General features: G+C 41.2%; 5 protein-coding genes across 6 annotated transcripts; 2 read left to right on the plus strand and 3 right to left on the minus strand.

Annotated features, from left to right (window-relative positions):
* Positions 1-11,669: 11,669 nt before the first annotated feature.
* bhlha9 (basic helix-loop-helix family, member a9) lies at positions 11,670-13,403 on the minus strand. The gene has a single exon (XM_026182520.2). The coding sequence runs from the start codon at positions 13,150-13,152 to the stop codon at positions 12,295-12,297; it is 858 nt and encodes a 285-aa protein (XP_026038305.1). The 5' UTR covers positions 13,153-13,403; the 3' UTR covers positions 11,670-12,294.
* Positions 13,404-37,341: 23,938 nt separating this feature from the next.
* sptbn4a (spectrin, beta, non-erythrocytic 4a) lies at positions 37,342-70,776 on the plus strand. Of its 2 annotated transcripts, XM_026182273.2 has the most exons (20): positions 37,342-38,446; positions 38,653-38,807; positions 55,018-55,281; positions 55,676-55,909; positions 56,139-56,228; positions 56,316-56,594; positions 56,675-56,805; positions 56,928-57,132; positions 58,040-58,285; positions 58,423-58,557; positions 58,688-58,929; positions 60,013-60,151; positions 60,248-60,332; positions 60,671-60,882; positions 61,225-62,570; positions 62,697-62,757; positions 62,855-63,123; positions 63,815-63,985; positions 64,197-64,239; positions 67,104-70,776. In XM_026182273.2, the coding sequence occupies exons 2-20, from the start codon at positions 38,685-38,687 to the stop codon at positions 67,401-67,403; spliced, it is 4,575 nt and encodes a 1,524-aa protein (XP_026038058.1). In that variant the 5' UTR covers positions 37,342-38,446; positions 38,653-38,684; the 3' UTR covers positions 67,404-70,776. The 2 variants fall into 2 exon arrangements, with proteins under 2 accessions (XP_026038058.1, XP_026038054.1); XM_026182269.2 differs by having other exon boundaries at positions 37,342-38,807.
* Positions 70,777-71,745: 969 nt separating this feature from the next.
* Positions 71,746-82,040, plus strand: micu2 (mitochondrial calcium uptake 2). The gene is made up of 12 exons (XM_026181070.2): positions 71,746-72,015; positions 72,397-72,526; positions 73,105-73,136; positions 73,215-73,290; positions 74,106-74,153; positions 74,288-74,370; positions 75,138-75,191; positions 75,656-75,753; positions 79,551-79,722; positions 79,807-79,915; positions 80,006-80,163; positions 81,677-82,040. Exons 1-12 carry the CDS (start codon positions 71,818-71,820, stop codon positions 81,776-81,778), a joined length of 1,260 nt encoding a protein of 419 aa, XP_026036855.1. The 5' UTR covers positions 71,746-71,817; the 3' UTR covers positions 81,779-82,040.
* Positions 82,041-83,673: 1,633 nt separating this feature from the next.
* LOC113030025 (interferon regulatory factor 2-binding protein 1-like) lies at positions 83,674-87,987 on the minus strand. The gene is made up of 2 exons (XM_026181068.2): positions 85,604-87,987; positions 83,674-84,564 (listed from the first exon to the last, which is right to left on the minus strand). The coding sequence occupies exon 1, from the start codon at positions 87,411-87,413 to the stop codon at positions 85,629-85,631; it is 1,785 nt and encodes a 594-aa protein (XP_026036853.1). The 5' UTR covers positions 87,414-87,987; the 3' UTR covers positions 83,674-84,564; positions 85,604-85,628.
* A 950-nt stretch (positions 87,988-88,937) lies between these two features.
* hnrnpl (heterogeneous nuclear ribonucleoprotein L) lies at positions 88,938-101,996 on the minus strand. The gene is made up of 14 exons (XM_080306977.1): positions 101,787-101,996; positions 101,221-101,339; positions 100,629-100,866; positions 98,858-98,945; positions 98,647-98,741; positions 98,484-98,556; positions 93,766-93,801; positions 93,428-93,496; positions 93,053-93,303; positions 92,171-92,292; positions 91,864-92,065; positions 90,018-90,075; positions 89,480-89,575; positions 88,938-89,358 (listed from the first exon to the last, which is right to left on the minus strand). Exons 1-14 carry the CDS (start codon positions 101,946-101,948, stop codon positions 89,300-89,302), a joined length of 1,668 nt encoding a protein of 555 aa, XP_080163103.1. The 5' UTR covers positions 101,949-101,996; the 3' UTR covers positions 88,938-89,299.
* Between the last annotated feature and the right edge of the window lie 2,500 nt (positions 101,997-104,496).

Raw genomic sequence — 104,496 nt, forward strand, 5'->3', positions numbered from 1 at the left:
AACGTTGCTTCAAAACATGTTATTTAACTCTGTTTATTTAACAAAGTTGCTAAAGTGTTAATCATTTAGAATGATGAACATACTGTGGCATCGTTCATTTTGTTGTATGAGATTGTCATTGGTCAAATAAACAAATCATCTCTTTGAATACAGACAAGAAGCACAAATACAGGAAGCAGAAGCCAACATTTAGAGACGTTGGTAAATAAACAATGTCAGAGCCACAGTCTTATTTGTGCTGATGTTGCAGCATGTGCGTTTTCAGATTCATGGATGTCTGTCAACCTGCCTGTTTGTTTGTTTGTTTTTGTAACTCCGTGAATGTGATGTTCCATTTCTGAAATGCGTTTTTTTGTCATTCGCATTTTTTCTGGTGCAGCACGTCGAGCTCTCAGGGCCGATGCAGTTTTGTGTTTGATTATTGAATTTTCCCACTGTAGCCGTTATCGCTGACAGGTATGAGTAACAGATTTCTTATATACTGCAAACAGTTCCGGTGTTTGCTGAGAGAGCTCGGCACAGAGATCTAAGGAGTTCCAGTCTGGACACAGAATGTTTTGAAAGATGCCCCAGATGTTTTTCATACAGTCTGAGTCCCTCCTTACATTTATGATGCAGTCTTAATTGGAACAGACTGTCCTCAGAGCCGAATGTAAAGACGAATCAATGGCCAAGATGAAGGGAGAAGGCAGAAAGAAGTAAAGAGTGAATGAAGAGATAGAAAGTTGTTTACATACTGTATAAAAATACATTGCCACCACTGAATAAAGAGAGAACACATTAACACAGCGTGCTCTTCTGTTTGTGTTTATGTGATATTTTAGATCAATAGTAGCAGGAATAGTAAATGTCATTAAATTTCCCATTCCCCGGTTATTTCCTGCTGTACATCAACAGAAGACTGGACGCTCTCCTCCATCTCAAAGCAGATAAGCAACTTGTAGTGTACCAGCAAATGAAGGGAGGCTGGATTTATTGAAAAGGCAAAGCTGCAAAATTAAAGTCAGAAACTACATTATAGATAGGCTTTATTTATTTATTTACTCCTTCAAATTCATAAACCAAAGGCCTCGTCTCTTTGACAGATACAGCCCCTCTGATTGCAGGGCTACACACTGCCACCCCCCACTCTCATCTTATTCCCGTGTCTCCATAGCCTCGATGTCTGCCAAGCAAGTTATGCACAGTGGATTAGGAGATGTGTCATCTCATCAGAGCGACACCTTTGTGCTCTCCTCGCTCAGCTGCTACAGTTGTGTTTGAGGCATTAGATGTCACCTGTGTTCTCTTTACACCTTTTCTTTTTAAACCAATGATAACAGACCTTTCATTTGTGTTTGATTACTGGAGTGTGCATATACTGTACAGTTAGCTCCACAGGTTTTTGGATAGACACATTTTTCTTTTTTTTCCGTATATCATCATGCTGGGTTTTAAATCAAACAGCCAGTATGTGATTAAAGTGCAGACTTGCAGCTTTATTTAAAGAGTTTGCTACATTTATTGCACAAACTGATGGCTAGTTTTGTGCATAGTGCCCTAAATTCCATGTTGCTGAATCTGAGCAGAGAGTACAACCCTGTACACCATTGTAATGTTGGTTTTCATAACCATGGGAATAATTCTGTTGTATTTTGATTGACTCCTGTAGTTTTCAAGGCCTTTTTGTGTTGTTGAGCTGGCCAGTGTATTCCTTCCTTTCATCTATAGCCACTTCTAAAGTTTGTGCTATCTGACAGGTTTGTTTTGTTTTTAGCATAATCATAGCATCAGCTTGCCTTATAGTGAGAGTTCCAAAGAAAAGCTACCAAATGCAAGCTGAACATTTGGACACAGCTCCAAATTTTTCGTCTGCTTAATTTCTCATGGAATAACATTTGTGAGACAACTGTCCAATTACTTCTGACCCTCAGGAAATCAACTTATATTTATATATATATATATTTTAAAACAAAACAGCTAATGCAACATTTCTGTTGAAATAACCCAGTTAATTAAAGCTAAGGAATTCCCAGCTTTACCTTCCTTGATTCTAATGGGGACTATTTTGTAAAAGATGAAAGTTATGTTGAATACAGCAAAACAACTATAGGTGTTTACATCGGCACTGTAACTTGCACTATTTTATCAACCGATTCACACTACAACCTGGGTTTGCTTCTTATCTGTATTTAATTTAATTTAATTTTAATACTGTATGTGTCGGTATGTGTTGGTCACCAACAACCTTCCTGATCGTCATGGACTGGATCATGAGAAGAACCACAGAGGGCAGCAACACCAATATCCAGTGGACCCTCACCAAACAGCAGGAGGACCTGGATTTTGCAGACGACATCAGCCTTCTGTCCCATAAGCAGCAACATGCACAGTCCAAGCTTACCCAGCTCGCTGAAGAGGTAGAAAAGACCGGCCTGAAGATCAATGTCAGAAAAACGGAGGTGATGCGATTGAACAACTGACAAGAACATCCACTGCAGCTACAGGGAGAAGACCTGGTGGAAACCAACCGCTTCGTCTACCTAGGAAGCATAGTCAACACCGATAGCGGCGCAGATGAAGACGTTAGGAGCCGGATCAACAAAGCAAAGCTTGCATTTAACACCATGCGGCCCATCTGGAACTCCAAAGCCTTATCTCAGCGTAGCAAGATCTGCATCTTCAACAGCAATGTGAAAGCAGTCCTCCTGTATGGGTCTGAGACGTGGCGGGTGACCAACACCACTACCAGCAAGATACAGATTTTCATCAACAAGTGTTTGCGACACATCCTCAACATCAGATGGCCTGAGAAGATCTCAAACACAGACCTGTGGAAGAGAACCAGCCAGAACCCGGTCGGTCAAGACATCAAGAAGAGAAAATGGGGCTGGATAGGCCACACACTTCAAAAACCACTCGACAACATCACAAGGCAAGCACTGGACTGGAACCCACAAGAGAAAAGGAAAGTGGGGAGACCCAAACAGATGTGGAGAAGATCTGTCGAGAGCAAAGTGAAGGCTGCTGGAATGGTGTGGACCCAGCTGAAGAGAACAGCGCAGAACAGAGTCCGTTGGCGTGGTGGTGTTGCTCCACCAGGAGTCTACAGGAAAATTGATGTATTGGTAACTATTGTCCTTGATGTAAATATGTAAAAATAAATCGTGGATGTTTCTGTTCTGTGTCCTGTGTTTTTCTTGCTTCTGTTACAACCAAATTTCCCCTTGTGGGACAATTAAAGGGTTATTCTATTCTATTCTATTCTATTCTAACTACTGAAACCATGAATACACCAGGAAAAGGTTTACTGAGGCCATAGAGGAAAGCAGGGGACAACCAGACTTCTTATTGTAATGGAATGTATTCCAATGGAATAGTCCTCTAAAAACTATTAGAAAGAATCCAGGTGTGTGACACCTGAAGTGCACCTCTTATATACAGTCTGAGTCTTTGCTTCAGTGCGTAAATATTCATTTGACAGAGTGACTTTAATCACTCAACATACAGTTTCTAGCCTCTGAAGTATTGCAGCTCATTAGCTTATAGTGTCAGTTCTGTGATGATTATTACAGTGAGAGAAATCCTCAAATTCAAGCTTTTCTTTCCCTTTGATTTGTATTTTTGCACCTGGGACACACTTTTTCCTCCAGGAATGCACAAATGGCCTCTTTTTTTTATTATTCCAACTCAAACCGTTTTTCTGTTGGTCATGTAATAGTATTCTGATATTCAGCATGAAATACACTGCTCAAAAAAATAAAATAAAAGGAGGAACAATTTGAAAAAAACACATCAGATCTCAATTTTTTTTAAAAAGTTGAATATCTATACTGAATTCCAGCAATGGAATTTTGCCAGAATTTCATTAGAGCACCACAAAATGATACAAATGGCATCCTGGGGGATCTTCTCCCATTACTGAGCAGCATTGAGCTCCTGAAGAGTCGGAGGTGCAACCTGCTGGCATCAGATGGACCAAAACATAATTTCCCAGATATGTTCTGTTCGATTTAGGTCATTTGTGGTGAGGGTGAGTCAGTGGTATCAGTTCTTTCATCCTCCAGGAAGTTCCCTAATGCTCCTGGCACATAAGGCCAGGCATTGTCATTCACCCAGAAGAACCCAGGACTCACTGAACCAGCGTTGGGTCTGACAAAGGTTCCAAGGACTTCATCCTGATACCTGCAAAAACTGACATGTAGGCTAGCTTGCTTAGCCTGTAGAGGTCCGTGGATATGCCTCCCCAGGCCATCACAGACCTAAGACCAAACCAGTCATGCTGAACAACAGGTTTGCGATTGTTTGGTCAGAGACATTCACACCAGGCAGAGCTCATCCTGTGGACCTGTGGAGCTCTCAGTAACTGTCAGTTTCCTAAAATCTCCTCCATGCTCTTAAGACTGTCCTGGCAATGACACGTATCAATGTGCCATCCTGGAGGAGTTGGACTCCCTGTGCAATCTCTGTAAGCTCCAGCTATCGCATCATGCTACGAGTAGTGACACTGACCCTCACCAAATGCAAAACCAGATCAATATCCCAGACTTGATGCTATTCTCTGATTGAAAAGTGTTATGAAGTATGCAGTAATTATATATTTTGGCACAACATGAAAACAGATACTTTAGAACAGACTTGTTTAATCTGGCAAAAACTAACAAACAGACTTCTTTGCTGACCTTAAACCTAACTAAAGGTGGACTTCAATGGAATACAATCAACATGTTCTGGTGTCACATTATACAGTCACTTACACTTTATGTATACTCATATTTACAGGCACCATTATAAGCAAACTACATGTCCAACTTGGCTCTTCAGAGTAATTATTTGCAAACCCACACAAATGCAAGCTGCACTGATGAAACCAGGCCTGCTCTCTCTTTTTGGGTTTACACTGCAGCTCTTTACAAAATTACCATTTATTTTTTCATGTTTGCATGACATGCGTGTGCTGGCTAAATGTGAAATGTTGTAAGGTCAGTTTGTCTGTGGTGATGTACGATAAATCTGCTGGAAGCTGGTGGGTACAGTTCGGTCTCAAAGCATTTGCAGCTGTAAGCAAGCTGTGGAGCAGGAGATGGAAGGAAGGAGGTAGTTGCATATACACGAACTCTGTAGGCCTCTGCAGTATACATGAGATTCAGCTTTGGGGAGAGCAGGGCACCTAAAAGCAAACTGTTTCCACACACAGTGGTTACATGGCATCAATAAGCTCACCTTTCTTAGCCAACAGGAGTAAAGACTGCTTAGATAAGAATCAGTGTGGCGTCAGCAGAGCCATGAATGCTTTAGAATACGGATGTGAAGGGAAACCATTCAAACACTCCTTTGCTCCTGTACTCTATTAGGTAGTGGCAGACAGAACCTGAACTGCAGAGTTTTCTGCCCACATATTGAGCTGTAACATTAAATATGCTGTTCATATCTCATAAGCTGTTGGATCATGAGACCTTTTTAAAAATAAACCTGAAGCTGTGTGCTTTCTTCCAGCAATAATAAATACATTCATAACAGATCATTGTCTATAAATGGTTTATTTCTTCGGACACTTTTCTTTATTTTGTTTAACTCAAAACATATTCAGTGCTGTTATTAATTTAACTTATTAAATACTCTAGCACTTGGTTTCTTTCCCTGCCACAGGATAAATCACAGCATCGTAGTCTTGCCTCCATCTAGTGTTCAGAAGTGAAACTGCTAACTCCTCCAAACCAGTGAGAAAACACTGCTTAACTTTTTATTTGGTTTTATAATAATAGTAAAGAAGTCTTTGTAATCCAACAGCTTTTTTCTTCTTTGGAACTTTATAAATAAATTATATGTTTCTTCTTTTAAAATGTGCTGTGACAGGACAACAAGTCATTGTGTCTGTAGTGCTGGTCCCAAACCTGGATAAATGGGGAGATTTGCATCAGAAAGGGCATGTACTCTTTGCCAAATCAAACATGTGGATCATTAATAATTTCCATAGTGGATGTGCTGGGCTCAGGGTAACAGTTAAGCACCTTGAGCAGAATCAGCCCATTTACCATAACTGCAATCAAGTGTTTGGAATAACAATGACTCATTAGTCAGTATATGTTATCATCAGTGGCCATTTTGTTTATTATTAGTAGTATAAAGCTTTGAATGGAGAAACCAGCCTCTCTCACTTGTCTGCTGTGACTCTCCTTCCTTTGGGCCAATTTTCTCCCGAACCTTTTGCCCTACAGACACCGTTATACACCAAACTGACCGGGACAACAGTGCCTACAAAACAAACAGATGTTTTTCACTGTACCTTCTATGGTTTTTCAGTTATTTTCAAAAATGTCACGACAAAAATCTCTCAAATCCCTCCCTATTTATGTGTAGTGGAGAGCTCGAGTGAGGTTAGAGTGAAACAGGCTGAAAACCTTGCAGAAAAAAATTCTCTTTAACCTGCTGCTGTGACCACAATTTTCACCCTACAGCCTTCATTTTACCCTCAAAATGTAGCTACGCTTGCCTACAGGTGTATACATTTTTAACTTGAAGCCATTTGCATCATGTTCTTCTATTCACTCCCTGTTTAATTTCTCAAGCTCCTGACCTCGGTTTAAACACCACACACACCAAAATCCACACATGTGAAGAGCAACTTGTCTGGATGCTCACAGTTTTTAAAGCACATCAATATCACATTCGGTTCTCATTTTATAAGGTATTTTGTGAGAGGAGTGCAATGCACTTGTCTCACTGGCATGACAGAGAAAGCGCTTCCCTCATTTGACTGTCATTTGTGGATTCGTTGGCCTGTGTCTGGCCATAGTCCCGCTCCCTCCCCCTAACGGTCTGTTCATGCTGTGAGATGTTTCAGAATGACCTTCATCAGCTTTAAGTCTATTTATATTAGGCCACTCAAAAACATCTATTTTGTTTTTGTTTCTTTGAGCTATTCAGAGGTGGACTTGTTGGTATGATTCGCTTCGTTGTCCTGCTGCATAGCGCAAGTGTGCTTGAGTTTCTCGGCTCAATGGGATATTAGGGATGTTAGACAGAAGAATTCATGGTTTCATCAATTATGTCCAAAGTTGCCCCAAACCATCAAAGTACAACCACCATGTTTGAGATTTGCTGTTCTTTTTCTGAAATGCTGATTTTTTTTTTCTTTTCTTTTCTTTTCTTTTGTAAAAGAAAGGCACCACAAAAAAACAGAGACTTGATTGTCTCAGTTTTCATTACAGGTCTGAGTTCACCTTAATAAACTGAGGAGAAAATAAATTGAGGTTACAGTCTTCCTCAGTTACTGGTTTATTGCTGTTGTGACTGTTTTTGCCTGGTTGTGCTGAAACACAATCTGGATTGAAGGATAAGAATGAAACAGATGAATCTTTTGTATTTCTCCTCAGCACAAGGGGTTAGCAGACTCTCCTCGTGCATTACTGAGCCCAACACCAGAGGTTCAACAAGCCAACTCATCAGAAAGCGCGACCCCCTCCACATCAGCACTTTCTTTTATAGCCCACCACAACACACAGCAAAGTGCAGACCCTCCAACTGCCCCTCAGATGCCCTTAGCTGAAGTGGTGGGCCCCAGATAATCTGAGTCTCGACTACTTTTGACCTTGCTCAGAACCTCAGATTAAAGAGGTCGTGACTTTTACAAGTTTTTTACCACACACAAAACTTCTGGTAAACATCCTACATGAGAAGTCTGCAGATAAGATCATGAGTGGACACAGCGAGAGGCCATAACAGCCCTGTGTAAGGTCAGACACCAAGTCATTCATGTTGAAAATAACCTCAGGGCGAGAAAGAAGGAGGAGGAGAAAATGGGGAGGAAAGCTCTACATAGTTGCTCTGACCATGTCCAATGTTTCCAAGCTAGTGTGACTGTATCAAGTTCCTGCCAGAGGAGGAGATGGCTCCAGAGTAGAGGACTATGACCAAGACATCTGTCTCCAGTGTTATCAGAGGGAACATTGTTTGTGCTTAAGACTGCTGTCTAGCAGTCTGGAGCACTAGTGTTGATGAGCATGGTGAGGCAGACTGAGTCTGAGGGAAGGCACAGGAGAGATGTGCAGCCTCTCTGACTCAGCAGACGCTCGGGGTCGACGGTATAACAATTAGATCACACAGAGGACACAAGCTATTCCTCTACACTGATGAGAAATGGAGTTTCCATCTCCGCCGAGTGTTAGTGGTGAGTATGTTTACTCTGGACTGGTGAGGTAAATGTTCTGATGTGTTGTTTGGATATGAGATTAGTTTCAACCCCTGAAGGCCTCAGAGTAGTTAAGCCCAAAGAGTTTCAGCCCTGATCAGCTGTTATCCATGAGCTGGTAATATACTGGTGTACTTCCAATTGCTTCCCATGATGCACTTCTTCTTCACTCACCTCTTTTCACTCTCTGCAATGACTCATTAGTTATTATTAATCTCTGCCTCTCTTCCACAGTGGCTTTTGTCCCGTGTCCCTCCCCTCATCCCCATCCAGTCACAGCAGATGGCCCCGCCCCTCCCTGAGCCTGGCTCTGCTGGAGGTTTCTTCCTGTTAAAAAGGAGTTTTTCATTCCCACTGTCACCAGGTGCTTGCTCACTGGGGATCATCTGATAGTTGGGCTTTTCTCTGTATTATTGTGGGTGTAGGGTCTTTACCTTACAATATTAGTTCCCTTGACATGATGGTTGCTGTGATTTGGCATTATTTGAATACAACGTAACTGAACTGTAACTGACTTTTGAGGGGGAAAAAACCTCACTGAAAATATTTTTCCAAACTTGGAAGACTGACGGAAATAATTTTTAAAACAATATATAGGGGCAAATTTCAAGTTTAAGTATTTGTTGGTTTAGAAAAAACTGTGGGAGGACTCTTGAATACCCAAAGAGAACCCACACAGACACGCGGAGAATATGCTAACTTCACACAGAGATGGTGCTAACCACCGTGCCAACATGTTGCCCAATACCTACACTGACTTTCCTAAATCTTGCCGGCGGCATACACATTCTCTTGTCCTCTGGCACCTTCACTTCCTTCACCTTGCACCGCAGATGTCATAGCGCTGCGTGTGTGTGTTGTGTTTGGGTGCGCGCACCTGTTTGTGCTCAGGGAGCAGAGGTGTACGCAGTATGTAGAGCATCAACATGTAGCTTCTCTCCGAAGGCTGACTCATCCCTATATATCACGCAAACACACCCTCAGGTCTTGGCATCATTTCTTCTGTGTTTGCTTGTTTTCCTTTCCATCAGTCTGGCAGCAGAAGGTATCACGGAGGTGGAGCGGTCTTAAAAAAAGATGCATCACTGACAGGCTCACATGGTGAAGAAGTGAGGTAAATGCACAGGTGAGTCACAGGTAAACATGAAATGCTAACTTGTTATGACGTTTTTTTAAAGTCTGTTGGATTCTGTTGTTTCCCACAAGATGTGTAGCACTAGTCCACAACCTGTGGTCGCTTATACTGTTTATTCTATGTTTATCTGTTTCATCCACAAACACTTCCTCAGAGTATTCAAACAAACAGAAAACTGACGCTAAACACACAAAACAGAATAGAAGTTGAAAATAAAAACCCACAGTAGGAATAGAAAAAAATCCACACAAATGGTAAATGGCCTGTATTTGTATACAGCTCATCCACACGCAGGTGGAGGCAGCTACAGTTGTAGCCACAGCTGTCCTGGGGCAGACTGACAGAAGCGAGGCTGCCATATCACGCCATCAGCCCATCACCAGTAGGCGGTAGGTGAAGTGTCCTGCCCAAGGACACAACGACCGAGACTGTCCGAGCCAGGGCTCGAACCGGCAACCTTACAAGGCGAACTTCCAACTCTTGAGCCACGATCGCCCAGACAAAAATCACACAAAGTGTTTTTGAGGAGACATTCATTTGAAGAACAGCAACAGAAGTGCCAGAAACCAAAACATGCAAAGAATTTCACAGCGACAAAGATGCAAATGTTGTGTGTTTTTATCGCATGCGTCATATAATACTGTAGATACATGTTTGGTATTAGTCGTTCATGGTTAGCTTGTCACTTCTGCAGCTGTTTCATCAAGTTGTCTCCCCAGAAACACTTGTGTTTTGTGAGATTTTTGCCCCTCAGCTGTAAAAGACTGATAGGATATTGTCGTCACCCTGCAGTGTGGACACCCAAGTTTGTGAATGCGATAAATCGATAACGAGGCAATGTAATTAGATATTCTTACCATAGATGCATCTACTAAAAATCTTGGACTAGTACAGGTGCTAATACCATTGATATAATATCAATGGTATTAGCACCTGCTATTAGAAGGCTGCTAGTATTTTATGGGGGATTTTTTGTGAGTTTTGTTGTGTTTTTTTTGTTGTGTGCTTTTGTTACCATTGTCTGTCGACAACACAAAAGCTACTAAACTAAAATTTTATGAACACAGACAAAAACAGAACCCATAACAAGATAAAGCATTGACCTTAGCAGAAGATGTGCTGTCCCAGGCTTTGGAAAGTTGTAAATCTATTTCGATTATCGCTCTTTTGAACAGCACTTTTTTTTGCCTGTGTGGATAAGGAGTTTCTCTGATTTTGATTCTGTAACGGATCAGTGACAAGCTGTGGTACAGCTCTTGGTAGTCTCTTGAGGACCCAAACCAGTAGGTACCCTTGCAATGAGTTAAGCGAAGATCCACATTTGTGCCAGAAAGGGAGGAGGAAGAGACATGCCGTCATCGAGTGCTATCAGCCACACTCGTCTCTCACTGGTGACTCAAGGTTTTCCAGTGATTCACGTCTGCACAGAAGCTGAACGACAGGCTCAAAGTGTAGTGACTCTCCCCCTTTTTCTCACCACCTATATCCTCCTCTTCCTATTATTTCACTCTCCATTCATCTCTTTGTCCACATTCCCTTTCCTTCCTGTCTGCTAATTGTTGCTGCACCACACCATTTATTTCTCCACCAAGCCCACAGTAGTTCTCCCCAGGCCACCAATTTTCAGCAGCGTCTCGAGGCTCCTGTTGGGAGACCTCCAGGACGTTCAAAAAAAACAACCCTGAACACACCCAGCTGTACCTCCAGGCCGGTGCAGCCCAAAAGGGGATTTCACCTTGCTGATGACGGGGCACACTCTTCCTTCCTGAACCCATATAAATCTGTCGGTGGGCTTCATCCTATGGTCTAACATTAAAGCTGTTTTCCATGACATGCTGCTCAGCAGGGGAGGGAAAGCTGTTATTGACTAATATAAGCCGGTCTAGGATGACTTGTGTTTACTATTCGCTGTTTCTGATTTCAAAGAAGATCAGCTGACCTCTCAGTGTTTGAACTGAAAGGTACAATATAAGAAGTGAATTCTTTTCAAGAGCCAATACATACAATTTTCAACCAGTATTGCCTGATTTTTATGTGCTTTTGTTGCTTCGCCATTCTTGCCTTCTACTCGTGTTTTTATTGTGCTGTAAGTAAATAACACAGTGAGTTCTCTCCTCCAAGAAGAATGGCAAGAATGGGCTTGTACGGACGTTTCTCATCTGAGTGAAGGACCTCTGTCATCTCACACTCTGAATGGCAGAGGCTACCAGCCTTAGGCTATAATCAAACACACTCCCACAGGCATGCATGCACACACTGATGCACACGCTTAATGCAAGCTTTGTGTTAGTGCAGTGTTGTAGTCCTGGGAATCATATGCATTTTCTGTTTTCTTATGAAAGGAGCCATAAAAAGAGTCATCTATCATTTTAAACATTTAATTTTCAAGCTTGGAAAAAGCAAAGGAAAAGCAGCATCTTTACAACACAAACAGACTGTACTTTTTAAAGTCAGAGAATAAATACATAAGCATGTTGAATGTTGAAACCAGATCTTAGTCACATTTTCTTTCAGAGCGCTTTGTACTACTTGAAAGCTAGCATGCTGTATGCATAGTTACATAGCACTGTTTTTTATGCTAGTCTGTCTGTTTTTATTTCCGACACACCCATTTTTATTACCTTACATTTACTAATGCAACTCCAATAATTCATCCTTTGCAGAAGGCCGAAAAAGGGGACAATTTAGCACAGCAAAAATATAATTATGTGAATTGTCATCTGTAGATTGCAAAACATTCTTTAGAATTAACATTTTCAAATTCAACATCAAAACAAAATACCTAACATATGTAACATTCTGCAGTCTAGATTGCCATTGCTCCTTTATCTGTGTTCAGCTTGCAGGACTGTAGTTTGCTCTACAATCACAGCCTTCCTGTAAGTTTCAATAACAGCAACAGTAAGAGCACAAGGTTACTCCCTCAAACCCTTAAAAAGTCCATCAGGGTTCTTCAGTTTTCAGGACTTCACAGTACTCGTGAAGCTTGTTACAGTATATCAGAGCACAGGGGGAAGCTGCTCTCCGGCTCCTGCAGGTAGCTCACCTGCCATGGAAGTCCCAGAGTAGCAGATGGCTCTGCAAAGGTGTCCATGTATCCCTGAGTGCAGGAGGCCCACATCCCCGGCTGGTATCCCAACCCCTCATCCACCTGAGGGTATCTCAGAGGGCTGGGTGGAAGATCACAGGGGGTGCCACAGTGTCTGTGTGAGGCATAAAACTGTCCCTCGGTGGGATAACAAGGGTAGTGTGGTGATGGGGGACATGATGGCACTGTGTTGTCTACGTAGGCATGAGGTCTGTGCATGTGAGGCGCTGGCTGTGGCTGCATCTGTTGAGAGATGGATGCGTGCCAGGGGACGTAGCTCTGATGCTCCGGACAAGGAACTGTTAACCTGGTCTGCTCAAGCCGTGACGCCCCCATCGCTGCCGGTCCCACTGATGACCTGTTGCACTCACGGTGGGTGCAGGGCTTACTGGGTGGATGAGAGCTCAGGAAAACTGAGAGAGCAGAGATGCGGTTGATGGCTCGCTGCAGTGTGGCAATCTTGGACAGCCGTTTGCCACTGAGGTCATGGTTCAGGGCAACACGGAGGGCATTGAACGCCTGGTTGTAGTCCATAATGCGTTTTCGCTCGCGGACATTAGCGGCCATTCTTCGAGCTTTTGAGCGAACCGGTCGGTTGCGCTTCTTGGTTTGGCCTTCCTCTGCTTCGCTTGGGCTGCTGGTTGAACTCTCGTCTTGGAATGATGGCTTGGGACTTCCTTCATCTTCGCATTGGACCAGACCGCCAAGTTCAAGCTCTTCCTCAGAGAACTCGGAGCTCGCAACGCTGCTGCAGCTCATTGTGTCAGTAGTGCGCACACCAGATGAGACAACGTAAAATCTTCCTTCTTGTAGTGCAATTTCAGTGAAAATCCTAGATGTGGTTTGCACGAGGAGCTGTGAGTGCAGGGTTCCAGCACTCCGTCGCACGCTCGCTGATGTGCCTCGGCTTCTTTTGTGGGGCTGTCGGTGTTTGCTGCTGTGCCGACAGCCCGTGTATTCTCCTGCTCTGAGTCCCCTGGTGCTGTGTGATAACTTGTGCCTCAACAAGACAGGTTTACCTGCTTTTTAAAGATCTTGAGGTCACATGGTATACTCACCTGTAAAGAATGATGCACTCTCTCTCCCTCTTCAGGTTTATGGGCACCCTCAAGGCAAATGGCACTGACACGTCCTCCTCCTTCTACTCTGACTCTCCCTCACAGGAGAGTTTCAACACTTCATTGTAAAATAAAAGCAAAATGCTGCACTTTGGAAATGCCAGTTTGCTTCATACCACAGTTATTATAGTTTTCCATTTTCTGATTGTTTTTTATTTCCTTTTGTTTTCAAGGCAGTTTAGTTTAAGTTTTACAGTTTGAAACGTTTTAACTTTGTCTTAGTTTCTACCAGTTTCAGTATTACTTACACTTTTATGGAGCATATGTCAGATTTAGGAAAATTAGTCCAATAAAACTTTGTGAGAACAGTTGACTCACAGTCTTGTAGACATGCAGCGTCTCAATAAGCACATCTATCGATGCCTCATCAGACAAACTGTCATAAAATTTTACCGAACTAACAAATAACGAACTTACTGACAATAAATGGTCGCAAAATCATTTCAGTTGGTTAAAAATGTTTTCAAGAGTCTAGTTTTTATTTTTACTTTATTTAATTAGTTCAATATCAACATCTTGGCTCATTTCATTCAGCTGTAATTCACTTTTCTTTAATCACAGGCCTTCGGTCACTCTGTCTTTCACCTTTACAAACAACAGCATGCTCAGTCTGATTGTTCCCCACAATGACTTCTTTCTCTGCCCTGTACAATATGTAATTTTACATTATTTACTAATGAAGGCATATTCATTATTCATTTAAATACATCTTCTATCAAATTAGTCCCACAGATCTTCATGACAAATTGCACATTTACCTGTTATATGCGCTTCCCCATGTGTCAAGCCTGGGAAGTAAGCAACCTTCTTATCTACCTTGGGTTAGATTCAAGCTTGCAATTAGCCGTCTCTGGAGTGGCGATTCTCCTTCTCTCTGTATCTCTCTGCTCAGGCTTAAGGGCCATGTAATTTAGAGTAGCTTCCCTGGAACTTGTCCTCATAAATCAGGCCTGGGCAGCACTGGAGGACAAGAGCAGAGCGAGCCTTAGACTTCAAAGACAGAGGGAAAAAAGGGGGCAAATATTTTACAATCAGAACCTGCAATTGGTGCCGGCTTAGGCTATCGATCTTTCAGTCTTTTGCAAGTGGAGATGGGGATCCATTTAAAGTCAGATGCAATGTTGTAATGCAGTTTAATATTAAATACGGAAATCTTACTGCAGTTTGCAAAATGATTATAATGTATGATTTATTGTTCGCGGTAATGGACAAAGACAGCGCTTTGTGTCTCGTTTCTCTTGTTTTTCTTTCCTGAGTATTTAAATAAAGAACATATATGCTTGTATGTTCAAAGGGGTGGATGTTCCCTCACTGCAAATTAATACAATACAGTTATTCACAGTTATGCTGTGATGAAACATTTCTATCATCAGTGGTGTTGTTCCATCCACCGGACATGAAGGCTCAGTGAATACTTGGCATTTCTCATTTTTACGCTGTCTGATTTTAAGCCAGTGTACTAGATACCAAATAAAAGAAAATCCTTTGAAAGAATAGTACTCCATTCCTCCAACATAGTAACAGAGACCTTGGCAATCAGTGCTGAGGAGTACTGCAGATTTCCTGTTTTCCTTTCACTTGTTTCTTTATGTCAGATTTTAGAGTGGATAGTAAGGTCATAGTTAAGCTTTGAGCCAAGTAAAGAATAGACTCTAGTAGCAAAACACTGAACTGAAGGTCACTGCGAAGCTCTGAGGTAGCAACCTTTAAAAACATTACACACACAGAAGAAGGACATCTAATTATAGTGCTGTAAAAAAGCATTTGCCCCTTCTTGATTTATTTTACTTCAGATTGCCAAATAAATTTTAATATTTGACAAAGATAACCCAAAAGGCAGTTTTAGAATGAAAATGTGATTTATTAAGGGAAAGAAAGTGACCCAAACACTTTGCTCCTAAACCCAGTACTTGGTTGTGATATCCTTGGCAGGAGGAATAGAGTCAAGCGTTTATGTGATCATTGGCAGTGACTTTTCATTAGTGAGTCTTTCAGTTTTGGCCCACTCTTCTTTGCAGAATTGTCTTAATTCAGATACACTGGAAGGTTTTTGAGCAGAAAAAACATATTTAAGGTCATGCCAGAGGATATCAATCAGATCCAGACTTTCCAGACTTGGAAATGACTTTGTCACATACAGTCAGGTAGGTTTTGATACATTTTTTCCCCACATAAATTTCCTTTACATCACAGGTGTCGAACTCCAGGCCTCGAGGGCCGGTGTCCTGCAGGTTTTAGATGTGTCCTTGATCCAACACAGCTGATTTAAATCGCTAAATTACCTCCTCAACATGTTTTGAAGTTCTCCAAAGGTCTAGTAATGACCTAATCATTTGTTTCAGGTGTGTTGACCCAGGGTGAGATCTAAAACCTGCAAGACACCAGCCCTCGAGGCCTGGAGTTTGACACCCCTGCTTTACATAGACAGGGAACTCCAACAATCAGACGACCCGCCTATGAGAAAGGACTTGGTGATGGTAAGAAGGAAAAACGTCCTTTTAACAGGAAGAAACCAGCGTAACCATGCTCGGGGAGGGGTGGTTGTCTGCCGTGGCCGGTTGAAGATGAAGTAAAAGAGAAGAGCGCAGAGGGAAATAGGACGAAAACATTTAGGGCAGAGAGCTAGATTTTAAAATTATTAGTGGTATAATAGTGACAGTGACACATAGTGAGAGGTGGGTGAAGAAGAAACACTGCCCCCAGCAGCTTACCCCTATTGCAGCATAGCTAAGGGATGGTGCAGGGTCACCTGATCCAGCACTAACTATGAGCTTTATCAAAAAGGAAGGTTTAAAATCTAATTCCAGACATGGAGAGAGTGTATGTCTCCCAAATCCAAACTGGGAGCCCGTTCCACAAGTAAGCCGGCAGTCTGAGAGCTAAGAGCTCCACTGGGACACTATGGTACTATGAGGTATTTAATATATGATGGAGCCTGATTATTCAAGACATTTTATGTGAGCAGAAGGATTCCAAATTCAATTCTGGATTTAACACAGAATCAGTGAACAGAAGCAAATGAGGGAGAAATGTGCTCTGTCTTTCTAGCCCAACCAGTACTCTCACTGGAGCAATATGGATCAACGGAGGGCTTTTTAAGGAGCCAACCTGATGAAAATGAATTACAATAGTCGAGCCTAGAAGTAATAAATGCATGAACTAATGTTTCAGCATTACTCTAAGGATGTTCCTAGTTTTAGAGCTTTTGCAGATATGCAAGACGGCAGTCCTGCATATTTGTTGAATGTGCACACTGAAGAAAATATCCTGGTCCTGATTCCTCACAGAGGCCACGGTAATATAATCTAAAATAACTATCTGATCAGACACCATGTTTTTAAAATTTTTAGGGCAAAACACAATAACCTCAGTTTTGTCTTTATTCAGAAGTAGCAACTTAGAGGTCATCTAATATAAAAATATTAATTAAAATATCATTTAAAACAGTATTTTCTATTCACCTGGGTTATGTTTGGTTCCTATGTTTTTTAACTGAATATAACTGAATACATAAACCTACATGAAAAAAGTTTTTTCATACCTTGATTACATTTTTTCTGCACTATTTGCTAAAAACAAGTGAAACACAGACATTTTTAAAAGTCTCAAAAAAACTGTTGAGTCTTTACACCAAACCCATTTTAAGTTAAGTATGTGGAAAATAAGAATGCATTTTCTTTGAGGACTTTAAAGCCAACTTACACAAATACATCCACTACCATCTGTTAAAGGGCTAAATCACTGGTTACTTTGGAATATACATACATGATTGCCAGTTAACAATATAATGTTAAATCTCACATATCACCACAAATCATTTTAATAACAGGGAAGAAGCATAAAGTATGTGCCACCTATCAATGTGAACGTGTGCAGTTTTCCTGTGCAGTACATTACTGTATTACAGACTGTGTTACTTTATAATGTGCCCACACTGTGACTGTGTCTGTGAAAGTTCTCAGTCATCCAGGTCATCGTAGTCTAAGGAGCTTGGAAAGAAACACGTCTGGACAGCAACTTAAAGAAGTTCAGGTGCTTTTCTTTGTATAGTTTGCATACATAGACGTTTTTATGTATAGTTTGCAATTCATATGTCCATGCTTCATTAAAAAAAATCCTTCTCACTTACATGTTTTAAAAGCATAGATCTTAAGATTTTTCACTCCTAAGATTTTTGCACAGCAAACTTGTAACTTTGCAAACTTTTTTCTGCCTTGGTTTGCAATTGACCATTCCTGTGAAGTTATAAAGCAACCACTTAAACCACTGTACTTACCACACCTTTCAAATAACCCTGCATACCTCCATAGCTTAAATGGTTTGAAAAGTGCAGCCCATTGCTGCTCAGCTCCATGAAGCGCACAGGCTTTATCGCAGGCATTGATTTATGGCTTCACAAACATGTCAGATTTACTGCTGTGGTGTAAAGAGCATGAAGACTACAGCCTCGGACTCTCCCCGTCCATTCATTTTTGACAGGTGACAAGACACCAGTAATTATCAGCCACCGAGAATAAATCACAAGATTTTATCACGCCGCTCGCCGTGCCCTTGACAGAATAACAATTTTCAAGCAGGAGGAACCAGTCCAACGCTGCTGAACCTAAGATTTGTAAATCTCTTGCTCAAACCCCCATAATGACTGGTTGTTAGCCGTTTGTTATTAGAGGTCTGTGTGCCAAACATTATAGATGTATATTTCCTAAGGGATAGTTAGGGGTAATAAGTGAGTAAAGTCCAGGCTCGCTAACCTTGGTTTTGCAGTGGTATGTTAATGTATGTTTTTGGTGTCTGCCACAGAATTTTCTCACCTCAATAAAAAGCCTCCTCTCAGATAATAACTTTGTGGTTATCTCGGCCCCTCTGCTATTTCTCACACCACAACTTCTTTCTTTTCTTCATTTGTCTAAAAATCAGTGTGATCAGTGCCAATACTGCCAATCTGTGGTCATTCGTGGCAGTAATTTCATTTGCCACACACTAATCCCCTTTATTGCAAAAACGCTGCAATCCTTTGGAAATATTAGCAATTGGAAACATTAATTTTAAGTAACTGTACCAGAAATACAAGCCTATCAACTTATCCTTTGCAGTAACATCTTATTACACTTTAAACACAAAATAACCAAGTAACATAAGTCATAATCCAAGCATATTGTGGGTTTTATTGGTTTTAACAATACATTTTAGATGGGAGGAACATAGCAAAGTAACACGCACGTGAAGGATAAGAAGTCAGGTTTTCCAGAAGAACAGCACATTGTAGCAAAGAGACCAATATTATTCACTTCGCTTCTCAATAGTTTTAACGTTGTGCAGCTGCACAACATGAAAACCAGCAGCTCACTTTTTTGATTTCTCTGTATATATTTTATATGTAAAATCTTCATTTCAAAGCAACTTGCAACTGGAGCTAAAAAGAAAGTGAGAAATTGTTTTTTTTTAAACTACATTAATTGGTTAACTAATTTTAATATGTAAATATTTATGTGCCGATCAGTATATCTTTGTCATTTTTGCCCCTTGCAAAAGGAGATGATGAGCCTGCTTAGAGTCACAAAGTGAGACCTGACGTCTGTAGTCCGAGCTTCAGCCTGACCTGTGGTATAATCTGTCGGCACACGCTGAAGAAACATACCTGCGTGAAACACACATCCTTTGCTGATGTGATGTGATATTTTTCAAATATGTTAAAAACAGTAAACCAAATGACACAACAATTGTGAATCACTCTGTCTGAAATTACTGGCAGTTACGTGTAATGGGGTGCGGTAATCCCTTTCAGCATACACGTCTGCTATAAAATCTTAGTCGTCGGGTTGAAACGGGTTCGGGTTCTGCGTATTTCAGCACGCACAGCTCACCATTGAAAGTGTTATTCACTGGATATCTGTCACAGTGTTGGCTATTAATCATAGAGGCATGTTGAAGTTTACTCTGCAACATTAGAGACGTTTCCAGTGGTTTATCTCTCTCTCAAAACTTGAAAGTGTTTTGATTTATGAGGCGGAAAAATAACACTCGTAAAGTAGAAGGTTGCTTATCGAGAAGAGTGCGTAGTAACCGGGGTTAATAAATATGTTGTCATCACTTTTCAGTGCAGTTATTCATAACAGCTGAAAAATGAGTGAAAGATCTGAGCAGTTACTTACTTAGTTATCATCGTCCAGATATATACGTGATCAAGTGTTTGGCCTGCCTCTGAGATACGAGCAGCAGCCGATTGAGTTGTTTTTGTTAGAGTCGGGTCAGAAAGGCAGGCTGGTTGCCATGCCAGCACGTGTAATGTTTGGGCCACTAAAAAACATGCACTCTCTAATTTAGCCATAAGCAGAACATTTCTATAACCTTCCCTCAGTGATTTATGTCATGTAACAAAACCTTGCAGATCTGTCAGTACTGATGTCATGACATGTCTAACAGTTTCCTTCGCACAGGAATGTAGGAACACTTCCTCCCCTTTTCCTTGAATCATGATATGAATCACCGGCCTCGGTGTAAAACACTGATTAAAAAACACAATGCAATGAAATCATTGGATTTTTTGTTCTGCTAACTTATTTTCATTTGAAAGTCTGCTGCATGTTGAGTTGCTGCTTCTTTGAAACGCACTCTTAAGTGTTTTTGAGCCGAGGAGACTAATTTGCTGTTTTTGCTTGCTTTAAGATTTCAGCTGCTCAACAGTACGATACGTTCTTTGTCACATATTTCATATGTGCAAACTGTTGTCATGTCTGGACCAAGAATCTTTCACTCTTCTGCCATGATGGTGAAATATCTGCAGTGTTTTGTTTGGCAGGCATTGTCTTGCTGAAAGCCTTACTTCAAAGCCTGCATACGTTGCTCAGCAATAATGGGACCTTGGCGGATGTAGAAGTTATTCGTGTAGTACACACAAGTGTGCATTTCCATCATGAATGAATGACTGAACTGTGTGCTAATGCTTACTCTCCTCTTTAGCCTATTAAACACATCGTCTATGATTTCCAGAGTCATTTTCAAATTTGGATATGTCAAAACAAGTGATACTAACCACTTCACCACAGTCCATTATAGTTTTCAGCAGTGTTCCCGAGCTCATGCAGTGATTTCTACTATTGAATTTTGTCTGTTATTAGTGCAGGCCCCTGGTCTACAGGTCTGGAAATCACAGCAAATCCATCCATTTCTTTATAATGTTTTCAAAGAAATAAAGATTTGACCTGATTGATTTTACCCTTCAGTTTGCTCAGTTTATGTTTTATGCAGCATGCCAACTGCATTTGAAATGGAGCTGTAATACAAATTACATAAATTGCTACAAAAAATGTTACTTTCCAGGGCAGAAGACACTAAACTCTACACTTAACCGTGATTCATGTTCCCTAGTATTAGTAGTTTTTTTTGCACACAACAAAGATTCCAGGTTTTTAAAAAAAAGAAAAGAAAGAAAAAGCAGCGGTGTATGTTCATAGAGCATTCCTTCTAACAAGAAGTCAGTCATTATGCTGGGTTATCATTATAGGGTCCACTTGGAGTGTTGGAACATGTGGTCAAAGTTAAGAGTCTGAAGGATAGTTCCCACACAACCCACAGCAGTTAAAGTGGGGCTCTCTGACCACAGAGCATTGCTATAGCTAGCGAGTTGAACTTTACAAGACTTGGATAAGAGTTCGCAGAGAGCATAGTTGAATTCACCAGACTGATAGTATGAATCATAATCAACCCAGTGATGAGGGGGCGCAAGCCAGTGTACTTCTACTGCCTGTCCCAAGCCCAGATGAAATGGGAGGGTTGCATCAGATGGGTGAAAAAACTAAAAGCTAAATCAAACATGTGAATCACAAACGATAAGTTTTCCATCCTGGATTGGGTTAACAATGACTGTCTCTAATGCTGTTGACTATACAGGGTGCCGGAAGAAAACCCGTAGAAGACTGTTGCTTAGAGTTCAGGTAAGAGTTGAGACAGATTGCGGATGGTAAGGAAGAGTTACCAGATGAGATAGAATTGTGGTGGTGACAGAAACAGCCAAAGTGTTTGGTGTATCCTTTGGACAGGGAAAAGAAGACAGAAAAGAAGAGACTTGATGGTGGCATTGGAAGTACAAAAGTATGAAAGTATGCGAAGGAAGAAGTCAACAAAGAACTGAAGAGTTAGGGAAATGAAGAAAGTAGGCAGGAGTGTTAGGATGCAAGGTGTATACCAAAGAGATGAGAGGGCAGAAGAAAAGGTTTATAATGAGTTGTACCAGAATCAGAAAGACTTTTTTTATCACCAAGGGGCAATTAAGATACAACAGAGCAGCATGACGTTGAAGATAAGGACAGTGCATAAACAGGCAATAAGAGTGAGATAATAAACACACAGAATATACAGTATATATACAGTTTTAAAATTACACAGTTTTGCAGTGTTGGAAGATGACATTTTTAAATTTATTCCACTACAGATTACAGAATATATGGCTCAAAATGTAATTTGTAACGTATTCTGAATACGTTGGATTACTTGATATATTGTCATGCTTTTTATAACTATGTAATGTACTATTGCTGTGTGATTTATTACTATTACCAAGCTAATATTGTTAGCTGGTGTTAGCTGAGGTGCTGTTAGACTTGATGGATAGCATTAACAACCTGCTAGCTGCAAACAGTCATGTGTAGTTCTGAAAGCAGTACCAACTAGATTTTAAAATCTTAATATAAATGAGTAACAGTAGGGTGGACATTAGGTAAGGCTGCACTTTTCGCAGTGATCATCGTATAGAAAACTATTTCTCTGTTAGTAATATGTTTTCTTTCTGTCTACTTTAAGGAACTGCACATGATTATTTGCAGCTAGCAGGTGTAATGCAACCTTCAGTAATTTTAATAAATCACACAGCAATAGCAATAGTCTTTTGACGCTGAGTAGCTTGGTCGCACGGTCAGATTTGTCCCATCCCTTTCTTCTTTAAATGTGAAGTGGTGAAGAAATGTGTGCATTGAAAGGATGTGCAGCAGGTTAAAGTGATTAAAGACAGAAATGGAAACAAGGAAATGTAATAACGAGCGAAGTAAATGGAATGAGAAGATGTGAGAGTACTCACATGTGAGAGTTAAGAAGAGAGGTGACAATCAGTGAGCATTACAGATGTGATGTTTGCTTTGATTATAGAGGTCAGACAGAGGTGCACCGTGTCTTTGTGACTCTAGAGAGAGTATATGGGTACCAAGAGAGGAACTGTGGTGCTGCGTGAGGAAGTCAGGAGTGGCAGAGCAGTATGTGAGGGTGGTGCAGGACATATATGAGGACAGTGAGGCAGCGGTGAGGTAGGAGTGACAGATGGATTCAAAGTGGGGGTTAGATTACATCAGGGATCTTCTTGGTGATGGTGATGGACAGGTTGACAGATGAGGTCAAGTAGGAGTTTGTCAGGAGTTTCCGCGGGCTATGATGTTTGCAGATGACACTGTGGTCTACAGTGAGAGTAGAGAGTCTGGAGGTATGCTCTGAAGAGATAAGGAATAAAAGCTGGTCGAAACAAGACATGATACACTTGAGGTATACAAGAGAGAAGAAGAAGAGAGGGTAGGTAGGTTGGAGTGGGTGGAGAGAAGTGTCCAGGTGATTTGTGAAAGAGGGTCAACAGCAAGACTGAAAGTTCAGCTTTACAAGATGATAGTGACACCTGCTGTGATGTACGGTTAGGAAACCAGTGGCACTGACAAAAAGACAGGAGGCCAAGCTGGGATTGGCAGAGATGAAGATGATTAGATTGTCACTGGGAGTGAGCAGGATGGACAGGATTAGAAAGGAGTACATCAGAGGGACAGCTCAGGTGGAGCAAAGTTAGAGATGGTTCGGACATGTACAGCGGAGGGACGGTGGATGTAGTGAGCAAAAGATGCTGAATATGGCGTAGCTGGGCAGGAGGAAAAGAGAAAGATGTCAGAGGAGGTTCATGGATGTAGTTTAAGAAGGCACGCAGTAGGGTTGGTGTGACAGAAGAGGATGCTAGAGATAGAGCGGCAGATGATCTGTTATGGCAAAGTGAAAATAATTTACATACAAATCTAAAAACAAATGCACAACAGCTGTCTTGTTGGCAGAGATTGTGCTTGTTTAAGAGCAAAGGAAAGTTAGCTAGACCTCGGAGTTTTGTCATTATGTGGTCACTGCTAATTGCTGCCTTGCAGCCCTGCCCTTCACTTCAGCCCAGCAGAGGTCATAACCTTGTCTCACCTCTGGCTGTTAATCACTCAGTGGAAAAAGCTGCTACATGCACTACAAGTCTCTCTTTTTTTTTAATCTTGAAACCTAATTTGTACCAGTAGTTCAAAAGTGTTTTTAATGTAAGCAAATGAAACATTTTGAAGCTTATAAAAATAATAAGATGCTCATTTGAACATTCAAATAGGACTTGCTGTAATTGTCACAAAAATCCACAGTGATGCTAAAATGAAGAAGTGAGAAGAAGTGAGAATTGTTTTCTAAAGGGTCACCACGAAGCGATCATTAGTGAAAATGAAGAATAAATACACTTTGACCATATTGTTAGAAAGAATGGGAAATTCTGTGTCACACACATATTTTCTTTGTTTGCAAAACATAAAGTCTCTCCAGTTGTTTCATGAGTTAAATATTAAGTACCATGAATGTGTATATTAGATGTGGAGAGCACTTGTACTTGTCTACATACACCACATCCTTACAGGAACAAGAGGTTTGAATGGGGAGGAGTATGAACTTATCTTTACATTGATACATTTTTCTGTTTTCTGGTATAAAGTAAATGTCAAAACACAGAACCTTGACTTGTAACAGACTACAGACCAGACAATGTCCCATACATGTTTGATAAATTTACTTTAATATATAAATATCTACATGCGGTCAGGAGCCAAGATCCTTGTCATTGCAGACGCTCCTCTCTTTTATGTTGTTTTGAACACTTCATTTACCCATTAACTTTTAAACAAAGTTTGCCCTCTAGTGGCAAAAAGACTGCACTGAGCATGAAGTCTTAGAATTATAGTTTCGTATCAACAACTGTTTAACAAACTAAAATCACTGCTTTGACCTACTTTACTTTACTTGGACTTACTCACTAAAAACAGCAACATGTACTAATCTAAATTCTGAAAAGAGAAATTCTCCCACATGTACTTTAAATAAAATAGTTGCTAATTTTATGTCAACTAATCCTGTAATCATCTTGTTTCTTTATGTGGTTTGTGTGCAAAGCTAAATTAACTTAAGCTTTTTAGGTAAATCTAGTGAAGTCAAAATGACAATATTTTACTCTAAGATCGAGCAGAGTACAGAAGCAGAAAGTGGCATGAAAAGAAAGACACAAGTAGTCAAACACATAAGGAAAGTACTTGAATAAACATACTCAGTTACATTCTACCACTTGGGTTTTAAACTGCCTTAAAATTTCTTCCCATTTTTAGATTAAACTCTATCACCTCTGTTTCTATATAGATATACAAACACATTACCTTCCTTAAATGTAAATCAGTGTACAAAGTCTGTATCTCCTTTCTTGAAAAGTTGTGTTGCTGCATTTTCTTTCTCCTACACATGAATTAAATGAAGAAAAAACATGTTCACTTAATGTTATTTTTTCTTTCTGTCCAGCAGCCGTTAAGATAAGTTAAGTTAAAGGTAAGAATCTTTATAACGCAAGTAACAACATATTTGTACCTGTAATGTAATTAGACAAATTAGTATAGTAACATATTGCAAATGTTTTTCAAACTCTATAACTGAAAACTGTAATCTTACAGTAAGATGCTAGCGGGCAGAGCATACATGGAACGCCATAACCAAGTGGCATAGTATGCAGGAACACCCTTGATGACTATGGCCTAAGGTAAAAATGGGACACACCCCCTAGGATAAGAATGACCAACCTAAGATTCATTGTAACTTCCAGATACAAACGGACAAACTGGCAAAGGTTAAGCTGAGGAAGAAGGCCCCAGTGATGGGGAGCGATGTCAAGTGACAGCAAAATCAGGAAGAAGGAAGACAAGAAGCTTTACAAATACCAAGGGCTAAGAGAGTAGTTAGAGAAGATGTGGAGAGTGAAGGAAGTCCCTGAGGTAATCGAAGCACTCTGGGTCTCCCAAACTGGGCAGGTGGTTCCAACAGATCCCAGCAACGACACCCAAGATCTCTGTCCAGAAGAGTGCCGTCCTAGAAACAGCAAAGATACTGGGCCTCTTGGGCCTCTTGCTTAAAAGACAAACAAAAGACTATTTATTTATATTTTTATATTAGATATTTTCAGGTTCAGACATACAAACACAGTCACATTAACAGCTGTATTTTGATATATTTCAATATATGTCCCAGTTCAGTTTCACTCGATTTCAATAAATGAGACACAAATCCCCTTTGGAGTTGCGTCAGGAAGGACATCCGATGTAAATCTCTGCCAAATCAAACATGTAGAGCTACACTGTGGTCAGCAGCTGAAAGTAGTTTATTACTGATGAGGGGAAAGTGGCTCAGATCTGAAGGATGAGTGAAGAGTCAAGTGAGTTTTATGGTGTAGCAGAGGCAGTGCATTCACTGGCCCATCAGCCTGCAAAAAGCTCTTCTGTCAGCTGGATGCACAAAGTATGCTGTACAGCTGGTCTGCGGGCCACTCTTACCTTTGCTGTTGTTGGTGAGAGCCAACCATAGAGAAGAGCAAAAATGATCACATACAGAGAGCTGAAGTGAAACATTAAAAACAATGAAAAGTGTCTGCTGCAGCAAATGGAACATCTGTGCTTTTCATGTTGAACTTTTTTGTTTTGCAGTATTCCCATTCCCAGTGATTGTGAACATGTCACCATTCATCAGATACGTTCCACAGATGCATAGTCGGGTTGTTGGAAAACTGCAAGGGAGCCCTCTCCCCCTCTGTCCAACCGGAATTGTTTACACAGGTGGGACACGTTTGCAGGACCATAAAGCCAGCTTCACGGGACAAAGTAACAGGTTAAGCGCTGAGCTTTGAGCCATCATAGTTACACACTCTCACAAATAAAATAATGTGTTTTTTCAGGTAAAATTTAGCATTAAATCTTAGTTAGAAAATGTGCAGTAGTCATTTAATTGGCTCCCACTTCAATTCAAAATTGCCTTTAAAATCCTTTTATTAGATCATACAGCTCTCAGTGATTTGGTCTCCCAGTACATCTCTGACTTGCTCAGTGTCTAAGACCCAGTCAGACCTCTCAGGTCATCAAGTGCAGATCTTTTAATTGTCCCAAGAATTAGATGAAATGAGAGTCCAGGTCTTTGGAACAAGCCGCCTGCTGACCTGAGGTCAGCTAAAACTGTGTCTACACTCAAAAATAAATGTAACTTTTTATCTCACAGGCCTACACCCAGTAGCTGAGTGTTGTGTGTGTCTGTATAAACCTGTATTTTACTTCTTAGTAAAGTTTTATTTTGCAGTTTTCATGGTAAATTTACATTGTTTTTTTTGTTTTTTTAATATATTCTGTGTTAAGTAACCATATGTAATAAGGTCAGGTACCAGAATACCTGCATTGTCAACGCCTGTCATGCACAAACTGACAATGAGCATCTTCATTAAGTCCCAACCCAATAGCAGCTTATTAATGCCAAAATAGGGGTTTCCTCTGGTGCAGCATGTTGGCCCATGGACAGTTATTTTTGCAGCTGACCTCATTAAATATGTATTTGTAGGAGTTTCCTTTTCAGACCCTTAAACAATACAAGATGCATGGAGACAACTGAGATATATTTTAAAGTGAGCTAAGTGAGCTTGCAGTGTTTAACTTTATTAGTCAAATTATAGAAATCAGTCCACAATGAACACAAGACCAATCATACAGCTCACACATTACTTTCATGTAGTGTGTTATTCTTCTTCACTCGGAGGTATACAACACTGCTGCACAACACTGGAGCAAGTCTAAATGAATCAGTTAACAGGACTCAAAAATCAGAATTGATATCTCAATCTAATAACTAGGACTGCATAGTATACAGAAAGGAAAAATAGTTAATGTGTAACTTACATGCCTGGGCGGGTCAGGAAATGACGGTATACGTTGTTTTCATGTTCTTCTCTACACAGCGTACAGGCCAGCTGTTACACCGATTTCAGGTTTAGACAACAGAATGGTTTATAATAAAGCAGCTGCTCCTCTGGTCCAAAATGTGGATGAATCCTGTCTGCACTTAAACCGTCAGATAAAGCTATAACATTACCATTAATCTAACTGATTAATTAATTAAAAAGCAGCAGAATTGTAAAACAATCGCCTCAGAATAAGTGAGGGAGAGACGACATCAAAGTTGGGGGCGGGGTGTCGTGAAAGAATGAGAGAAGACACACCCTGTGTGAAAGTAAACTGATGAAGATGGTCAGACAGGTGAGTACTAAACATTTTTTTAAGCTGTAATTTTATAATTTATGTAAAGTTTCAAAAAAATTCACAAAAACTTTTTTTTAATTTTATTTAAAGTAAGCCTGCACACTTGCATGTGACTCAGCTCCAACTTGGCACCATTAAAAAAATAATATTAATATAAAATTGTTTTTGTCGCATTATCTGATGAATATTATGGTCTGCTATGTGATACAGACCTTGAATCAGTTTTTGTGAGTAAAGTTTTAGCGTTTTAGTAGTCCGTTACTTAGCACTAATTAGCTGTACGTTAGGAATGCAGCTTTCTAACTAAGCTAGCTGATAAACTAGCATGTTTTCTTCCATAAAAAGTAACTTACCAAAAACAAATAAATAATTAAAAAACAAAAGCATGATGTTTGCCAAAACACTACATGTGGAAGCTTCAAGGCTTTTCTATAATGCTGGTTTAATTGTCATGGTGCAGAGTGTGTGTTGAAGTGAGGACCCAAATGCAGATACACTGAAAGATGGAGTTTGAAGCAAAAGTCCAGCCATTTATTCGCTGATAAAGTCCAAAATAAAAGGTAACTAAAATACACAGAGGGCTAATTAGGGGTGTGGAAAGGCCAGGTAACAAGAAACTGGTGAAAGTAATCAGTGATAACAAGACCAGGAAGGTAAAATAATCACAAAACACACAATGACTACAGAAATAAAGTTTGGAACTCTATAACTACTTGTCGCATGAAGGAAGTTAAATATATTCAGTTAAAGAGCTCTCTCTGCCTTGTAAACTTTTTTTGTTTTGTTGTATGTTGTTTTTTGTTTTTTGGTTCTTGATACCTGATCAAAATTTTTGACTGTTAGGGTTCCTTTTGTGGACCTCAAATAGTGTTGTGCTTTTTGAAGTGGTGAGACTTTTTGTCTCTCATACAACCTCAACTACTAACCAGAATCGTTTTTTTATTCTCAGTTAGTCATTGAGGTCTGCAGATGACAGTTTCGAATGTCCAGACTCTTTTCACTAAGGATGAATTCTTATGTTTACTTATGTGCTTTGTTGTTCTTGTGTTTACTTTTTGGATCACACATCAGTACATCCAGACCTGATATATTAATATATAATATTAATCCCCTCCACGAATCACTACCTTATGTGGTGTCCCTGGGATCCCAGGGGCTATGTTGTCCAGGGTCTTTTGCCCCCCAGTAGGGTCTCCCATGGCAAATTGGTCCTGGGTGAGGGACCAGACAAAGAGCGATTCAGACGACCCTATGAGTGAAAGACCAAGGGAACAGTTCACTTTGCCTGGGATAGGGTTACCGGGGCCCCGCACTGGCGCCAGGCTGGGGCAGGGTGCCCAAGCATCTGGTGGTCCATGGGGCCCGGCAGGGCACAGCCCGAAAGAGGGATATGGGCCCACCACCTGGAGGAGGTGCCGTAGGGGTTGGGTGCAATGTGTGCCAGGCGGCAGCCAGGAGCGGAGGCCCTGGCGGAATGATCCCCCGGCTACCAAGACTAGCAATTCTGACATGAAACATCACCTCTCTGATATAGTCAGGCTCACCTCAAACATGGCCTGGGCTCTGGAACCATTCTCCTGGAGAGGGGCTGGTCTCAGTCTGGAGTTCCCCTTGGTGAGAGGATCCCCTCGGCTTGCTGCCTGTACGTTGGACGTTTCTCCTGGTGAACGAGAGGGTTTGTTCCCTGCGCCTTCGGGTCGGGGAACGGGTCCTGACTGTCGTCTGCGCTTAGTGGTGGCTCAGAGTACCCAGCCTTTTTGGAGTCCCTGGGTGGGGTGCTTGAGGGTGCTCCACCTGGGGACTCTATTGTCCTACTCTGAGACTTCAATGCTCTTGTGGGCAACGACAGTGAGACCTGGAGTGGCGTGATTGGGAGGAACGGCCTGCCTGATCTGAACCTGAGCTGTGTTTTGTTGTTGGACTTCTGTGCAAACCACAGTTTGTCCATAACGAACACCATGTTAGAACATAAGAGTGTCCATAAGTGCATGTGGCACCAGGACACCCTAGGCCGCAAGTCGATGATAGATTTTGTAATAGTTTCACCAGACCTGCAGCCATATGTTCTGGAGACTCGTGTAAAGAGAAGGGCTGAGCTGTCAACTGACCACCACCTGGTGGTGAGTTGGATCAGGTGGTGGAGGAGGATACTGGACAGACCTGGCGCACCTAAACGTATAGTGAGGGTGCTCTGGGAACGCGTGGCAGAGGCCCCAGTCCGCAAGATCTTCAACAGCATTCAGAGGGAGAGTGGGGACATTGAGTCCGAATGGACCATGTTCTACACCTCCATTGCCGAAGCCACTGCACTGAGCTGCGGCCACAAGGTGGTTGGTGCCTGTCGTGGTGGTAACCCACAAACCAAATGGTGCCCACCAGGCTGAAGAAGGAGGCCGATCAAGCTTAGTTAGCCTGTAGGAGTTCGGAGGCTGCTGATAGCTACCGTTAGGCCAGGATGTTGTAGGGCTGTCTTGGTTGACATGCCTCTGTAGTGTTGCGTGGAGATCAGGGGCGGTACCTCTGGATTGGCAAACCGGGATGGTAGTTCCTATCTTTAAGAAAGTGGAGCAGAGGGTGTGTTCCAACTATAGGGGGATCACACTCCTCATCCTCCCTGGGAAAGTCTATGCCTGACGAGTTCCTGCCCCAAGTGGAGGAGTTCAAGTACCTCAGGGTCTTGTTCACGAGTGACGGGAGAAGGGAGATCGACAGAAGAATTGGTGCTGCTGCTGCTGCAGTGCCTGTCGTGGTAAAGAGAGAGCTGAGTATAAAAGTGAATCTCTCGATTTATCGGTCGATCTACGTCCCTACCCTCACATGGGGTCATGAGTCCGGAAGGTGGTTGCTGCCTGTCGTGGTGGTTACCCGCAAACCAAATGGTGGACACCAGAGGTGAAGGGAGCCACCAGGCTGAAGAAGGAGGCCTATCAGGCTTAGTTAGCCTGTAGGAGTTCGGAGGCCGCTGATAGGTACTGTCAGGCCAAGAGGGGCTCAGAGCAGAGCTGCTGTTCCTCCACATCAAAAGGAACCAGTTGAGGTGATTCAGGCATCTCATAAGGATGCCCCCTGGGTGCCTTCCGGGTGAGATGTTCCGGATACCTCCCACTGAGAGACGGCCCCAGGGCAGACCCAGGACACGCTGCTAAGGCTACTGCCCTCGCGACCTGGCCCCAGATAAGTGCAAGTATAAGTGCATGGATGGATAATATTTTTGTTTTTAATTTTGTTGCATTTTTAACTGCTGCAGCAAATGAATTTCCTAAATCTAGAAAAAATACAGTATATCTTATCTTATACAGAGATTACCATGGTTGACACTTTTCTCGTGCCAAAGTATAATGAAGATTGGTAGAACCGTTGGTTGCCCGAGGGACATAATCTTGAAGCCTTTTCCAAAAATCACTGGTAGGAAGCTAGTTTGATACTCCCTATAGAAGAAGTGATCATGTCCAGCTGCAGGTTTCGTCACTATCCGACCAAAATTACCTGAATCAGCAGCAAAAGAAGATCCAAACTACACTTCACGATTGAAAAACATCATCATTAATTCCCTCTTACTTTTGTTGTTTTGTTTCCACCATGATAAAATCACACTTCCGGCACAGCTCTCTCTCCCTCAGTGTACTTCAAGACCAGTTGACCATCTCAAATCTCTGTTTTCTGCATTATTCACTTGCTTATTACGCACCAGTCTACCGTTGTGTACAGTGCTGTCGGCCGTTATTTTTGTTTGTTTGTTTTGTCAAAAATGACCTCCGACAAGAAAGATGTCTATGAAGGTTCTCAGTCATCCAAGTCATTGTAGTCTAGAGCTTGGAAAGAAAAGCATCTGGACTTGGTGAAGAGTCCCAGATTTAAACCCTATGGGGGTGTCCCCAAGAGGGTCATGGACCCCTATTGATCCTCTACCTAATCACACGAGTCAAGGTGTGAAAATGGGTGTGGGCCACAATCAGCCAAGGTTTCGGGTGAACCCATTGTGAAACCTAGCCCCACCCTATTATGTGATTTACTGAGGTCAAATGGCCAAGGATTATGAGTAGACGTTAAGTCGTCTGGGAAGGCTCTCAAAACTGGATTATAGATGATTTTGTTATTTCATTATATTCTAGCTTTGCTTTACAGGTTTTAGGATTATTCTTAGTTAAGGTTCTCTGGGTGGGGTTTGGTTAGAGTTTTAGTGTTTTGGTTTTCTGTCTGTTCCATAGTTGCTGTCTCCCCTGTCTGCTGTATTCCCACGTCAAGTCAGTGTCAGTGTCTGCCCTGGTCCCACGTCTCTGTTCCCTTTGTTATAGTGCCTGCCTGTGAGTCTGTGTTATGTTTCCTGTTTTACTTTGAAAGTCCATGTCTGATGTTAATGTGTCTGGTTTTGCTTCCCCTTGTCTCGTTAGGCCTGATTTGCCCCAGCTGTGTTTCCCTCCTGTTACCCATTCCCTGATTGCTCCCTCTATGTATTTAAGCCCTGTGTTTTTTTGTGTCTGTGTCGTGATCTACTCTCATTTATGCTGTGTTTTCGGTCTGTCTGGTCATGTAAGTTTATTTGGATTTTTGGATTTTTGTTACGTTTTGCCACTTTTTGCCACTTTTTGCCATCCAGCAATAAAAAGCTGAGTTTGAGTTACTTTCCGCCTCCGAGTGTCTGCACTTTGGGTCCTTCTACTTCCACTCCTACCTGCACACAGCCTTAACCTGACAGTGTTGGGGAGTAACGGAATACATGTACCAGCGTTACGTATTTAAAATACGAAATATGAGTAACTGTATTCCGTTACAGTTACCGTTTAAAAGGGTGGTATTCACAATACAGTTATTTTGTTGAAATAAATGGATTACACGGCAGTATTTTCCTGTTTCATATGTTAGGCTATGACATCTCTATTTTTGGTCATTCCACGCCGGTGGAAACCCAAACAAAACACGCATTAAGAGGCTCTAATGCCTGTGTCTCAATCTCGCGGCCCATGTCACCCCTACTTGCAGCCTGCATAATGACGTGAAGAAAAAAATTTTTTTAATTATTCACAAAAATGATTTAATATGAAGGCAATCAGCAGAGCGTTACAGGCATAGCCCTAAAGAATGTAGCCTCATGGGCAGTGTAGTCCGTGCTGCAGGGAGAATGGACTGCCATACCCGCTGTGTGTGTGTGAGCACGAGGAAGGGAGAAAAAGGAGAGTGGAAAGTAGTTGTCACCACCTCTAATTTTTCATGTGTGTGAGCGAACACACAAACTCCCTGAGCGGTCCCTTGGACCACTGTGAGCAACATTAGACGTGTGCACTGTGGTCACACCAGCATCGAATCCATCCAGGTTTCATGGTTTATTAAAATAATCAAATTACAGCATTTACATTTATGTTAGACTACTTTTAATTAACTGCTTTAGCCCAATTACAATGAAAATGTAAAAAAAATCTTGTTCATGACCTGTGTAGCATGTTAACACTATTGTAAGTAAAAATAACTTGAACTCCAATTTTGAAAACACAACTTTCTTTTTTTTTTTTTAATAAAGCTCTGACTTGTATTATGAGTATGAGTCTGTGGTCTGGGAGAGAGTATGTAACTCTCTGTCTGCAAAATACAGTATATGATGACCAATGTTGGGCAATTAATTATATAGTTACTTCTTCAAAAAAGTAACTGAGTTTTGCAAACAAAGTTTTGCAAGCAGCTGTTTACCTAAAAATGCAGCCAAGGCGTTTTTTTTAAATAAACATTTCAAACTATTTACAGAACAATCAGCTGTTCTGCATCACATTTGATACCACACAAATTATTTGTGCCACTCCAAAATAATTTCTGTCCACTATGAGATGAAGGAGAACAACAGCCTGATACCTGCAGGCCTGACAACAGGAGATGTATCACTGCTGTAACACCTGTAACATTCAGCAGTCGCCTCATTGTTCTGACACACACAACAAAACTATTGACTACACTACACACTAACTACACAAGATTTGCGCTAAACTTCGCAAATCTCTCAAAGTCAAAGTCAAAGTCAACTTTATTGTCAATTCTGCCACATGTACAGGACATACAGAGAATAGAAACTACGTTACTCTCAATCCCTAGATAATCTCAAAACACCGCCGTCACTCTTAAAACTTCCCCCTTTCCTAAACAACTTGCCATATCATTTTTTGATTGGTGGACATGGTACTTTTTTTCGACCAATAGGAAAGGGTGGGGTTTTTTGGTTTTGTTTTTGCTCACTAGTGATGGGATTTCCAGCTCTTTTTAGAGAACCGGCTCTTTCGGCTCCCAACCGGCTCTTCAGGTTGTTTTGTTGCTTTAATTAATTTATTATTAACAACAATCTAAAATTATGCACAAAAGGAATTACTAATGTAAAAAAAAAGTGGTTTTATTTATATATGTTTATATATAAATATATACAGTGGCCCTTAGAGGCAAAGCACGTACAAACTCCAAAACACATTTCTAGCGTTAACTGAACTTCCAAAACAGAGCTACCTCGATCACTTAAATTACACAATTGAAAGCATAAGTGTATTGTTTGTGTATTTATACACATCGTTGGTACTTCCTGGCTTGTGTAGCCACTAGGTAACAAAAGCTCAGCACTGCGCCCTAGCATCCTGGAGCACTTCTGTTGTGTTTTGTACGTGCTATGGAGTTTTTACGTGTTTTGTGCTTTGTTTCTTGCGGCCACCGTAAATATACTTTGTTTACATAAAACCTCTTTCTGGAACAAATGGTAAGCATTTTAAATTGTTATGCAATATAATAAATATATTATCAAGAGCAGTTTGTCAAAATTTGTCAAGGCTAATTGGCAGGTGGACTCAAGCACAGGACTCTCAGAGATCACAGTTCAGTGCGTTTATTTACAATAAGAAAATATATTTGCAATAATCAGAGTGGAAAAGGGGGAATGGTTGCAGGGGGTTCCAGGGAGGAAGGGAATCCACACATCCAGTATTTACAGATTACACTTTCTCAGTTCACCGTTAGGTAGGGATGGGAATTGATAAGATTTTCACGATTCCGATTCCATTTTTGATTCTGTTTAACAATTCGATTCTTTATCGATTCTCCTATCATATTCATATTTTTTAAAAAGGAGAACACACAGGTCGATTAGCTTAGAACTTTGTTTTATATCTTCTCTTTGAACAAGATAAGAATTTAGGAGTAACATGGCCTTACAAACCCAACAGTGAGATCTTAAGAGATCCACAACCTACGGCTCTTTGATAGGGTGTCACGGTGTAAAATATTAATAAAATAAATATTCTTCTGTAGCAATAACAAAGTATAACATAAATTATTCTGTAGCAATTACACAAAAGTGTCCAATTAAACACATTCACTTACCGAAAATCGGGGGCATCTACTGTGGAAAATGGATGCAAGCCTTTAACCACAAACTTAGTCACTGCTTGGTGACATTCGTCTATCCTGGCCTGAAAGGAGACGCTACCGGTAGACTGCAGCGAGAACTGCCAGCATCTGAGCCAGACTCTGTCTGTCTCTCTCATCATGGTCATCTAAATGCACAGTAATGGCAGGTTTTGCAATAAGGCAGATCGCGCTAACATAATATGCAATGTTAGTTGATTATTTACCTGCCGTATTAACGGGAGAGGACGTGCAAACGTTACCGCTGCTGCTGGGTTGAGATTCACGAGTCCGGAGCGGAATTAAAAACACGACATTCATTTAAGGTTATCTTGTTGTTTCCTCCCTTTAATGAAATATCTACTTTGCAAGTATTGCAAGTTGCACTGTTGTCATCCGTTCTCGTAAATTATAACCAAACTTTTGAGCGTTTGTGCCGCTTAGGCACCATGTTTCCTGCCAGGTAAATGACGCTATGCAACGTGGTGACGTCATTCGAGGCTACTGGAATCGATAGGGGAATTGTGTGCAAAAATGGCAAACAATTCAATTTAATTGAAAGAGTAGGGACCCGGTCCCTAATCATGAGGACCAGGTGGTTGGTTAGCGCAGATGTGTTCGGCCAGAGGCAAGAACCCATGATGAGTCCCGCTCTCGAACACAGAGACAAACAAACAAGCCAAGAAGGACTGAAGGACCATGACAAACTTAGGTTACTCATATTGGTTTGCTTGTGATCGTTTGCAATAACATTAGTTCTTACTTCTTGGCTAATGCTAACTGAATGCTCAGTCAATGTAACTGGTCAGTTGCACCAACAATGTTACAATGGTGTCGGAACACCAACACAGGGATATCAGATCGTGCTCCTTCCTTAAACTGTTTTTTTAAAGATACAAAACTGCCTATTGTTCCTGTTAGAGGATGGGATTTTTAAACAATTTTGTGATATTCAGAGTATTGTAATAACATACTGTATATTGTGATTTATCAGCTTTTTTAATGGCAAATTTATTTTGCAGCAAAATGAGATTGTCAAGCATATCAACACTGCTACTAAAACCTGCCATATATGTTGCCAGGAGTCAGTCTGCTATCAGTCTGATATCTGTCTGCAATTAAATGGGGTCAAGTTGGCAATTACATGCAATGTGTTTCAGATAATACAGCAATTAGCTGTGATAAATCACCAAATGTTGCTTAAATGTTGCTGTCTGCATAGACAGAAGTTCACATTTAATTATTACCAGCTAGCAGTCAGTTAGGTTAAGTTCTACGACTAGTGCTCATTGACAAAACCTCATTCAGACTGTTGATTGTTGCCAATCTGTCTGGATTTATAAATTAGACTGTAGTTATTTGCAAACCTTCAACAATTCGATTGCAGTCATATTGCCATGCAAAATACTGCGATACTATGCTGTATCAATTTTTTTCATGCAGACTTTTTCATAATCATTATGTCAGCGTTGTCTCTTTGATATTTGATATCAAAGACATGCGACCTAATCCAAAATGGGTTAGTTTTAAATTCTTGAATTCAAATTCACTACATCACCAGCTGTTAGTACACTTAGAACAATAGTCTAAATTATTCATGTTTTATAATGCTGCAAATCTTAACAACAGTAAGGTTTGTAAATGCAAGTTTCACAAGTAAAGTACTTTTTGTGTGGTCTGCTGAAATATGATGAAGTTGGCTTCATTGGTTCGTTGGTTCTTGTCCTCATGTACTGTGTTGTAGTATTCATTAGTTATGAAATATTCCCGGTCAGTTGGTTCAAGAAAATGAAGACAATCCATTGAACTAAACACAAAAACAAAATGCCAGCAGAACCACAGAACTTGGTAGATCGGGGCAGTGCTCCAGTTCAGCCTCCACTCATGAAACTTTAAATGCCACTGAATGCCATGGTGATTCGGTCGGACAAAAATGTTATCTTTAAATAACATTAAAAAGAAATCTAATGCTGCAGCAAAGATGAACTGTAATTGTGATAGCATGTAGCTATCTATAATTCAGAGCTGGGGCTGTGATATTAACTTAAGAGTGAACCCTTTGCATTTAAATGACATATTTGCAGGGGAAGTTTTGCATGTAGGTGCTCTTGCAGATAGTAAATGAACAGTGATGGGAATCAGTCAGCTGCACCGTGGACCATGTGTGCATGCGTCTTCCTTTCCTCTCATTCAGCTGTTTTAAAACGACACCTCCCCCCTCCTTCCCAAACCCTGCTCCCACTCCGAGTGCAGTCATTTCTAGTGCAGAGAAATGTCCCTGGTGACACAGAGGGATGACGCAGGCTCTCTCTTCTTTCTGTTTCACCTCTCCCCCCCACTAACATCATCTTTTTCCTCTTTTGACTCGCTCTCCCATGCTTTTTTTTTTTTGCTCTGGCGCTCCCTCTTTCTCCATTTCCTCTCACTGTCTCCCTTTCCTCCTCCCTCTCCTCCTCCCTCTCTCTCATTCTGGCTCTCTCTCTCTCTCTCTCTCTCTCTGCTCCGGCACTGCAGTGCTGATTGTGATTGCACAGACACTCACACACACACACACACTCATTCACGCACACACACACACAGAAGCGTAGCTGAGAGGCAAGGACTGCAGCAGCATGCACCAACCACGGCTGAGCTGTTCAGGGACTTGAGGAAGGAGAAGTGAGGAGAGAAAATAGTGGACTATCTCACACCAGCCTGCATGTGCGTCTTGCAGCGGTAGGAACGATGCATTTCAAGAGCGGACACCTTATGTTATCCGGCCTCCTCTGCACTGCCTCTGCATCCCATTCACCCTGCTCCTCCCACTCCAACTCTTCCTCCTCCTTGTGTCTACAGCATCATTAGACAGGACTACAGATTGACCGGGACTGGCGAGTGGTGGATGGTCAGGTTTTGCCCCGGCTGAAGGATTCTGCTATGCTACACACACATCACTGATGGTTGGATTGTAACTGACATTTGGAGCTAGACGATAACACACGACCTGCGAGGAATCTTGGATGTGCGTGTCATTCTTTACCAGTGTTGTAATTGGCGCATTTCTTCTTTTTAGCCGGTTGTTTTTGCCATCTCTGAGACTGGCTAGCAGGCACTGCAGCATCAGGACCGCAACACCATGAATTGGTAGGGCATGAGGACCCAGGGGCAACCCGAAGGAAGGGCTTGAGTGTTTCCATTGCTACCATTGCTGCTGAGGTGCTTATCTTGATTTTTTTTTCCCAGAAAAGTGTGCCTGGTGGGGGCTGGGGTGGGTGGTGACAGCACAGGTACCTAGGCCCCTGCAGAGCAGAGCGGGTGGCTCTTGCGTAGAGGAGGTAGGCAGGACGTCCTGTGGAAAAGGGGGGAAGAAGGGCTGGCTCGAGCATTGGGCTCCTGATAGTGGCTATTTTTGTCTCCTCTAGTTCAGTGATTGGGACAGCGGGTGGAAGAGAAGATGCTTATGGCCCGAGACACAGCGCGGGATGAAGCTCAAAAGCTACACAGGAAGTGGCTGAAGCACCAGGCCTTTATGGCAGAACTGGCCCGCAATAAAGAATGGCTGGCCAAGATAGAACAGGTGAGTGGAGGTGATCGAGGGCTGTTTGTGGAAAAGTGGGGGAGGGATGGGGAGGTCAAAGAGGCAGAGCACGTGAGCCAAAGAGAGCACGTGACAAAGAAACGGTGTTGATGGTGGGTGTGGTGGCAGTAAAATCGAATAGGTGAAAGTGGGTGACATGTCATCACTCAGCTTGGGGACATCCTGAATTACAGTGTCAAGGTTACATTGCTACAGTAGCTGTGCTGTTTTCAGATTCACAGGTGGTGTGATCCCTGTGGTTCTTTTGCCTCTTGATGCAGACATTTGACCAGCCTGCTCAGTTATGGAGGTTACAGTGATTCATACAGAGGACATTTAAACATGTGCAGCAGTTATGGACACACATGCAGAAAGTGCAGACACTGTAACTTGCTTGTATGTACTAATTTTATGTGACACAAGTGATATAGGGTCAGTTCACATCATTTTTTTTGTTCTGCTTTCCCATAATGCTTTGCTTTCCTGAAATCCTGACAGAGCAACATCCCATCCATACACAATGTTTTTCAGCTTAGATGTGCTCTAGGCCTGCATTGAAATCTGCTGGTTTAAATCACCGGTACATTATATGTGACATTTTAAATGTTAGTAGTAAATACGAAAAAAGTTTGAATAAATTGCAGTTTTGCACATATTTTGGATACAGTTTTTGTCTTGAGTACAGTATAACACTGTTTGATACTTAAATTATTTTATTGACTCTGACTCCATATGCACTGTGCATGTGTAGTGATGTCATTTAATGCATTCAGATTGATGACCATCCACAAACACTGTGAACTGGTTGAATCAGGCAGTAGTTTGTCCCTCAAGCATCATATGAACATTAGCAAAATGTCATCCAGAAACTACTGCAGTCTTCTAAGGGCTCCATTTTAAGTACTTTAATCACTATTTTTTCCATATTCTGAAAAAAAGGAAGGTTAATGAGCGGATTTCTCATTTCCTATCATACAAAAACCATCATTACTTTGTCTCTTATTGTGTAATGGGTGTTCTGGCAGCAATGTTTTTGACTATTTGATGTCCACAGCAGATGAGTTGCTTCTATCAGATTATGTGAATATATTCATCTGCAGTAGAAATAAATAAATAAGAGAAATTCAGACATTTACCTTTCAGTATGTTTAAGTCATTCATTTTTATTGAATGCATAAAGAAATTAATTGCTTTTAAATTATTAGAGCTTTTTTGTAGGATATATTGAATTATTAGATATTCATAGGGTGACAGTGTAACCAATTGTAAGCACAACCCTTGCAGACAAATCTTACAATGGTATAATGAGGAAATCCTCATTAGCCATCTTGGTTGTCCATGTGTGAAATGCATTTTAAGGTTCATTGTGCTATAGTCTAGACCCTCAGACTGAGACAGACACCTTAGCGTAGTTCAATAACGATGCAAACTAACAAAAACATAGTAGGACTTACATTTCTAGTAATCAGGCTTTTTGGAGATGTTGTTGATGCTGTGGACCAGGGATAGTTGGAGAATCCAAGCAGCCACACTCACTTGTGTTCTCATTAGGGTTATGTACTGTGGTGTAGAAGTGCAGGACACTATTTTTTCTGATCTTACCAGTTGAGCAGTGAACTACTGTAAAAATGTATTTCTACAAAAAGACTCAATTAATGTCACAACACAACTCAAACGACCTAATGTTGTCAAATAGATACAACTTAGGAGTCGTTGTGGTATCTCTTTATTAGAAAGAAATTTGGTTAACAGATTACAAGACAGACGTTGGCAGCTACAGCTTAACTGAGATCTCCCCATAGAAACCCTGTGTTGGACCTTTTGCTCTGTCAAATCTGTTTTGACCTTCATATTTACCTTTTTGGTTTGTATATTGTTCTGCCAAAACTGTACATTCAATCTTGACTTAGTGGGTTTAACTCAGTGTCTCTAGCTAGTAGTGAATGGTTCCAGCTTCTGAACTGCAAACACCTTTCTGCCACACATCTCAATCTTTGAATTCAGGTGTTTTCAGTCCCATTTCCACAGCTGGAAGCACTTTGGCGACAGTGGGAAGGAAAAACTCTCTTTTAACAGGAAGAAACCTCCGGCTGAACCAGGCTCGGGGAGGGGCGGGGCCATCTGCCGCGAGCGGTTGCGGTGAGAGAAGGAAATTAGGAACCACATTTAATAACTCAGCCACAGAGCAGCAGACCATGAAGTTGCCAACTCTTTGCTGACTCAGAGCCCCAAATTGGTGCTGGCGTTAACATCAACACAAAAACTGTGTGCCGAGAGTTTCTATGGCAGAGCAGCACCTGTAGGTGTAATCCATAGGTACACACACAACAATTATTTGTATTTGTTGTATTTGTGCAGAAAACTTTGTAAACCTGTTAAAATTTAATGTCTCCTTTAATAACAATATTTGTCATATTTGGTGATATCTAGTACACATAGTTTTGATAACTAAGATAAGTCTTTTAATCAATCTTTATGTATTCAAATGTGTTATTTATTAGTGTAATGTCATTTGGCAGCTACACTGATAAATGATACAATTATAACACAATATATGTGTTCTGGTACTGCAGTAACTAGAATACAAATATTGTTTTAAAAACAGCACTGAGGCAGTTAAAGGATTAGGCTGGACATGTCTCAGGACCTGCCACTGCAATGTTTTTGTTCATTTTATTTATGCTTTCATGAGCTGCTTTACACAAGCTGGAGGTAGAACATAAAGTGAGACAGTTAAAACATACAGTAAAATCTTGAACCATTTGTGATCAGCTTACATTGCAGTTAAATTATATATTTCGTCCACCACTGGGATAGAAAACTGTTACATTAGAATGAAGGAATACACTTGATGTTCTGCCAACTGAGTTTATATAAGGATGGATATAATTATTAAGGCACAAGCACTGGTATACAATGTCCCTTTTTGAAGTCTTAATTTTAGCATTTTGGCTGTTGCCATCTTGTTTCTGTTGGAGCCAACAAGGGGCCATATTTGGACGAGAGGCATTCACGAACATTTGGTCTTCTTACTTGTATCTTTAATAAGACTGGTTTTTTGTACCGTTGAGCTTATTTTTGCTGTTAAGTTGAGTGTTTTTAACATAAGACTCAAAGGGGGTTGACTCATCTTTGGAGTTGGCTTCAAGTGGTTATTTGAAGAACTGCAGTTTATTAGCCTTGTAGATTGTTGCTTGGTTGTGCCTGTAATGTGAATCCACTTTTACCTCTAAAATGAAAACAGAATGAAATAGGATACTGCTATTCTTCCAAATCAGTGCATTTGTTTTTAACCTTTCGTGCCAAACAGCAGAAAAACTGAAAGGACTGACACAGAGCGCAGAAGATGGCTACTCCATAAAAACTGTCTAACATGTGCTAACTGCCTTGATTTCCTGTGTTCCCGACAGTGACAGTTTAATCTACCTCTTAATCTACCCCAATGCTATCTCTGTCATTACCTGAGAGACACAGAAAAAAGATGTTGCTGTGCTGGGACCGGAGAACTCTGCGTCCTTTTGGAAGGGTTCCTGTATCAGGCCTTACCTCTGTTCTCTCACATTACTTAATCAGCAGAGCCACAAAGATCCATGTCGGCTCATATATGTGGAGGAACTGTGGGTGTTTCTCTCTTACAGTGGGTGGAATACTAGCTGACCTTGTGCTTTGTCTTGCTGTGGGCTCAGGGGTCAGTGGATTGTAAACAAACACTGTGGAAGTAACAAGCTGGAGAACATAGATCACTGAACGGACACAAATTAGGTAACTAAAAATGGATACCTAACAAATTGGTTATCTGTGTTTTGCTCAAGGTTGGTACCCAGTATATTTTTGCAGTGAGTTGAGATGAACATAGATTTGTTTATATGTCATATTCACAGACAGTGGACATTGATAATATACAAGTATTTCCAGCAGCTCCCCTTTTTTAACAATTGAGATCTAACAGGGGAAAAAACACTTGGACAAAACTGCTTCAGACATCTTAACATACATGATGGATCAATTTCATGTGCCTTCTTTACATTCAAGCTCCTTGGATTGTTTAATCCAACATGGCGTGCTCAGACACAATGCTGTTTTTATTAGTACGGCAAGTCAGAAGAACCAATAGTGTCCTTATCCTGCCTGTGGCTACTATTTTCAGGTATTGTGCACCTGTTGGGAACTGGATTCAGTGACAGATTACAGATTTTTAATGATACATGATGAAAGACTGTTTCCCACTGTGTGGACAGTAAGGTTTCTGACTGTAACAGGGGTATAAGCTACTATTCATCATTCATTGGTACACTGAAAAAAATCCATGTTGGATTTATTTAATTCAATAGTGGACATTGGTTGCACACAACTGTTTTGCTTTGGCAGAAACTTAAACAACTGAGTTAAATCAACACAACTTATTCATATTCAATAAACCTGTGCATTTTGTGTTGATAAAACGCGACTGAAACATGTTTAGATGAAGTAAGGTGAGCTCTTGGAATATTTTAATCCTTCGTAATTTTGACATTTTATCTCAACACTATTCAATAACTTTTAACCCAGTACTACTTGGTCACTCAAATACTACATGTTGTCTTCATATTACATAATGTTCAACAAAGTTTAGAGTCTGGTTAACATGAATGGATCTATTGAACAACTATCATCCTTCTATCTTTATCTAGGTTGCAGGAGGGGCTGGGGCATAACCCAGAAGTGATAGGGTAAGAGGCAGAGTACACCCTGGACAGCTTACCAGTCTATCACATAGAGACAAACAACCATTTGCACTTATATTCACAGGTAATTTAGAATCCAATTAACCTAACCCTAATTCTAACGACTGCATGACTTTTAACTGTGGGAGGAAACCAGAACACCCAGAGAGAAACCAATGCAAACTAGCCAGATTGTGGATTTGAACCCAGGCCCTTCTTCCTGTGAGGCAACAGCGCTAACCACCATGCCACCTGCTGCTTTAAAAAAAAAAAGCAGGAAAGCTATGATTTCAAGGCTTGATGCAGAATTTTCTGTGCCTTTTTGTCCTTGACAGGTTAAACCACAATAAATAGCAATAGCATACACGTGGTGTGTGTGTGTAGTTGTCTGCCTCTTATAACTCCAGTGATTTTCCTGCAGTTTGAAATCTCTTGCGATCTTGTGAATTTCTTACTAGATTATATCATGTTATCTCAACAAGAACAAATTAAGTTGTTGAATTTCATACAGATCCTACATGATTTAATTACATTCAAGACAGAAACATGAAATTTTTGTGTTCAATTTACAAGGTAGACTTTTTTAATGTAACAGCCACCCAAGAGGCGCCTTCCTCAAACCACGATCCAAAGCGCGTGAGACTGAAATCCTGTGCGGTGTCGTGAGATTTAACATTGCTATATTATTGACTTACTTCACTTGAACATGATATGGACAATTTAATCTACCCTCTCTGCATATCATGTAGTTTCTACACTATATAGTTACACTTAACTTGAACGCATGAGGCAATTGTGTTAAATACACTCAAGATGCTTACATAAATCCAAGAGATGGCCAATCCCTTTTTTTCAGTGTAGGATCAGTTTAATGCTCATTTTGAGTCAAAGTTGTTGATAATGAGAACATTTAAGTACTTTGCTTGACATTGTCAATACTCAACAACAAAAATCATAATTTAAAGAGCAGGTTCAACAGGAGTTTTGTGGAGATCATGGGAAATACTGTTTTTTGTTTGGACCATCCATTAATTAATTCCGGGGTTATATAAATAAATTTGGAATAATTTCATGAAGAGTTGGCTTTTTAACCTTAGCATAGATATTGTTATCTTATTTTGTTACTTACTTAACATATAAAGTAGTGGTGCTGATATATCATTGTGGCAGTGGCATGTGACTTTACAGAATGGCAAGCAGAGACAACTTGCACCAGCTCCCAAACAGACAAAAACATCTTCCACAACAATTTAAGTTGGATCAGATTCAAGCATACCATTTGTGCTGCCTGCCTTTCTGCAGTCCTTCCTCGCTGAAGAATTGTAAAGTGTTATTACTTATCTAGACAAATAAATATCTAGTATTTTATTAAAAATTGTACCCTATTGGCTGACAGCGACAATGGGTGGAAGAATTGCCTTCGATGCTTGTTGCCTCCTGGGAGCACGAGGCAGGTCTGGGCCCGCGCTGGAGAGTCGGCGCAGTGGCAGGATGGCTGCTGTGTTGCCTGGGATTACTCCTTATCCCCTACCCAACCCTGTTGCTGGTCATGTGCTCTATGTTGTGTGTGTTAGGTCGGGGGCGGGTTCATTCCACTGCAGGGTAACCTGCCACTGCATGTGGCGAATAAAATTTGAACTTGAACTTGAATTTTTCAAACAATCTATTTAGGAAAAGAAGCAATAAAAGATCATGACAACACCTCAGCAGTGTCGGGGAGTAACGGAATACATGTACTGGCATTACGTATTTAAAAGACAAAATATGAGTAACTGTATTAGATTACATTCTTTTCCTGTTTCACATGTTAGGCTGTGCCCTCTCTATTATTGGTAATTACACACTGGTGGAAACCCAAACAAAACACTAATAATAATAAGAGGCTCGAATGTCTGTGTTTCAATCTCGTGGCCCATGTCACCTTTAAAATTATTATTCAAAAAACAATTTAATATGAAGGCAATATGAGCAGAGTGTTACAGGCATAGCCCTATACCCGTTATGTGCAAAAAAAAAAAGGAGAGTTGAAAAATACGAGTTGGGAGCTGGAAGCATGTAAATATAATAATAACCACTGCAGCCAAAAAGAGAGCCTGACGAGCCCAGCTGAAGTAAGTCGTTAAGACTCGACTGTTGGCTGTGTTCGTGTTTTCCTCCGAAACAATAAGTTCCGTTGCAGCAGCCTTTCAACACCTCTCTCTGTCTCTTGCTAGCAAAGTTGACACAGACAACAAAGTAAAGCTCGTTTTCGGTTACGACACAAAACCCGACGTATTAGCCAGAGGTCCCTTTACTACGGTTCGGAGCCGCGGACCTGTTTTATATTTGCACGGAGTAGTTTTCTATATGAGATCACTGCAAAAAGTGCAGCCTTACCTAATGTCCACCCTACTGTTACTCATTTACAGTGGGGCAAAAAAGTATTTAGTCAGCCACCGATTGTGCAAGTTCCCCCACTTAAAATGATGACAGAAGTCAGTAATTTGCACCAGAGGTACACTTCAACTGTGAGAGACAGAATGTGAAAAAAAAATCCATGAATTCACATGGTAGGATTTGTAAAGAATTTATTCGTAAATTAGGGTGGAAAATAAGTATTTGGTCACCTCAAACAAGGAAAATCTCTGGCTCTCACAGACCTGTAACGTCTTCTGTAAGACGCTTTTCTGTCCCCCACTCGTTACCTGTATGAATGGCACCTGTTTGAACTCATCATCTGTATAAAAGACACCTGTCCACAGCCTCAAACAGTCAGACTCCAAACTCCGCCATGGCCAAGACCAAAGAGCTTTCGAAGGACACCAGGAAAAGTATTGTAGACCTGCACCAGACTGGGAAGAGTGAATCTACAATAGGCAAGCAGCTTGGTGTGAAAAAATCAACTGTGGGAGCAATCATCAGAAAATGGAAGACATACAAGACCACTGATAATCTCCCTCCATCTGGGGCTCCACGCAAGATCTCATCCCGTGGGGTCAAAATGATCATGAGAATGGTGAGCAAAGATCCCAGAACCACACGGGGGGACCTGGTGAATGACCTGCAGAGAGCTGGGACCAAAGTAACAAAGGTCACCATCAGTAACACACTACAACGGCAGGGAATCAAATCCCGCAGTGCCAGACGTGTTCCGCTGCTGAAGCCAGTGCATGTCCAGGCCCGTCTGAAGTTTGCCAGAGAGCACATGGATGATACAGCAGAGGATTGGGAGAATGTCATGTGGTCAGATGAAACCAAAGTAGAACTTTTTGGTATAAACTCAACTCGTCGTGTTTGGAGGAAGAAGAATACTGAGTTGCATCCCAAGAACACCATACCTACTGTGAAGCATGGGGGTGGAAACATCATGCTATGGGGCTGTTTTTCTGCCAAGGGGACAGGACGACTGATCCGTGTTAAGGACAGAATGAATGGGGCCATGTATCGTGAGATTTTGAGCCAAAACCTCCTTCCATCAGTGAGAACTTTGAAGATGAAACGAGGCTGGGTCTTCCAACATGACAATGATCCAAAACACACCGCCCGGGCAACAAAGGAGTGGCTCCGTAAGAAGCATTTGAAAGTCCTGGAGTGGCCTAGCCAGTCTCCAGACCTCAACCCCATAGAAAATCTGTGGCGGGAGTTGAAAGTCCGTGTTGCTCGGCGACAGCCCCAAAACATCACTGCTCTCGAGAAGATCTGCATGGAGGAATGGGCCAAAATACCAGCTACTGTGTGTGCAAACCTGGTAAAGACCTATAGTAAACGTTTGACCTCTGTTATTGCCAACAAAGGTTATGTTACAAAGTATTGAGTTGTATTTTTGTTATTGACCAAATACTTATTTTCCACCCTGATTTACGAATAAATTCTTTACAAATCCTACCATGTGAATTCATGGATTTTTTTTTCACATTCTGTCTCTCACAGTTGAAGTGTACCTCTGGTGCAAATTACTGACCTCTGTCATCATTTTAGGTGGGGGAACTTGCACAATCGGTGGCTGACTAAATACTTTTTTGCCCCACTGTATATTAAGATTTAAACATCTAGTTGGTGTTGGTATGGAGAGTAACCTTCAGTAATAGTAATAAATCACACAGCAATAGGACATTCATGTAGTTGTAAAAAGCATGATGATATATTAAGTAATCCAAAGTATTCAGAATACGTTACTCTCATTGAGTAACGTAACCGAATATGTTACAAAATACATTTTGGGGCATGTAATCTGTAATCTGTGGTGGAATACATTTTAAAAGTAGCCTTCCCAACACTGCACCTCCGTACACATAAAACTGTGTTATTGGAAAACTGTGCATAAAATATCAAAAGTAAAATAATTATTCTGCAGAAAAATGCTCCCCATCAGTGTTAAATGGAATACTGCTGCACATTTTAACTATTAATTAATTTGATATTTTTTAACTATGTTATATTCGTAATCATCATCAGCATATCAACATATGCGTACTGGTGGTGGTCAGAGGGCGTACCGGTGGCGCCAGTGTCCGGCAGCCTTGCCTCTGTAGGTGCGCCCCAGGGCAGCTGTGGCTACAATGTAGCTTGCCATTGCCAGTGTGTGAATGTGTGTGTGAATGGGTGGATGACTGAATGTAGTGTGAAGCGCTTTGGGGTCCTTAGGGACTGAGTAAAGCGCTATACAAATGCAGGCCATTTACCATTCACCATATCCTGTAAATCGTTTTTGTGGTTGGACCATATATCTCTAAAAAAGTTGTTAATTAGCTCAGAAGCAGATGATTTAAAAATAAAAGTGCATTAAGATATATTAAAAGAAAATCTGCTAATTAACAAGCTCGAGCAGTTTGTGACATGGTTTACTGTCAATATCTACAGGTGGATTAAAAATGAAGGTGGAGTGTTGGCAAAACAGCTGGTTAACTGCTTTACATTCAGTCAAGTGATTTCTCATAGATGTTAATCTGAAAGTGCTGCTGTGCCTGCACTGATTACCTTGCCCGTTTTTAGACCAGATGCCTTCCCCTCTTCATTATCGTCAGAAGTGTCTTAGCTAATGTACTGAATGGGTTAAATGCAGAGGAACTATTTCCCCATGGGGACTAACACGCACACTTTTTAAAGGAATTGCTAATCTCAGTCTTTACGCGTGTTGGTCAAAGTGGTTAGCAAGAAGAAACTCATCTGTTACTATGCTAAGTAACAGAAGCTTGTTTACTTGCTAATGCTAGTTCTGTTTCAGCAAAAAAGTGCTGGTCATAGCTGATTTCAGAGCAGTGGAAACAGAGCCAGTGGCAGCTTCCAACTCATGATGATCTCCCATCAGTTTACCATGAAAGACTAGAGGTTTATCCAAAGTGCATCCGCAAACCACCAGAAAAGAGCTCATCTTACCCAGCTCATGTCACTGTTAAGGAGACTAACATGCCGGTGAAACAGAGACAGCCGCAGTTTCCTATGAGCACAACACAAGCCAAGTGCCGAGCTTTCCAACTGCAGCCATGAGATGGCAGTAATGTAAAGAATGGATCTAAACAGGACAGAAGTTTTATGAAAGCACTGCCTGAGGAGAAAGGAGAGACTGCAATACTTTCTTTTTAAATAATCTCTAATTTTAGATTTGACAAGTAAATACTGCTTGCCTTGATTGCCCTGAAGGACGGCTGCAGACCAAGAAACATTTTATCCAAATCAAGAGTTAAACAATATTTCATACGGATTTATTTAATAGCACAGTGTTCAATAACCAAATGTCAAGACTGTTTACTGACAGCTGGGCCGTCAAGTAGGTCTCATGCTGTACTACAATTTCGCCTCTGTCAGTGCGCCCCAGGGTGGCTGTGGCTACAATGTAGCTTGCCATCACCAGTGTGTGAATGTGTGCGTGAATGGGTGGATGACTGGATATGTAAAACGCTTTGGGGTCCTTAGGGACTAGTAAAAGCGCTATATAAATACAGGCCATTTACCATTTACTACAATTTAAATTTTTAACTGGGTGCCTATTGTGCTTTTCAGTAGAAACTGTGTGGCCAAAATGTTTCTGTCACTGCTAAAAACACCTGTTACCACTGAGTAACATGGTATCTTTGACAGTTTTGGTTATCTAGCTCTGTGAGATAGTTATATGAGGCCCTCCCACAGTGACAGCCTAGCACAGAAGCAACAAGTCTAGAAATTAAGTTAAGGTGCAATTTAAAAAAGAAAAAGACAAAACAAAACAACAAACACATGTCCTCTATTGGTCACAAGTTATTTTTGTCATCCTCCATCTGTTTTTACTGTTCTTGAATGTAGCAACAGAGTCCCTTCCAGCTTGTAATGTTTTTTTGGCAAGCTAGGATCACCCAACATCCTGTTTGGCCTTATACTTTTGTAAATATGCAAATATTCGATTTTCATTTTTCACAGATGTTTGTGTGTTGATGTCGTGAACTGTCACATTCTGTCTTCTGTTTGCTCAATGATATTTGAAAAAATGATATGCTTCCCAGCACTGTTACATGCTAGTATTTACTTTAGTATAGTCTTCATTAGCCTTAACACAACTTCAGATTTACTGCTATCTTAGCATTATGTCACTTTTTAATGAATTCATTCATTTTTTTAATCACATTTCAGTTTGACAGGTTCAACATAGCCATGCTTCTTGTTTCTGTAGCTGACTCAACAAAAACCTAAAAAACCCAGTCAGAGATGACTGGGATCACATTGGTGGTTATCAATATTCCTTGTTAAGCTAGGCTTCAGACTCTGCTAACTTAATCTATTTATTTTACTACTCATTGTGCACTCAGTTCTGCTGTTTTAGGGCTCTACAAACTATAAACGTGCTACAGATAATTATCAAAAACTACTAAGTCCATTGAGAATAACACTGTTACATGGCATAATGGAGAAGATTTGGAATAGCATACATTTTTGGTTACTGACTGAATATTCTTACTAATAAACAGCCTCCTAAAATCCATCCATTTACATATTGTTTTTTTTGGGCTACATGGGGGCTTCCTTAGGGATTATTAAAGTATTAATATTATTCTTAAAGTATTCTGATTCTGACTGAGCCTAAATGAGCCTTGACAGGTCACCAGTGTATATTTCAGACAGACACACACTCACAATCTGCTAAATCTAAAGACCCAGTGTAAACCAATTAAGAATCATCAGTTACCTTCAAAAGCTTGTCTGAACTGCATGAGGAGCCAGACTACTTGGAGAGAACCTGTGCAGGCAAAAGGGAGAACTTACAAACTCCATGCAGAAGACACACCGAGTCAAACAGGCGGTTTAAACCAGGAAGCTGGTTTAAAACTTTCTTTTATCAGTTGCATTTCAACCAAAGTAAAACACTCTTGGCTTACAGAGTTTGCACCGCATGGTATTATTCAGTGGTATTACCAACATACACCTCGATGAATGTATTAAATATACTCTCTCAGGAAAGAATATTTATTTTTCTTAGAACATATTTCCAGGATAAAAGTAGGTGCAAATGTGGTACTTATAGATTATTTTAAATTGAAACTCTGAATGGAACATCAGGGATTTTCCAGATGAGGTTGTGTTTTAAGCATAAGCTAATGAAAGCTCATCAAACTCACTGTATTGATTGGTTATTTTATGTGATAAAAAGCCTACCAATAGGCACTAATTCATTTTCTGGCTTCTGTTCTGTTTGCTCGCTATTTGTAAAATAGATTTGAGAGGCATGTATAATCTTGTGTCAACCCTACAGGCTCTTTACACTTTTATATCTGTACTACACTGGTTCATTTGATCCAAGTCAAAGGCTTGCACATGCAGGGAGCCGGTTTGGCCCTGTGGGTGAGCTGGGGACCATCTGCCACACAAATGGAGTGCAGCGGCCTGGGTTCGGGTTTAACGCGTGGCCCTTTTCTGCATGTCTTCCCCTTGTTTATCTCCCTGTTTTCCACCTGGTCAACATGGCCAAGCTTTCTTTGCTTTACCTGATTCACAAAACGTAAAAGTGGCTCAAAGCCATGCTTTTAAACCAGGCTGGCTGCCTCAGGATTTGCGCACTGTCACATATACAGTAAGTGGGCATTTGACATGTCATTTCACTCATGCTTTGCACAGAATGGACAGATTGAATGTTGTCTGCTGCACTGAGTGAAATCGTTAGAGAAATCGATGAGAAAGTTGAATAAAGAACGTAAAAAATAAAATGGCAAAAGGCGATAAGAGTTTTGTGCCTGCAATTACATCAGTTAGTGATGTTGCAAAAGAACCATTAATCTTCTGAATTATTGAGTTAATATATTTATTTTATGACTTGTGACTGCTGTTCACCAGTCCTTTACAGATCTGAAACTTGAAACATATTTAGACATTTAGGACATTCAGTCCATTCCTCTGTGGCATTTTCCTGTCTGTTGCCAGATTAAGGTGAAACTAATATTATTTATGTTCTTTGTCACAAGTAACCTACTAATAGACTAGTTAGCTACACTACAGGAAGCAGATTAGAGTTGTACATTAAGAAAACATACAGTTTCCATGTTGTAAAATTGCCGCATGGCTTTCTTCCTCCTCAGGTATGAAGCATATGAACCGACAGAAAACAGCAAAAATCCTGAACATAACCAGCTCCAGACGAGGTTGTGTGTTCAGCACAAGTTACTATGGTGATCTTGCTAGATTAAAAGAAATCACATATATGGCAAAGACAATTCTGGCTTTAGGGTCAACCTGAGCCAGTAACGTGTTCTTTTAGTACATCCATCAAACTGCTTTGTGTTAGCAACTCTAACTCTTTTACGGATACAGAGCTCACTTATTCTTATTATACACCTTTTTAGTTTGTATGGATACACATGTTCTATACATGCACAGCAGATTGCTTTCCAAAGGAAGACATGATCTTCTTTGCCCAATATTTGGACAAATTATTGCACATTTTTCTGTGTATTTGTGCTAACACAAATATTCAGATTAACTCAATCATTCTTCATATTGTATTCTCTAGCCAGATTTCTCCATATGGAAACTCCACTAGCCCCTTTAACTAAGTAATCATCCAAGTCTTGACCTTTTTTCTAATTGTTTACCTATTTTAGAGGTCAAGGGCGTCAAATTCAATTTTACAAATGGCAACAGTGGAAAGTGAAAATCACATTAAAGCCCATCTCAGCCTTGCCTCTCAAAGTTTATCTCAAAAGCCACTGAGCCATCAGTGTGATGTATTCATTTCTAACCTTGTCCATCCTGGTCACTCGCAGTGAAAATCTTAACATCTTCCACTCTGCCACCTCCAGTCTTTTAGTCAGTGCCACCATCTCCAAACCATACATTAGAGGAAGTCACACTGCCATCTTGTACCACATTAAAGGCTCAGCATATATAATTTCTTAATACATGTCCCATATGCTTATATAAGACTGAATAAAACTACTTAAGGGGCATTTACCCCGCCCCTCCCTGAGCCTGGTTCTGTCGGAGGTTCCTTCCTGTTAAAATGGAGTTTTTCCTTCCCACTGTTGCCAAAGTGCTTGCTCATAGGGGGTCATATGATTGTTGCTTTTCTCTCTGTATGTGTTATTGTAGGGTCTGCCTTACAATATAAAGTGATTTGAGGCAACTGTTGTTGTGATTTGGTGCTATAGAAATAAAACTGAATTGAATTGAATAGTGATGATTTGCCACACTATTAACAGTTAATAATGTAATCTCAAATTAAGCGCTGGAATTCACTGAATTTAAGCGCTTGTAGGGTCTACCTTGAGGTGACTGTTGAACAGAATAACAAATCTTTGTTTTTGTTCTCGCATATGTTTCTTCTAGTCTTACATAATCTGTTTTACTGGTCTGAACATGACATGTGGACTCTACAGTGGGTAAACTGGCCAAAATTCATGCACTTTTTAACCACAATTGTACAATAAGTAATTTTTTAAAGATTCATTAGCGGCAGGTGTTCAGCAGATAATAGTCCAAGTTGCAGAGCAGAAGAGTGTATTCACACCTACAGTGCATCGATCTGTGTGGTGTGAATACACTGTTGTTTTTGCAAGTGGAATGAAACAAGCTCTTTAATCCCACCCACTTTTGAATTATGCTGCATCAGCTTTAAATGGAAGCCTGCAGAATTTGGCAACACAATGCTGCCATAATGGCGTGATTTATTTGTGGTAGCCATTAAAATATGGTACTATGTCAGCTACGATGGCCTCCAAAAATTCCCTTCACAGATACCCTTTGGATCTGACTGTGCCTGGGCTGTATGCACCATAAACCTTTGATTCTTTCTCTTCTCGATTCCCTTCTTCCTTTAGTCTGCCTTTTCTCATCTCCTTTGTCCACCCCCTCTCTGATTTCTTCTCCTTCTGCCTCACTCTGTGTGTCAGTAAAGCCAAGAGAAAAGAGAGTGAGAAAGACCTGCTTTCTGCTGGCTCTGCATTATGAGAGGGAGAGCGAGGGATGTGAGCGAGTGAGCGCTAGCAGCAGTTTAGCAGACTGTGCCAAAAGAAGGAATGCAGCACTGCATTATGAAAGCCATAGGATATAGGTTCAACTCTGTGAAAGATAAATGAGAGAAGCAGGATTTAGAAGATGCACCCCACCATACACATGGCTGATGTGATAATAGGACGGAAGTAAATAAGCAATGCATCATCCAGAGCAAGCCAGAACAGGACGTTTCCTTAAAAAGTGCAGCATTTTCTGGTGCTTCAAATCACGAAGGAGTACCTTGTCATAGAAGGAAAACGCCTCCTACTCCCCTAAGTCTCACTGTAGTTGGAGACTGGTAATTATCTATTCTAGGGAAGAACTGACACAAAGGGAAGCACCACAAGCTTTGATCTCATCAAATCTCCTCATCCACATCATGTCATGAACAGAGCTCAAATATTTAGGGGAGAGAAGAGGAGTATGAGCGAAGGGCGGAACGGGGGTTTATCAGACTTGCCATATACCATTTTTAGGTCAGCCCAAGGCCAAACTTTGCTCCGTACACCTGCCTCTCTGCAAGCGGGGGGCTGCAGCCTTGGCGTGGAGCTCTGTCGTGCTGAGCTATTTTGGGGACAAAACCAAATTTAGCCACTCACTTTCTATCTGTTGTTCTCCCAGCTCCTTCCTGAAATACAAGAATGCATACAGACTTGGGAAAAGGATCTATAGGTTTGTGGCTTAGTGTGTTTATTCAATTCTAAATATTCATTTGGTGAAATGAATCAATAAAAGGTTCATGAAAAAAATGCTTTCAAAAGGAAAGTTGATTTACGATACATGTCAAGTCTGATGAATTTGGTGATTTGGTGACGTATAAATAAAATTGAACTGAATTGAATTGACAGTTGTTTGCAGCATCGTGCAACTTATAGATTTCTAGTAGCAAGCAAGGCGATCTGTAGGAGCCTTCCATTGAAGCAAAACCTGACATTAAAGGAGTGCAAGAGCGAGAAGCAACAAAATCACTTGGCCAGGAAGTGACAGTGCCACACATAATGTAATTTTAATAAAACTTCACGACTATGCACCATTCTCTAAAAACCTACCCTAACACTTGCACTTTCTTTCTGCAGGAAGGTCAGGAGCTGATCCAGGAGAAACCTGAGCTCCGTTCAGTGGTGCAGCAGAAGCTGGAGGAGATTAGGGAGTGCTGGTCTGACCTGGAGACCACGACCAAGGCCAAGGCCCGCCAGCTCTTTGAAAATAACAAACCCGAGCCAGCAGTGAAGAGCTACTCAGACCTCGACAATCAGCTCTCCCACCTGGAGCAGCAGCCCCCCCAGCTGGAACAGGCACACCACCTGCCAACCTTCAATGAACAGCTCCAGAAATTTCAGGCAAGTCCCAAGGCCCTCCTCTTGGTCTGAACTTGTCTCTTAAACCAGCGCAACATAAAATTCAACCAAATGTGTTTAACATATCAAGAAAGCTGTAATTAATTATTATTGGTTAACACCACCTTGGATGTAGGTGCATATTTCCACTGAAGTGTGGAGCCTTCTTGTATAGTTTGGCTTAAATTGCAACATTTTTCTGTATAGTTGAAAATTTTCAATAAATAGCCCACAGCGGCCCTTGTAGTGGCCTGCTCTCAAACATGGGGTTCAGAGGCATTCAAAAATGCACCTGTTATATAACCCTGAAATGTTCTGTTAGGGAAACAGCTGACGTGCTGTGTTTGTCCATCCTTCATATGGTTGTAACATGACCTTTCCTTTCTATCCGGTGAAGGCTATGGAGTCTCAGATAGGGGACTTTTACAAGGATGTGGGAGAGCTTGGAAGCTTGCAGGGGCTCTGCCTACCCCAGCGAGGGCTGATGGCAGGTGACAAGGAGGTCGGCGAGCAGTCAGGCGAAGTGGAGACCCGTATAGTCCGCCTCATCGAGCCCCTGAAGGAGCGACGCCGCATCCTGCTGGCTTCCAAAGAGATGCATCAAGTCGCCCAGGACCTGGAAGATGAGATAGTGAGTCCCTCCTCTTCTTGTTTCATATATTTTGTCTTAAATTTAAACACTGCTTATAAAATGTGCCAGTATGGTTGTTACAATATCATCACACATAATTGCTTTTTCATATTCAAAATTTGCAAAGTAAATATATCATGTCTTTGCCATCGCTTCCGTGTTTGGTCTACGTTTGATCGTAAACATGCCTTCTGAAATATTTAATAACCCCACTGTGGTTGTTTGGCAGCTGTGGATTCAGGAGAGGCTTCCTTTAGCTACTTGTAAGGATTATGGAAACAACCTCCAGAGCGTACAGCAGTATATCAAAAAGAACCAGGTAAGTCAGGGATGACTTTTGGCCATGGTCAGCTGAAATGTAATCCACATTCTGATAAGACTGAGAACTTTCTCATCGGTTCTGTAGGCAATCCAGAGGGAGCTGACAGGGCGGCGGGCTCGTATTGAGGAGGTTCTTGATCGGGCAGCAATCATTGCTTCACTGAGAACTCCTGAGGTGGAATTTGTACGTGAGGGGGCGGGACATGTACGCCAGCTGTGGGAGGTGCTGCAGCTGGAGACGGAGAGGAGGTCTGTGTTGCTGGAAGCTGCGCTACAGGCTCAGCAGTACTACAGCGAAGCAGCTAAAGTGGAATCCTGGCTGTCAGGACAGAAGCTCAACCTGGCCAGCGAAGAAAAAGGCACAGTATGTACCCCTGTAATATTCACACTGCTCTTTACAGCCATAGGTTATCATCAAAGTGATCATGGTGTTTTATTTTTCAGGATGAGGCGAGCACGCTACAACTTCTGAAGACCCACCTGGCTCTGGAGCAAACCGTGGAGACATATGCAGAGACCGTAGGCATGTTATCTCAGCAATGCCAACATCTACTAGAACTAGGACACCCAGACAGGTGTGCCATAATCCCTGCAGATTATCCTAAATTTGTTTTGCACATTCTAAGTACTAAAGTTTAACGGAAAATTGTTTTGAAATTGTAATTGTATTCTTTTGTTTTGTCTTAACTTTCAACAGTGAGCAGATCACCAAGCAGCAGTCCCACATAGACCGCCTCTATGTGTCTCTGAAGGACATGGTGGAACACAGAAAGATGAAGCTGGAACAGCAGTACTGGCTGTACCAGCTCAACAAGGAAGTAGAGGAGTTAGAGAAGTGGATCACTGAGCGTGAAGCAGTAGCCAGTTCCACTGAGCTAGGCCAGGACCTCGAGGATGTCACGGTCAGTATATCTACAAGGTTTTAGCATCTAGTCAAACAACAGGAACACATGAGGTGTTCTAGTCTCAGTCAATTCTGAGCCCAAACTGTGAACCGTGGCAAGGAAATTTCACGACTGCACAGGTGGCATCCTAATACAGTGCCACACCATTCTTTCTCAAATGTTTGTAGAAGCATGCTGCATGCCTGGTTGCTTAATCTTATACACCTGTGGCCATGACAGTTATTGGAACACCAGAATTCAATGATTTGGATGGGTGGGTGAATACTTATATAGTGTATACCATAAAGGAGACAGACGTATATTGTGTTTCAACTTTGATCTCTCTTGGCTGACTGCAACATGTTTGTTCCACCAACAGCCATGGCCATAGCTAGGATCATGTGCTTGAATTGGGAGGGGTAAGAAAGCAAACTCAGTGGACTTCAATCTGCAATATACTGACATCTTGTGGTGAAAACTTTACACCGTGTAACTTTTTTTTTTGAGATTGGAAAATTAATGAGCACAACAGCACCACCCACCTGTTTTTCATGTGTTCTTTCTGTCTGGGACAGCTGATCAGAGAAAAGTTGTTTTAAATGGGGTGAACTGCAGGGGGGCACCATGGCCTGCAAGGATTCACTGGAAGTGGTGCAATTTGGTCCAGTTTTAATCAGCTGCTCAGTCACTCAACAGATTTATTTAACAAACATCTTTTGCATTGATAGGATACATCTGACTTTCCTTTTACGTTCATTGGAGACATTTTTGACGAGGAACTTATTTGTCAGGACAGGAGAAAGCATTCTGTATTTGCAGGGTGGAAATCATCCACTGTGTTAAATTACATTACATTTATGAGAATAAAGAATGATTCATGTTTGTGTGAGTCTCTGTAGCGTTGCGTTGTTTATTTGCGTTTCAGGTCCTTCAGGAGAGGTTCACCAAGTTTGCATCAGAAACCAACAGCATTGGCCAGCAGCGCATGGAGCAAGTGAACAAAATGGTGAACGAGATGATAGACTGTGGCCACTCAGACGCGGCCACTATTGCTGAGTGGAAAGACGGACTGAACGAGTCGTGGGCTGACCTGCTGGAGCTGATGGAGACCCGCAGACAAATGCTGGCAGCATCGCACCAGCTGCACAAGTTTTTCACCGACTGCAAGGAGGTATGGTCACATCCGATATCAGACAGTGACTCAGGTGTGCCCTGTTCTTCCTCAACATTACAGGTAGACTGTCTGGGCGTGAGTTGCAGCTTCTATTTTTAAAGCACTCATGATGACAGCGTTGTCCTGTGTTGTAGGTCTTGGCTCAGATCGCAGGGAAGATGAAGCAGCTGCCAGAAGTGAGGGCGTGCCAAGCCAACATTACCAATCCAGCCACCCTGCAGAGACTCATGCACTCTTTTGAGCATGCCCTTCAACTTCTAGTTGCACAGGCAAGTGATATACTCACCAAACTTGTGTTTGTCACAAAATAGATTATACGTCATAGACAAAGCAAACTTTGACTAAAAACTAAGGCTAATCTTTTATTAATTAAACAGAGTGACGCATGTCTTTATGCAGGTGAGGCAGCTGCAGGAGAATGCTGCCCAGCTGAGGACCATCTATGCTGGTGAGAAGGCTGAGGCTATTATGGTCAAGGAACAAGAAGTGATGGATGCATGGAAGGAGCTGCTGAGCTCTTGTGAGGCCAGTCGTGTCCAAGTGACTTCAGTAACTGATAAGGTCCAGTTCTTCTCAGTGGTGCGTGAAAACCTAATGTGGATGGAAGGAATCATGGGCCAGATAGGATGGGATGAGCCAAGGTAAGGTAGCATATGCTTGTTAAGGTATGGCTCTCCTTTATTACAGTTTGGAAAAGATGAATTAGAGCTTTAGAGAGTGCATTTTTACCTGCAGGTTTCTGTGGTCTTATATGGTCAATGAAGACAAAATGTTAATATTGTCTTCTGTGCCGCTTTGACCTAATTTCATATGACACCTGCTACACCGTTTGTTTTTGTTTTTTGTTGGGGGCTTCTCAGGTTGACACTCTAATCACTGCCTTTATTTGTCATGTTCCCAACCAGTACCACCGTCCAACTTGCAGTATTTTCATATTTGGCCTGAAATCTTTCAGCAGATGTCCACATATCAGCATATGCATGAACATACAGCACTATGGGAGCCACAAAGATGGCGAAACATATGCACATGTAGTGTGTTTTGATGCAGCTAACATTTTTATGCCTCTACAAAAATTGAGCCTTCCTCAACTTTTGATCCCCACCATCCTTTTTTCTCATCACTTGCAGTGCCATCTTTTGGCACAAGCCCTTGAAAATTTTCTTTTTTTCATGTCTGGCTATAAGATTGTGTTCTTCTTCTTATTATTCCTTTTCTTCTTCTTCTTCTTCTTCTTCTTCTTCTTCATGCAGTCTGCTAGTTTTTTTAATATTAACTTTGACACCCAAATGTTTTCACTCAATCCATAGAGAATGTCTGGGGCAGGGTAAGAATGTTTTCACACTCGTCCAGGTAATAAATGAAGGCTGGTGTGATAAAGCCTGACAGTATTGTGTCCCTCCGTCCGGATCAGAGGTTTTTCTGAATTTGTTTGTATTATATATATTGTTATAATATGCTGACATAATATTGGTCAATCACTGATTTGTGTGTGAATCATTCATATACATGGCTGGTACATGAGGCCCTTTGGCAATCTTTTGCTCTTTGACAGATTTGCAAACTATTGCTGCCAATACAATCACATCGCTAATACTGCTAAATAAGGAGACTAATATGGCTGTTAAACAACTGTTTAAGAAGTAGAACTGTCAGGATTCCTTTTTTAAAATATTTTGTGAGGGGGTTAATGTAACCAGAAAAAAATGATCTGTGTTCCTCAGAGATCTGACAGCTCTGGAGGGAATGATGAGACAACACCAGGAGCTGAAAGCCAAAATAGATGGACGCAGCAAGACCATACAGCAGTGTGCAGATCTCGGCAAGATCCTGATTGCTGCTGGCAACCCTGCTTCAGAGGAGGTCTGACAAATAATATTCACACTGTTAATATAAGAATACATAAAAATCATACAATTACTTTATGTAGTAATGAAACCAACCTGCCTGTCGCCGCAGATAAAAGAGAAGTTGGACAGTCTTCTGACTAAGCAGAAGGATCTTGTTGAAAAATGGGACAAACACCAGGAACGGCTGCAGCGCAGTGAGTAAATAGAATACTTAATAGATGAATACTTAACAAAACACTCTGTTAAATGTTAAATGGGCCTAAACTATAAATGTTTTTCCCTTTCATGCCACTATGTGCATTTAATATATCATGAATCATGTATGAATCTTACTGTTCTTTTCTGGTTGAGCTGACATTGCAGATTCACTCTCAACACAATTTAACCAAAAAGACTGAAATCCAAGCTGTAACATAAATGATAAAATTCCCTCATAATACATACACAAACATGTAAATAACAGATTCTACTGAGTATGCATTAAGCATGTAGTGAGTTGGTAATAGTGTGGCTGGTCTTCTGTCACTTCCAGAGCAAGAAAAATTCCAGTTTGCTCAGGAGACAGTAAAAGCAGAAGCCTGGCTAAAGGCCAAGGAGCCGCTGATCACTACCAGGCATCAAGAGGGAGGAGTAGCCCAAGCCCAAACTGATGAGGTTGAGCAGCTCATCCTTCGCCACGAGGCCTTCCGCAAGGCTGCTGTAACCTGGAAAGAACGCTTCAGCTCCCTGCGCCAGCTTTCTGCTGTAAGCTTGACTGTAGATAAATAATGAATCAGTTTGCCGGAGTCACAGTTTTTTTTTTAAAGTGACTACGTGTTGTGTTTGCTTAGCAGGCATGGGCGCATACCATGAGTTTGCATCATCACAGGCTTTAATCTGGCTCGTGACATTAAGTGCATGTGGTGTACCCTAATCCCACTGCACCCAATCTGCCTTCCGCGCTACATTGCTTAGTGTTTTGTCTGGCATATGTTTGAAATGAACAAATCACTAGCTTTACCTGCATCTTTTGGAACCATCGCATAAAATGTGGCGTTAATCAAGTTTATATGGTGCTATTAGTTATGTAGCTAACTCTCTCTCTAGGCTGAGAAGAAAAAAGAGGAGGAGAAAAGGACCCCACTCTCCAGCCGAAGGATGTTCCCATTATCTTGCCTGACTCCCAGTGTTCCCTCAACCAGTGCTACCTCTTCTTTCCTAAGGCAGACGGTACAGGCCCAAATTGAACCGAAGCCCTTGCAGCCCAGTTTGGATCTGGGTGCCACCTCTGCAAGCCAGAGACTGTCTTCAGCACTGGCCGGCTATAGTCCAGTTATAAATGGATCAGGCTACCACGGACTGGATCAGGGCAGCGGGAAGTTGATGGGTACTTCTTACCTTGGGATGAACCACCCGGCAGCCGGAGGTGGGAGTGACTCTGGTTTCTCAGCACTGACCTCTCAGAGTGGTGGAGTAGACACCTCCACCTATCTCGGTTTGAACCATCAAACTGCTTGTAGCGCAGAAAGCTCTGGGTACTTTGGACTAACTACTGGGAGCATGGGTGGGATGCAGAATCATCTGGGGAGTGGCAGGTTAGGAAGTTCAGGTAACCTAGCTCAGCAGCCAGGCAGTGGAGGTATGGGAAGCCCAGGCTTTCTGTCTCAGCAGAATATGGGCAGTTCTGGATATCTGGCGCAACCGCAAAACATCGGGACTTCCGGATATTTGGGACAGCAGCCAAATTTAGGGAGTTCAGGATATTTGGCACAACCGTCCAACATGGGGAGCTCTGGGTATTTGGCACAACAGCCCAATATGGGAAGTTCTGGGTTTTTGGCACAGCAGTCTAATATGGGGAGTTCTGGATACCTGGCACAGAATTATCAGAGCGCTGGCGGATTGGGTAGCTCAGGCTATCTGGCACAAAATCATTACAGCAGTGGAAGCCTGGGCAGCTCTGGATATCTGGCACAGAGTGGTGGCATCATGGACCCTAAAATGGCATATGCATGGCAGCACCTGAAAGCTGACTTCATGCAGCCTAGAATCAACCACATCCACAAGGCTGTAAACCCTCTTCTCGAAGCCAGCAGAGTGCAGCGTGAACAGTTTGGCGACATCCCGATGGCAGACATGATGGGGCCAGAGTCAGGGCTGGAGCTCCTCCACGGCCGCCTCCAGAGAGATCCCCGTGGCAGCCGCTCTGACCCTCAGATGGACCATCTGAGGAGAGAAAGGGAGTACAAGCTGGGCAGACAGACCTCCAGCGAACAGGAAATTCAAGCGAGGCTGAATGAGCTGCCGCTGATTGTGCGGCAAGAGCGTTACCGGAGGCGCCTGGAGAGGCAGTCGTCTAGTGAACAGGAGGGGAGCGGCAAGCAGAGGCTGCAGAGGCAGGACTCGAGTGACCTGGAGGGCTCTGCTAAGGAGGGCTCTGACAAGCGCTCAGGGTATGTGAATGAGTGGTTTCTTTACAGTTTGCCCAGTCAGCACAGTCCAGCATGATCGTTATCATTTGGAGGTTACGTAACGATTGTGTTTGCTGTGTGGGTGACTCATGTTTGCTGTCCATCCAGGGAGAAGAGAAATACCATGGCAGAGATTGTAGAGCAGGTCCAGGAGAGAGAGGCAGCACATGTGAGTTTACATACTGCACACCACAGTATTGTGGTGTCACTTTAGTTTAAATTATGTATAGATGCAATATTCTCTCTTTTGTTATCGGGTTTTTCAGGCACGAGGAGAGCCTTATCGACCTCCTAGCAGCCTCTCAGCACCCGTAACCCGTTTTGATGGACGTCCTCGTGCCCGAGACCGTCCCAAACCAAGGAGAAGGCCCCGTCCAAAAGAGCCTGAGGAGACTCGACGATCCCGCTCAGCCCCGGCAACTGGAGCCCCAACAACACCCCAGCCGCCTTCACACACTGCCCACAACGAAGGTTCCCTCTACCGAAAAAAGGCCACCAGCTCTGACCTTGAAGCTCAGCAGCGAAGCCCAAACAGGTAAAGAAGTCATGAACAAAAGACAAACACCACCCCAGCAATAACAACTGCCTCATTAAAGGTCTGATCAAAAATTTGCAAACTATGGAAAACTGTGCAAACCAGGTCAAATAGCTTATGGTTTCAGCCAGCAGGGTATTACTTTTGTGTTTGCGAAAAGAAAGCAGGTTGTCTAGAAGCAACCTTCACGCTCACTGTCGTTACTATCTTTGACCAGAGTGAGCTGACTGTCTTCATTGAAGACTAATTTATTAAACTGACCTCAGTCGGATCCAGCTATCATGTTATCAATGCTATCAATGTTAGCATGTGTCATGAACTTTGAAGAAACCATCGACGATTAGCTTTCAGTCCTGGTCAGTCACACTATATATGTGTTATGACACAGAGCGACAGTATAGTTAGATCTATATGTTTTTGGACAGTTAAATATTTTTGCCTCCAAAACCAGCAGAAAGGATTTTCCAAAGATTCATTTGCATGTTTGATTCAAGTGGTTTATCTCGGTTAACGGCATATTTGATTTGGGAAAACAGAGAGCTTGACAGGTTGATTGCAAATTTTCATTGATTTTTATTAGTTATTCTAAAATTTAAATGTGTATTGTTTGAAACAAAAATAACTGATGTGACCCAACTTATCTGCAGAAATGCATTACAAATCTGTTTGATGTCTCATTGTGATTTTCCAGCAAGTCCTGGGTGAACGTATATTGTGTGCTGAAAGATGGAAAGCTGACCTTCTATAAGGATGCCAGGAACCACAACACAACATACAACGGAGAGCCTCCTGTTGACCTTAGTAACTGCTCGTTTGATCCGTCGATGGGATACAAGAAGAAGAAAAATGTCTTCATCCTTCAGTAAGAATTATTCATATTATTATGGCAAATTTTATTGCCAGTAACTGTGATTTCAAATTGTGGTTTTACTGAGTTTATATTGAAAAGTGTAATATGTCTTTAAAGGTTATTGCCTATTAAAAGATTTTAAATTATTGATTAACCACATGGCTATAAAATACATGCAAATGCATAAAAACTGACAAGTCCCTATTGATTTTCTGTGCAACAGAGTGAACGATGGAAACAACTTCGTGTTTCATGCAAAAGATGAGGTAAGATACATTTGTAACTTGGTAAGGTCAATTAACTTACTGGTGTTAGTATGTTAGAACTTAAAGACATGGAGCATTCTGATCAGTCAGTACATTATCAAACTCATGAAAAGACAAAGATCATCAATAAATGTATTTGCTGCTCATTGTTCTGCAAAAACAATTTTGATTAAAGTAATAATCTACAGCATTGCACCGGCTGGCTCCTTCCTTCATTATCTTGAACATTACCTTAAACGTGGGCACTGATCTGCACAGGTCGCCCTGCTACCAGACTCAAAATATGCCGAACAAATCAACTATTTACTCCAGTTTCAATAACATTTGTTTAAAAATACACTGTCAAGCTGTTTTAGGAAATCGCTTTTCAGGTAAATACTATATAAAGTATTGGCCAGAAATTTACATACCCTCACCTTGGGCATGAATGGCATGGTCATTTTGGGCTTTTAATTGTTTCTCTGGCTTTTTCTTGTTTCAGGGTGGAACGATTATACAGCATATGTCTTTAATGACATTAAAAGGCAAAAACTGGGAGCACAAGTTTGAATTCTTTTGGATTTTTATTTTCAAAATTGTCAAAATAATACATATAAGCTCACTTTAAACCTTTTAATAAGTGGTGCTAAAGGCTCTTCAATGTCTTAACTTGATAGGTCAAGGCCCTGTTAACTTCTTGTTAGTGATCATGACTGGTTGGTAGTTTCTCTTTACCAGCATAAAAAGGCATCACTCATTGGATTGACCGATACTTGCAACAAAGGGAACGTCCAAGGAACATGATGAATATCTAAAAATGAGGATTAAAGATTTACACAAGCATTTCTAAACAACAGCACATTCCAAGATCATCAGTTTAAACAATTGTACATAAATACAAGTAATTCAGATGTGTCACCACTGGACTAATAGGGTTCTGACCAAAAAAGAAGCCCCTGCTCCAAAATCAGCATCTTTAAACTCAACACCCCTGACCTCAACCATCATGAAAATGTATGGACTGGGCTCAAAAGCAGGGCCAGAAAACCAACCAGTTTGAATGAATTCTACCAAATCTGACAAGAGTTGTCAAATGCCCAACCACAGTTCTGCTGGAAGCTTGTTGCTTGTTGATAGCGATCAAAACCCATCTGGTGTCCCTGCAGCTTGCTAAGAGATATTTCACCAAATAGTAGCAGGGGTGTATTTGAGCCTGTATTTAGCATTCTGGATCTTCTCATCAAAGATATTTGTCATCTGTGAACCTAGTTGTTGTTTTTAAAGTCAGTGAAGATGTTTGCTGTATAATCATTCCATTACCGTAACATTCATACCCATGATGAGTCTATGTAAACGTCTGGCCACATGTGTATGTGATATGTTACTATTGACAAGAGGGTACTGAAGATCTAGAACAACAGAAATGTTGGTTTTGGTTTGTTAATGGAACTTCACAGATAACAGAATGACGTTTCTTTAACTTGTATCCAACACATTTTCACACATTTTGATTATAATATTACCAGTTTGTCTCTTTTTAATGCCACTGGATTACTAAAATCACACAAGGACAGCATAGAGGAGCATGTTGAGCAAGAGAATGATGTTACACAAATGCACCAGTGAGCGACACAGGAAATCATTCCTGCCTGTGGTTATCTCCTTGTACAACTCCTCCATCTAATACACAGTACACAGTGCAATAGTTACACCCTTTTGCACACGCTCTGTAGTGAAAATAACAAATAACAAAGTTTTACAGGTTAGAGTAAAATGTCAGTCATATATATCTAACCTCTGTAATATTCTGGAAATTTATAATTGAGCTATTTGTATATATATGAGCTATTCCTTATATTTTGTAAACTTTGTAATATATTGTGTTATTTAATTAGTTCAGTCTGTTACTGTTACTGTCTTGAAGCCACTGCAGCCACATAATTTCCTTAGGGAGTGTAGTATTCAGTGTAGTATTTATGTCAGCATTATGTTAAAAGTACACCGTTACTGCTTCCATATGAATTAAAGGGTAGGTTGCAGGCAGGTCCTGCTAATCAAATGTGTTAATAGATTAATAGATCTTGAGCAAGTGTGAACAGCTCTATAAATACTGACGTTTTGACTGTTTGGACCATTCAAGTGCATGTTAACACAAAAAGGGAAAGACATCAGCAATGATCTTAGTGAAATAATTACTGGTGCCCATCATTCTTGGAATGATTATGAAGCCATTTCCAAATGTTTTGAAGTTGTTTTGCAGTGATGTGAACACTTTGAGTTGCGTCGTATCCAGAAATATTCTAGGGTCAAATATGAGCTCATGTGTCCAACCACTAAAGCCTGACTCAAATAGGGTCATGCAACAGGACAATGATCCCAGCAGCAGCAGGAAACAATCCTCCACAACACATTAACCATCTCTCAGTCCCTTAGATCAAGTGCAATTTTAAGTAAATGAAATGAAAATACTTCATTTTACATTCTTGCAGTATTTGGCATGTACAGAACCTAAATACTTCTTCTACTCTTGGTTCTGTCTTTATAGTTTGAACTCTTTCCACTTAGTAATTGATGGGTTCGGTTTGTGTGAATGAGGTGCAGCACAAAGCCACAAACCACTGATGTAATAAGAAGAGGTGCAACCTTCAGTCAAAGGCAAATTTGATTACATTGTTTCCCACCTGAAGACACTTTATTCAAATAAAGAAAATGTAGCGTTTCAGCTGGATGGTTTGCATATATCTGCTGCAGGCTCAGATTTGGATGCGTAACAATGCGATGTGTAAATCCCAAACCACACAATGAATCAAATGCAAAGAGAAAAAAGCATTATATGATGAGCAGACTCCTTATATAAGCTCTCTGTCTGATCCTGGTCTCTGTAGGAGGACCTAAAGGCATGGACTTCCACTATCACCACCTGTATAGCTGAGCACGAGGCCATGGGCACGTGGGATAAGCCAGGCACCTCATCTATGGATCCTGACCGCTCTGAGAGGAAGGAGAAGTCGGAGGGAGATGCAGACGCCAGGTCAGAGAGGTCCGAGCTTGTAGAGGGGGAGGAGAGGTCTGAGAAGGAGAGATCAGAGAAAGGCGACGGCTCTGAGAAGTTAGACACATCTGAAATTGCTGACAAGCTGGAGGGTGGGGCGGGGGGCTCCAGCACGTCTGGAAAGAGCAAATGAGAAGCCCTTTTTTGTTTTACTGCTACTCACTGACAAACAGCATAGGAGGCAGGGATGGATGGAGAGCATGTGCAGTTAGGTTTGCAGGTCCTCGGTCACACAGCTGGAACACACCGAGGCCACGGTCCTTTGATTGACTATTGTAACTGTGACAGACTAATCTCTCAGCCTCTCCCCCTTCACCCAGGAAATACATCAGTGCTTGCGGTGGGCCACCTGCTGGTAGATAGGAGGCCGGCCGGGTGGACAAACAGGCAGACAGACTCCAACAAATGGTCCCAAGAATTAGTCACTGTCACTTCCTATTGTTGATCGTTTAATCTCTCGGATTCACAGCATCTTTGTTTATGTATCTTTGACTGATAATGTAATGCTCTGTCTATCTAGACAAACCTGAGAAGTGGCGAATGAAATGTTTCTCAATAGTAAAAAAAGAAAAATGTTTTTGAAGCAATATACTTTTTTATGTTTCCTCTTTGTCGGTGAGAGAAATGGGGGAAAGGAAATAAGAAGTAATGTAGAAGCAGCTGTAAATTCTCTCATTTTTTTGTCACCTCCACGTAAGCTTACTCCAGGCAGTTGTGCACCTTAAACACTTGACACATCTGTATACTAATCATAGTGACATTTAATCCCGACACATGGCTAGCTTTGACTCATCTTAATATAACGGAATGCTTGTGTTACCAACTGACTTCACTGGTGTCATTTCCACAGTTCTTTTCTTTTCACTTCTTCTGATTCTCATTATGATTTATCCGTAACGATCCGTGTCCAGAGAAGAGCATCCCTTCAAATTCTGATCCATCACCCCAAGGCATGTTCAAAGTGGCAACGCTCAAAGTAACACTAAGCCTGAGACGATCCCTTTGTGTACATGACAAAAAATCAGAACATTGCATGAAATAGTCTTAGTGCACCTGTTAAACTTGCCTTTATTTCTGTGTTCTTGGCATAAATCAGGCAGCACTGAAATTGCAATAATCTAATGTGAGCGGGTGGGTGGGTTGTATTTGCTGTCATAGACGACTTCTCAAAATCCCGAGGGTTGTTTGAAAAAGCAGAGTTGTGTTCTCTCTGCAGTAAGCATGAGAGGAAGAAGCCAAATGGCCCTGCTGCTGTTTGTACTGTATCACTGCTATTTCTTTTCCACAGAATGTACTGATTTCAGGTACCCCCCTCCCCATAATGTCAAAACCTGAGCAGGTGTGTGAGAGACGAGACCTCTCTGTGCCCTTTGTCCTTCGTTTGACCTTCAAAGCAATTGGAATCTATTTGTCAAAGACGAGTTACATGTAAGTCATGAAGTGTATAGACCTATCTTTGTATGTATACCAATAAAACCTGTGCTCTAATAAAACCATACTCTGAATCGGTAAAAATTAAAACATTTGTATTAATCCACAAATAAAATCAGTCATCACTCAAATATATTAATGTTTATTACATTTAAATACAAATTATGCAAATTAGGAGTCACTATTAATTATCACAGTGTATATACAAGTACACCAGTATCTAGATGTATTAAATACGTTGTACTGGGGAAGAGCAGCAGGTGTACTGTAGGTATGCTTGTTGTATTTTTATATGCATATATTTATTATATCAGACTGAAGAGTTGCCCCATGTAATATTAGCTGATTGAGTAGCCAGTGTTACTGTGGGAGGTGTGCTCAGTTTATGGATTACACACACAACAGGATCAACTAGCCTGGGCAGTTCACTACCTGCTGCTCAGGGAATAAAAGTATTTTGTCATCACAGTGATTATTTTGTTTTATAAAATAGTGCTCGTTTGTCGTATATGTGAGTTATTTTTCCACACATAGGTCCAAATAGTCTTTACAGTGCTTATTTTGGAGCTAATGAGAAACTGCGAATCTCCTGAAATTTGTGCTGTGAGAATGACTCGCAACACAAAGTTTTTCCATACTGTCGAATTGCACTTCTTCAGTTGTGTAAAATGACTTCTTAACAGTCTTCCTTTCTGAAAACACCAAAAGTCCACTTTCACATTACAAGATTGCGAACAGAGAAGTTTTGCTACAATGTGAATGTTCTTTTGTTTTTTATTTGTCACACACTGTTTGCTTTTACATAAGTGCCATGTCATGAAATCTGCTGGAACAGCGGGAAACAGTTGGTCCTTTAATCATGAATAATGTTTTGTTTGACCTGACACTCGTCTGCCGTTGCAATACATATTCTCAGTCATCTAATTAGATGCTTTGGTATTTTCATGTGGCTGTGATTGTTCTGATTCGTGGCAGATACTTAGCCTGCCTTACCATGTGCATTTGAAATGTTTGCTTCCCATTACTTTTATGAAACACATAGGGGGAGGGGGGTGGGGGGGTATTTTCCACTATGTTACAGCAGTCAACGAACTAAATAGGCAGCATAAACGTGACTGAAGAGAAAAAAAATGTGCAAAAATCTGTTTCCTTCATTGATTGATGGTCTTACATGTGTGTATGTCTTTGTTACCTTACATTAAAACTTGCTGCTATGACATTAAATAAACCTCCAAACTTGCTGATGCAAAACTTGACGTGGAATTGATGTGGACACACGCATACCTGCACACACCCACTGACACCACACACTGATTTCAACTACAAGATAAACGAGTGGTTTATTACCGTCTTTCTTCTCAGAGTTGAGCTGAAAAGCCAGAGCATTATCGTCACAAGGTAGCAGCAGCAGTAACAACTTCATATTCTCCATGCTGAAGCCTTCTAAGGTTGTGTAACAAATGTGGTGGTTGTAATTTGCATATAACAGTAACATACAATAAAGTATTTATGGATTATGTAAACATGGCCGAAACCTTCATTAAACATAGGGTTAGTCTTTGAGTGTACTGCGCTCCTCATGGGAATGAGCTGCAGGAGCCTTCATACTGACACTTTGCTGCAAGAAGGAATCGTTGCTGAAGGGCTCCAGACTGTATCCATACTGAGAAGTCATCCAAATGCTTTACATCTCCTTCTGTACACACAGTAACCAGAGTACCAACAACAACAAAAGATGTATACTGTATTCTTGGCTTTTTCTTAGAGCAACCAACTAAAGTTCTCCTATCCAAGCAGCATACGGTGCATCAAAAAAATTGGACAGATGTGAATAATTAATGTGAGTAAAAATAAAGGTTTGTGCAATTTTTTGGGGCACTCAAGTGCAGCCCTGTGCACGGTGAGAAAGAGCAGCAGTGATGCAGGATCTGTTCTAAAGACATCCATGTACACAGTGCGGCACAAAATCTGCACAATTCGATGTATATTTGAAGAATGTAAAGCTACATCTGCCAGTATGTATCTGTGAAAATATGAAATGTGGTTTTGTCTCATAAAATCTGTTCATCCCTTCATTTTGCTATTGTCTTTTTTCCCCCTCTGTAGGTGTGAACACACTTTTTATAGATCTTCACGGCGCATTAATATGTTCCCGATAATCTTTTCTGGAATTCTGACACAGATTTGATGATTGCTTTCAAAAATAAATCCTGGACCTCTTCTTGTTCTAAGATACTTGATACATATTGACTCTGTTTGATAAATTGCACTAAAACAATGCATATTTTCTCTTATATATTATTACAATGCAATTGTATTTTAAACCAAAACAAGACTACAGTAACGATTCAGCAGACACTGTTTCAGGTAGTCTAGTTTCACCAGAGAAAATGCCCTCTGTGACATTATAGTCTAGGAATGAGGAGTGGTTAAATTAAATGGATCTTGACCTTTGCTCCACTCCTTCCTCTTCGGTCTGTGCCTGGGTGATATACAGCCTGTGACAGGCAGCCTTCAGGCCTTGGAATCTCTCTCTCTACATACATATATATATATATATATATATATATATATATATATATATATATATATATATATATATATATATATATATATATATATATATATATATATATATATATATATATATATATATATATCTGATGTACCAGCAGGGCTTTGGCCAATCATGGGCCAGTATAGAGTTTATATAATCTGAATGTTGGACCTGAGGCCCCAAAAACTGAGACATGTTATATGTTTGATTATTTTTTGTTTACTTTTGAAATAAAAATGCATATTCGGTTATTTTAAAAACTCAATAAAGGCTATTTCGAGATTTTTAAGCTTGTTTATCTGACTTTTTAAAATAATATTAGGCATAAGCTACTTTTTCTATGTGTTGCCACAGCTCTGTAAACAATCCAGATGAAGTGTCTTTTACAATTATATATAATATTTTCTCAAAAGTGTTCTTCTAAAAAGGTGAACTCTACAATCCGGCGCTGACGGCTTCACGTCATCTAGTCCTTACCTATCACGGCTGGAGAGGGGGCGTGGCCTCGCTTTGCTAAGACGAACGCAGTTTAGCCAGCTAGCGAGTTAGCTTCCTGGAAATGGCCAGCTGGGGGAAAGTTACCGCTCTCCTGAGGGGTGTCTTGAGGAGCCCTCGATCTCTGAAAACCTTCGCACAGTACCGTACTGTCGGTCGCGGCATTGTGGCCTCTGTAATTGGCACCGGGGTTGTCTGTTATTACCGGTATCATGTAAACAACAGGACTCTGCCCTTCGCCGTTTATGCTAAGGAAGAAAAAGTAAGTAGACACTTCAGAAAGTTTCTGTCGTCAAAATTCACCGCAAACGAACAGTACCGCTCATATACCTGTCTGTGTTCCTTTAAAGTACGATGTTTCGTAATTACAAGTACAAGCGACACAATAATGTTAGTTGGATATCTACAAAAAGACCGTCCAAATTCATAGTGTCAATTAGTGCCCCCTAGCGGTGCTCACTGAAACTGTTTGTACTTATACACAGTGAATCTGTTCGTCTGACTTATTAGATATAATTTAATAAAATTAATTTTTAACTAACCACTCATTTGTCCATTTAATCATTAAACATATAAAGGGAGGTGCTGTCGAACATGTGTTCTGTAGCTTACATTGGTGTTTGTGCTCCTTGTGCTGTTGCAGGAAGATGCAGCTCCCCAGATGTCTGCAAGGAAAATCCGCTTCATCCAGTTTGCCTCAGTCGTCCATGAAGAGGAGCCCTACATGACCCCCAGAGACTTCCTATTCTCTGTGATGCTGGAGAAAGTTGATCGTAAGCAGCTCATACAGCGTACAACATGTCAAACAGCTCAAAGCCTTCCATAATCTACATCCCTGTTCTTTCTTAACTAAATATATATAGGATGTAATTTGCCAGGTCAAATGGTAGATTTAACTTTGCTAAATACTTTTTCATCCCCACTATGTGTCATGTATCTCAAAGAACAGTGCCCTTATTTTGTGAATCTTTCTAATGCGAATATAGTGAAACTTAAACTGCTCATGTTTACTGTGTTTAACTAATAAAAAAAAATGCTGTGTGTGTGGGGATGGGTGAGTGTGGCCTATGGTGTACAGTGCTTTCATGTGTCAGTAAGACTGGACTAGACCATCTGTATGTATCCAAACCCAGACAGACCTCCCAAACATTTCAGATCAGTGGCCGTGCAGCAGTACGAGAAGACTGAGTGCAGTTCTGACTGGGAAGAGGAACCTCCATGTTCCCACAAAGCAAAACAGAGTAGTTTGTTGTGTGCATGGAACAACTTCACGTGCGCGGCTTGCCTCGTGCCTGTTATTGAATAATTTTGTGCTGTTCTGTTATCAACACATCTTCTCTGGTTTTTGCAGGAAAGCTGCAAAAGAAAATTTTAACCAAACAGGTACATTAACTTCCTAGCAGTGTGTAACCTGCACATGCAGACTTTTCTTTAGGCTAATGGTTCGTTTTATCCCGGCAGGATGTGAACGGTATGCTGGTGGCTGCCTCTAAAGCTCGTGCTGGTAATGATCTCTTCAGAAACTTGGGAGACAAAGGTAAGTTCTCAAAGGGGACTGCAATGCCATACCTTTTAATTGTCAGGTGGATCATCTGTTTAAATCCTCCCCCCAATTTCTCTATTCACTATAACACCAGAATGATCACCAGCTCCTTTTATCATTTTTTAAAGGTGTTGTTGAGCAGTAGTTCTCCAGGTTTTTCAGAAGTCTTTCAAAAGGTTTTCTTTGGACATTGGCTGCTTTTGTCAGTCATTTTCAGTCCAGGGCTCGTAGCTGATAATTTTTAGAGAAACGTTTTTACCCTCAGCTGTAAAAGAGTGATGGGGCATTGTCATGAGTGTGTGAATGCAATAACTCAAGAACAAGGCGTAGGATTTCAAAATTGATGCATCTATTAAAAACCTCAGGCGTTTTGGAGGATTTGTCACGTTTTGGGGCTGCATGTCAGCCGTGGTGTTCATTTCACTGACTGTTTTTCCTGATGACAACAGGACGATAACTAGATAAAAATGAATGCACAGTGATAAAATGTGTTGTCTATGATTAAAAACGAGATGTAAATGTTCTGGAGAGACGAGATCCAATCAGAAGTAATCCCGGGCATTAAGGTTACAATGTCTACAAACTCTGGTTTCATCTTATGTTCTGCATTTGCTTGCATGTTTGCACGTTTCAGTAAATGGCCTATTTCCCATTTTCCTTGCAAAATATAAAGAAAATGAGAGGTCCGCTTTAACCTGTCAGCAGACCATCAACAATCCACCTTTTCATGTTTAATGATAATCCTCTTTGTCAGTGTGTCCCCCTGTTTGTTATCTGAAATGCAGCACAGTGTATTTTATCTCTCACAGGTTTGATATCCTACACAGAGTATCTGTTCCTGCTGTCCATCCTGACCAGTAAGTCTCTCCAATAGTCCAAGCTCCTGCAGGAGATATTGTGCTGACTGGTTCACTCCATTCTGGACTGTTTATTTCTGATACTCTTTGTCTACATGACATAACTACATAACTGCCCTACATTGTTATTGCAGAGCCGCGCACTGGATTTGATATAGCCTTCAAAATGCTCGACATTGATGGCAACGAGCATGTGGACAAAAAGGAGTTTTTGAAAGTAAGAGCTGTGATGTGTTAGGATGTGTTGACAATAAAAGCAGAAGTAGATTATAACAGCTCATAATGAAGCAGTAAATTCATGGGCGGACTTATTATACAGGAATATTTGTTCTAAATATCTGTGTGCACTTAATTTCAAACTGTCGCCACTTTTAACGCTTCCTCATGTGCTACAACTCCTGCAGTTGTAAGTATGAACCAAGGCACCACGTGAAGGTGAGGGAGAGCTGTAGCTGCTCGAGTCTTGTGTTTTATCTGTCGCTGCTTGAGTTTAGTGGATTTATTTAAAGTCACCTGACTTTTTTTTTTTTCTTTGACTTTTCAACCAGACAGAGAAGATTTGTGTAGCACTCAGGCTTAGAACGATGGGCTTTTGTTTTAGACTGCATGTTGGCACGTCCTTCACCTTGTTATAGTTTCATGTTATGACTTGGTGAACAAGCCAAAGGCATTTAGTGAAAAGTAGAAGTGCATGGATTCTCATCTGCTCTGGTTTCTATCATGTGATTACATGAAAGCCACATCTCTAACTTGATAAGTGAACTGTACCACAGCTTTATATTTGTTTGGACTTGTCTTGTGACTGTTGTAAAGAGAAACCCCTTTTCAAACATGCTGTTTTTTATTTGTTTGTTTTTTGTATTGTCTGTTTGATAATGTAGGATGTTGCTCACACTTGGACAGCCAAACATTTTCAGTACAACTAGTTATTTTGATTAACTGGTTAACTTAAATTTAATTTATTTCTTCTTTTTGTTGCTGAAGCTCAAGAAAATCATGGGAAAAACTAAACTGCGAGCCCCGATAGATACTACAGAGGTGAGTGTTCATTGGTTGATGGGCTAGTTGAAAACATACAGGCTGATAACACTGGCCGAGGACCAGAAAGAATCATCTGTTTTCAAAAGTTTGCAGAAAATTTTAAAATACATGGTTGATTTTACACTTTTACATGCAAAACTTATAATTTTCACAAGTGCTCAATGTGTTTCCCTCTGGATGCACGGCATATGTCCATTCAATATTCAAACACGTCAAATGTGTACAGCTATGTGATACTCACAAATCCTGTCTTTCCAACAGTATGTGCTTCCATTCTCACCAAAACACTATGAAATCAGATGACTCTTCTTGACACACTTTGTATATTACTCTAGTTCTACCTCAAACATTAGCATGTTTTGTTTTGGGGGTTTTCATCAGTATTATGGTGTCATTTCTGCCACTTCACTTTGAATGTTAACACACATGATGTTGTTGAACACTGTCTGCATGTTACCCAGAAAACCACAGAAGAAGGAGAAGGTGTGAACACAACACTACAGGCCTACTTCTTTGGAAGGAAAGGGGACAACAAGTTGCAGTATAAGGACTTCTGCCGGTAGGGATACCCCCTAATAATCACAGTCATGTACTACAGAGCACATGACATTTTCTTTTTCATAAGTAGCAGCTCTGTATACAAATTTTACAATGTAACATTTCTGTCTTTTTGAAATCTCAGACATTGTCAATATTTGAATCTCACCTGTAAGGGATGTAGACGCTCCCTAAATCCTTTGCATGTAGAAATACTGTTTGAACATGTCGTTAGGCAAAGGCAAGGAAAAGAACAGTAAAGCTCATATTAGGCTTGAACTGCTTTCTTAAAAAAAAAGGAGAGAGAAAGAAACTTAAGTTCTCCACGTGTTTCAGGAGCACACATTCTTTCTGCCCAATTTAACTCATCCAGCCAAAGGAGTGTTGAGCTCATACCATAGCGAGATAGTCGTCATCTTTCCATCTATTCGCAGTTCATAAGAATTTTTGCTTCTCCGATAGCTTTTGATCAGATTTTAGTGACACGTGCTAACAGTGATTACCTCATGGGTCTTCATTCAAACTGGGGTCAAGATCATATTTGTCATTTTCATAGTACAACTCTAATGCATACTACATAATGCTCGGGTCTTATTTTCTACAGTTGACAGGCTAACAAACCCTCCTGTGTCAGTGGCAGCTGAACTTCATTCGACCATGGCCTGCAATGACTTTGCCAAATTCTTCACTGAAAAAATCCAAAAAATTAGACAAGCAATTGGTACATCAACAGCAGATTCAGGATATGTACTGTGTCCACCAAAAAACTGTTTAAACACCATGAAACAGTTTCAACCTATTAACAGCAAAGACCTGGAGGACATCTTAGGTCAACTGAACTCCTCCTCCTGCTGTTTAGATGTCCTGCCAACAAGTTTTTTCAAAAAGGTCTCAAAGACTTTAGAGTCAGACCTGTTACAGATCGTCAACTTTTCTTTATTATCAGGTGTGTTTCCAGAATCACTAAAAACTGCTGTAATCAAACCTATACTGAAAAAGGACAATCTTGACAAGACACAAATGAACAACTACAGGCCGATCTCAAATCTCCCGTTTTTAAGTAAGATCATTGAAAAAGCAGTTTCTCAACAGCTCAGTTACTTCTTAAAACAGAATAATTGCTACGATGCCTTCCAGTCAGGTTTTAGACAGAACCACAGCACTGAAACCGCTCTGACCAAAGTGTTTAATGACATATGTCTGAATACAGACAGTGGAAAAATGTCAGTCCTAGTTTTACTGGATCTCAGTGCAGCATTTGATACAGTTGACCACAACATATTACTCAAACGACTGGAGAACTGGACAGGTCTTTCAGGAACTGTACTAAACTGGTTCAAAACATACGTAGAAAACAGGAAATACTTTGTATCAATAGGTAACTTCACATCTGAGCAGACAAGTATCACATGTGGAGTTCCCCAAGGTTCCATCTTGGGACCCCTTCTGTTTAACATCTACATGCTCCCACTGGCACAGATTATAAACAACAACAAAATAAACTATCACAGCTATGCAGATGACACACAAATATATATCACAATGTCACCAGGAGACCGAGGCCCTGTACAGGCTCTTGGTAAATGCATTGAGGAAATCAATGACTGGTTGTGCCACAATTTTCTCCAGCTAAACAAAAACAAAACTGAGGTAATAGTCTTTGGTGCCAAAGAAAAACGATTACAGGTCACCAGAGAACTTCAATCTATACACCTAAAAACCACAAACCAGGCGAGAAATTTGGGTGTAGTGATGGATGCAGACCTAAACTTAGAAAAACACATTAAGACAATAACAAAGTCAGCTTACTATCACCTCAAGAATATATCAAGGATAAAAGATCTGATGTCTCAACAGGACCTGGAAAAACTAGTCCATGCATTCATCTTTAGTAGGCTTGATTACTGTAACAGCATCTTTACAGGTCTACCTAAAAAATCAGTCAGACAACTACAGCTCATTCAGAACTCTGCTGCTCGAGTCCTCACTAAGACCAAAAAAGTGGACCACATCAGTCCAGCTCTGAGGTCTTTACACTGGCTGCCTGTCCGTCAGAGGATAGACTTTAAAGTTCTGATGCTGGTCTATAAAGCTCTGAATGGTTTAGGACCAAAATACATCAATGACCTCCTGACCCAGTATGAACCATCCAGATCCCTCAGGTCATCTGGATCCGGTCTTTTATCAGTTCCCAGAGTCAGAACCAGACATGGAGAAGCTGCATTCAGCTTTTATGCTCCTTATATCTGGAACAAACTCCCAGAAAGCCTCAGATCAGCTGAAACACTCAGTTTATTTAAATCCAGGTTGAAGACTCACCTGTTCTCAGCTGCATTTGAATAAAGCACCAAATCCACACTTTAAGCTTAAATTTCAAAACTTACATTTAACTACTGATTTTATCTACTGTTCTGATTTTATCTGTTTTGATTTTATATACTGTTGTTTGTTTGTTTGTTTGTTTGTTTGTTAATTAGTTAGTTAGTTTATTTGCTTGTTTTATTCAATTTTAAATCATGCTTTTTATTTGTTCTTGTTTCTAATGTCTCTGTAAAGCACTTTGAATCACCTTGTTGTTGAATTGTGCTATACAAATAAACTTGCCTTGCCTTGCCTTACTTAAACTGACCAAATTCTAACTTCTGAACAATATTCAGTGGTTAACAGAAGATTCCTTATCCAGCTACCCATCTTCTTCCACTTATTAAGATTCTTCATGGTGATAAATCTTATGTGTTAACCTCCTAGGACCTGGTGTCCACATATGTGGACATCACATTTTGAGTTGTCTAAACCAGCGGTCCCCAACCTTTTTTGCACCACAAACCGGTTTAATGTCAGACAATATTTTCACGGACCGGCCTTTAAGGTGTCACGGATAAATACAACAAAATAAAATAATATGACTGAGACAAAAACTGTGGTATTTTGTAAATATAATAATAAACGTGAATTCACTGTGTAATTGTGTAACTTCATGAGCAGCGTCCTCCTGAAATGTGCCAATAACATCGAGAGTAACATCCTCATCTCTGCCCCTTAATGCTCTCTGGTCGCTATGGTGACGCGTAAATATTTCTTTCAAAATAAGACACACAGCTCCAACACGGGAAAAGACCCAGGGAAACAGAGTTAACGATAAAAAACACTGAAAACCATAAATTTCACGCCCGAGCCTCAAGTCTCACGGCCCAGTACCAAGTCTGTCTGGACCTTTCTGGCATGTTGTCATGTTACTTCTGACTAACTCAGATACTTTTATATGGTTGTGAAATACAGCCAACCAAATGACCAAAAGAATCTATACTTCACACATTACAATCACCTGTGAATTTTGATTAATTATGAGCCAGATGTGCTACTAAGCCACTGATGTTCTGATATAAATCTGTGTATTTTGTGGGGTTTTCCCTGTTGACCTTTTCAGTTTCTCTTTACTTGACCGGTCCACTGTGACTCCACTGTAGTCTGTGCTTTGAGTGGTCCATAACTAGAAAGGTGCTGTGACAGGCCAGCCAATCCCTAATGGAATAAGGATGTAGCAATTATGATTACCTAACTTTATGTAGCTGTACTTGAGGCTGAGGATACCAGAAGACCTCACTGTGCTGAATTTGTCTTTACTTTATCACTCCACTGTTACTTTTTGTGGAATTTCACCTTTTTATATAGTTGTTTTCTTTTTCTTTTCTTTTTTCCTTTCATTTGAATATAAAAATGTTGGACTTCACTGTGTGGTCTTCACCTGTGTCGCTGGCAAACCTCAGCAGGAGAACACTGGTGGGTCAGCCTTCTTTGTAATTAGTCTTTGTTGTTCAGGTTCATGGAGGACCTACAGGCTGAAGTCCAGGAGATGGAGTTTCTGCAGTTTTCCAAAGGTATGGACACCATGCGGAGGGAAGACTTTGCAGAATGGCTGCTACACTACACCAACGAAGAAGACAATGAAGTCTACTGGGAAAACATGAGGAAGAAGATACCTGCGGGTCAGGTACAAGCACGCTTCCTCCACTCGGTGCCGTCAGAATAGGATTTGTTGTGGCCTGAAAGTCAGCTGTCATGTTTTCTTTTGTAGAGTATCGCATTCGATGAGTTCAAAGCCTTCTGCCTGTTCACCAACAACCTGGAAGATTTTGCCTTCTCAATGAAAATGGTCACAGAAGCCAACCGTCCTGTGGGCATGGGTACGGTTTCTCTGTCGGTTAGATCAGTCTGTAGTTTTCTTCCAATCTTCCAGACATAGATTTATTTTATTTTTTTTCTTCTCCCTACAGCCCAGTTCAAGCGAGCTGTGACGATTGCCACAGGCCACGAACTCTCCGAGAACGTGCTGGACACAGTGTTTAAGCTTTTCGACATAGATGGAGACAACTGCCTGAGCCACAAGGAGTTCATTGGTGTGATGAATGACCGAGTACTGCGGGGTCTAAAGGTACTCTCCCCATCTTCTTAGACTGTTTTGTGTCCATAAAACACTGACTTTTCTACTTTGTCACCATGTTTAAGTGAAGTGAATGCCTCTCTCACCTCCATGTGTTAAATATAAAACTGTAAAAGCCTGATGTGTGGGTACAGATATAAGACACTTATCAAAGATCGTCAGTGCTCCTCTAACTGTAGTGTAGATCACACTGAAGTACACAAACACTAAGGCACATCGTTAACTCATGTCATCCATGTGCAACATTGTCTATCACTAAGAACTACTTACTTACACAAGTTTATTTAAAAAGGGCACATGAACATATTAGACTGGACTGTTAGCTTTTGGTTGCCAAGGTCCATCCATCTCAGGGTCTGTTCCAGTTGTTCATTTTGTTTAAGGAGTGAAGTGACGCTGACGTATCTGTGCAGCCATAAGAAGAAGTGTTTGAATTCTCTGAATACTAACCAAGGCGCTTCAGTGCTTACTTGCTGTCCCAGAATTTATAGCGACAAATCATCCGACCATTCCTGGAAACGATCAACTAAAACAATAGTGGCATACATCTGCAAATGTTCATTAGAAGCATAACCTGCTAAAATGTTTTGAATTTTCAGCAGCAGTCTGTTAACTCCACTGTCGAACTCTGAACGTCGCGCTGCTGTAAGAAAATCTGATTCTCGTCCAGTTGCTGCCTCGCATGAAAAACGTAGATTTACAAGCTTTCTGAATCCAGATGATGAGCTATGTTACTGATCTAATTCCGTTCAGGCTTCTGTAAAATTCAGTTAGTAAGCTTCATTTTCTATTGCTGTTTTAAGGATCATCATTAATCATTTTTTTTACTTTTATTGAGCCGGCCATAAATCTACTGAATAAAGCATCGTGTGAAATGGTGCTTAAGTCGATTAACTGCAGGATCTGCTTTCAAAATATTCTGGCTTCACTGTTGTACAGACAGCCGAGGAGACGGTGGAGCATTCCAGCTCTTCCGGCCAGCCTAGGTCAACTTTTATTTTTAGCAGACATGAGTGTGTCTCATTTAACTAAGAGTTGTATTTATTTTCCTTACATAAACTGATTCTTATTGCACTCTATACAACATGTCACATTTACACAAGCACTGTCTTCTATGCTTTTAAGTGCTTACTAACTATCATTCACACACCGATGGATGCCCAAGGATATTCGGCACACAGACTGGGGGAGCCAGTGATCGAACCTCCAACCTCCCGATCAGTAGAGGACCTGCTCTATCTCCTGAGCTACATCCACCCCTTAATTAGCTAACCAAAGCGAGTTAAAGTAGTGGGCACACTGCTCAACATGTCATATATTTACATCCTAATTGGTGTCCCTGGGATTACATGTACTGTAGAAACAACTGCCATCATTTGACTTTAATCATGGCAAAAATACAAATTGTTTATTAGCAATAGATATTTTACATATCACTCCTAGGCTGCATGCTAATGCTCGTCTCCCAGAACCGTTGGTGTGATGCACAGTGTCTTGCCCTCAGGTGCAGCCTCAAAATGGCATCTCTGGCTACTGGAAGTGTGTGAAGCGGGAGACCCTGAAGGCAGCCCAGGAGGCCCTGGTAGACGGCGGGTGTCCCATCTGAAGCACTGATATGCACCGTGATCATGCTCACCACTTCTGTCTTTTCTTCAGTTGTATGAATGAAATGAATAACTGCATGTAAATGAATATAGGTTTATACCACTGTCTTTGTAAAAGTATGTTTACAGCTAAACACATTTTGGTTTGATATTAGTTAAAGCTCTTTGGGTTTGCTTGTGGTGTTTACAATATTACATATAATTGTTTGGTCAAGCATTTTATCCTGTATGGCTGATCACTATTAAACATTCACATGCACTTAAGGAGCAGGACTGCAGTCAACATTTCCTGTAAAAGTGACTTATTCATGAAAGTGAGAATCCTGGTTGCACTGAACAGTGTAACAGATTAGAGGATCCTGCCATGAATACACACATTTCTCATTTTCTGTGCACACTAGTCAGAGTGATTTATTCTCATGGACACAAATGCAAATTTTTACCAGTGCCAAGAAGCTGGCTTGGTTTTTACATGTACTTCTTTTTTTACTCCTGAGCATTAATGTGGTTACCAGAGATCAGTCATGTGAGTCAATAGTGGGTAAACAGCAGTCTGGCATAAATCACTTCCAAGATGACAGACATGTGTAATCTGTCTAATGTCACATTCTCAACATGCTAAATAGCAACTATTTGTTGTGACTGCTCATGCTGTTGTTTACCGGTGACTCACCAAAGCATTTTACAGCTGAGTGCGCACATCTCGAAATGAATGTCGGGCCTCCCACTTTCAACAGTAACAGAGCAGCTGCTATTTACTTAAATTCTGGAGTAACCAGCGGGGTGTACTGTGAAGTTAATGGTTTAGCTATGTTGAAACTCCGTTTTGTGTCACATAAATGGCTTTTTTACCTGGCTAAATCAGCAAGGTGTTATGTTTGGAGTTTCCATATGAAATGGGTTGGAAGCCAATATTACAGTATGTATTATTAAGCACAATATAGAACGTCTGCTGGAAAATGTTTTATATACGCAAATTGTATTTTGCTCGTTTGTGTTGTTGTGTTTGCACATCTCTGTTGCTTGTGGGGCTCGCACACAAGAATTTCACTCGCATGTGCTGTGCCAGTGTGCCTGCACATGTGATGTGACAATAAAAGTGATTTGATTTGATTTGTTGTACCTAACTAAAACCACTCAATGAAGCATAAACTATGCATTCCATTGTCATGGGAATGCGCATGTATTAATTTGGAGATTCAGAAAACATGTTTTGTTTATGGTATATATATATATATATATATATATATATATATATATATACATACAATTCACTACTTTGATATTAAAATGTATACACTTTAAAGCTCCAGAACTCCAGCTGTCACCTTAGAAACGAACAGCACCAAAGAGCACACTTGGCAATTACAATTATTAGCTTAAATGGAAATTTTTTACCGCATCTATGCACTGAATTACCAGCAGTGTTTTAGTTTTTATATTCTTTATAGATTTTAAACAACCACTGTATTATTGGCTGATAATGTCTCTGTCACTCAGCGATCATTTTGTGGGGAAGAACAATCACATGGTACATAAAACACCCCCTTTTCTATGTGTGTGCCCACAGACCCTGAAGCAGAAAGCACAGCCCAACAGATAATACCACCATTGTGGTACCCAAAAGCCTGGACGTGTTGAATTTCATTCGTAGTACACCCCTCAGGCTGTTCATACTACTGCAGCCAGGTCACCTAAGTGCATGTAAATACACATTGTTCAGTTTGTTTACAACCCTGCTAATAGTGGTTTGTGGAAAAGATTCTAATCATGCCAGTGAGCTGGTGTGGGATTTCCCTATTTTTCCTGTCAAAAATATTTATCTAATAAAGTTTTATATAAATGCACAACTGAGGCTTCCAACGGTCATTAGTAGAAAAGCGGCAAAGTGACTAAGTTTTAACTACATTGTCATTTATTGTAGAATTGACCTGTTAAGATCACATGAGTATGTGGGTTAACCATTGAAGATTGTGATGCTAATAATTTTACCATACATAGACTTTAAAAAGTAAATAGACAAAACAAGCTTACTTGCATGATAGAAGAACTAATTAGTGACTGATGCCAGGGTTATCAGTGAATACAGCATACACAGCTACAATACAATAAAATTACATTGAGCATGAAGCCATCTTTGGTCTTCTCATCACTATAAACAAATACATAGAAATTTGTATTGTATCAAAAATAGAAATTACATAGCCATATTGAAAGAAAATTCACATTTTTGACACACAATATAAAGAGAATAACAAGTGACGTATTGTAAGGTTTACATTTTTCTCCCCTTGGCTTTAAGGACCCAATGGTTTTAACATTTTTTGAACATTCGTTTTTAAAGAATTGCATCATTCTGTCAAACCATGTAAAAAGTATCCTGCATCTGTGTCAGACAGGATGCAAAAACCAACAACAAAAAAAAGATCAGATTGTCATTGTTAGGGGGGGAAAAAAAAAGTGTGTGCTTTTAATCCTGGGCTTTTTGAAATGAGGCCTCTACCACACTAGGAAAAAAAATAAATAGATTTTTTTGGGGGTTTTTTTTGTTTTTTTAAAAGGATGGAGAGAGATTGGGTCGAGACTTGATTCGATCACGATGCAGCCCCGATGCTCAGACGTTTCCCTCCTCTCGTGAGTGAGTCTTGTCTCGAGTTACCGGTCTTTGTGTAGTGGTCCTCCTGGGCTTCAGAGTTATTTGGCTCTTGGAGGCACACATGATGAACTACAGCCAAAGTGGACCTCTGCTTGAGATTATAGGTAAGTGCTTTCACTGTGTTTTAATCCACTGTGGAAAAAGAAGAAAGCCATGTAAGAATATCAAACAGCAGAGTGACACAGGGATTCTTTGTCCCACAGCTCAGACCTGATATTGAGATGCATCTAATACATACAGGTAACTCCACATTCAAAAATATTCTCCTCACACAGTAACATCAAGAAGATATCTGATATCATTCTAAAAGAGAACAAAGAGGCTAAAGACATTACAAGGCTCATGTAGATGAATTTTTAAGAAACAAAGTTGTGCCACAGATGGTGTGCCCCCACAGAGCCCTGCTCACAGCATCATGAGATTACATGAAATCTCCAATGAGACATCAGGTTGTCTAATGCCTAACATACACTAACACTGAAATCTGGTGCCTTCTAACATCTAAAGACAACTTATCAGAAGTCAAAAGTTTTAGTCATGTATTATTCCATCACTTTTGATTCTGTCTGAGCTCTGGCCAAGTCATATGAGCACCTCAGACCTGATGATGGGAGTGTGCCACAACTTCAGCAAAACTATCAAGTCGTCATAAGGAGATTTCATCCATTTCTAACACTGAAATCACTAGTGTAGCAGTTTACACATTTGCTTAGTTCAATTCCAGCCAGAGACTAATACATTTTCGGGTTGCATGTGGCGTAGTGACCCCTCGTGACAAGGAAGAGTTGAAAGTAACTCAACAGTGTCACTGAAATCATCAGAGAAATTGGCTGGGCAAAGCTAGCACCTACAAATTATTTTTTTTCCCAAATTGGTCAAAAAAACAAAACAAAAACCTTGTCTGACATCTACCACCAAAGATATTCTAATTTCTAGAATAGTGTTGAAGAAATATTAACACACAAGTTGTTTAACAAATGTTTATATATAACATTTGTTAAACAATTTGGGCTGCAGTTACCCTATTTAATAAAAGCACATGTGAAACCATATGCCTGCACTTGTCTGCCATTTTTATTTATTTTTAACTGCTTTTGATAGTTGCTTTAACACTCGCTGATAAAGTTCTGCTATAAAACAAAGAGGCCTGCTCCTCTCAGGTTTTTCTCACCATTCACTGCCAAAAGGATGGAGGGTCAAGGGTCGTTCTCCTTCTTTACTGTCACATCTCCTTCTCCAGCTAGGATGGTTGAGATCTCACCCTGCATGAAGGCCCAAGGCACAGTGGATCCGGCCAGGGGGCAGCGTTCTCCGCTGGGGCAGTAAACCTCTCCTCCTTGACCTTGGCTGCGGATGAACCCTCGGGTGCAGGGGAAGCAGAACTTGTGGTGCGGGACTGAGGGACACTGGACAAAGTGAGTGTCCTCCAGGCGCTCTCTGCAGAGGGTGCAGCAAAGCAGGGTGCCTGGGGTGCTACTTGTAGACTCCCCAGTGTTTGTGTTGTTACTTTGTCCTCCAGTGCTCAGACCCTGCCCTACAGCTGCCTGAGAGACTGAGGTGGAGGGAGTCGAGGGGCTGCTGCTGCTGGGGCGCCCAGCTGAGGAGGAGTGGGCTGTGGACATACTGGGGCTCTCTCTGGCCATGTGACTGGAACTCAGGCCATCTGCCACTCCCATAAGTGCTGAGATGGGTGAAGGCTGGTTGTGTAGACGAGGTGGGCCCTCTTGAGGTACAGCCATGCCAGGAAGAGGTTCCATGCCTGAGTACGTGCCCCGGGGCCAGGGCTCCCTCACAGGGTGTTCGGCCCTTCCCTCACTCTCTCCGTTCTCAGAGCCTGGAGAAGCCTTTCGGCGCCTGGTGGTGCCCTTGGCTGGTCCGGGGCGTCCAGGAGCTGCCAAAGACAGCACTGGGTCTGGCTGTGGCAGAACCTCTGGGATTGGAGGCTCTTTAAACATACGCACACCATCATTCAACAGCTCAGACAGCCCACGCCAGTCTCCGGTGCCTTGCCGTTTCTCATATTCCACGTAGCGCAGCCCAGAGTTTACTGCCTTACCAGCATCTTTGGCGGAGTCACGGAACATCTGCCTGACCAGATCTGGAACTCCTGAGTAGATCATTCCAGAGCCAGAGGGATACTCCGCGAACACCCTCAGCTCAAACTCTGGAGTAGCGCTAGCATCAAAGGCCAGAACACGCCCCATCAGATTATGGTCTTTCCTGAAGCGCACATTGAAGGGGACACAGCTGCTGAGAGCTACCAGCACATCCCGAACTGCTTTGGGACGGTTAGGCCAGCCTTCCACTCTACTACGAGCCACCTCATTCAGTTCAGCCATTACTTCACTGTTCCTCCACACTGCCGGATCTATGCCCACTAGAGTAGAAGTGCTAGGTCCCATACCCAGGGACACAGCCTGTCTTCTGCCACTGTCGCTTATTATGGGGCCAGCTGAGACGGCAATAGGAGCGGCCCCAGCTCTCGTGCTTGTTAATGGGGTTAAAATCCCATGAGAAGCTGTTGCTACTAGCCCCTGAGCTATCAAGGCATGGGGTATGGTGTTATGAAGACTAGAAACTACCCCAGGCATTGCCCGACGAGTGTTCGGGCTCTGTCGGCTGCCCTCTGACAAAGCTACATCTTCAGCTCTATGCAGACCATTGGGGAGGCGAGAAGAAGCCCCATACTCACCCCTCCCCCGGTCTACACGCTCTCCGTGATGCCGCCCCGCTTCAAGGGGCCCAGCAGAGCTGGGTTTGCCCTGCTGTGGACCAGGGGACCTGCCGTCTAAAACTCCGTGAGTGCTCTTCAGCTGCCTGGCAGTTTCAATGAGGAGTTCTATCCGGTCTGCGCCGTCGTAGTTGACACAACCCCGGCATACAGCTTCGCTGAACTCCCACAGCATAGCCCAAGGCATCTTGGGCAGGTCGCAGAGGTAGCACCATTGCCGTCTCGAGGAAGACTGCGAGGCGGAGGACATGTTGTTTACAGGCCCTCGACCAAACTTTCTTCGGAGGCCTACACGTTACGGACTACGTTTTGCAGCGATTCTTCAGTCCTCCGACACCATTCGCCACATACTGCGGATTTTACAACAGAAAATAACAAAAAACTAAGTTCAAAATCCGACTACTGGCGGTAACATTCAAAACTTAACGACGTCTTCTTTCTCGTTTGTTCGTGTCAGCCTGTGTGGAAGGAAGTAAAATGTTATAAGACACCGGAAACACCTACGCGGCCAGGGCTCAGAGCACTATGGGAGACGTAGTTTCTCTTTAAAGCCATTGTTTCTTATTTTCTAGATTTTTAATATTAAATTTCTTTTGAGCAACAAAGTAATCAGACCACATAGAAACGGAACAGTTGTAAACAATTAGTAAAGGGAAAAATTCAGAGGGACTACTTTACTGGCGACAAGATACATAAGTAGCGGAGATACTGACGCTAGTCGGACGCGTTTTTCTGTGAAACCTCAGTTTAACTGGAGCTGTTTTGTTTTGGGATGGGAGACAGAAAACACGGCTTGTGTTGCGGTTACTTTGATTAACAGAGGACAGGCAGTCTTGGTGCTGTAATGCTGGAGACATATGAGAAATATTATATATATATACTCCACTTCCTGCACAGACGTGACAGTTTCAAACTCAGCTTCACTGGGATGATGAGAGGTCACATAGTGAAAATCTCCAGTGGGAACGATGTACTTTGCATTAAGATTCGTCTCTCTCACAGTGGTAACAGGGAAACTGATTCTTCTACAACATATATATATATATATATTTTTTTTTAAATAGAAGAATAACTCTGGAGAATAATCTTATAAGGACAATAGAAATAGGTTTGCATTGAACAAATCGCAGGGTATATTTTTCTATACCTATTTCTTGAGATGTATAAAAAGTTACAATAATTAATGTTCATATTATCTATGCTCAAAGTTCAAAAATTATGTCAGTAAATAATCCTTGTGAGCTGAAAGCTGATTGTTTTTTCTGTTGTCAGTGAGAGTGGATATTCATATGGTCTCAGGTACACAGCTCTGAGTAGCAACTTTGCCCACCTGCAGGGCAGTTAGGACAGGCAGTAAGAAAGATGCACTAGGTTCCTTCAACCTAGCTGTCTGAGGGAACATTACAGGAAGTCATTCCTTCCCACCGCTATCAGACTCTTTAATCATCCACTTGGGTCAGGTCCACACACACAGAACAGGATTAATCCAATTTATACCCATATCTCTTCATTTTATACAAGTGCTTGTATATTTGATGTTATGACAACTATCCCCTCCCTACAATCCCCAGCCAGCTGAAGCAGATCTCTTCCTGCCAGGTGTTTCTTCCTGTTAAAAGGGATTTCTTCCTTCCCAATATCATCAAGTGCTTTGCTACAAGAAATAGTCTGATTGTTGTAGTTTTCTCTATAATATTGTAGGGTATTTGACTTAGAGTCATCTCAAGGTGCTTTACACTGTAAGTTTGAACTGGAGCAATATGAATAAAACTGATTTGAGAGAATGCATTTTATTTTCAAGAATGGATTTGAAGAAATAATACAACACAATCTCTGATTATGTGACACTGGTTAAATTATTAGCAACATTATGGTTACTGTTGGCTTTATTTAATAACCAAAAGACAGAAGGTGGCGGGCGATCAAACGTAGTGTTGTGAACATACAAAATAAACAACAAGTTGAAGAACATGGTAAAAGTAAAATAAATTATTTTAAAAAATTATAATTTAAGTAACATTTTCTAAAGCACGTTAATCCTAATTATTGTCAACACAGCTTTAATGGTACGTGAAACAGAGCTGCAGTATACTCTATCCAAAGACAGAAAACATTACAAATGGTTTCAAGGAAGATTTAGTTGGCATGGTGTGTAGTCGAGAAACACAGCTTCAGTGTATAAGGGTAAGGCCCACCTAGAATATAGAAGCCAGAAGAAAACTTTCATCATAAAATGTAGAAAATGTCATTAAGGGTTCAAATGTACAACATACCAAGAACCACGTTGGTTTGTTGATCTACATGTTAAATACTTACTAGGGTTTTTCATCTGATAATGGTTCATCATAGCTAGTGCTTCCATGGCATCATTGATGGATTCCCACTCAAGCAGGCCAGATGAACTGCGCTCACCTGTCAAATCACATGACATTACCATGCTGAATAACACTTCTGTATTAAAAAGCCGTTAGTACACAACAGCACAACCAAATAATGAGATAATAACTTTAGTGACAACAAGTGTGGGGCGATCGTGGCTCAAGAGTTGGGCGTTCGTCTTGTAATCGGAAGGTTGCTGGTTCGAGCCCCGGTTCCGACAGTCTCGGTCGTTGTGTCCTTGGGCAAGACACTTCACCCGTTGCCTACTGGTGGTGGTCAGAGGGCCCGGTGGTGCCAGTGGCGCCTTAGTCAGTGCGCCCCAGGGCGGCTGTGGCTACACTGTAGCTTGCTATCACCAGTGTGTGAATGTGTGTGTGAATGGGTGGATGATTGTGTATAGTGTAAAGCGCTTTGGGGTACTTAGGACCAAGTAAAGCGCTATACAAATACAGACCATTTACAACATATTACTCACTCTTTCCAGTGAAAAGTTTCACACTTGTGGGCCTCTTGATTCCAAGTTCATCACAGACCTGAGCACAGAAACGCGATTCAGTGAAAATGTGAGATGGATGCAGTGTTGCCAACTCCTCAGCAAGGAAAATCGCTATTGGCTGTCCTAAGAGTCACTATAAGTCGCTAAATGACATCTTTGCATAATTGGTCCTACCGATGTAATTATAACAGACGCTGTAGGAGAGAGAAATAACATTGTGGAAGAGACAGAGTGAGTTAAAAAAAAAAAACCCTAAAAAAATTATTCCAACCCTCCTCCTTTATCCGGATTTTGGACCTGCAAAAGTGACCCGAAATAGGCACTCTGGTGGAGTTTAGGGATGGGTATCGAAAACCGGTTCTTGTTGAGAACCGGTTCCCACTGTTTCAATTCCTTGGAATCGTTTGCCATTTTTGCAAACGATTCCCTTATCGATTCCAGTCGCCCCGAATGACGTCACCACGTTGCGGAGCGTCATTTACCTGGCAGGAAACACGGCGCCTAAGCGGCTCAAACGCTCAAAAGTTTGATTATACTTTATGAGAACCGATGACAACAGGGCAACTTGCAAAGTAGATATTTCATTTAAGGGAGGAAACACTACGAATATGCAAAAGCATTTGCTCACAAAACACGCGATGACACGCGTTTTTAATTCCGCTCCGGACTCGTGACTCTCAACCCAGAAGCAGCGGTAACGTTTGCACGTCCTCTCCCGTTAATGCGGCAGGTAAATAATCAACTAACAGTGCATATTATGTTAGCGCAATCTGCCTTATTACAAGACCTGCCATTACTGTACATGTACATGTACTCTGTCTGTCTCTCTCATCATGGTCACCTGACCATGATGAGAGAGACAGAGTCTGGCTGGCTCAGATGCTGGCAGTTCTCGCTGCAGTCTACCCGTAGCGTCTCCTTTCAGGCCAGGATAGACGAATGTCACCGAGCAGTGACTAAGTTTGTGGTAAAAGGCTTGAACCCATTTGCCACAGCAGATGCCCCCGATTTTTGGTAAGTGAATGTGTTTAATTGTAGGCAGGGACATTACTGGATATTCTTGTGTAATTGCCACAGAACAATTTATGTTATACTTTGTTATTGCTACAGAAGAATATTTATTTTATTATTTTACATTTACAATTTTTTTTCCTGGGGACCCTGTGACACCCCATTGAAGAGCCATAGGCTGTGGATCTCTTAAGATCTCACTGCTGGGTTTGTAAGGCCATGTTACTCCTAAATTTCTATCTTGTTCAAAGAGAAGATATAAAACAAAGTTCTAAGCTAATCGACTTTAGTGTTCTCCTTTTTAAAAAAAAAAGAATCGATAAGAGAATCGATAAAGAATCGAATCGTTAAACAGAATCGAAAATGGAATCGGAATCGTTAAAATCTTATCAATACCCATCCCTAGTGGAGTTACTGTTTTGGTGTGTGTGTCTTTTTAACTAGTTTTAAACCTTTTGATCCACAAAAAGTAACAGTAAAAGAACATTTTTATAGGGGAATATCTCCTGCTCTGACATCAGCTCGGGGCGACTGCTGCGTGAGGACTACCTGCCGCTTGTGAGCATTTTCACATGGGCGAGTTGCCCACGGCAGCACCCGCTGCTTGTTGAGAGTAAGAGTGATACGTGCTTTCATGTGAAAAAGTCGTCATAAGTCTTCAATAACACCAGAAAAAGTCACTAGATTTGTCGCTAGTCGCTTTTTAAGAAAAAAGTCGCTAAGGGGTCTGAAAACTCGCTAAGTTGGCAACACTGGATGGATGCTTTTGGCCATCACAGATAGCAACCTTTGTTGCTTTTTTTTTTTTTTTTACCTGATTAAAGATCTCAGCAGAGATGTCGGGTTGTGCATTAAAGAAGTGTAAGACGTTGCTCGGATGCTGGATTCGGTTTTTAGCCGCCTGCTCTGGTGAGGTGAAGCGGTTGTTGCGTGATCCATGGAAATCTTTAAAGCTGCTTGTGTTGTCCTCTAACTGGTAGCACTGTCCCGGCACTATAGCCTGTTGCTTGGACACACTGAAAGAAATAAGGCCAGAGGTCTTGCATCTGTTGTTTATTTTTAAGGGAGAAATTTATCTCTAAAAGTCTGTGCTGATGTTTCTAAATTGTTTCTGTTCTTACCAAACATTGAGTTTCTGTCCAAAAAGGAAATTATTGTTCAGATGAGTAATGGCCCTGTCCACAGAGTAACAGTCTCCCATCTCCACCATTGCTGCTCCAGGTTTACTCTTCATGAACTTGACCTGAAAGAAAAATAGACTAAAACAATATTACCCAGCAGTACACACAGTATTTAAACATGAACTTTTTATGATGACTTTTGTGCCGACACCTCCTTGCAATGGGACTTTACCTTTCAAAACAAACAAAAAAGACCTTCAGATTGTCTGAAGGATGGACTTGTCTTTCTCCCACTTCCAGCATCAACAGTAAGCTACACCATCACATAGTAGCTCAGAAATGGAGCCCACTAACATCAACAACCAACAGGCTTTTTTTTTTTTGTTATTGTTAGCAATGTTAGCAATCAAGCACAAAAAGACTAGCCAGCTGGCTGGCTTTGGATAACAAGCAATCTGTCCCTCTTAGCAGGTAAGGTGTTACCTACCATCAGAGAAATGAAAGCTTTATCCAAAAAAGATCATCTGAGGAAACTGGAATTTGGCCCTCAGTGGAAAAAACAAAACAAAACACTGGCGGCATTCAGTGCTACCCCTCGGCCTCCTAGCAGATACAGCTAGAAGGATATATCAGTTTATATATCAGTTTCAAAATTCTGCATCGCCTTGTTCTCAAGTGATCATATTCAAAAAATGTTTCAACATTAGTACACGACCAAAATGGCTGACAAGTTAGTATCGCGTGCTAAGCTTTCACGTGTCTGCAAATCTTCTTTGCGCCCCTTTCAGTTGTTGGAAAGATGGCAAAATATTATAAATGTCCTTCACTTATGGGGTCTAACAGCAAAACAATGACTTGATGCTTCAGTCAGCTTTCACTTACCCTCTCTACATTGCCATACAGGCAAAAGATGTTGAAGACCTTGTCAGCATTGATCTTAGAGGGCTCCAGGCCATATACCATAAGAACTGGAGAGTCAGCGTGAGGACCGTACTCGGGCGGTGGCGGTCCATATCCAGGACCGTAGCGCTGGTTACCCCGACCACGCCCACCCATGCCTGGCCCCATGCGATGGGGAGGAGGGGGGCCATAGCTGTCATCGTTGTAGCCATGATAACCTCCCTGTGGTCCACCTTAAGATGGGGAAAAAACCCCAAAACAAACAAGCAAAACAAAAAAAACAAACATAATTGTAACAGATTTTGAGCAGTGTCCGTTTTTCTACATGTCACACTAATTTGATTATGCGATGTTTACCATAATCAGGTGGGTGATCGCCCAGAAGAGCAGGCTGCCTCTGCCGTTTGTTAGGATTGGCATTGGGATCTATAATAGATTAAAAAAAAAAAAAGTTGCCCATCAAACAGCTTCTTTACCACGTGTCTCAAAGGTACCTTGCATGGGCTACAACATGCTAAGGGACATGTTTGTGAATGGCATGCAACTGAAGGGCCTGAAATCTTTAAAAAGTGTTCAAACAGTCAGCAGGTTTTACAGGTGACATAATGGAGATTTTCTTTTTCCACAGTGACTTTGAAAGATAGCGTTCAAATTTTAAAGTCTTACATCTGCCATTCTACTACAAGCGCACACACCTTGTGAATTGTTCCAATTGCCTTCACCATCAGCATCTGTGCAGGTACACATGACACACGTCAAATCCAATAAAACATCATGAAAAAAAGTAGCAATCTGGCAACACTGTATAAACACATTTCATCACATGCTCAGTTGTTTCGAATAGAGACATTAAAACAGAAAATCAAAGAGTAAAATACGCAATGTGCTAAGAGCAGCACCTGCTGTTTTATTGAAAACTATTTGAATATCAGTATACATTTATTACAAGCCAGGACACAGATATAACATGAGTGAAAAAACATCAAGCACTGAAACTAATAACATGGTGAAAAATTAAACCAGCGACGTCGGCTGATTTAACTTCAACAAAAAGTACGAACAGATTTATTTTTGTTCAAAGAAGGCTTTCCTTCAGCTCAGTTCACCAAAACTCAGTAAATTAAACTCTTAAACCAGTATCTGTTTAGCAGGCACCTTCTCTGTAAGGTTAGGGTAGAACTTCTTTACTCCCTATGCAATCACTTATCTAAACCATCAAGTTCTCAGTAATAATTTTGTCACTATGTGCACATCATCCGTGGTAAACAATCATTTCCGCCACCTGTTTGTTTATTTACAGGCTGCAAACGAAGGTCTTCATGTGGAACCTCTATGTAAAATGCTTTCAATGGTGCATTTAAACCTAAACATCAGAACATCTGGCACGGCACTCAAGCACACCCATAATCCTAGTGTCATGGACAGTTTCACAATCACAGTGTTGGCCATGTTGGACAGCTACATTGGCCTGACAGAAATATTAAAACTAGCAATGCGAGTTGAGAAATCTGGAAGGAGTCACCAGATGTCAAGTCTTATTTTCCAAAAATATAAGCATCAATATCTCTCTCTCTCTATTTGATTTAAAAAAAGAAAGAAAAGAAAAACTTGGTTCCATTACATCCTTACAAACCATCTCCCATGTTGTTGTGTCATTATGCATGATAACCAAATTTCACATATATAAAAAAAAAGAAGTTAAAGATCTGCCTTGTGACTCACATTTGAAATTTTTATCTCATACTACAGTCTAAAATGCTTTGAAATTGACTGGACTTTGTGAAGTTTTGTGAAAACTTTTAATCTCTCATCCAAAAAACAACTCTACACACACAGGTCAAGATCAAATATTCTTTACAACTGCTCGGTTCATGTGTTGTACTGCAGCAACCTATAATTGTACTCTTTAAAATGAATTACGTGACTATTACATAAAAGACATCTCCATCTCCCAATTTAAATCAACAGTACGCGATTTCTCCCCACAATACTTTTGAACTGTTAACCATGAAGTTAGATTATTCATTTATTTCAGTACTTACAGCACCATACATGGAGCATGGGACACAGTGAGAAGAAAGGGGGCAGTCTTCAGCAAGGATGCTACTCGCCAATCTCTGACTCCAGCCTCAACTCATTCTCCCTCTTCTTGTCTTTTCTTTCTTCTTTCCTTCCTTCCTTCCTTGCATCTCCACCACCAGAGAGAAAAGTACTTCCATGCGTCCATGTTGGGTTTTGACTTGCTGCCGCTCTGTTTTTGGAAATTGTGCTATTAGAGGCTCATTTCCAGCTTACCGTGCTCTGACCATAAAGCAGGACATATGCACCGATTGAGTGGGCTGTCAGTCCACAGACACACTGAGCCAAACCTGCATCACACGGGAGGCGTTAAAGGCATCACTATGGTCCAGTGCAAAAAAAAAAAAAAAAAAAAAGGAAAAATGAAAACAATGCAGAAACAACACAAGAATAGCACAAAGAGGAGAAGGGAAATGGGAAGGAAGGTACAGGGGGAAAAAAACAAACAAAAAAAAAAAACAGAACACCAGAGTCCATAAATGCAGAAAGCTTTGGGAAAGATCTGTAATCTGTTTGCCTCTGTGCTTGTATGCTTGATAGGTGTCTGATGCTTGTGTCTTCATGGACCCCCCATGGATATTTCTTCTTGTGTAAAAATGGCACTCACTTGATGTCGTTTATTTGGTTTAATAGCTGTCAGCCACTTGCAAAGCTTGACAATAAGTCACTAGAAATATGATGTGCTGTCATAGCAGTTCAGCTGTATGTTGCCTTGGATATTCGGATCGCTGTGTTGTCATGTGGTGTTCGGCACAGGAAGGTAGAGATGAGGAGTATTAGCATGGCCTCTTTTTTGTATACCGCCCCCATATGTGGTGTCATCTGTTCCCTGGTCAGGCTGAGTGTGTCTGAAAACTCCTTTGTTGCTTCCTGTGGTTGTGTTAGGGTAAGCACATCCCAACAGTTGGGAGGTGTGGTCGCTATGGCCACACAGCTGACCCCCACCCTCATCATCAATGTGTTGTGTCAAAGTGGGGACTCCTCGGAGCTCTGCAGATGGCATGTACTGTAGTGGTAAAGTGATGGTAGTAGATGCTTATCAATCTACAACATCAGTCTGTAGTGGATATGCGGGGTGTCTGTTCGCATGGCCTTCGAGTATTTCTGTCCCTCAATCTGAAAATGGTGGCTACTGCCCACCATCAAAAATGAAATGGATTCCCATGTCAGGTGGTGGTGATGAGCTTGGAATAAGGAAGTACCGAGTTGAGGTTGTGTTCCGGTATTTGATGCCCCACTGTGTCCGACGTACAGTATGCCATAAAGCAGATTTACATTAGTTGTGGTTGCTGTTATGCTGTAGAAGCCGTTGTGTCTGCTTAGAGGTTGAGGTAAGCCTGTATGATTCTGCACCGTGAGGACACAAGGAGTACCTCTAGGTCGTAAGGCAGTGCAAGCTATGCAATATCAAAAACTTTCTTATGAGGACATGATGTCAAAAACCTGTATGAAACTTGCAATGTACATGTTGTGGTTCCGGCTGTGTGTCAGACAAGTAACTACACCTTTTACAGTGTCTAGTGAAAAATATAAATTCTCCATCAGACAACTGCACCAAAGTAAAGCATGTGCCTGTGATCAGGTTTTAAAAAAACAAACAAAAAACAACAACAAATGAACAAACAGCAGCAGTAGGGTCTTTGTGATCAAGTTAAATATTTCTTTTTCCAGCTACCGTGACATCTGAACAGCCAAGAGTATTAAACTGGTCACAGACTTGGCAGTGCAGCAACACTCATGTTTAAGCATAAAAATCTTATATAATTACCCAAAAAGGTAGCCATTTTCATTCTACACCAATTTTGCTAGAGCTGGTCCTAACATATCGTCAATACTCAAGGTACGCAAAACACATTAGGAACACTGAACTTTGGAGCTTTACTATTTATTTAATTTATTTCATGAAATGCTAATTACTTGGGTTCCACCAAGATTATAACACATGAAATCTGCATTTAACCCATCTTTAAGCTCACATCACTTTCCATATTGTTAACTTTCACTTTGTTTTTTTTGTTAAAAGTGATCATATACTTGACACGTGTGAAAACCATTCATCGAAAATTAATTAAAAAATTAAGTCTCACACTATGACACTAGGACTGTTCGATATCACGATATGAAAACGTCTATCGTTTCATTTTACGCTATCGTTTGTTTCGTGGTGTCACAAAATAAACTGTTTATGGCAATATCTTTTCATCGTTTTGATGGTCACAGTAGAACTTCTTAAAGTTCTCTCTTTCTCTACACTACGGACGGACATGCGACTGTTTTTATGCGTTGTCGTTAGCAACAACAACGGTAAAACCATCGCATGGCTCTGCCGTCTGCTTGCTTATTTTCTACATAAACCTTTCACAATAAAGCTCAAGATCCTGTTGAGATTTTTCAAAATACAGTGAGTCACGTGAAAGATGCAGAGTGTTTACGGATGAGAAGCTAAAAAGAGCCGTCAGGTGCTAAAAAACAAACCTTAGAACAGGCTTTTCCCTGCAGCACGCCGTGTAATAAATACTCACAAAGAAAAATTGCGTCCGTTTCAACTTATGTAACACTCGACTCCAGGTACACGACGCCGAGCTGAAAACACTTCACGCAAGTCGAGTTGAGCGAGATTCACAGAATTGACAGAAAATGTAATATTTTTGTGATAAATACTGTTGTCGCCACGATAAATGTTTTATATCAGGATATGAGATTTTGGTCATATCGCACAGCCCTATATGACACATACTGTCTCTGCTGTCAATGCTAACACCCAACAACCTTCCAGCCTGCAAAGTCTGGCCAACATTTGAAACCCATCATCACATGCCTTCTACAGGTCCAACAAGGACACTCAGTTGGAAAGCAGGAAGCCTGATTTAATTCTGACAAAATCTCCACTATGTTTTTAAGGTTAACTGGTGTAACAGCCTCTGCTGTGTTCACTGGATTACAGTTGGCAGAGATGTGAGATTGTGCAGCTGTGACATGCTCTACAGGGAATGTGAACCTATGTGAAGAATGGTGTGCCTGCTTATGCTGCTGTGATTAGTGCGATGGGCTTTTCACATGCACGAACCTATAATTTATGTCAGCTGCCCTGGAGGTTGCTCCTCATGCCCTTACATTGTGCCTGCTGTGTGGCGAGAAAATGCACGAAGACTGTGAAGGCATCGCAGGAATACTGCCTCTGACAGGGCTGAGCTGCATGGTCAAAGAAACCATTCGTCTGTGATCAAAGGCAATACCCCTGGAGGCAGAGAACCCTAACCATCCCATACAATGCCATGAGAGGAAAAGAGAAAGAAAAAAAAAGAGGGAGGGACAGGCAGGGGCTACACGTTACCTTGGCCACTCAGGTTGGGATTTGTGTAGTCCCATGTGTCCTGGTCATTCTTGAAGACATTGAGTCGCGCTGGCTATAGAAAGGATGGCAAGATGAAAATGATTTTCTTCTCACAAGCACCTGATATTAATAGTCGAGCTACAAAGGGTGGTTAGACACTTACCTTGGCATATTCAATCTTTAGGGTGCAACAGCCAGAGTAGATGTCTGCCCCGTTAAGAGAGGCTTTAGCCCTCTGGGCACTTTGGACCGAATCAAATGTGGAAGCAGTGAGTTAAGGGGAGGTCTGACTGCATAAAGGTTTAAATGCTCATGTAGAAACATACTGATGTTTCTGAGTGGGAGTAGTAAAAAAAAACATGATCTAAAAGGATATTCGACCATGGCCTGAACACCGTTTTTTCTGAAGATGACAATCCTCTGTACAGGGCCACAGTTGTTACAAATAGTGTAGAGTACATCCTGTAGGGTTACACACACAGATTGATACATCACTATCGTGAGAATACTTTATGTGACAACATACATTTCACCTTTAAAACACAAACACACAGTGCTTTGAAAGCTCTTACCCAAAGTCAAAAACTAGATTTTTTAAACGACATCAAAGGGGAAAAGATACTGATGATAGTAGTGACGAGTATTGTAGAGACCAGCAAAGATAAACAGTGAAGCAGGACCAGATGTATGAGACAAAACTCATACAGGTATTTTTAGGGTGGATAAGAACATACGACATATATCTCAGTATTTAATGAGGAATAGGAATAGATCACAGCACAACAAGTACTTTCATTAGAGCAGCTGGAATCATATAAAATAATAGAATTGGAAATACATTTCAGGAACGTTAATATAACTATTTCACATATCTCTTTCTGATGTTTGTTTTCACTAAGCTGGGGATAGTTAACATTCTTTAAGATGGAATCATGTGAAGTTCTGATTGGGTCTGTAGGATACAGGCAAGGAAACTAACCAGCACAGCTACCATATACAGCTGTAGACTGGTCAGCAGCGACTATGAGGCAACATCTAGAGCAGAAACATTACATTAATGCAAGGTTAACTGCATTTACTCTAGGTGCCACTGATTACAGACTCGGAAGTTAATAAATAAAGAAATATTTTTATAATTTTACAGCCCTGATTTCCATTACTTCAGGTCATGAATTTGGACTTTTCCACTGTGTGCTTCTTGTAACATTTTCAATGATTTCGGCTCCAGCTGATCCAGGAGAGAAGGACAACAGTTACCTAAGCAAAAACCTGTAGTGATCCCATATGTGTCAGGAGTATCAGAACAGCTGAAATGCATTTTTTCTAAACACCGCATCTCCGTGGCTTTCAAACCCCAAAACACGCTGCGCTAAAAAAATTAGTCCACCCCAAGGATCAGGTCCCCGAACACAAATATAGTAACATAGTGTACGCTGTTAAATACCAAGACGATTGCCATGATTTATACATCAGGGAAACCAAACAATCTCCTTTGAAACGGATGGCACAACACAGAAGAGCCACCTCGTCAGGCCAGGACTCTGCAGTCTACTTACACCTACAGGCCAGTGGACACTCTTTCAATGATGAGGATGTAACATCCTGGACAGGGAGGAACGCTGGTTTGAGTCAAAGAGGCCATTTACATGAAATGGGAAAGACGATCTCTGAATCGAGGAGGGGGCCTAACGGTACATCTTTCGCCATCTTACAATGCTGTGATTGCAGCGATTCCCCAACTCTCTGTGAATGGGACTCATGGCCATTGATCAGTGGTTGTTATTCAATGAGCTTGATCAGTGGTTACTGATCAATGGTCATGAGAATTTGTATATTAATAATCAAGGAACTGACCTCCCAGCCCATTGTTTCTTCATTGGTGATAGTTTCAGTCATTATGCAAATGTAGTGTTTATAAGATTGGGGAAACCTGCAGTCAGCTGAGACTGAAGAAGTCACTTGGATGAGTGACCAAACGTTTCTCCCACTGAAAACGCTGCGTCCAGATGAACAGAATCAACTTTTGGGGATTTTCAATGGATTATCTGACTAGCATTATCAGATACCTGATATCTAACAATGAATTCACTGAATGATCTGTGGGAATATACAATAATAAATTATAAGAAGATGTTTTTACATTACCGTGGTAATGGGATAGATGGGGTTTATAATTGTGAGCAGCAGAACATTGTTGACGCTCCGAGTGTCATCCGAGTCTCCTGGTCTGGAAATCTTCTGACTAGTTGAGTAGTTGATGAAGGCAGGGTGACCTGCAATGTAAACCTGGTTCTCTGCTGCATAAGTAACAGCATTGCAGGAGCCGTTCATGTCCTCATACTCCACCAGGGCCTGCCGCTTCTTGGGCATCATAACCACAAAACTAGACATTAAGCAAGAGAAAGATTTATAGTTCCCACACTGAACCATGTTTAATGAATAAAGGCACAATCAGCCTATTAATTTTAAAACTACACAACTTGAATTTAGTTACAAGCAAACTTACTTTGCCTATAACTTATCAAACCTAAACTAGTGTTATAAATTGAGTTAGGGAATATGAAATTAACAAGAACCAACATTTAAATCAGCTCAATACCTTTTTTTTGTTAGTTGTTAATATTCTGTGGAACATACGGGAGTGTATGGTTGACATCAGACATGTGCACCAATCTCAGTCCACTGAATGCGACAAACACGATAGAGAAGCTTCATTTTAAGTGTGTTCAGCTTTTACCTGATGGTGCCAAACTCTTGCAGGGCTTCCACCAGGTCAGCCTCCATGACACCGTCCACCAAACCCCTGATATGCACCACCGGGGAGGGGAGCGGTTTGTGAGGGTCATCGTAGCTCTCCTATTTTTTTTTCATTTAAAAAAAAAAAGAAAAAGGAAACGCAAGATAATGTTTGCTGAGACATAAACAACACAAAAACAGCCAATCTGTGTCAATCAGCTGCACTGCACTGGGGATTTGTGTTAGAAACTGACATTAAACTGCAACAGAGTTTTTTTGCAACACTGAAACTAAAACGTGTCTTCTATCTGTACACACAGTGAAATTGCGTGTCATTAAACAGCTATTTCATATTACACAATAAACATGCAATTACTGTTGTTTAAACGAAATCTGACCATACCATTGGCTTGTTTGGTTTGGCTCGCTAGTTAGCTACTTAATTTTAGCTAGCGGTGAGACAAGCACTACTTTTGCTATAAAGTATATTTGTTTCTTAGATAAACAAAACTGGCCCATTTAAGCATACTAAAACACCAACTACCGGAGTCAGAAGGAAACACTTACCGTTGTCATTCCTCCGTCTTCAGTTTTCTGTCTTTTCGTTGCTCTGCCACCTTCTCCGTAGTATCGGCCCGCAGAAGCAGCCATGTTGTCCTGTCCCCTGTGCCGGCCTATTGCTGCATTCCAGATACGTGGGAAAAAACGGGATGGTATTTCCATAACCATCAGCAACGGCTCTATTTTCAATAAACCACTCTAGACTTCCACGGTGTAAGACCGGAGACTTCCTTTTCCCATAAAAAAAAGTCATATTTTATTCTGCATGTGAGACGATGATTCGAATGACTAAACATTTTTCTCTCTGTGAATGTCCGTTCGACATTAAAAAAAATGTCGTTTCGACTAATGTGCTATGAAGCTTCTTTTTCCCATGATGACCTTTGAATGCAACAAGAAAGTGGCTCGCGCTTAGCATGTTCCTATTGGTCACTTTTGCCTGTCAATTATTAATGTCATGACAGGAGGTGGAGTTGATCCCTTTGTTCATGTTTTAGAACCAATGATTGTATGAAAAACGCTTTAATTTAGTTTTAATCTACAATCAAAAAACAGTGAAAAACAGAACATTTAGAAACTTGAGCCTAAAAAGTTGTAATTTCACATCACTTCTTGCTTCCAGCACATATTTAATATGATGAAATAATGGTGATTGAACAAGAGCAAGACCAGAAAGAGAAGAAGAATTTTATCTGTCTGATTGTCTCCATCAAATAGATATTCTATTATACAAGGGGGCACTGGTCAACCCCCCAAATTTGCTGCCTACCCACCAGTGGCCCCTCCTGGCAAATCAAATCACTTTTATTGTCACGTCACATTAATGGTACACTGGTACAGCACATGAGAGTGAGATTCTTGTGTACAAGCTTCAAGCGAATATAAGGGCAGGAATGTGAGAATTATAAGAATAAATACATGTACAACTTTAAGGATGTATGCACATTACTAATATATATGACAAATATTTATGTGTGTGTGTGTGTGTGTGTGTGTGTGTGTGTGTGTGTGTGTGTGTGTGTGTGTGTGTCTGCACCAATTACTGTAGAAAACAGTCATTGGTCTGCGCATATATACATATATGTAAAATAGGCATAGTGTTGAAGTTCCGGTAAGTGAGAGTGAGGTGCCTATGAAGTGTCACTGTTCAGCAGTCTGGTGGCCTGATGGAAGAAGCTGTCCCTCAGTCTCCTAGTTTGGGCCCAGATATTGCAGTACCTCCATCAGGCAGATGGAGGTAGTTTGAACAGTTTATGACTGGGGTGGGTGGAGTCTTTGATCATCCTTGCACAGCTTCCTGAAGATGTCCTGGAGGGAGGACAGCTCACCTCCAATTATCCTTTCAGCACACCGCAGCACTTGCTGGAGAGCTTTGCGGTTGTAAGCGGTGCTGTTGCCACACCACGCGGTGATGCATCCAGTGAGGATGCTGTCAATGGCACCGCGGTAGAAGGTCCTGAGGATGCGGGGGCTCATGGCGAATCTCTTCAGTCTCCTGAGAAAGAGTCACTTCACTGTTTTGATGTTTGAACTGACCATGTGAGATCCTCCACCAGATGTACATACACCTAGGAAACGGAAGCTGCTCACTCTCTCCACAGCAGCACCGTTGATGGTGATGGAGGTACGTGCTTCTCTACACCTCCGGAAGTCCACTATCAACTCCTTTGTCTTTATGACGTTGAGAGTGAGATGGTTCTCTTGGCACCAGTGCGTCAGGGTGCTGACCTCCTCTCTTTGAGCCGTCTCATCACCTTTGGTGATAAGACCCACCACTGTTGTGTCGTCTGCAAACTTCACAATGATGTTGGAGTTGCTAGTTGCCGTGCAGTCATAGGTGTAGAGTGAGTACAGGAGAGGGCTCAGTGCACACCACTGTGGAGCACCAGTGTTCATTATGAAGGGGGATGAGGTGATGCTGCCCAGTCTGACCACTTGGTGTCTGTCAGACAGGAAGTTGAGGATCCAGCTGCAGAGAGAGCTGCTCAGTCCTAGATCCTGCAGTTTCCTTCAAGGGAACGATGGTATTGAATGCTGAGCTCTAATCTACAAACAGCCTTCTCACATATGTGTCTCTCTTCTCCAGGTGCGAGAGGGCAGTATGTAGTGTCGGGGCTATGGCATCATCAGATTTGGTCTATTTGGGATGTTTCTTGGGCCAATATTAGTGTAAGTATCTATCTAAATAATCGATCAAAATAATTCACATGTTCAGTACTAGAAGTTCCAGATGTGTGAATGTTGTAGCCACTGTTGAAAGTTCAGCAACAGTAAACTGTGTTGTGAAATGGAGACATTTATCTGAGCTACAGGACTCACATTCTCTGCTTTTACATACAAAGATGCCCTGAGGGAAAAAAGACAATACTCTAAGTCCAGCAGCAACATTTAAATTCAGCACATTAATGAAAAAAATGAATAGAAATAATCAAGCAATTATAAAATATATTAGTGGAAGGGTTAAATTTGCCCTTTTCACCAGTTAAGGTCTTGGATTTGGAATGAAAAGATGTGTGAATTGAAAAGAGCGTTTCCTTCATTAATATCTCTGGATGTTTGGTTGCAAAGTAACGTCCCCATCAGAAAAACAGAGACAGCAAAATAAAGTGAATGAAGGAGGATAACAAAATAAAAACAAATTAGGTGTGGGTTACAACAAAAATGCAATTAGAATTAGAATTGTACTGCAGCAAGCCACACCACGTTAATGTTATGG

Source organism: Astatotilapia calliptera, chromosome 10 (genome assembly GCF_964374335.1).
Source record: "Astatotilapia calliptera chromosome 10, fAstCal68.1, whole genome shotgun sequence".
Classification (NCBI taxonomy): Eukaryota; Metazoa; Chordata; class Actinopteri; order Cichliformes; family Cichlidae; genus Astatotilapia; species Astatotilapia calliptera.

Excerpts from the sequence above, each read along its gene's own strand:
- micu2 (XM_026181070.2), top strand. The coding sequence starts at position 71,818 with ATGGCCAGCTGGGGGAAAGTTACCGCTCTCCTGAGGGGTGTCTTGAGG. Across the intron at positions 73,137-73,214 it reads AGAAAATTTTAACCAAACAG|GATGTGAACGGTATGCTGGT; the intron begins GTACATTAACTT and ends TTATCCCGGCAG. Across the intron at positions 75,754-79,550 it reads CAGTATAAGGACTTCTGCCG|GTTCATGGAGGACCTACAGG; the intron begins GTAGGGATACCC and ends TTTGTTGTTCAG.
- sptbn4a (XM_026182269.2), top strand. The coding sequence starts at position 38,685 with ATGCTTATGGCCCGAGACACAGCGCGGGATGAAGCTCAAAAGCTACAC. Across the intron at positions 62,758-62,854 it reads AGGAGAGAGAGGCAGCACAT|GCACGAGGAGAGCCTTATCG; the intron begins GTGAGTTTACAT and ends CGGGTTTTTCAG. Across the intron at positions 63,986-64,196 it reads AAAAATGTCTTCATCCTTCA|AGTGAACGATGGAAACAACT; the intron begins GTAAGAATTATT and ends TCTGTGCAACAG.
- hnrnpl (XM_080306977.1), bottom strand. The coding sequence starts at position 101,948 with ATGGTTATGGAAATACCATCCCGTTTTTTCCCACGTATCTGGAATGCA. Across the intron at positions 92,293-93,052 it reads TGTATGGCAATGTAGAGAGG|GTCAAGTTCATGAAGAGTAA; the intron begins GTAAGTGAAAGC and ends TTTTTCTTTCAG. Across the intron at positions 92,066-92,170 it reads GGACAGAAACTCAATGTTTG|TGTGTCCAAGCAACAGGCTA; the intron begins GTAAGAACAGAA and ends TATTTCTTTCAG.
- bhlha9 (XM_026182520.2), bottom strand. The coding sequence starts at position 13,152 with ATGAGCTGCAGCAGCGTTGCGAGCTCCGAGTTCTCTGAGGAAGAGCTT.
- LOC113030025 (XM_026181068.2), bottom strand. The coding sequence starts at position 87,413 with ATGTCCTCCGCCTCGCAGTCTTCCTCGAGACGGCAATGGTGCTACCTC.